At 46.2% G+C, this 129,058-nt stretch overlaps 5 protein-coding genes and 1 long non-coding RNA gene across 14 annotated transcripts; 5 read left to right on the top strand and 1 right to left on the bottom strand.

Moving 5' to 3' along the window:
* Positions 1–1,943: 1,943 nt before the first annotated feature.
* Positions 1,944–4,479, top strand: LOC307215081 (thyroid hormone-inducible hepatic protein-like). The gene is made up of 2 exons (XM_079974249.1): positions 1,944–2,478; positions 4,023–4,479. The coding sequence occupies exon 1, from the start codon at positions 2,061–2,063 to the stop codon at positions 2,448–2,450; it is 390 nt and encodes a 129-aa protein (XP_079830375.1). The 5' UTR covers positions 1,944–2,060; the 3' UTR covers positions 2,451–2,478; positions 4,023–4,479.
* A 7,161-nt stretch (positions 4,480–11,640) lies between these two features.
* KCTD14 (potassium channel tetramerization domain containing 14) lies at positions 11,641–32,311 on the top strand. 4 transcript variants are annotated; one of them, XR_013838257.1, is made up of 3 exons: positions 11,641–12,059; positions 14,777–15,778; positions 32,107–32,311. XR_013838257.1 is itself a non-coding variant. In XM_079974127.1 (2 exons), exons 1-2 carry the CDS (start codon positions 11,853–11,855, stop codon positions 15,449–15,451), a joined length of 879 nt encoding a protein of 292 aa, XP_079830253.1. In that variant the 5' UTR covers positions 11,641–11,852; the 3' UTR covers positions 15,452–17,612. The 4 variants fall into 4 exon arrangements, 2 of the variants coding, with proteins under 2 accessions (XP_079830253.1, XP_079830252.1); XR_013838258.1 differs by lacking the exon at positions 32,107–32,311 and adding an exon at positions 23,279–23,294; XM_079974127.1 differs by lacking the exon at positions 32,107–32,311 and having other exon boundaries at positions 14,780–17,612.
* On the top strand, positions 22,547–60,060 carry INTS4 (integrator complex subunit 4). Its single transcript, XM_079973505.1, has 23 exons — positions 22,547–22,684; positions 24,658–24,855; positions 25,123–25,240; positions 26,294–26,400; positions 27,531–27,716; positions 30,243–30,293; positions 33,774–33,862; positions 34,671–34,791; positions 36,583–36,654; positions 38,173–38,347; positions 38,548–38,753; positions 41,043–41,185; positions 42,274–42,389; positions 43,997–44,130; positions 46,060–46,217; positions 47,725–47,818; positions 51,346–51,426; positions 51,992–52,122; positions 53,057–53,116; positions 53,746–53,905; positions 56,044–56,187; positions 57,954–58,074; positions 59,320–60,060. The coding sequence occupies exons 1-23, from the start codon at positions 22,628–22,630 to the stop codon at positions 59,511–59,513; spliced, it is 2,916 nt and encodes a 971-aa protein (XP_079829631.1). The 5' UTR covers positions 22,547–22,627; the 3' UTR covers positions 59,514–60,060.
* A 2,120-nt stretch (positions 60,061–62,180) lies between these two features.
* Positions 62,181–79,182, bottom strand: AAMDC (adipogenesis associated Mth938 domain containing). 5 transcript variants are annotated; one of them, XM_079974241.1, is made up of 4 exons: positions 73,716–73,740; positions 69,088–69,240; positions 64,922–65,017; positions 62,181–62,595 (listed from the first exon to the last, which is right to left on the bottom strand). In XM_079974241.1, the coding sequence occupies exons 1-4, from the start codon at positions 73,731–73,733 to the stop codon at positions 62,455–62,457; spliced, it is 408 nt and encodes a 135-aa protein (XP_079830367.1). In that variant the 5' UTR covers positions 73,734–73,740; the 3' UTR covers positions 62,181–62,454. The 5 variants fall into 5 exon arrangements, with proteins under 5 accessions (XP_079830367.1, XP_079830370.1, XP_079830369.1 ...); XM_079974244.1 differs by lacking the exon at positions 73,716–73,740 and adding an exon at positions 79,098–79,182 and having other exon boundaries at positions 62,184–62,595; XM_079974243.1 differs by lacking the exon at positions 73,716–73,740 and adding an exon at positions 78,918–79,048 and having other exon boundaries at positions 62,184–62,595.
* On the top strand, positions 62,602–63,138 carry LOC307215218. Its single transcript, XR_013838396.1, has 2 exons — positions 62,602–62,846; positions 62,878–63,138. It is a non-coding gene; the product is annotated as an uncharacterized lncRNA (long non-coding RNA).
* A 227-nt stretch (positions 79,183–79,409) lies between the features above and the next one.
* On the top strand, positions 79,410–124,813 carry RSF1 (remodeling and spacing factor 1). Of its 2 annotated transcripts, XM_079973336.1 has the most exons (16): positions 79,410–79,650; positions 97,352–97,443; positions 98,409–98,501; positions 101,346–101,551; positions 103,976–104,127; positions 104,842–106,538; positions 109,420–109,623; positions 110,971–111,075; positions 112,435–112,514; positions 112,894–112,948; positions 113,630–113,739; positions 116,537–116,604; positions 117,162–117,369; positions 118,890–119,116; positions 123,042–123,233; positions 124,163–124,813. In XM_079973336.1, the coding sequence occupies exons 1-16, from the start codon at positions 79,434–79,436 to the stop codon at positions 124,726–124,728; spliced, it is 4,272 nt and encodes a 1,423-aa protein (XP_079829462.1). In that variant the 5' UTR covers positions 79,410–79,433; the 3' UTR covers positions 124,729–124,813. The 2 variants fall into 2 exon arrangements, with proteins under 2 accessions (XP_079829462.1, XP_079829463.1); XM_079973337.1 differs by lacking the exons at positions 123,042–123,233; positions 124,163–124,813 and adding an exon at positions 119,264–121,100.
* The last annotated feature ends 4,245 nt before the right edge of the window (positions 124,814–129,058 follow it).

Below are 129,058 nucleotides of genomic sequence, written 5' to 3'. Positions count from 1 at the left end.
TGCCACAGCAACATGCTTCCTGCCTTGCTGCGTTTGGCTTCTTGCTTCCTGATCCTTGAACCTCGGCTTCTTGATCCTCAGACTCTTGACTTCGTGACTCCTTGCTTCTTGATCCTCGGACCCTTAACTTATTGACTCCTTGCTTCTTGATCCTTGGACCCCTGATTTCGTGGCTCCTTGCTTCCTGACCCTCGGACCCTTGACTTCATGACTCCTTGCTTCCTGACCCTCGAACCCCTGACTTCTTGACTCCTTGCTTCCTGACCCTCGGACCCCTGACTTTGGGACTCCTTGCTTCCTGACCCTCTGACCCCTGACTTCCTGACCCCTTGCTTCCTGACCCTCAGACCCTTGGCTTCTTGACTCACAGCTCTCTGACCCTCGGATTCTTTTCTTCCTGACTCCTGGCTTCTAGACCCCCGTTCCTGCTCCCACCCCGCCATCTTGCCCCCGGTCCTGATGTCCCCTGCTGGGACTTCGATCGCCCATGAACCGGACCATGACAGAACCAATGGTTTTAAGCTGCAAGAAAGGAGATTCTGACTAAACATTTGGAAAAACTTTGACAGTAAGAGCTGTTCAGCAGTGGAACAGAGAAGCTGTTTCATGAGAGGTGGTGGACTGTCCTTCCTTGGAGGTTTTTAAGCAGAGGTTGGGCGGCCATCTGTCATGGATGCTTGAGCTGAGATTCCAGCATTGCAGGGGGTTGGACTAGATGACCCTCAGGGTCCCTTCCAACTCTAAGGTTCTATGATTTGGTGAAAGATCAAGCATGGGTTAAGCCAGGCACCCCCAAACCTGGCCCTCCAGATGTTTTGGGACTACAGTTCCCATCATCCCTGACCACTGGTCCTGTTAGCTAGGGATGGTGGGAGTTGGACTCCCAAAACATCTGGCGGGCCGAGTTTGGGGATGTCTGCATTAAGAGCATCCAAGACTTCTCTGTGTGATGGCCTGGGACTCGGGCTCGGACTCGGAACCAGAGGAGTCTCACTCTGCACCGGATCCTTTGCCTCAGGCATCATCTGAACCAAGTCTGGGGCCTGATTCTGAAGAGCCCCAGTCTGCACAGGTTCCCCTGCAACAAACACCAGCTGGGCTGAGTCAGGGGCCTGAGCCTGCCCTGGCTCCAGATGTGGGGATTACCTTGTTGCCTCCAGCTGGGCCGTCACTTACAGCTGCTCCACTACCAGTTGGATCAGGGGAGGCTGAGGCGGCCCCTGGGTCTAGTAACCCACCGACGTCTCCCGAGCTGCAGAGACTAAGGTCTGAGAGAAAGAGAGACCTGAGTACTCGCAAGAGGAGTGCTCGCCTTTGGGCAAAACAGGGAGGTGAGTCACTGGGGGATCAGGAGCGGACGCTACCCTGACAAAGATAAAAGGCTGTCGGACCCCACCCCAGGTTGCGGGAGCAACATTGCTGTATGCCAGATCCTGCCTGAGATCCTGTGCCGGTCCTTGCCTGGTTTCCTGCCTCGTGTCCTGCCTTGGGCCTGTCGGACTGACTCCTAGCAGAACCTTCAGATTCTGGACCGGTCCTGGACCACGTTTCACGGGTTACCCCCGAGCCCAGCACATTCTGCCTTCAGGAGTAGGAATGGCTCTCCGTGTAGTTATTGCAAGCCTGTTTTTTTTGTCCTCCAATGATTCTGAAACTCTGGGAATAAACATTGCTTGATTTGGCTTGGCGTTTTCCACTCTGCACTTCATGACTTGTCAGTTATTGATCAGCAAGTCCTGGCTTCAACTGGGGTCAATCAGTCCACCTCTAGTTTGGGTTCATTCCAACCTGTAAATAAAGTCACATTGCTAACCACATACGAGACAACTGATGAGATGCCAGAGGAGGAGAAATGTGATTGGCTGGGGACAGAGGGGTGTTGTCCACCGCTCCAATGGACCTCTTCCTGATCACACGTTCCACGGCTGGTTTCCACCCAGGCTTGCTCATAAATTGCCACCAGCTGGAAGCAAGGAACGCTCACATCTAACGGTCCTCTTTGCAATTCAGCTGAGATCCCCCGAGGCTTTAGGCTCAAAGAAGTCTCTCCTCTCGCAACCATGGAAGATTACTTCTCTGCGGTCCGCAAGATGGAGCAAACGGTGATGTTCCCCAGCGTTCTCCAGGGCGTCCCCTTGGAATGGCAGGACAACACGCCTGAGGCTGACTCGGGCGGCAAAGATCTGTATGATTATTACACGCTGCTGAAATCCATCAAGCTGGTGGTGGAAGGTGGCCTGATGCCTCTCAGTAACCAGAACCCTGATGTTGCCAGCCGTCTGAAAGAACAGGAAGAGAAAGAGAGGCAGAACCCTGAAGGCTATTTCTATTACCACGTGTCCAGCTTGTATCGTGTCCTTGCACAGCTGACAAGGAGAGCCAACGCCGTCACCTCCAAATACAATGAAATTATGGGGCAGATTAACCAGGGTGAAATTCATCTCAGCTGATGAGAAATGCATGGTGCAAAGAGCAAAGGTAAGATGTCTTTTGTTGCCTACTGACACCAGGAAGGCAGATTTGCGGTACCCTTTCTGGTGCCGGCTTAAAACATTTTTGTTTAGGTGAACCTATCTTCCTTGGAGGGACACGGGTGGCGCTGTGGGTTGAACCACAGAGCCTAGGACTTGCCGATCAGAAGGTCGGCGGTTCGAATCCCCATTACGGGGTGAGCTCCCGTTGCTCGGTCCCTGCTCCTGCCAACCTAGCAGTTTGAAAGCACGTCAAAGTGCAAGTAGATAAATAAGTACCACTGTGGCAGGAAGGTAAACAGCATTTCTGTGTGCTGCTCTGGTTTGCCAGAAGCGGTTAAGTCATGCTGGCCACATGACCCGGAAGCTGTACGCTGGCTCCCTCAGCCAATAAAGCGAGATGAGCGCCACAACCCCAGTCGGCCATGACTGGATCTAACGGTCAGGAGTCGCTTTACCTTTATCTTCCTTGTAGGTTTTTAAGCAGAGTTTGAATGACCACCTCTCACAGAGGCATTAGTTGAGATTCCTACATTGTAGGGGGTTGGATTAGATGGTTACATGATTCCACTTGGGGCTTCTAGGTGCAAAAATGTTTGAATGCCCAGTTTAGGGTTGCCATATTTTGAAGAGCAAAAAAGAGGACCACCAAACTGTGCCAGCATACCTATTTCCCCAGCTCAGGCTGGCAGCAGCTCAGCCCGAGTCTGAACCCCACCCCCGCCGACCCAGACATTTCCTTTAAAATGTTAAAATCCACCTGAATGGGCATGTTGGCCCCCCAAAAGAGGACATGTCTGGGGTTTTCCCGGGCGTATGGCAACCCTAATTAGTTCCAAGTGCAATTGCAATTAGTCCAAGTGCAGTTAGTTCCAAGGGAAATTGTTCAAAGGGTATAGAAAGAGCATTGCTTAGATTTGCTGTTTTATAAAAGGAGATTGAATATTATTTATTAATACATACATACATACACTGCCCATTTATACCACTCTGGGCGGCTCCCAACAGGATATTAAAAACATGATGAAAGATCAAACATTAAAAACTTCCCTAAACAGGGTTGCCTTCAGATGTCTTCTAAAAGTCAGATAGTTGTTTATCTCCTTGACATCTGGTGGGAGGGCATTCCACAGGGCAGGTGCCACTACCGAGAAGGCCCTCTGCCTGGTTCCCTGTAACTTGGCTTCTCGCATGGAGGGAACCGCCAGAAGGCCCTCGGAGCTGGACCTTAGTGTCCAGGCTGGACGATGGGGGTGGTGTCGCTCCTTCGGGTATACTGGGCCGAGGCTGTTTAGGGCTTTCAAGGTCAGCAGCAACACTTTGAATTGTGCTCGGAAATGTACTGGGAGCCAACGTAGGTCTTTCAGGACCGGTGTAATAGCAGCTACACCCAGTCACCAGTCTAGCTGCCACATTCTGGGGTAGTTGTGGTTTCCGGGTCACCTTCAAAGGTAACCTCACGTAGAGCGCATTGCAGTAGTCCAATACAGTGGTAAGGCATTCTGATAAGAAAGAATTCAGAATTACTGTACTTTCCAATTAATTCCACAGGGTTATTCTGCTGCTCTCTCCCAGAGTCCAAATGCACGAAGCGGACATGTCTTGCCATAAGTTCCTCCAGAGGACTTTCTGGTGCAACGAGCTCTGTGATATGGAAAATACTTGACTATTTCAATTCCTGATACCTGAATTGATAGGGTATATAGAGTGGGAGGGAAGCTTAAATTATTTTAATGAATATTTAATTTTTTTATGTAACCCCTTTAGAGGGTTTGATGATTGAGTGGCTTATAAATCTTATAAAGTAAACTAAATGCCAAACATGTCTATGGCCCTATATGATTCAAAGAGGATGTTTTGAAATCGGCTCACATCCTACTGATTGCATTGTCTCTGCTGACTAATACTTGCAATTCACTTCCGTAAAGGTAAAATTTATTTTACTGTTTTGTATGTAAGTGAATTTTGAGCCGATGAGCTCACTGCCAATAAAAAGACTAATTCTGAATAGCGCCTCATTTTCTTTCATTAATTGTTGAAAGAAACACTGTTCTGTTTGTACTATTTAGAAGTTAGGCTGAAACCTGTGTTTGTGTGTGTGCACATATGTATAAATATGTATTTTTTAAAAAAATTCAGATGTCCAGTGGACCTTATATATATGCTTACCAGGGATTTTTTCCAGCCGGAACTCACCGGAATTCAGTTCCGGCACCATTGCCATTATAAGAGAAGAAGGGAGAAGTTCATGGTGAGTTCTGGCACTTCTTTTTCTAGAAAAAAAGCACTGATGCTTCTTGTTTTTGTTTAGTCGTGTCCGACTCTTCGTGACCCCCTGGACCAGAGCACACCAGGCACTCCTGTCTTCCACTGCCTCCCACAGTTTGGTCAAACGCATGTTAGTAGCTTCAAGAACACTGTCCCACCATCTCGTCCTCTGGTGTCCCCTTCTCCTTGTGCCCTCCATCTTTCCCAACATCAGGGTCTTTTCCAGGGAGTCTTCTCTTCTCATGAGGTGGCCAAAGTACTGGAGCATCAGCTTCAGGATCTGTCCTTCCAGTGAGCACTCAGGGCTGATTTCCTTAAGAATGGATAGGTTTGATCTTCTTGCAGTCTATGGGACTCTCAAGAGTCTCCTCCAGCACCAGAATTCAAAAGCATCCATTCTTCGGTGATCAACCTTACCTAATTGTAGAGAGAAGAAAAATCAATTGCACGATGTAACTCCCTTAATATTATTCAGTGGTGTTAGTTTTGGGGTTGTTACCAGCCCCCTTAAAAGCATTCAATTTAAAGAGGACGGTGAGCATCTTATATTCATCAGTATACTTAGGCGGGCGTGAAATGTGTGGCCCTACAGATGTTTTCAGACTCCAGCTCCCATAATTCTGGCTCAACCAGGTGAGGGTCTCAAACCCTCAGTGAGTTAGGAACATCCCCTGTGTAGTAGTAATAATATAGTAATAATAATTTATTTATACCCCGCCCACCTGGCTGAGTTTCCCCAGCCACTCTGGGTGGCTCCCAATTGAATGTTTAAAACAATACAGCATTAAATATTAAAAAAACGTCCCTAAACATGGCTGCCTTCAGATGTCTTTTAAAGATAAGATAGCTTATTTCCTTCACATCTGAAGGGAGGGCGTTCCACAGGGCGGGCGCCACTACCGAGAAGGCCCTCCGTCTGGTTCCCTGTAACCTCGCTTCTCGTAATGAGGGAGCTGCCAGAAGGCCCTCGGCGCTGGATCTCAGTGTCCGGGCTGAACGATGGGGGTGGAGACGCTCCTTCAGGTATACTGGACCGAGGCTATTTAGGGCTTTAAAGGTCAGCACCAACACTGACCTGTACAAAGACAGGCTCTGGTGGATTGAGCAGACAAAACCAACAGTGGGCTCTGTGGTCAAAAAGGTGGTTTCTGCACATCTGCAGAGGGGAGTGAGGGGCAGATGGGGCTCATCCATCAGGGAAGGGAACCCATCTAGGAGAAGGAAAACTCTGATCCTAAACCTCCATTGCCTTAAGAGATATCTTCAGGAGAAGAAAAGGCTATGGACACAAATCTGAAGTGGTGTCCCTAAGGCAGTTGGACGGTGCCTTGTACGCCTCCTTCTGGCAACTCCTGAAGCCCAGCTGGTGCCAAACGGCTTGCTCTGCTTTCCTTTGGACCACATCTGTGAGGCCAAGAGGTCTTGTCGTCTGGGCAGCCCAGGGTCTCCAGACACACTGACCAGGCTTGCGCCCGAGAGAGGTGTTTTGCTACTGCTAACGGAGTGGTGTGACCTCACCCCTGGAGGAACACTCCGTTGTCTTTCGAGGCAGACGGATGCCAACCACAACAACGGCCTCCATCAGTGGAGGCCAAGCCAGTGCGCCATAGTGGTTAGAGTGTCAGGAAAGGACCTGGGAGATCAGGGTTCAACCCTCACCCTGCGCCACAAAGCTCACTTGGGGATACTCCCTGCCACTCAGCATAACCTACTCTGCAAGGTCGTTGTGGGGATTAATTGAGGAGGGGAAGAACTGTGTCCACTACCTTGAGCTCCTTGGAGAAAAAGTTGGTGCAACCAACCAACCAACCAATTGTAGCTAAGAGCTGTTGCTGGGACATGGGTGGTGCTGTGGGCTAAACCATGGAGCTTCTTGGGCTTGCTGATCGGAAGGTCGGTGGTTCAAATCCCCATGACGGAGTGAGCTCTTGTTGCTTTGTCCCAGCTTCTGCCAACCTAGCAGTTCGAAAGCACACCAGCGCAAGTAGATAAATAGGTACCGCTGCAGCGGGAAGGTAAACGGCATTTCCGTGTGCTCTGGTTTCCGTCGCGGTGTCCCGTTGTGCCAGAAGCGGTTCAGTCCTGCTGGCCCTCATGACCCAGAAAGCTGTCTGTGGACAAATGCCGGCTCCCTTGGCCTGAAAGCGAGATGAGTGCCACAACCCCATAGTCACCTTTGACTGGACTTAACCATCCAGGGGTCCTTTACCTTTGCCTTACCTTAGCTGTTGCTAGCCTTCTGATTTGTCTAATCTTTTTAAAAGCCTTCTGAGTTGGTTGCCATCACCCTTCCTCTTATGGGGGTGAATGCCATAATTTTATACATGAAGAGCAACAGCTGGAGGAGAGGTCAAGTTATGCGTGGGAAACGTAAATGGAGAGAAACGCATACCGCCTTAAGGTGCGGCAGGAGGGCTGCCAAGTTTGCAGAGTTGGGCAGAAACCTCTGTTTGATTTAGGGGAGGAATGAGGTGTGCACCAAGGCTGCCAGCCTTGTGGGGCTGGTCCTTGGTTTGCCGGCTTACTATAACCTGTACTTACAACGTGAAACATGGTGGTCCCCCTCAGCTTTGTTTGCCAGGCCAGGGCTGAGTCTTGCTCACCATGCGAGGCATTTCTTTTTTTAAAAAAATGTAATTCAAAATTAAAACAAAACATATTATCCAAAAACATATCATCCTTATTCTCCCCCCCCCATTTTTCCTCCCTCCCCCCACAAAACCCACCCACCCCCACCCTCCGGCTTCCCTCAGTTCCAGTTTTTGGTTTCTCTAAGAATGCTGTTTTTTGCATGTTACAAAGTTGTATAGATCCTCAAACTATTTAGCTGATTATTATCAATAAGAAGTTTGTGAATGTTTATTCAAAACCAGCCAAGGAGTCCAGTTCACTTTGTTGCGTCTTCAAATACTTTGTAAAGGGTTCCCATTCATCTTTAAAGTCATAGTTATCCTTGTCCTTATATGTCAGTTTTGCCAGTTCTGCATAGTTCATCAGTTTTTCTTGCCATGGTTCTTTAGTTGGGGTTTCCCCAATCTTCCATCCTTTTGCTATTAAGACTCTCGCACTGTTGTCGCATACATGAAGATGTTTTTCAGCTTTTTAGCAGATCTTTCCCAACAATCCTTAACAAAAATGCTTCAGGTTTTTAAGCAAATGTTAAATGGAACATTTTCTTCAATTCGTTGTATATCATTTCCCAAATTTTTTAATTACCTTACAATCCCACCACATATGATAAAATGTCCCCTCCTTTTCCTTACACTTCCAACATATATTTGAACTAGTTTTGTACATTTTCCCTAACTGCACTGGCGTTGTGTACTATCTGTACATCATCTTCATGTAATTCTCCTTCAATAGGGAACAATTTGTAAATTTTAAATCAGTTTTCCATAATTTTTCCATCATAGATCAAGAGGCATTTCCACAATGGAAGGAGACGCCCTGGAACCCTGGGGTGGACTGCAGTAGGACAAGGAAAAATCACGGCCACGCCATGCCCAGTCGCAGAGTCAAGGGAAAGGAATGTGCCACAAGTCATCATCGGAGCCAAGCCCATGTTTGCATTCACAAACCAAAAACAGCAATAGGACTTTTATATACAGTGGACGCTCGGGTTGCGAAAGTGATCTGTGTGGGATGCACATTCGCAACCCACAGCGGCACGTCTGCGCACGCGTAGGTTGCGATTTGATGCTTCTGTGCATGCGCAAAGCGCGATTTAGCGCTTCTGCGCATGCGCAACCATCAAAACCTGGAAGTAACCCGTACCGGTACTTCCAGGTTTTGGCAGTCCGTAACCCAAAAAAACATAACCTGAAGCGTCTGTAACCCGAGGTATGACTGTACAGTGGTACCTCGGGTTAAGTACAGTATTTAATTCGTTCCGGAGGTCTGTTCTTAACCTGAAACTGTTCTTAACCTGAAGCACCACTTTAGCTAATGGGGCCTCCTGCTGCTGCCACGCAATTTCTGTTCTCATCCTGAGGTAAAGTTCTTAACCCGAGGTACTATTTCTGGGTTAGCGGAGTCTGTAACCTGAAGCTTCTGTAACCTGAAGAATCTGTAACTCGAGGTACCACTGTAATGAAAACTAGGGATATAATGGAGTCACAAAAAACTTGGTTTATGAGGAAAAGATGCAGCAGAAAAGGGGTAACAACAGAACCCAAGGAGGGGAAGGTGCCGCTGTGCCGCCGGAGCACAATTTCTGTTCTCATCCTGAAGCAAAGTTCTTAACCTAAAGCACTATTTCTGGGTTAGCGGAGTCTGCAACCTGAAGCGTATGTAACCTGAAGCGTATGTAACCTGAGGTATGACTGTACATGAAAGCAGTGTGGTGTAAGCTGTTAAAGGGTGTTGGATGGGAACCACGGAGCCCTGGGTTCAAATCCCTAGTCAACCATGAAACTCGCTGGGTGAGCCTTACACAAAGCTGACGCAGTGGTTAGATGATGGCCCCCCATTGAACACACGCAAAATGGTTGGTACCCGTATACATTTGAAGCAGTATCGATCCAATTTAAACAGTCGTGCCTTTGCACAAGGAATCCTGGGAGCTGTAGTCTGTTGAGGGTGCTGAGACCCTGTTAGGGAGACCTCATAGAACTACAAATCTCAGAGTGGTCCAGCGACCAATCCCTTTCCCCACAGAACTCTGGGAACTGTAGCTCTGTGAGGGGAATAGCAACTCTCAGCGCCCTTAACGACCTACAATTCCCAGGATTCTTGGGAGAATTTTTTGTTTAAAGTGGTGCGATACTGCTTTGAATGCATTGTTATGATGCGGCCTGTGTCCAGTCTTTCTTGAATGTTTGTTGTTCAATAAAGGAGGGTCTACAACAGTGAGAATCCATCAGGCATTCATATTGATTTGCTTGTGGGATGTTTATACAGCTTCCCATTGATATAAGAAAAACTGCTCCCTTTCCCTTATGGGGTATTCCGGAGCCCATATAGAGTTCTTAAGTGGGTTCCCTATTGGTAGGAGAAAACAACAGAGGCCAACCAGAGTATAATGAGAAGCAAAGCGGCTAGTAAGCCTGATCTTTATTCAAGGAACTGTTGCAACAGGGTCCCCACTCACCACAAGCAGGAGGGAGGAGAACCCTGAACAATGGTGCGCATGCCCTTATATAGGCTCTTGAAATTGCCCACCCTGTAGCCCAAGACCACTCCCCAAAACATCATACATACAACACAGAAGGAGGTGGTCTACAGCAGAAATCCTGTCTGCCAGGATACCTGACAATGGTCCCTGATTGCGTTACCCAGGCAGCCTGGCCATTCTTTGGTGATGGTTAATACTTTGGCTCCTGAATCCAGGTCACAGGCTCACCCTATTCATACACAAATCCGCCCTTAAGACAGGATTTGCAAGCAAAAAGACGATGGGAAGGTTTTCCCCATTTGCCTCCCTTACTGCAGAGGAATATTTGAGCTCATTGGGAGAATCAAAATGGCTTCAGAATTGCTCTCCTGTGCTATTTCAGACACATGGTTCATGTATTTAGATATGTGTGCATTTAAGAATTATGGAAGTATTTAAAAAGTGATCAGCACTCCGAAACACATTCCAGGTTGAGCCACCTGGGCTCCTTTCAGGAGACACGAGAATTCATGGGACTCCAGAGTATGATGCGAAACCAGCAAAAGTCGATGTTATACAGTTATGGACAATATAATGGAGAAGCCAAAGAAACCCAAGGACCAGTGTGGCGCAGAAGTTAAAAGTGTCACACTAGAACCTGAGAGACCAGATGGTTAATACTTTGGTTCCTGAGTCCAGATCACAGGCTCACCCTATTCATACACAAATACGCCCTTAAGACAGGATTTGCAAGCAAAAAGACAAAGGGAAGGCTTTCCCCATTTGCCTCCCTTACTGCAGAGGAATATTTGAGCTCATTGGGAGAATCAAAATGGCTTCAGGATTGCTCTCCTGTACTATTTCAGACACATGATTCATATACTTAGATATGTGCGCATATGCGAATATTTATTCTACACTTGAGACCTTAAAATTCTTAAGGTAAAGGTAAAGGTACCCCTGCCCGTACGGGCCAGTCTTGACAGACTCTGGGGTTGTGCGCCCATCTCACTTAAGAGGCCAGGGGCCAGCGCTGTCCGGAGACACTTCCGGGTCACGTGGCCAGCGTGACATCGCTGCTCTGGCGAGCCAGAGCCGCACACGGAAACGCCGTTTACCTTCCCGCCGGTAAGCGGTCCCTATTTATCTACTTGCACCCGGAGGTGCTTTCGAACTGCTAGGTTGGCAGGCGCTGGGACCGAGCAGCGGGAGCGCACCCCGCCGCAGGGATTCGAACCGCCGACCTTTCGATCGGCAAGCCCTAGGCGCTGAGGCTTTAACCCACAATCATTCATTCATTCATTCCTGACTTTTTCGGTGCCTCACTTTCATAGCTCTCAACATTTTCCTTTTTTTAAGGGAAATTCTCTTATTCCGAATAGGATTCCTGGCAAGAAAAGGGGAAAGTTGACAGCTATGCTCACTTTCCCGCCATATTAACCAAAGCCGGATACTTTAGCTGAGATTCCTGAAATTGCAGAAGGTTTGGCTAGATGACTCTTGGGTCCCTTCCGACTATGATTCCTGGCCACAGCAGTCACTTGCGCTTCAAGGGGCAAAGGTGAGTCTAGGAGTTGCAAACCGAGCTGCAAACCTCTTCAGAGAGAGGGCAGCCCTGGCTAGAACAGGCAATTGACCGGTCTCCCAAAAGAGTGGCTGAGCTCTGAATGAGCTTCCTGTGCCTTTAAAAGACAGAGCAGTCGCTCAGGAGAAGCTGTGGGAGTAGGGTGTAACCAGTTCACAAGAAGGGAGTGTTTCAGGCTACACTAACCTGGACGTGAGACCTGAAGAAAGTGGGAGGGTCTGGGTGTTAGCCAGGGCTTCTTACACAGGTGTCACAGGGAGGAATATATATATATAGGCAGTGCTTTTCTCTTCTCTGGGCTGCTCAGCAAAAGTTGGCTGCCAGAAGACAGGCCGGCCCGGAAAAATATTTCCACCTGCGGGTTACCTGCTTTGCACCTGTAACTCACCTGGGAAGTTCTCCAGGGAGCTGTGGCCGCCAAGTGGCAGGCAGGCGGATGTGCCGGAGTCAGCTGCGAGGGGGGAACCTGCTGTGGGAGAGAAAGAGAGAAAGATCAACACCCCTTCACCACAGTGGGGTCTTTTGGGGGCTGGCTGCCCTTCCTGCGAATCAGAAGCTTGCGGGTGTGAGTCGAAGGGGAAAGATGAGCATTTCCTCAGAACCGATTTCCCTCCGGAAACAAATTGGGAGCAACCTGCAAATGGTGAGTGAATCACGGGGCCCAGGACTTCCTGGAACAGCTAGCTGGGGTGGGGCTGTGCAGCTCCGAGCTTTGAGAAGGTCGTGGGTTCAATGCCCAGGATCTCCAGGTAACAGAAAGGCCCAGGTAAGTTGGTGACTTCTTGCTCTCTGCCGGAGCCCCTGGAGAGCTCCTCTGAATCAAAGTTAACAATACTGGTCTCAGTGTTAACAATACTGGTCCCAGTGCCAGATTTACGTATAAGCTAAACAAGCTGTAGCTTAGGGCCCCCCTCTCTTGGGGCCCCCAAAAAAAATTAAAGGGAAAAAAACCTGGATCTACATTTCCAAAATATAAGATAAAAAAACAAATAAAATAAAACCTACAACCAGCAACAGTGTTTTGTGTTGTGCAGGCTCCTATGATGTAAGTCAGGTATGTCCAACAGGTACTGGTAGATCACGGGGTGTTCCTGGTAGATCCTGGTGGATCTCTGGCCCCTCAGAGATCTCCTTGCAAAATAACCAACTCTGGCTTCCTAAAAAAAGCTCCACAACTTTGGGTAGATCACTGCTGCCAGTCTTTTTACGACAATGGGTAGACCACTGCCAGTTTTTCTATACTGTGAGTAGATCACAGACTATTGGGAGTTGGACGTCCCTGATGCAAGCACCCCCCGCTAGCCTGCTCCCTAAAATATCACTGTTTCGCTCATTTCTATATATAGGGTGCCTCCATTCTGCATGGACTGATTGCATGGCAACATGTGCAAATGGCTTGAGATACCTATTAGGTCCATAAATTACCATATAGCATATATTCAACACAAAAAAGCAGCAGAAATTTGTTGTTGACAAAGGACAGCTGGACATATAAAGGGCCCCATCACCTTTAGTAGCTTAGGGCCTCATCAAAGCTAAATCCGGTCCTGTCAGGGACCATCATCCACACCAACCTTTGCTCCACAGGTATGGGCTTTCCAGGGCTTTCTCGGAGTGTCCCCCCCCCCCCATTTGTTCTGGTGTTTCCCTGGGGAAACCCACAGTTTCCCACTGAATCTGAGCAAAAAGCAATCTGTTCAGCGATAAAAAGTGGGTTTTCCTGCATCTAGAAATGCAGAGCAGAGGTAACTGGGTGAGCCCTCAATGCGACAGTGATACCTCTCAGGGCTCATCTGGTTCTGTTTTATTTATTTATTTCATTTATAAACAGATTTCTGTTTATGCTGTGATTTCCAGGCTCAGGTTTGGGACTTCCAAGCTCAGGTCTGAGAGGGTGGGGGGGTTTTTTTTTGTCCTGCAGCTTTCCCTGGGAAAACCCTCTGTTTACCCCTGAATCGGAACAAGTATCAATGGGGGGTTTCCACAAATTTACGTTTGTTCCCATTCAGCAGAGGATTTTCCCAGGGAAAACGGTGGGACAAAAATTGTGGCACAAATGGAAGTCTGCATGAGCCTTTATTCTGCCATTATTATTATTATTATTATTATTATTATTATTATTAATTATTATTTTCTATTTATTCTTGCTTTTCACATGAAAGTGTCTCAAAGCGAGTAACAATGTAAGATCAGAAATAGCAAAAAACAACAACAACCCATAAAAACCAAGTATAAGAACATGAATAAATCAAGAACCTTGGGTTCCTTCACTATGATGAAGCTAACATTATTACAAAAATATACCTATTAACCAGCCTAACGGGTTTATGGGGAAATGAGTACAGTATTTCTTTAAAATGCTTTGGAACGTTTCAACGTTAATGCTTTCAACCTGTGGTAACAGTATTACGTAAGGCTCTTCATCCTTGATTTATTTTATTAATAAGATATTTTTTAAAAAAAACAACAACCCAAGAACACAAAATGCTCATCCAGTCGGTCACGACTGGACCTAATGGCCAGGGGTCCCTTTACCTCATGTGCCCAAGAAAGCTGAAAATAAAGAGGGGAACACATTTTCTCTGTTGCTACTATTAGTTCTTGGCGTTCAATATCCCACAACCTAGTTTTTATTATAGCCTTTGCAGATGGTAGGGACATTGATCGCAAAAGTTCCACTGACAGCCCGAGTTGCTGTACCTTCTTGTTAAACTGTTGTAGCCCTGGGGAAAGAAAGGGGGGGTCTAAATAATAAAATTATTATTATTATGGATTAGGACATCCCTATTTTCATTGGGACGCAGGTGGCGCTGTGGGTTAAAGCCTCAGCACCTAGGACTTGCCGATCGAAAGGTCGGCGGTTCGAATCCCTGCGGCGGGGTGCGCTCCCGCTGCTCGGTCCCAGCGCCTGCCAACCTAGCAGTTCGAAAGCACCTCCGGGTGCAAGTAGATAAATAGGGACCGCTTACCAGCGGGAAGGTAAACGGCATTTCCGTGTGCGGCTCTGGCTCACCAGAGCAGCGATGTCACGCTGGCCACGTGACCCGGAAGTGTCTCCGGACAGCGCTGGCCCCTGGCCTCTTAAGTGAGATGGGCGCACAACCCCAGAGTCTGTCAAGACTGGCCCGTACGGGCAGGGGTACCTTTACCTTTACCTTTATTTTCATTGGAGAAATGTTGGAGGGTTTGCAAAAGCGGATGTGCAGAAAGAGACACCAAGCATATTTGGTTACCCTCCAAAATAAGGGCCAAAAGCCTGTGTTAATGAACTTAAAGATTGATAAACAGTGAGAAATCAGAGTGGACAGATCCATTCTTCCTTCCCTGGATATCACCTTGTTTCCTTTTCTTTGTTTCCAGCAGTCTCAAATCATAGAGCTCAATGTTGGCGGGGAGATATTCACCACGACCCTAAGCACCTTGAAGAAGCACCCTGGTTCCAAGCTGGCTGAGATGTTTGCCAGTGGGCAGACCAAGCCCCGCACGGACCCCGAGGGAAGATATTTCATAGACCGGCCCGGGACTTACTTCAAGTACGTCTTGGAATACCTGCGCAGCAACCAGGTGCCCACAAACTGCGTCCAGGAGGTGTACAAGGAAGCCCTCTTTTACGACATCGAGCCTTTGGTCAAGCAGCTGGAGGACTCTCCCCAGATCTTTGGGGAGCTGGTGGCCAGGAAACAGTTCCTCGCCCGCGTGCCCAGCTACAACGAGAACATTGAGCTGATGATCCGCATCGCGAGGGCAGAAGCGGTGGCGGCCCGGCAGTCTAGCGTCATGGTGTGCGTGATGAAGACGGACGAGGATGTCGTCAAGTGCCATGACACCCTCAACGGCTTGGACTCCTACAAGAAATCGGTGGTCAAGTTTGGACCCTGGAAAGCCTCTCCCGGCATTTCTGACCTCCTCGACTGCATCAAGATTGATGTGGAGGCCAAAGGGTACAAGATCTCTCTCCAGGGCTACGTTCCAGAAAAGGGCTTCCGTTTCAAATCCAATGACTACTTCTACAAATTTCTCTTCACTTGGTGGTAGCGGAAGGCCAGCGGGAAGGGCCTCGGCCCAGTATACCTGAAGGAGCCTCTCGACCCTATCGTCCAGCCCGGACACTGAGGCCCAGCTCTGAGGGCCTTCTGGCGGTTCCCTCACTGCAAGAAGTGAGGTTACAGGGAACCAGAAAGAGGGCCTTCTCGGTGGTGGCGCCCGTCCTGTGGAACCGCCCTCCCATCAGATGTCAAGGAAATAAACAACTACCTGACTTTTAGAAGACATCTGAAGGCAGCTCTGTTTAGGGAAATTTTTAATGTTTGACCTTTCATCATGTTTTTAATACAGTGGTACCTCAGGTTACATACGCTTCAGGTTACAGACTCCGCTAACCCAGAAATAGTGCTTCAGGTTAAGAACTTTGCTTCAGAATGAGAACAGAAATCGTGCTCTGGCGGCACGGCAGCAGCAGGAGGCCCCATTAGCTAAAGTGGTGCTTCAGGTTAAGAACAGTTTCAAGTTAAGAACGGACCTCCGGAATGAATTAAGTACTTAACCCCTGAAGTACCACTGTATTCTGTTAGGAGCCCAGAGTGGCTGGGGCAACCCAGCCAGATGGCTGGGGTATAAATAATACATTTATTATTATTATTATCAATGTTGTTATTATAGCTCAGTGGTAGGTCCCACGCCTCACCTGCAAAATCCAGTCCTCGGTGGCATCTCTGGGCAAGTCTGGGGATTTCCCCTGCCTGAAACTCCACAAAAACTCCAGTCAGTGTAGACAAATATTGAGCTAGAGGGGCTAGTGGTCTGATTTGGCATAAGGCAGGTTCCTATGTTCTTATATCCAATAGGTTGGTGCTTCAAAGTAAGTGGACTTCAGCTGCTGATAATATTGCCGGCTGGAATGGCCTGAGAGCTTTGCTCCTGTTGGCAGACCGACAGATCCCCAACACATTTGGCGCAAGGGTGGATTTCCCCGTTCCCGACTGGAGTTAATTTGTCTTGATTCAGAGGCATGCATCTTGGCTATATCTATCTCACCTGCTTCTCCTGCAATTTCCACCTGGATTTGTACTGTTGCAAGGAAAATACAGGCAACTCCCAGTTTACACGCACTGAAATGGCATATACCTTGGTTCTCAAACTTAATCCTTGGTTCTCGAATTTAATCCATTCCAGGAGGCCTTTCAACTCCCGAAACGGTTCGAAAACCAAGGCATGGCTTCCGATTGGCTGCAGGGGCTTCCTGCACTCAAGCAGAAGCTGTGTTGGACGTTCGGCTTCTGAAAAACATTCACAAACTGGAACGCTTACTTCCGGGTTTGCAGCGTTCGGGAGCCGATTTGTTCGGCAACTAAGCCATTCGGGAACCAAGGTTTAACTGTATTTGAAGCACCAGTGAAAAAGCCTGCAAACACCCTGTTCTTCCACCACCCTGCAATGCGTATTTGTACAAAAAGGTGCGATGCGTATTTGTGCGGTCACACACATATTGAACATGTGTACATGGGGAATTGCCTGTACTACAGTTCCCAGGGGACAGATTGCCCGTGGTCTTGATTTATGGTGTGCCGTGGTCCGAAGGTTATTTTTTTGTGGGGCTCAGAGCTGATAGACTCCCAGCTCTTTGGCTGTATTGTACCAGGGAGAGAACAAGAGCGCATGGTGCACAAATAGACTTTGTGACTGTGTACATCAGCATACCACAGAGCCTAGGGCTTGCCGATCAGAAGGTCGGCGGTTCGAATCCCCGCGACGGGGTGAGTTCCCGTTGCTCGGTCCCTGCTCCTTGCCCACCTAGCAGTTCGAAAGCACGTCAAAGTATAAGTAGATAAATAGGTACCGCTCCGGCGGGAAGGTAAACGGCGTTTCCGTGCGCTGCTCTGGTTCGCCAGAAGCAGCTTAGTCATGCTGGCCACATGACCCAGAAGCTGTACGCCGGCTCCCTCGGCCAATAAGCGAGATGAGCGCCGCAACCCCAGAGTCATTTTTTACTGGACCTAATGGCCAGGGGTCCCTTTACCTTTTCATCAGCATATAGCACCTGACACAGAGGAACAGCTTTCTGGTTGTTTGAGGAATGTATTCTTTAGGGGCAGTCTGAACATTTATTTCAAGACTGGAGAGCTCTACAGAGCCCTCATATTGGCTGCACCTGCACCTCTGGATTAAATAAGGTAATAAAGCTGTAATCATATGCAAACTCAGTAGGCAAGAAACACATCCCTCTTGGTAAACATGCTTTTGAAGAATGTCAAATTAGGAACTGAGAACGTATTTCCATCTTCTGGTTTCTCCCAGCTAGTGGATAACTCTTATGGCAATGAGTTCCGAAGAGTGAGTGATTGTGTGAATAGCACTTCTTTCTGGTTGCCTGAACCAGCCATCACTTTCACTAGTGGCCCCACTAGCGAAACCCAGAACCAATGGCATAAAATTGTTGGTGGGGCAGGGGGAAGGAAAACAAATATTAGTCAGTTAGTTAAGTATTCCTATTGTTTTACTTGATGGGTGGTGGGGCAGCTGCCAGTATGTGACTGAACCCTACCCCAAAATAGCAATAGTTTGGAAATTCTAAGTGTGGCCAGCCAGGTACGTCCTCTTTTTGTGGTCTACGAACATCACCATTCCCCCCCCCCCATCTGCCACCAGCACTTCTGCTATATTAGCCCTCATGAACACCCTTTGTATTCATTACTGAGATTCAAGGCAGCTTCTCGATTTAGTATCCTTGTTCTTTTTAGGGATATTTGAACAAATCACATGCCTTGGATTACTTCATGTTTACTTTTAAACTCGAGTGCTGTCTTCCGTCATAGCACTGCATGTCTGTTTTGCTTAATTGACATTTATTTGTTCTGCAAAAGGCTGTGTATGCACAGTGCATTTAAAGAGTGTTTCGTCCTCCCAAAGATACCTGGAAACTGTAGTTTGACCCTCACAAAGCTACGATTCCCAGCACCCTTTAGTTAAAGTTCCCAGAATTCCTGGGTGGCCAGGGGGAGTGCTTTACATAAATGTCTATGCAAAGACTCAGCAGCATGCAGATTTCTGCAGCTGTAAGAGCATAAATACTGCAGAATAGAACACATAAGGACAACAATATATCTAGCAGGTGAGAGGGTGGAATCAGGTGTCTAGGAACTTTTGAAACTTGAATATGGGTTAGGATGCAATATTATCTGTCAGGCTCAGAGAGGATTGAAGACACAAATATTGAAAAAGCAGTGCGGGGAGCATTTTTATGACTTCCCAGGAAACTTCGTAACTATCCTTAAGGTGGCTATTCTTGTATGAAGGAACTTGCAATCGTGCAGTTTACAACACATCAAGAGTTTCCATGCTATCACTTGTGGATTGAATTTACTGGTGCTTGGATGTCTATGTTACCGTCGCAACTGAGATTTTTTGAATATTAAGTGGTATATAAGTGCAAATAAATAAATAACCTGGCATAATTTTTTTTGCATGTGTGTGTGAATGACCACTATTAAATTCATAATGACCACTGTCCATACTTATCTGCACGGCAATTTGCCCAAGGCCCTGCCCAACCAGGAATATGTGTTTGCTGTTCTGTTTGCACAACAGACTTATACTTGCGCAACGAAACGTGCCCCTCCTTTTCTCTGCAGCTCCCTCCCCGCAATGTATCCTCGAAACCTGGGGGAGGGCAGAGAGATGAGAGCAAGTGAAGCTCTAATTAAATGTGAAGCCTTCTGCGCTGGACACCGAGCAAGATCTGTTCCTGCTCACCTGGTGTCACATTTAATTTGGGTCAAAGTTTGAGCCACTATGCAAGTTATATAGAATTATGGGGTAGTGGAAGAAGGCAGAGTTTATCACTGCAGACAGGTGGAGGTGTGTTTTTCAGTGCTTCAACACATTTTAAAAACACACACAACTGTCTGCATGTAGAAGACTAGCACATCAGGGAGATGCCTGTTCTCAATTTCCCTCTGCCATACCCTTGTTTTCGGCATGTGGGGTCCTTTTTATGCGAAGTACTGTAACAGGGAGTCCTTTGAGCACCCCACATTTGCCTAATGTTGGCTCCCAGTGTGGTGTAGTGGTTAGGAGCAGTAGACTCGTAATCTGGTGAACTGGGTTTGCGTCTCCGCTCTTCCACATGCAGCTGCTGGGTGACCTTGGGCCAGTCACACTTCTCTGAAGTCTCTCAGCCCCACTCACCTCACAGAGTGATTGTTGTGGGGGAGGAAGGGAAAGGAGAATGTTAGCCGCTTTGAGACTCCTTAAAAGGGAGTGAAAGGCGGGATATCAAATCCAAAGTCGTCGTTGTCCTCCTCCTCCTCCTCCTCCTCCTCTTCTTCTTCTTCTTCTTCTTGAGGGTCACAAGCAAGAGACTTCAGCCAGGAGACAGAAGCAAAACAGCAGCCAGTAGGCCTGATCTTTATTGTTGCAACAAGACTTCCCACTAACACAGAGACGTAGCAACCAGAAACCCTGAACAATGGTTACATCAGTATTTTAAAGTTTCCCAAAGTTTCCCATAATACATCATCAAGACATATATGTCACAGGGAGGACATGGGTGGCGCTGTGGTCTAAATCACTGAGCCTTGTGGGCTTGCCGATCGGAAGGTTGAGGGTTCGAATCCCTGCAGCGGGGTGAGAAAATCGGTGGTTTGAATCCCCGCGACGGGGTGAGCTCCTGTTGCTCTGTCCCAGCTCCTGCCAACCTAGCAGTTTGAAAGCACGCCAGTGCAAGTAGATAAATAGGTACCACTGCAGCAGGAAGGTAAACGGCGTTTCCGTGCACTCTGGTTTCCATCATGGTGTCTTGTTGCACCAGAAGTGGTTTAGTCATGCTGACCACACAACCCGGAAAGCTGTTTGTGGACAAACGCCAGCTCCCTTGGCCTGAAAGCGAGATGAATGCTGCAATCCTGTCCAGGCGTCCTTTACCTTTTTACCTAGATATGTCACAGAAAAGGTGTGGTCTCAGGTAGAACCTGAGAGCCAGGCATGCCCCTGTCACTCAAATATAGTATTTCACACTTACTCCATCACAGTACAAAGGAAAGTATTTAAAGTTCCCTGGTCCTTGAGTCAAGTCAGATACACTCCTTTGTCTTCTCCGGACTTCGTCCCACTGTGGGGTGGGTAGGCGTTGTGATTGAGATGGTTATCTGTCTGACACTCTTGGGGCAGGATACCACCAGACATGACTCCTTGGGAGGGTCCTGCAAACTTGACTGTACATCTATGGGATTATGATGGGCTCAGTAACCCCTCAGTACGGTGGCACTGTGGTCTAAACCACGAAGCCTCTTGGGCTTGCTGATTGGAAGGTTGGCGGTTCAAATCCCCATGACGGAGTGAGCTCCTGTTGCTCTGTCCCAGCTCCTGCCAGCCTACCAGTTCAAAAGCACGCCAGTGCAAGGTAAATGGCAGTTCCGTGCCCTCTGGCTTCTGTCACGGTGTCCTGTTGTGCCAGAAGCGGTTTAGTCATGCTGGCCACATGACCTGGAAAGCTGTCTGTGGACAAACGCCGGCTCTCTTAGCCTGAAAGTGAGATGAGCGCCGCAACCCCATAGTTGCCTTTGACTCGACTTAACTATCCAGGGGTCCTTTACCTTTTCCTTGCCTTTTGCCCCTTATATCTCACTTCCCTGGGTCCTAATGCCATTGGAACTGAGAAGATTGATGATTTCTTATGAATTTCTAAAGTTTTCCCATAGAATAACATTGAGCCAGTATATAGATACATTTATCAGTGCACTGCTGCATTTGGTATTGACACTTTCCGTGTTTTCCTTTGTTGGAGACCCGGGGCTCCTGAGCTGAGCTTCCCTTGCAGATGCAATGCCTTTGCAGATATGTTTCTGTATTTTTTCCCTTGACACTAGAGGATTAGGTTTTTCACAGGTGAAAAGGCAGGGAAAGTGATACAGTCTAGTATTCACTCACTTTAGTTTAACTCTTTATTCTAATTTAAGTCCTTTCAGGTGCTGGATTCAAATCCTAACACCCTGACCTTAAATGTCACTCTAAATTGGGGGGCTGGGCTAGAAAGCACCACATGCTAGGAAACTAAAATAAAATATAGAGGCAAAACCTCAAAATGGGAATGAAAAAAAAGTTTTATAAAATAGTAAAATCCTGTTATCAGAAGCCCTGGAGAGATTTTTTTCCTGAAGGGGAAAAAACAGCTCTCTTGTGTTGCTGAAGAATGCCTTTACCAAAACATGCTGGCATTTATAACAGCATTTTTTTCTATTTTATAAAAGTAATTTGTTAATGTTCTCCCTCCACTCAGGTCCTGCTTTTAGGCCTCTAGCTGGGCCACCGTAAGAACAGTATGCTGGTCTAGGTGGGCCACTGACTTGATGAAGGGAAACCCAGCCAGATGGTATAAATAATAAAATTATTATTATTATTATTATTATTATTATTATTATTATTATTATTATTATGATGCAGGGGCCGTTCTGATGTTCTTATTTCTGTCTCCCTTTAAAAATTTGATCCCTTAAGTAGCAGGATCTAAAAGCAAGCAAGCAAATAAATCAGTGCCTTTGAGCATGTGCAGAGCGCCCTTACATCACAACCACCTCCATTTCTATCCACGCATAAGGCAGTTGGCCCCGCCCCTCTCCGTCCGCCCCGCCCCTTTTTGCGGCTTCCGAGCCTACAGTCTATTTGCCCAACAAGGGGCTACAGTCTTAAGTGACATTTCGTTTATAGAGACTTCCGGGTCCTCATCGCATGCATTAAATCCCTTGCGGGGCAAGAGTGGTGGCTGTTAAATAGGAGCCACTAAGCATATAAAAAACCAAATAGCCAGGCATCCAGAAGGAGCTTAGAGCGCTGCCTGAAACAGTTAAGCAACTGAAGGTTTCTTTGCAAATGATTTTCCAATAATCATGCCCTTCGCCTTAAAAGGTGTGGGCAGAGGCTGATTAATTGGGACGTTCACGTCTTTCCTTGGTGCAACGGCCCCTGCGAGCTTTCAAGCCTTCTCCGGCTTTTCTCGAATTGTTAACATGGATATATAAGAATATTCCCCATTTACTTCCTCCCCTCTTCGCGGAGGAGTCTGATGGCTGCGATTGGAAGCCCGAAGTAGAAGGACGGAAGGCTTAAGAACCTCATCTCTTTGACTTAACTCGGCGCGGGAGGGAAGGAAGGAAAAAGGGAGAGGACGGTGGCCGGCGGGGCTCAGCCGGCGCCGGAAAGCGAAACAGCAAGACCATCATGGCGGCGCACCTGAAGAAACGGGTGTACGAAGAGTTCAGCAAAGTGGTGGTCCAGGTAACCGGCGAGGCCTTGGAAGTGGGGTGGGGAGGGGAGGGAAGGGGGATGGCGCGAAACCTGTAAAGCTTCTTCGTCTCCCATCCACGGCAAGGGCAATGTTGCGCAGTGGTTAGAGTGGCGGGCTTAGGGACCTGGGTTCAAATCCTGCCACTCACTGGGTGTGACCTCAGTGCGGGTGGGGGGGGGAGGTAGCTGCTCTCGCCTCTCATCCTGACCCTACCTCACAGGGTTGTTGTAAGGATTAAAGTATGGCCTCTTAGAAGTGGGAGGGATGTTTTCAGTGCATTTGTTTTTCCTCTTGGCCTTAATGTTTCTACGCGGGGCCTGTTGTTTGTTTGGTTGTAAGTCGATTTGGGTTACCCTGGGAAGGATGAAAAGGGGCTAACAAACTCGTAATAATAATAATAATAGAATTTATTAATTTCGATCACAGACCAGTTCCAGCTCACATACAATATCAGGGAAGTCATAAAACATGATAGGGATACATTACAATTGGGTTTACAATTGGGTATAACAGGGGCAATACAGATATAGCAGCAGTTAAAAATGCATAAATTTTAATCACTAAAATATACATTGGTACCTCAGCTTACAGATGCTTCAGGTTACAGACTCCGCTAACCCAGAAATAGTACCTCGGGTTAAGAACTTTGCTACAGGATGAGAACAGAAATTGCGCGGCGGCAGCGGGAGGCCCCATTTAGCTAAAGTGGTGCTTCAGGTTAAGAACAGTTTCAGGTTAAGAACGGACCTCTAGAACGATTTACGTTCTTAACCCGAGATACCACTGTAACCCAAAATTGTCATTTAAGGCCTTAGTCATTATGATAGCACAGCTTGTTCCCTAAGTTTTATGGCAGTCGCACAGAATTTGGCCTATTAATAATAATAATTACCGTAAATGAGGGTGATAGAGAGCTGTGCATGCCACTTAGAGCTCCTTGGAGGAGAAAGGCAATGCAGTCAGTAAATAAATAATGTTAAGGGGCAATGATTGTGAAGCTAATATGCAGAGAAAGGCACTCTGGGTAGGTTGCAGGTTCATTACGCTTGCTTACAATTTGCCAGCTGATTTCTTGGGAGTTGTGTGATGAGCAGAAAACCTGCAGGCAAAATGATGCTTTTCTGGTAATCACCTCTGTCTGCATGTTCGGAAATCTTTATCTGTTGGATTTCTGCCTGGCAAATGATTTGAGAGCTCATTAAGAAGTGAAATCGGATCTCTCCTCCAAGTCTTGGAATGTGACACTGTAACATTTGGCATTCAGGGGTTTTTTTAAACCTCTTGTTTTGAGAGCTACCTTTGAAAGGCAGCAGCCCTTCTCTGTGGCAGCTCCCCATTCCCCAATTTATTTACCGTATTTTTTGCTCTATAAGACTCACTTTTCCCCTCCTAAAAAGTAAGGGGAAATGTGTGTGCGTCTTATGGAGCGAATGCAGCAGCTATCCCAGAAGCCAGAACAGCAAGAGGGATTGCTGCTTTCGCTGCGCAGCGATCCCTCTTGTTCTGGCTTCTGGGATTCAGAATATTTTTTTCTTGTTTTCCTCCTCCAAAAACTTGGTGCGCCTTATGGTCTGGTGCGTCTTATGGAGCGAAAAATACGGTGATGCTCTTCCCAGAGGGGTTCACCTGATGCCAGCCTTGTCATTGTTTCAGTACCAGGCAAAGGTAGGGTTAGTGAAAAGTGAAAATCCAGACAGGTGTGTTGTATTTTTATCGTAAACCACTTTGGGACTCTTAGTGGGCAGTAAAGTACAAATCTAATGAATATAACCCTTTTCCACAGTTCCCCCAATTTGGTGAGCTCCTAAAGGCTCCTAGGATGTTGTAGACAAGTGAAATAGCGTGAAGCTATAATAACAGTAATAAGGAAGTTACTCTGGAACAAGTTGTGGAGAACAAGTTAATACTGCCGCTCTTGCTTGTTTGTGTGTGACTGCAGCCTAACACAGCGTTCGTATTTCAGCAACAGCAGCATGAGGAAATTTCAGCGAAGAAACTCCGACTGACCAAACCAAGTAAGTCGGCCGCACTCCATGTGGATCTGTGCAAGGCAACTTCGCCAGCGGACGCTTTGCAGTACCTCCTTCAGTTTGCTCGGAAGCCAGTGGAAGCCGAAAGTGTGGAAGGAGTGGTCAGAATCTTGCTGGAGCATTATTACAAGGTAGGGCCAAGTGGCGGTATCTCATGGTATCGCAAGGTGTCTTGGGAGCAAAAAATCAGTCAATTTATTGGGATTTTAAGAACGAAAATGTAATGGTAAGAAGTTGAAATTTGGGGAGTATTGTTTGCTACTGCACAGGTGACGGTGGTTGAGGAGGACCGTATTGAAAGTCTACTTTTATGTAAATTCTGTGATGGATACCGCGCACCCAGATAGAGTTGGTTTGTGAAGGCTTTAGTCCTCCTTTTTCTCTTATTATCATCCTAGGAGAACGATCCTTCTGTCAGGTTAAAGGTTGCTTCCTTGCTGGGTTTGCTGACAAAGACTCCAGGCTTTTCTCCTGACTGCATTCTGGATGATGCCATCAACACACTCCAAAATGAGAGTAGGTGATATTTTTCAAACGGAGTCTGGTGAGGTGTATGAATTCTTCCAGATTTCACTTTGTTGGGGGTGAGGGTTGTTGTACGTGCACACTGCTTTCGTATCGTTGCATGAAACTGCTTTAGATTGAGTCACATTATAGGTATCTGCCTAGACCAGGGATAACCGGTGGTTATGGCCTCACCATATTAATTGCACAACCTTCCAGCCTCTCCACCCAGGGATGGGGAGAGTTTTAGACAAAAGCATTTGGAGGGCACCTCATTGATTAGCCCTGAATCTTGTTTGAAAAATGGTTTGGTTTGCACATCATTACCAAGGTTTAGTGTGAATGTGTGAGGATGCGGGCTTCAGGAGAGGAGATTGCAGATGCCGGACTGCTCCCTAGTCCTCCTGCTACTGTGCTGAGCTAAGTCATGGCTTGGCATAGTGTTTGGCTGAACCTGGGCTCGTGGTTTAGCTCTCTCCAGGCTTGCAGCCAGCTTGCAACCAAGGTTTGCCCTGTCACTTATAAAACTGACCGACTGGTACAGAAAAGTGGCAGGACGTACAATCATACCTCAGGTTGCGAACGCTGCGGGTTGTGCGTTTTTGGGTTACAGACTGCGCTGAACCCGGAAGTACCGGAATGGGTTACTTCCAGGTTTCGGCGCTCGCACATGCGCAGAACCACTAAATCACATCATGCGCATGCGCAGACGCAGCGCTGCGAGTTGCGAACGCTTCGGGTTGCGTACGTGCCTCCTGCACAGATCACGTTTGCAACCCGAGGTATGACTACCGTAAAAAGTGTATGAAACAGAATCGCTGGCGTTTCTCCTTTTGGCAGAGCAGATGGGAAGACTAGAAGGCCGGTCTCCATAGTAATAAAAAGCCGGTGCGATATTTCAGAATGATGTTTGGAAATTCAAGTGAAGAGTTAAAATGATTAAATCAAATGGTTACCTGCTTAGATTCAGCGTAGTTGCTGGGCCATGTGCCTCCAGACCCAAGACATGAGTGAATGCAAGATGAAATAATGACTTTTTAAAAAAAAACAACTGTTGTTTTTAAGAGTCCCACCAAGTTCTTGCTCAGCTGCTGGATACCTTGTTGGTGATTGGAAAGAAGCTCCAAGAAAGCCCAGGGGTGAGGATGCGCCTGGTGGATGTTGCCTGCAAGGTAATTTGAACTATTAAATATCGAAATATTTTTAGGTGGAGCGAAGCTTCCTTCAGCCTGAGAGCTGCATTTCCCCTTCGGGGGTGGTGAGCAGGCTAGAGGCAAAAGCTGTGCAGAGCACCAGATGCAACTCTTACAGTTGGCTACATTCCAGCCAGGCAAAAGTCAGAGGCTCTACATGGCACCCACCCAACACCCCTTTCCGTCCATGCAGCCAAGAGGCATTATTCCAGTTCAAGGACACTTGTAGCCAGGCAAAAAATAGGGCCTAGAGCAATGTAGGGAGGGAGCATGACCTGAGATGGAAAAGTGGCTTGGGGAGAGTTTTTTTTGTTTTTTTAAATAACAACAACAACAACAACAACAACAACAACAACAACAACAATAGTTTTTTATTCATTTTCTTGCACAGCCATACAACCTCTGGCACCAAAAATGTTCCAAAGATAACAAAATCCAAGTAAAGCCAACCTACAAACAATAAACCAGACAGTGTATATATAGATTCACAAGTCTGCATCGTTATTCTCCCGAGGGTATGTCCCCTTTGAACAAATACAACTTAAATGTTGCATAATCCAGATATTTTTAAAGACCATTGGAAGAGATTTGACAGTATTTTTTTAAAATTGGTCTGCATTATGAAATCTGCCAAAAATATATCTTTTTCCTTCTCCCTACCCCCCGTGACTGAACGTAACCTTTGCATCAATTTCTCAGTTAATGTGATTTCTCAGGCTTCGCTGTGCTATTTTACTATGCTTAACTATTGAAAGATTTTTGCTAGTATATAGCTGCTGAGATTTATTTATTTTTAATGTAAGATGCCCTGGTTTTCTGCTGGGTGTGTATGGAGATTTAATAAAGCCAACCCAGTTGGTTTTTTGACTCACCGCCCCCAATTATTGCTGAGATTTCATTAAAAAACCCTCTTCCCCAAATTTGGCAACATGCTTAAAATTCCACTTCTTATAAGCCCAACGTCCCCAAGAGTGTTGCATCCCCAAACAAACAGGTCCATTAAAAAAACCCCAACAAGAACCTAACCTGAGGTTTCTCCGGTGAAGACAAAATGTCGGGAGAAGTTTGGGCTAATCTTTTCATTCATTTACTTCTTCCTTATTTCTCAGCATCTGACTGATTCCTCTCACGGGGTAAGGACCAAGTGCCTCCTCCTGATTGGCTACCTTGGGACTGTGGAAAAAGGCACCTCGAAAGAAGTCGAAGGCCAGGCTCCCAAAGACGTCCAGAAGATCATCGGGGATCACTTCAGTGACCAGGATCCTCGGGTTAGAACTGCGGCTATAAAAGCAATGGTAAGTGTCGGGAGCGTTGAGTTCCGCTTCCCTTAAATCAAAATCCTCCCTGAGTGTGGGGTGCACATTGGAGGCTAGCAGGTGTTTCTGGGGTGAATTTAGCCACCATGGGGACTGCGAGTGGCCAGCAGGCATAGCCATGGGATGGCAGTCGTCCCCCTTTGAAGAATTGGCCTGCCTTCCTGTCTCTTACTCCCTTTCTTGGGTAGCCTTCCATGAAAAGAAGGTGCTGACCAGGAAGTTGTCAGAGGGATTACCGTATTTTTCGCTCCATAAGATGCACTTCCCCCCTCCCAAAAAGTAAGGGGAAATGTGTGTGCGTCTTATGGAGCGAATGCAGGCGGGAGGCTCTGCTCAGCGCTCCCTTTAAAGAGCTGCACACATGCTCCGCGTGGCTCTTTAAAGGGAGCGTGGCTCTTGGAGGCTTTTCCCCGAGGAGGGAGAAGGGACTGATGGGCTGCCCTTCTCCCTCCTTGGGAAAAAGCCAGCAAGAGTCACACACACGCTCTGTGCGGCTCTTTAAAGGGAGCGCTGATCAGAGCCTCCTGCCTGCATTCGCATCTGGGACGCATACAGGCTCTGCTCAGCGCTCCCTTTAACAAGCCACGTGGATCGTGTGTGCGGCTCTTGGGGGCTTTTCCGCGAGGTGGGAGAAGGGACTGACGAGCTGCCCTCTGTCCCTTCCCACACCTCCCAGAAAAGCCAGCAAGAGCCACTGCCAGGCTCTGCTCAGCGCTCCCTTGTAAGGGCTCCCTTTTGTCCCTCATCCCACTTTGCTGAGCAGCCAGCAGAAGAGGCACTGCACAGCTATCACTCTTGCTCTGCTGGCTTCTCAGTAAAGCAGGAGGAGGGAAGGAAGGGTTTAAAGCAAGAAAAGCGAGAGCCGCTTACATGCTCTGCGCAGAATATTATTTTTCTTGCTTTCCCCCTCTAAAAACTTGTTGTTGTTTAGTCATTTAGTCGTGTCCAACTCTTCGTGACCCCATGGACCAGAGCACGCCAGGCACTTCTGTCTTCCACTGCCTCCCGTAGTTTGGCCAAACTCATGTTCGTAGGTTTGAGAACACTGTCCAACCACCTCGTCCTCTGTCGTCCCCTTCTCCTTGTGCCCTCCATCTTTCCCAACATCAGGGTCTTTTCCAGGGAGTCTTCTCTTCTCATGAAATGGCCAAAGTCTTGGAGCCTCAGCTTCAGGATCTGTCCTTCCAGTGAGCACTCAGGGCTGATTTCCTTCAGAATGGATCGGTTTGATCTTCTTGCAGTCCATGGGACTCTCAAGAGTCTCCTCCAGCACCATAATTCAAAAGCATCGATTCTTCAGTGATCAGCCTTCTTCATGGTCCAGCTTTCACTTCCATACATCCCTACTGGGAAAACCATAGCTTTTACTATATGGAGCTTTGTTGGCAAGGTGATGTCTCTACTTTTTAAGATGCTGTCTAGGTTTGTCATTGCTTTTCTCCCAAGAAGCAGGCGTCTTTAAATTTCATGGCTGCTGTCACCATCTGCAGTGATCATGGAGCCCAAGAAAGTAAAATCTCTCACTGCCTCTCCATTTCTTCCCCTTCTATTTGCCAGGAGGTGATGGGACCAGTGGCCATGATCTTCGTTTTTTTGATGTTGAGCTTCAGACCATATTTTGCGCTCTCCTCTTTCACCCTCAATAAAAGGTTCTTTAATTCCTCCTCACTTTCTGCCATCAAGGTTGTGTCATCTGCATATCGGAGGTTGTTGATATAAAAACTCTAAAAACTAGGTGCATCATATGGTTGGGTGCGTCTTATGGCGCGAAAAATACGGTATAGCGGGTCAGCAACCTGCGACCCATGGGCCACAAGCAGTCCACAGGGGTCATTTTTTTAAACGGCCCACAAGCTGCCCCCGAACCAAGCCGCTCGCTCGGCGAGTCCCTGCACGCTGCGCTAAACCGGCAGAGTGGGGACTCGCTTCTGTGGCGCCGGAAATCGTGTCTGCGCAGACGTGATCCAGCCCACGGAGCAATCTCCGCGGGAGTGAACCGGCCCAGGCAAGGTAAACCTTGCTGACCCCTGGATTATAATATTAAATTGGTTCTCTTTGAGTGATAAGGAGAAGGTGTGGCCGAATCCTGGTGATGGAATCCCGACAGTTAACACCCATCCAGTCATCATAGGAAAGGATGACCAAGCAGCAACCTTGCACATGTGGCCTGAGTTCGAGTCCCGCAGTGTTTAATGGGTCTGCTTCCTGGGAAAAAGTGTACATAGGAATGTAGCCTTAAGCACATAATGGACTCAGTTGCAGGATTTGGATGTTTGAGACAGAGCTCGTAGCAAAGGTGGAAAATAATCTTGTAAGGTTATCTCTGCAACACAATTTATTTATTTATTATCAGTCTCCAGTGCTGATACCCTTAATAGCTAAACTCCAGGAGCAAATCCTTTAAGGACCTGCCCCTCTTGTGATCTTTCCCACCCCTCCATTTTTTTTTTTAAATGTTTTGTTTTGGGTACTATAATCACATTTTTTTTGTGTTTTTTCTTACAGTTGCAGCTGCATGAAAGGGGATTAAAGTTGCAGCAAACCATTTATAGCCAGGTAATTACTGTGTTCTATGTGCTTGGGACGCAGGTGGCACTGTGGGTTAAAGCCTCAGCGCCTAGGACTTGCCGATCGAAAGGTTGGCGGTTCGAATCCCTGCGGCGGGGTGCGCTCCCGCTGCTCGGTCCCAGCGCCTGCCAACCTAGCAGTTTGAAAGCACCTCCGGGTGCAAGTAGATAAATAGGGACCGCTTACCAGCGGGAAGGTAAACGGCGTTTCCGTGTGCGGCTCTGGCTCGCCAGAGCAGCGATGTCACGCTGGCCACGTGACCCGGAAGTGTCTCCGGACAGCGCTGGCCCCTGGCCTCTTAAGTGAGATGGGCGCACAACCCCAGAGTCTGTCAAGACTGGCCCGTACGGGCAGGGGTACCTTTACCTTTACCTTTATGTGCTTGGTGAGGGCCCCTACCATTAAGCTGGGCTGTGGAGGATGGCTGTGTTGCAAGTCTCGCTTCAGGATATTTTCGTTTCTTAAATTTTTAAATTGTGGCCAGTGCAGGCCCAGCATGAGCACCCAACGTGTTGGGGCAAATGGCAGGAGCCCTTGAGGGCCCACTGCAATTGAAGTTAGCTGCTGCTGCTGCTTCTTCCTCTTCTTCTTCTTCTTCTTCTTCTTCTTCTTCTTCTTCTTCTTCCTTATTTTTAAACCTGTTCCATTCTTTTAATAGCTCACCACTAAAAATCAGGAGTGACAAGCCTTCGGCCTGGGTGCCATGTGTGCTCGTCCAGGATTCTTATTTATTTATTTATTATTAATGTTGCAATACATATATGAAATCTTTACATATACATATACATTTATGATACTTATACATTATATTTGTAAATCCGCGTTTTCACATTTCATTATGTACCAACATTTAAGGGAAAGGTAAAGAGACCCCTGACCATTAGGTCCAGTCGTGGCCAACTCTGGGGCTGTGGCGCTCATCTCACTTTACTGGCCGAGGGAGCCAGCGTACAGCTTCCGGGTCATGTGGCCAGCAGGACTAAGCCGCAAACCAGAGCAGTGCACGGAAACGCCGTTTACCTTCCCGCCGGAGCGGTACCTATTTATCTACTTGCACTTTGACATGCTTTCAAACTGCTAGGTTGGCAGGAGCAGGGACCGAGCAACGGGAGCTCACCCTGTCGTGGGGATTCGAACCGCCAACCTTCTGATTGGCAAGTCCTAGGCTCTGTGGCTTAACCCACAGCACCACCCGCGTCCCCTCGTACCAACATTTATCCGTTTCTTATTTCTTATTTCTTGACCTGTGTCTTACCTCCACCTGTGCGTGACTTCCTTGTTATAATAACAAGGAAGCTCCTCCAGGATTCTTTATCCAGCGCTTGGGGTATCCCCGCTTGCGAGTTTTCTAAAATTAAAGCCGACTGCTGACCCTTTGCAAAAATTACACAGTCTGTGCTCTCTAATGCCTGCATCAGATTTGCAATCCTCTCCCTACCACCAAGCAATGGGAAAAAATATTGTGAAATGCAGCGTCTGCTGGCTTAGTGCTTGTTTGTTTTGAAACAGAAGAGCTGCTGGACATCAAGCCCAAAATAGCAAGCTTGCCAGCATTATTACCCAGATGATGAAAAGTTTGTCCTCCCCCTGGTGACAAACAAGAATCTTAAGTTTTAAGCAGTGCAGGGGGTGGGTTAGCCATTAATTATGATCAATGCATGATCCTTCGATCCCTCTTTCCCTCCTTGGAGTTCAGCTTAGCATCTCTTACGTTTTTACTCCCAACAACCCTGTATGCAAGGCCCTGGCATTATAATTTGGTTTAAAAGTACAGTGGTACCTCGGGTTACATACGCTTCAGGTTACATACGCTTCAGGTTACAGACTCCGCTAACCCAGAAATAGTGCTTCAGGTTAAGAACTTTGATTCAGGATGAGAACACAAATCGCACAGCGGTAGCAAGAGGCCCCATTAGCTAAAGTGGTGCTTCAGGTTAAGAACAGTTTCAGGTTAAGAATGGACCTCCGGAACGAATTAAGTACTTAACCCAAGGTACCACTGTAAGCGGAAAAGATTTTAACCTCCTTTCCGACTTCCCACCCACAAAGTGAATGACCATTCTCCTTTTATGCTACTGGATTGCATATATGTGAAAAGATGCCATGGTCCCTAAAAGTGGCAGGGCTCTCAAGAGCTTCCACTCTGAAGAGCGCCAAAATTGGTGGGATTTTTTCCAGAGCAGCTTGTGGAGACTGAAAAAAATCCCGTACAGTCTTTCGGCTCCCAGTCCCTGCTATACTGGTTTGGAGTTGAACAGAGTACTTATTCACGTCACACTTAGTTAAATTATGGAACTCACTCCCATAGAAGGCAGCAATGGCCATCAATTTGGATGGCTTTAAAGAGAATCAGACAAATTCATGGAGGAAAGGGCTATTGCTGTGTCCAACTGTGGAGGCAGCAATGCTTCTGATTACCAGTTAATGGGAAACAAAGGAGGGGAGAGTGGTCCTGTGTTCAAATCCTGATCCCTTGTTTCCCACAGGAATCTTGTTGGCCACTGTGAGAACAGGATGCTGGACTAGATGGTCCTTTGGCCTGATCCAGCAGGTCCTAATGAAGTTCCTGTGTTCATCAGGGACTCAGGTTTATTTTTACAGTGGTACCTTGTTTCTCAAACTTAATCTGTTCCAGAAGTCTGTTCCAAAACCAAAAGTTTTCCCAAACCAAGGCGCAATTTCCCATAGAAAGTACAGTGGACGCTTGGGTTTGCGAACGTGATCTGTGCGGGATGCACGTTCACAACCCGCAGCAGTGCGTTTGCGTGCTCGTGGGTTGCAATTCGGCGCTTCTGCGCATGTGCAAAGTGTGATTTAGTGCTTCTGTGCATGTGCGACTGCTGAAACCCGGAAGTAACCCGTTCCAGTACTTCTGGGTTTTGGCAGTCCATAACCCAAAAAAACACAACCTCAAGTTTCTGTAACCCGAGGTATGACTGTCATGCACAATGGATTAATCTGTTCCAGACTTTTATAAAAAAAACCCCTCAAACAGCAATTTAACATGAATTTTACTATCTAACAAGACCACTGATCCATAAAAGGAAAGCAATAAAGAATGTACTGCAGTCACACAATCCATCCATCGGTAGCTGAACTGGGTTCCACACAGTCACAAAAACGCAAAATAAATAGCAAAAACAGCCAGACCTCAGCGTAACACTCAAAACGGAAGTGTGGCACTCAAATCGGAAGCGTAACACTCAAAACAGAGCACGTTTGGCTTCTGAAAAAAGTTCACAAACCGTAACGCTTACTTCTGGGTTTGCAGTGTTTGGGTTCCAAGTTTTTGAGAACCAAGGCGTTTGAGAACCAAGGTACCACTACACTTTTTAATTTGCTAGTTCCTCCAGTTCGTATCCCTCAGATTACAAAACTTATTAAAAGAAACGAAGGGGAGCGTGCAATATAAATATTGGCGGAAGGACTTAGGGCTGATGGTAGCTGACTGGAGATCTTCTTTTTCAGGCCTGCAAACTCTTAACCGACGACTATGAACAGGTCCGCAGTGCTGCGGTTCAGCTTACTTGGGTCCTCAGTCAGCTTTATCCAGAAAGGTATGCATGGAATACCTGGCAGTCCTCAACAAAGGGGTGGGGTTCAGTAATGACCAGTCTTGTAAAGCTAAAAGGCTGCAAAGTTTTCTTTTCCCTGAGTTTCCATGCTGTGTGGGCATGGGTCAGAGAGCGAAGGAGAGAGTTGTCCTGCAGTTAATCAAACAAATCATGACTTATTTCTCCGAGGTCTGTTTTGTTTTCCTGTTGTTCTTTGCCTCAAGCCCCTTTTAAGCATTTTCAGTCGGCATCTCGCGTAAGGTAGCGAAACAAACCATGGTTAAGGGAGTGTTCTGGGGTTGCGTGTGATGTCAAACCACAGTTGAAAGAAACCAAGGTTTGTAATCCAGCACCAAACCGTAGCGACAGGTTGTGGTTTGTTGGCAGTAAACAAACCACAGTTAAACCACTGGGCAGAATGAGGACGCTCAATGATGGTTTAATAAACTGTGGCTAAGCATAATGTGTAAACCAGGCATATGGTACATGAAGCTTAACTAAATGTTATGAAAACCATGGTTTGTTCAAAAGCTTTATTTAAAAGTACATTGGCAGTGGGGTTTTTTTCCAGCTTGGAGTCCTGGTTACTTGGTGTTCACTTAATGAAACATGCCTTTTATTTACGCAAGCTGAATTGGGCGAGTGTGTTGGGTAGGATTCCCCATCCCTCTCTCCATTCACAACATTTGTAGGGAAAGATATAGAAGATTTAACTCTCAGCCAAACCTGGCTCAGCAGGTGAGAACAAACCTAGCTATGATACATTGATACAGCACCTTGTGTCTCGTTCTCTTCCTCCCCACCCCTTCAGCATTGTCCCAATCCCTTCCTCCAACGAAGAAATCCGCCTAGTGGATGATGCATTCGGGAAGATTTGTCACATGGTCAGTGACGGTTCCTGGGTGGTGAGAGTACAAGCTGCTAAACTCTTGGTGAGTGGCTGTGCCCTCTGTCATCTCCTTACGCTGTTGGAAAAGAGAGCAAGCTGTCCGTCGGAACATGAAATGCTAGTGGTTTGTGAAACCTCTGGAACATAAGAAGAGCCTGGCTTCTGGATCAGGCCAAAGGCCTGCTTGGTCTAGCACCCTATTCTCACAGTTAGGGAAGCCCTCAAGCAAAACCTGACCACAACAGCACACTCTGTACTCATGAAATTCCTAGCCACTGGTATTCAGAGGCATTCTGTCTCTGATTGTGTAGCAGGATTTCCCCAGCTTGGGTCTCCAGCTGTTTTGGGACTACAACTCCCATCAGCCCTAGCTAGCAGGGCCAGTGGTCAGGGATGTTGGGAATTGTAGTCCCAAAACAGCTGGAGACCCAAGCTTGGGAAACTCTGGTGTAGAGCATAGCCATCATGACAGCTAGACATTGATAGCCTTATCCTCCACGAATTTGTCTGAATGCCTTTAAGAGAATAAGGAGAGCCTGCAGGATCAGGCCTTCAGAGGCATACTGCCCCCCCAGTGGTAGCAGCCATTGCCAACACGGTGCCCTCCAGACTTTCTGGACTACAACTCCCATCAGCCTGAGGTGACAGCATGGCTGCACACGGCTGTTTTAAGGCTGTGTTGCCTGGGGCTGGTGGGGGTCTGAAACATCTGGAGGGCACCAGGTTGGGAAATGCTACTCTAGATTTAGCTTGGGCCTCCTCCTCCTCCTGCTCCTGTAAATGGATTGATATAGCCTCTCCCTAAAGCTCAGTTGGGTGGAGTCTGCATTGGCTACAACACTCCCCCACCCAAACCTGCCTTGAAGGAAAGAGGTCCTGATTCTGGTATAGCTTGAGTGGCAGTTTTTGGGTCATTTTGTGGGGTGGCTAATGCCAGGAAATATATTGGAGTAAAAAAAAGAAAAATTCAAAAAAGTGAAAAGAACCTACAGATGGGAAGCAGAGAGTTCCCCTTCCCAAAACAACAACAATTTATTTCTTATACCCCGCCAGTATGACTGGGTTACCCCAGCCGCTCTGGGTGGCTTCCAACAAAATGCAGAGAGGGAGAAAAGGCGCACAAAACCTTAAAAGCTTTCCGAAACAAGGCTGCCTTCAGACGTCTACGTGGGCCTGCCAATCAAATGGCAGTTTTCAACAGGGAATAAGAAAGGGGGAGCTGTGTGTCACACGGTCTTTCCTCTGTGCGATGTCTAAAAAGTGAAACTGATTGCCAGTCGACTTGGGATGGACAGGCCGAAAGGACTTTGCGCACAAAGCAGAACAGGCTTAAGGAATTTCTTTGCCACAAGATGTGGTGACAGCCACTGGCTTGGAAGGCGACAAAACAGATTGGAGAAGGAGAAGGAGAGGTCTTTTAACAGCCATTAGCCCGATAGCTACCGTATTTTTCGCTCTATAAGACGCACCAGACCACAAGACACACCTAGTTTTTGGAGGAGGAAAACAAGAAAAAAAATATTCTGAATCCCAGAAGCCAGAACAGCAAGAGGGATCGCTGCACAGCGAAAGCAGCAATCCCTCTTGCTGTTCTGGCTTCTGGGATAGCTGCGCAGCCTGAATTCGCTCCATAAGACGCACACACATTTCCCCTTACTTTTTAGGAGGGAAAAAGTGAGTCTTATAGGACAAAAAATACGGTAAATAGACCCTACTTGTTCGGAAGCAGTGTATCTCTTATGCTGAGGACTAACAGCCAGGATTTTTATTTTACCAGTGCTTTGTTCAAAATCACCCTGTTGCTAACTTGCCTCTTTCCCCTCCTTCGTCCCAGGGCTCTATGCAGCAAGTTAGTTCTCACTTCTTAGAACAGACCCTGGACAAGAAGCTGATGTCAGACCTGAGGGTACAGAAACTTCTTTTATTTTATTTTTAATCCTTTCTGCCGTGCATCCCGTGTCCTAACCTCGGCATGCCGGAAAGTTGCACAACAGGTTCCTTTTTGATAGTCCTCGGATCCCTTCTGTGTCGGCAGGAGATCAGAAGCTGGCTTTCTGGCAGGTTGAAGCCAGTGAAATTTGAGCCTCGGCTGGCTGCATTTGCTCAGCCTTTGTCAGCTTGCAGTAAATCTCCCCCAGGCCATTCTAGTTTCTTTGGTGAAGGGTGCCCTGCACATCTTAAGTCACAGCAATTTGGCATGCAGAAACTGAACGCTGAACTAATGGCTTTGGATATTTGCAGAACTTTGGCAGCTGTTTCAAATGAGCGCCACAAGAAGGCACTGAAGATTCTGGTTGCCTTGTGTGTTACTCTTGCTTCTGCTATGGAGTTGTGTTAATGGCCTTGGGTGTTCACTTTATGTTACCATTCATATAACCAACAACAACAAATTTAATTTTTTTGTTCCCTGCCCTCTGATTGGGTTGCCCCGGCCGCTCTGGGCAGCTACCAGCAGAATATGCAAAAACTCAACAGAACATCACACATTAAAAGCTTCCCGGTAGCTTGGCATTTGAATGTGCTGGCTCTAGTTGGGCATCTAGACAGTTAATGCATATTATATAATAATAATAATAATAATAATAATAATAATAATAATAATAATAATAATAATTAAAAAAAATTATTATTTATACCCTGCCCCATCTGGCTGGGTAAATTTATTATTTATACCCTGCCCCATCTGGCTGGGTTTCCCCAGCCACTCTGGGCGACTTCCAACAGAATATTAAAATACAATAGTCTATTAAACATTAAAAGCTTCCCTAAACAGCGAATGGCGCTGTGGTCTAAACCACCAAGCCTCTTGGGCTTGCTGATCAGAAGGTTGGCGGTTCAAATCCCCACGACAGAGTGAGCTCCCATTGCTTTGTCCCAGCTCCTGCCAACCTAGCAGTTCGAAAGCATGCCAGTGCAAGTATATAAATAGGTACCACTCCGGCGGGAAGGTAAATGGCATCCGTCGTGGTGTCCCGTTGTGCCAAAAGCGGTTTAGTCATGCTGGCCACATGAACCAGAAAGCTGTCAGCAGATAAATGCCGGCTCCCTCGGCCTGAAAGCAAGATGAGTGCTGCAACCCCATAGTCGCCTTTGACTGGACTTAACCGTCCAGGGGTCCTTTACCTTTACGTTATTGTTGAACGTAATCCATTCCGGAAGACCATTCGCCTTCCAAAATATTCAACAACCGAGGTGCAAGGAGCTTGGCTGCAAGTTCAGTTGAGAAAATTGAAAAACACGCAGCGAAAGCCATTCGACTTCCAAGGCACGTTCGAAAACGGAAGCATTTACTTCTGGGTTTTCGGTGTTCGAAAACCAAAATGTTCGGCTTCCGAGGCACTCAAAAACCGAGGTACCGCTGTGTAAGAAATTGTCTCTGCATACCATTTCTGGCATGTGACCTTTACGCTTTTTGCATCTGCAGCGGAAACGCACAGCCCATGAACGAGCCAAAGAGCTTTTCAGCTCCGGGGAGTTCTCAAGTGGCAGAAAATGGGGTGATGACGCTCCCAAAGAAGAGGTAGACACCGGAGCTGTGAACCTAATTGAGTCGGGTGCCTGTGGGGCGTTTGTCCATGGGCTGGAAGACGAGATGTACGGTGCGTGAAGGCTCTGCCGCCAATATCTCCCCTTAAAAAGATCCTTGCTGAATCAAACCGTTAGAAGGGGTGTATGTATGTGTGTATGGACTCCTTAAAGAGGACCTGGTTTCTCTTTCTTCCCTCCCCAGCAAAAATACGTAGGGGCAGCCCACACCGGATGCTCTAACCTTTTCTTTCTCTCGCTCTGCATTTCTCAGAGGTCCGCATTGCCGCGGTCGAGGCCCTCTGCATGCTGGCCCAGTCCTCGCCCTCTTTTGCAGAGAAGTGTCTCGATTTCCTGGTTGACATGTTCAACGACGAGATCGAGGAGGTGAGGCTCCAGTCCATCCATACCATGAGGAAGATCTCCAACAACATCACTCTCCGGGAGGACCAGCTGGACACCGTCCTTGGGGTCTTGGAGGCAAGTGTTCCCCCTCCCTTACCTGCAGAGCTTCATTTGGTCCACTTTTTGAGTTGTTCTCTACCTACCATATTTTTCGCTCTATAAGACGCACCAGACCACAAGACGCACCTAGTTTTTGGAGGAGGAAAACAAGAAAAAAAATATTCTGAATCTCAGAAGCCAGAACAGCAAGAGGGATCGCTGCGCAGCGAAAGCAGCAATCCCTCTTGCTGTTCTGGCTTCTGGGATAGCTGCGCAGCCTGCATTCGCTCCATAAGACGCACACACATTTCCCCTTACTTTTTAGGAGGGAAAAAGTGAGTCTTATAGAGCAAAAAATACGGTAGTTGTTGGGTTTTTTCTCCCTCGGCTGCTCCTGGTTCATGTTTTTCCCATCACTTGCTGATAGGTTCACAGAGGGGCAGCTATCCTTCCCATAACTGTTGGATGAATTGGGAGCTAGCCATGGGCTTGTGCTCACCCTTCGCTCTTCTCATGCGTCAGTTCTCCTCCCCCCCCCTTCACTTATGGGTTGCCCGATTCTGCTGTCCTGCCAAATTGCGGCCAACCCTATCTTCTAAGTGCATGTTTCCCAGCGAAGTAGAAAGCTGCAAATTTGCTTCTGGGCCCAATTCAAACGGTTGGTTTTGACCTATAAAGCCTAAAATGGCTCACGGCCACAATAACTCAAGGACCTCCTCTCCCCTAATAATTATAATAATAATTATCTGGGTGGCTTCCAACACAATATTAAAATACAATAACTAATGTATTAAACATTAAAAGCTTCCCTAAACAAGGCTGCCTTCAGATGTCTTCTAAAAGTCTGGTAGTTGTTTATCTCTTTGACATCTGGTGGGAGGGCGTTCCACAGGGCGGGTCCCACTACCCAGAAGGCCCTCTGCCTGGTTCCCTGGGGTAACTTGGCTTCTCGCAGCGAGGGAGCAGCCAGAAGGCCCTCGGAGCTGGACCTCAGTGTCCGGGCAGAATGATGGGGGAGGAGACGCTCCTTCAGGTATACTGGACCGAGGCCGTTTAGGGTTTTAAAAGGTCAGCGCCAACACTTTGAATTGTGCTCAGAAACGTACTGGGAGCTAGCGTAGGTCTTTCAGGACCGGTGTTAAATGGTTTTGGTGGCCAAACCGCACTCTGCATTCATCATCTAAGGCCCTTCTTCATGTGCCTCCTCCGTGTGAGGTCCGGAGGGTTGCAATACAAGAATGGGCATTTTCTGCAACAGCTCCCTGTTTGTAGAATGTTTTGCCAGGGAGGTTTGCCTGGTGCCTTCATTATACTCCTTTAGGCGCCAGGCAAAAGATTCCTCTTCAGCCAGGCCTTTTTGGATTCATTGTTTAAAACCTTTTAAATGTGTTTTTTTTTTGGGGGGGGGGGGGAATTGTTTGTTTTGGTTTTAATGATTGCTTGTGTTTTAATCTTTTGTATTATTCTGTGAACCGCCCTGAGATCTTGATTGAAGGGCCTTATATAAAGTTAATCAACAAAATACAGTGGTACCTCTGGTTAAGAACTTAATTTGTTCTGGAGGACCGTTCTTAAGCTGACACTATTCTTAACCTGAGGTGCCACTTTAGCTAATGGGGCCTCCCGCTGCCGCACAATTTCTGTTCTCATCCTGAATCAAAGTTCTTAATCTGAGGTACTATTTCTGGGTTAGCGGAGTCTGTAACCTGAAGCGTCTGTAACCTGAAGTGTCTGTAACCCGAGGTAAAGAGGTAAAGTGACCCCTGACCATTAGGTCCAGTCGTGACCGACTCTGGGGTTGCGGCGCTCATCTCGCTCTATTGGCCGAGACAGCTGGTGTACAGCTTCCGGGTCATGTGGCCAGCATGACTAAGCCGCTTATGGCGAACCAGAGCAGCGCATGGAAACGCCGTTTACTTTCCCGCCGGAGTGGTACCTATTTATCTACTTGCACTTTGACGTGCTTTCGAACTGCTAGGTTGGCAGGAGCGGGGACTGAGCAACGGGAGCTCACCCCGTTGTGGGGATTCAAACCTCTCACCTTCTGATCAGCAAGTCCTAGGCTCTGTGGCTTAACCCACAGCGCCTACCGCGTCCGTAACCTGCGGTACCACTGTAATAAAAAAAACAAATCAGGCTTCTGGTCCACCTGGGCTCAGTACTGTCTGCCCAGACACGCAGTAGCTCTCCAGCGTTTTAGCACCTAAGATGCTCCCTTATGCTCACTCAAAGGAGCCCGCCACTCTGGGTGTTATGTGCAGAACCCGCAAGCAAGTGCCCCCAAGACCATCTGTAATATTCTTAGCCTTTTCGTGCTGCTTTTAGGATTCTTCCCGAGACATCCGGGAGGCTCTCCACGAGCTGCTGTGTTGCACCAACGTCTCAACGAAAGAAGGCATCCATCTTGCCCTGGTGGAGCTCCTGAAAAACCTCACCAAGTATCCCACCGATAGGGATTCCATCTGGAAGTAAGTGCCAGTGAACTCCCCTTCTGGTGTCCACATTCATTCATTCATTCATTGAACTTGCTAGCCACTTTTTTCTTTACAAAAAGGAGCTCAAAGCAACTTAGAAAAAAGAGCACTTGCACGCCGGTCCTGCTCGTTATCCAAAAATTCACTTATCTGAACACAAAGAATTATACCCCAAACTCACAACATGCGTAGCTGATTCAGATATCCAAACAGCTGGAGTTTGCCCACTTTCTTGTTTGTGCTTTGAGTATAGTTAATGCCGTTCATTATTATTTATATGGCGGGTGTGCTGCTTTTGGTTTCTCCCCCATAAATGTTATGTTAGACGACATATTGATCATATGATCCCCCTTTTTCCCCCTTCTCTTATATTGTGTGTGTGTGTGTCACTCTAAATCACTTGGACACTGTGGCAATCACACAGGGTCCCCGGACGTTTAACGGTCTATTGATCCCTGTGCCACCACTGTGCTCGCTTCCCCGCTGCCACCAACCCGTTACTCTCTGGTAAAACACTGAGTCCAGACAGTTGTTAAAAGTGAACAAAAAAAAAAACCCACACAAGTTTATTTTACAAACATTAACAAGTTTATGGTTTCTCAGATAATATTCCTGTCAGTATCTTAACTTTAGTTTCTTTACCGGCCTATACCTTCCTAATACTTTCTGACTGATTATCTCAAATTTTTGACAGAATCCTCTTAACAAATTCTCTCCCTCTCTCACACCAGACTAGCCCAACCCACAGACTGATCTTCTCTGTCTCTTCTAACTCCAGACTGTCTTCTCAACCACCCTAACTCTGACTCCTCCCCCCAAAAAACTGTGCTTAAAACCTTATACACAGTTAACTCTGCCCCTTGGGTTTCCCTTGGTTAGTCATTTTACAATTAGTTAACCCTTTCCTTATGAACCCGGTATAATGTCACACACATAGGAGGGCAAACGCCACAGGGCACCTTCTGGTGACAAGTGACTAGTAGGTTTCCTAAAAATTCTCAACCATCTTTGTGTTGGGGTTATTGTGAAAGGGAACCTCTGTATCTTTTAGATGTTCACCAGTTTGAATCTCTGTGTTATAGGTGCTTGAAGTTCCTGGGAGGCAGACATCCTACTTTGGTGCTTCCACTTGTTCCTGAACTTCTAGGGACCCATCCTTTCTTCGACACCCCAGAGCCTGACATGGATGACCCAGCTTGTATCCTCTTTTTTTTTCTACCCCCTCTCCTTCCCTCTGAATAATGCTTGGCTGACCAGACCACACCGAGCCGTTGTTAAAGAACCATGGTTGTCACTAGACTGACAAACCAGAACTGGAAACCGTGGCTTGAATTAGGCTTGTAAACTATGGGGTTTGTGCTATGTTTTGGTCTGATATCTTAAATTATAGTTTGGGATCTTGATTTTGGAGCACGGTATGGTTTGCTGCAAACCAGAAGCAGAAACCTGTTGTCTGCTATCTTCACAGAGAAAGGAAGGAGCGTGAAAGTCCAAGATTTGATACTGCTCATTCTCACAATGGCAAACCATGGTTAGCCATGACGTCAGAATTTGAATAACTTTTGATTGGGTTTTATAAACAGCGTCAAACAGCGACCTGTAGCTTCAGAACTCTTCAGAAGCTGGAGCACGCTCTAATCAGCAGAGTAATTAACTCTTTGTGACGGAAGGCTGGACAGAGGCATGAGTAAAGCATATTTACAAGCAGTTTATTCAGCATAGGTAAAGGTAAAGGGAACGGGACGCAGGTGGCACTGTGGGTTAAAGCCTCAGCGCCTAGGGCTTGCCGATCGAAAGGTCGGCGGTTCGAATCCCTGCGGCGGGGTGCGCTCCCGCTGCTCGGTCCCAGCGCCTGCCAACCTAGCAGTTCGAAAGCACCTCCAGGTGCAAGTAGATAAATAGGGACCGCTTACCAGCGGGAAGGTAAACGGCGTTTCCGTGTGCGGCTCTGGCTCGCCAGAGCAGCGATGTCATGCTGGCCACGTGACCCGGAAGTGTCTCCGGACAGCGCTGGCCCCTGGCCTCTTAAGTGAGATGGGCGCACAACCCCAGAGTCTGTCAAGACTGGCCCGTACGGGCAGGGGTACCTTTACCTTTAAAGGTAAAGGGACCCCTGAGCATTAGGTCCAGCTGTGGCTGACTCTGGGGTTGTGGCGCTCATTTCGCTTTATTGGCCGAGGGAGCTGGCGTACAGCTTCCGGGTCATGTGGCCAGCATGACTAAGCCGCTTCTGGTGAACCAGAGCAGCACACGGAAACGCCGTTTACCTTCTCACCGGAGCGGTACCTATTTGTCTACTTGCACGTTGACGTGCTTTCGAACTGCTAGGTTGGCAGGAGCTGGGACCGAGCAACGGGAGCTCATCCCGTTGCAGGGATTCGAACCACCGCTCTTCTGATCGGCAAAGTCCTAGGCTCTGTAGTTTAACCCACAGCGCCACCTGTGTCCCTTATTCAGCATAGATCAAGACAAGGAAAACATGTCTGCTCTCCTTCATGTCTAAGAACAGGAAGCAGCAAGCAAAAGCTATACACAAACGGAAGTTCCCAGCAAACTGTGCTGGAATGTAAACAGACATGTGACATGCAACAATCCACATACCTGTTCCTCTTAGCTGAAACAGAACATCAATATCCTAACACTGGATTGGTGGTTCTGGGCCCCTGCTGCTCGCCGCCCCGTGCTCCTCAACCCTTGCTTCCTTACCTATGAGCGTTCCCTTTGCAGCTTCTCTCCACAGAGTTTCCCCCTGTGCGTCCAGTTGCTTTGGAATCTTGCTTTTCCCTTAACCTCTGGCGCAAACAGACATTGCGGTCCTGGTTCTCATTTTCAACGCTGCCAAATCGTGCCCAACCATGCCGGCGCTGTTTTCGGATCACACCTTTAGGCACTACGCATACCTTCGGGACAGTCTCTCTCACCTCGTCCCTCCCTTGCGGGTAAGCCAGTCAGTGGTGTTAATGTGTCTCCTGTTTTCTGTTTTGTTTTTTGTTTCTGTTCCGCTTTCGGAGAATTAACGCTCGTAGGAAGACAATACGCTGTGTAGTAATAATCATCATCATAATAATTTTTATTTATACCCCGCCCTCCCCAGCCAAAGCCGGGCTCAGGGCGGCTAACAAGCAATAATAAAAACAAGTTGCATGAATACAACTTAAAAACAAGATTAAAATACAACCTTAAAATATTGAAACATTAAAACGTAGCCTCATCGCAGGAGGAGAAAGGAAAAGAAAAAAGAAAGAGGGGGAGGGAATCAAATTGGCTCCAGCCCAAAGGCCAGGCGGAACAACTCTGTCTTACAGGCCCTGCGGAAAGAAATCAGATCCTGCAGGGCCCTGGTCTCATGAGGCGGAGCGTTCCACCAGGCTGGAGCCAGTGTTGAGAAGGCCCTGGCTCTGGTTGAGGCTAATCTGACTTCCTTAGGGCTCGGGACCACTAAGGTGTTGCTATTTATGGACCTTGAGGCTCTCCATGGGGCATACCAGGAGAGGCGGTCCCATAGGTACGAGGGTCCTAGTAGAACACCTTCCATTGCCTGATACCATTCAAATGTTTTGAACTACAACTCCCACCAGCAGCCATGATTTGAGCTTGCGGTTAGGCCTTGCTCTGGGTTCATAAAGCATTGGCCAACCCTGGAGAGACAGGGACTTTTGTGGGGAAGCAGGGACCTTCAGTCTCAGCAAGACCTATAGGAGAGGAGTTGCTGTGCTCATTCGGCCTGACACTCCCAGGCAGGTCATGTTTTTGCTAATAAAGGGTTAGCTCTAACTGGCTCAGGGTGGTTTGCTGCTGGCTCCCCTCCGACGCCACTATGGGTGAATTGCAAGATGCAGCTGTACAGCTGTGAGAGTTGTGAGATGGGGAGTGAACTGTACCACTGGAGGCTGCAGTCACAGAGCGGCATTCAGCTGTGTTTTACTCAGAGGAGACCTGTTGAAGCGAATGAACATGACTGCGTTAGGTCCGTTGATTTCAGTGTGTCTGAGTAAAACGTAGCTGAATACCTAGAGCAGTGATGAGAGAGGGCTTTGCTTTCCTGGTGAGTTTGGGAAGTGCACTGGGCTGCATCATTCTTCTGCCAGTGATTGGGTAGATAGATAGACAAACTTTATTTTAATGTTGTATTTTAATTTTGTTTTTAAGTTGTATTCATTCAACTTATTTTTATTATTGCTCGTTAGCCGCCCTGAGCCCTGCCTCGGCTGGGGAGGGCAGGGTATAAATAAAAATTATTATTATTATTATTATTATTCGCATTAGCCAACGGCCATGGCAACATAAAACAAGCAATATATACAATTAAAAAGACAACGATGGGTAAAAAGGGCAATCAAAGGACCAAGATTATCGTTCAGATAGTGGCCCTTCATCTCATTGCACCCTCGATAAACCTAACAACCTTTGCTGTTGCCTGATCATTTTGATCTGATGAAAGAAAGAACAATGTGGCCGCAGATGGGCAGCCTCGGATGGTAAGTAAGAGTGGGGTGATGATCTCATTCCTCAGATCTTTATAAAGGGGACAGGACAGGAGAACATGAGCCACTGTTTCCAGATTGGCCAGTGACTGGGTGCCACCCGCTTTCTATCGGTGAGCTTCCACATGGCAGGGCCCGCTTGAAGGGGCAAATTCTACTGCAGGCACTCGTTTTCATGGGTCTTCTGGCTCTTGCTTTGCAGCAGTCCTTTTGGAAAAACAACAGCATGTCTTGAAGGTGGTCTTCATCTCTGATTGCTCCTTGGGAAGCAGTCACTGAAATGCCATCACTGAAGATGGATAGCAAAAGTGCAGAGGGGAGACAGAAGATTCCAAAGTGGAACGTGATCTGCTGAACTTGGCTCCTCTTTCTCTCTTTGCTTAGTTGCCTGGGAAAAAGCTGGCGTCCTCACCTGTGTCCGCCGGCCTCGCCCTCCAGGAAGACCCTTCGCAGGAATTCCTACAGCAGAGCCTCGAAAGAGTTTTCAACCTTCAGCACCTAGACCCACAGGGCACCCAGGAGCTGCTTGAATTCACAATTCGGTAATAGTTTCTGAAAAACCAGGACGCTGCGTTGACCCTTTGCCGATTTGAGGAGCCTTCAGGGATGCTGTGGGTGTGCTTTTCAATTTCTGGGTTCCACAGGTTCCTTAAAATGTTGAACAGCGAACCTGTACAGATATCCTTAGTCCTCTGGTACAACTCTTTCTCTTTGCATTGCATAAATGTTAACTCTGGCGCAGGGTCTGAGAGTGGAATGAAACTTTGGCGGCAGGGAGCCCTCGATTCTGCTGGGTCATCGAGGGCTCTGTTTCCCCAACATGAGCTGTGGTATCTATTATTTATTCTACAGTGGTACCTCTGGTTGCGAACGGGATCCGTTCTGGAGGCCCGTTTGCAACATGAAAAGAGCGCAACCCACAGTGGCGCGTCTGCTCACACGTGGGTTGCGATTCGCCGCTTCTGCGCATGATGTCATTTTGCACTTCTGCGCATGCGCGAGCGATGAAACCCGGAAGTAACCCTTTCTGGTACTTCTGGGTCACCACGGGACGTAACCTGAAAGAACGTAACATGAAGCGGACGTAACTGTACAGTGGTACCTCAGGTTAAGTACTTAATTTGTTCCGGAGGTCCGCTCTTAAACTGAAACTGTTCTTAACCTGAAGCACCACTTTAGCTAATGGGGCCTCCGGCTGCCGCCGCGCTGCCGGAGCACAATTTCTGTTCTCATCCTGAAGCAAAGTTGTTAACCTGAAGCACTATTTCTGGGTTAGCGGAGTCTGTAACCTGAAGCGTATGTAACCTGAAGCGTATGTAACCTGAGGTACCACTGTATTTAAATTTATATCCTGCCCCTCCTCGCAACGGAGCCCAGGGCAGCAAACAGCAAGCAGTAAAAGCATCGAAGCCTCTTAAAAACAATTCCAATGCGGATGCAGACCTGACTTCTTCAGACTTATTTATTTGGTTGTTGTGTTTATGGGATGCCTCGTCAAATAAATTCTCCGGGCACAGCATGCAGATACAAGCTTGTGACGGTAAAACCATGCTGCAATAAAACCCACAGTGAGCTCAAGAGGCAGTTGCAGGTGCTCGTTTTAAATCCTTTTAAAAATTAAACAATATTATACGACTGCCCACAGGTATGTTTCAGAAGTAAGCAAAAACCACCGTGTTTGACAGTGGAACAGACTCCCACAAGAGGCGGTGGACTCTCCTTCCTTGGAGCTTTTTAAGCTGAGGTTGGGTGGCCATCTGTTGTGGATGATCTAGTGGAGATTCCTGCATTGAAGGGGGTTGGGCTAGATGACCCACGGGACCCCAACTCTACAATTCTGCAGTGTTGGCCACGCCCCGTGACATCCTTGCAGCCCTTGTTGACTCGCTTTTTATTCTCCTCCATTTATTCCTGGGAGCGTATAAGCAAAAGAGATTTCAGAGGTTGTTAACTCACAAAAGCACATTGTGTTAACCGTCTCTCAGTAAACAACACGGGCTCCTCGCCACCCCATTAAACCAAGCATGTTTTTATCCCTCTTTGCTCTAGGGATCTTCAGAGGTTTGGAGAGCTCCAGTCCGATTTGGCTGGGGTGGCCGACTTCTCGGCCACTTACCTTCGATGTCAGCTGCTTCTCATTAAGGTAGGCCCTCCTCTGGAGCAACCCCTGGTCCCCCTTCCTGAACTTTTCCAGTATGTTGTGGGGTGATGCCCATGCCGCTTAAAAATCGAGCAGACAGCGAACAACACGCAGGCAGTTCGTTTTTTAAAAAATAATATTTAGTTTTGAAAATTACAGAAAGAAAAAAGAAAAAGAATTAAACATAACAAAACCATACAATACAATACAAAGACAAAAATATTACATATACATAACAAAAGTAAAACAAAAACAATTAAAAAAAAAGATAAGAGTAACACAACCAATACTTTCAATGCTATTAACTTTCTTTTACTTGTTTCAGAGACCTCCTCACACCTCCCTTTTTTTGTATTCCACTTCAATTAATTGTTTCAGCAAATCCTTTCCATCTTCCTCAAATTTCTGTCCTATCATTTAACTTAACAAATTCTAACATTATTTTTTTCCTTTAATCCAATTACATTCCATTATACTTAATTCTTTATAACATTTCTGCTAAAGCCATGTAACTTCATTCCAACATCTTTCTAACATTCCTTAATTTTACAATATTTCTGTAGATAATCTTTAAATTTCTTCCAATCTTCTTCCACCAACTCTTCTCCCTGGTCTCGGATTCTGCCAGTCATTTCTGCCAATTCCATGAAGTCCATCACCTTCATCTGCCATTCTTCCCGGGTGGGTAGATCTTGTGTCTTCCAGTACTTTGCAATAAGTATTCTTGCTGCTGTTGTAGCATACATAAAGAAAGTTCTATCCTTCCTTGACACCAATTGGCCGACCATGCCCAGGAGAAAGGCCTCTGGTTTCTTCAAAAAGGTATATTTAAATACCTTTTTCATTTCATTGTAAATCATTTCCCAGAAAGTCTTAATCCTTGGGCATGTCCACCAAAGGTGAGAGAATGTGCCTTCGGTCTCTTTACATTTCCAACATTTATTATCGGGCAAATGGTAAATTTTTGCAAGCTTGACTGGTGTCATGTACCACCTATATATCATTTTCATTATATTCTCTCTTAAGGCATTACATGCCGTGAACTTGATACCTGTGGTCCATAACTGTTCCCAGTCAGCCATCATAATATTATGTCCAACATCTTGTGCCCATTTAATCATAGCTGATTTTACCATTTCATCCTGAGTGTTCCATTTCAACAGCAAGTTATACATTCTTGACAAGTTCTTACTTTTGGGATCTAACAGCTCTATTTCCAATTTTGATTTTTCCACCTGGAAGCCAATTTTTTTGTCCAGATTATATGCCTCCATTATTTGATAATAATGGAGCCAATCCCGCACTCTATTTTTTAGTTTTTCAAAACTCTGTAGTTTTAATCTGTCTCCCTCTTGTTCCAGAATTTCCCAATATTTCGGCCATTTGGCCTCCATATTGAGCTTTTTCTGAGCCTTCGCTTCCATTGGTGACAACTACCTTGGGGTTTTATTTTCAAGCAAGTCCTTATATCTTATCCAGAACACGCAGGCAGTTCAAAGCCAGTTAAACCCAGAATGTGTGTGTGAGTTCATGTGTTATTTCCTGCCCAAAGCCCAGAGACCCCCTGCTTTGCTCAGTGTGAAATTGCCAATTTGTACCTCCAAACGACAGCAGAGGAAGTCCAGGAAATCACGGAAGATGTATTAGGTAAACAGAACTGGGATTCAGCACATTAGCTAGGAGCTGACTCGGCAGCCTTTGGAGCTATGGCATTTGCTGGCTTTGCAGGAAAAAAAAATCTAGCTTCCTTCAGCACTCCCCAACCCCCAATCCTGTAAACTGGGTACACGATCTGTTAAGATGCAGAAATAGTTGGTAAGTGGATGGAGACTGCTTGGTATGAGACGGTCAACATACCCTCCAACATTCCATGATGAAAATAGGAAAATCCTACTGCATAATAGGGGACACGGGTGGTGCTGTGGGTTAAACCACAGAGCCTAGGACTTGCCGATCAGAAGGTCGGTGGTTCGAATCCCCACCACAGGGTGAGCTGCCGTTGCTCGGTCCCTCTCCTGCCAATCTAGCAGTTCGAAAGCACGTCAAAGTGCAAGTAGATAAATAGGTACCGCTCCAGCAGGAAGGTAAACGGCGTTTCTGTGTGCTTCTCTGGTTCGCCAGAAGCGACTTAGTCATGCTGGCCACATGACCCTGAAGCTGTACGCCGGCTCCCTCGGCCAATAAAGCGAGATGAGCGCTGCAACCCCAGAGTCAGCCACGACTGGACCTAATGCTCAGGGGTCCCTTTACCTTTACCTTACTGCATAATAATGATATTTTATTTTATTTTTGTTTTATTCATTCATTCCCTGCCCATCTGACTGGGTTGCCCCAGCCACTCAGGGCAGCTTCCAACATACATAAAAACCATTATAAGACATTAAGCATTTGAACATTTAAAAACTTCCCTATACAGGACTGCCATCAGATGTTACTTGTATCTTTGGCTTGGGGGTCGGGTCGGGTCGCAGAACTCGGTACCTTCTAACATTTCTACAGTGAAAATAGGGATGTCCTAAGGAAACGTAGGACATTCCGGGATCAAATCAGAAACCAGGATGGCTTTTGTAAATTCAGGACTGTCCCTGGAAAATAGGGACACTTGGAGAGTCTGCTATAGCCTGTGAGTTGTGTGCAGCTGTTTAGTGTAGGTGAAGTCTCTTCTGTTCAATAAGCATGAGACAAGCCCCATGGGAAGCTAGAAGCTTACTAAGCTGTAAGCTGAGTTTTGGGCTTAGCTGAATATCATTTTCTGTGTTTACTTCTTCGTTAAACCTTTCGACCATTCAGAGGATCACAGGGTGGGTGGCAAAAGATTTTCGAAGCAAGCATTTAACACGAAGTGGTCAGCGTTAAAATAAAATTTAATGAAACAGTGGCCAAGATTTATAGCCAGCAGCAGACGGAAGTTACCGTGCTCTAGATCAGGAGCAAGAACACTTTTTTCACCCCAAGGCCCACATCCCCTTAGTGACAACCTCTTTTTTGGGGGGGGGGCATGTGCCAGTGTTGGGTAGAGACAGAAGCAAAAGTGGCTGGAGCAATGAATATCCATTTTGCCTTTTGAGCAGTAGATTTTCTATGCACACGCTCACGCCCCTTGTCTATCCTTCCTCCAGGCAAGCAAGAAGCATTGTCAGAGCTCAAAGACATAGTCCAGCCAGGCAGAAACAGCTCGGGAGGATGCAAAGCAGGGCTAGGGAAGGGTCTGATACCTTGCAAGGGCCTCTATGTTCAGGGCAGTTTACCACTCAATGCCACTTGCTGGACAAGCCAACCACGAGAGAGGGCTGCTGGCGTTCCCTTCTTTCTTGAGAGCTTCCTTCGGGCTCCTGTGGGAAGCGACTTGCTCTCCCTTGAAAGGCCTTTCGACTTGATCCAGCAGGGGGACGCCCTCACAACGTCCTGAGAAGGAAGGCGAAATTTCATCCTTTCCTCCGTTCACCCTCCAGCCCAAAGAGCCCAGCTTAGGTTTCAACTCCTGGGTTGCACAGGCCATATCGCAGTTAATTCCTGGACATCTCTTTCAGGCTCTCCAGGAGAAACTGTGGAATGTCGCAGCCCCACTGTATGTGAAGCAGAACGCCCTGGCAGCAACCGCTGCCAAACAGGTAAGGCAGGGTGGAAAAAACAAACACACATTTCACAGAGGCAGAAATCGCTGAGCATTTGTACGCTCCTTGTGTGTGTGTGTGGTTTTTTTTACTTAATTATGTGCTATTGGCTTGCAGATTCCAGGAAAGCGAGCGGCCCTGTTGAGAGCTTATTTTTAAAAAATAAAAATAAAAATCTAATGCTTATACAGCGGTACCTCGGGTTAAGTACTTAATTCGTTCCGGAGGTCCGTTCTTAACCTGAAACTGTTCTTAACCTGAAGCACCACTTTAGCTAATGGGGCCTCCTGCTGCCGCCGTGCCACCGTAGCGTGATTTTTGTTCTCATCCAGAAGCAAAGTTGTTAACCTGAAGCACTATTTCTGGGTTAGCGGAGTTTGTAACCTGAAGCGTATGTAACCTGAAGCGTATGTAACCCGAGATACCACTGTAGTAGCACAGAAATGCTAGTATTTTTGCCTCAGTCTGTCTTGAACTAGTTCTGCAGATTCCCATCTGTCTCTGCCAGCACCCCGGTGGTAAATCTGTCCAGAATTGAGAAAAGTGCTGTTTCCTTGTCTAGATTATGGAAGAAACGTACAAGATGGAGTTCATGTACAGCGGCGTTGAACACAAGCAAGTGGTCATCATCCACCACATGCGGCTGCAGGCGAAAGCCTTGCAGCTGATAGTCACAGTGCGGACTACGAGAGGGTAAGGGAAATCTCTGAGCTTTGGGATGTTCTGGACTTGAACTGCAAGATTTAAATAGCTGGAGGCAAATGATGTGGTTGGCCGTGGAAGGTCCAGAAAATGTTGGATACTGAGCAGCTAGTGGGGTAAAATAGCAGTGATGTTGGGATTAGATCCTAGTGCAAAGCTAAAGGGACCTCTGACCGTTAGGTCCAGTCGTGGACAACTTTGGGGTTGCGGTGCTCATCTCGCTTTACTGGCCGCGGAAGCTGGCGTAAAGCTTCCGGTTCATGTGGCCAGCATGACTAAGCCGCTTCTGGTGAACCAGAGCAGCGCAGGGAAATGCCGTTTACCTTGCCGCCGGAGCGGTACCTATTTATCTACTTGCACTTTGACGTGCTTTCAAACTGCTAGGTTGGCAGGAGCAGGGACCGAGCAACGGGAGCTCACCCCGTCGTGGGGATTCGAACCGCCGACCTTCTGATCGGCAAGCCTTAGGCTCTGTGGTTTAACCCACAACACCACCCGCGTCCCTAGCATGACTCAAATTCACGAAGAACTCTCTGATAGTAAGAGCTGTTCTAAGAGTAGAACTGTAGATGCTTTAGTTGAGATGCCCTTCATTGCGAGGGGCAAGATGACCCTTGGAGCCCTTCCAACTCTACAATTCTATGATGGCATGATTCTAGGATCTCTGTTATGCTATTTGAATGACATAGGGATGCGGGTGGCACTGTGGTCTAAACCACTGAGCCTCTTGGGCTTGCCAATCGGAATGTCAGCGGTTCGAATCCCTACGACAGGGTGAGCTTCCGTTGCTCCGTCCCAGCTTCTGCCAACCTTTTTATCTTTTTTTGTGTTTTTAATATTTTGTTGGAAGCTGCCCAGAGTGGCTGGGGCAACCCAATCAGATGGGCCGCATATAAGTAATAAAATTGTTGTTGTTCGTTTCCAGAGTGGAACCTCTCTTTGGAATGTGCGAGAAGTTTTTGCAGGAGGTAGACTCTTTTCAGAGGTATGTTTTCTTGTTTAGGGGACTCAGGCTCTACAGTGGTACCTCGAGTTAAGTACTTAATTCGTTCTGGAGGTCCGTTCTTAACCTGAAACTGTTCTTAACCTGAAGCACCACTTTAGCTAAAGGGGCCTCCTGCTGCCGCTGCGCTGCCGGAGCACCATTTCTGTTCTCATCCTGAACAAAGTTCTTAACCCGAGGTACTATTTCTGGGTTAGCAGAGTCTGTAACCTGAAGCGTATGTAACCCAAGGTACCACTGTATACCTAGGCTCTATCATGTCAGACTCCAGGTGGGAACTCAAAAGGACTTGGTGCTCCTCTATAAAAAATAGATTAAAAGCCCCCTTTCAGCTCCTTATTGGCAACTGCAGAGCCTTCATCCAAACAAGCATGGTTGCTTTTTTCCTGTAGCTGCGCAGCAAGCAATCAAAGGCCAACCTTTTTCACCATGGGTTCTTTCCAAGTTTTTACTTTGAAAGGCCCAGGCAAACCGTATCGGATTTTCTTTTGGTTGCCCCAGATACGAGTCTAGGGATTCCTTGGGTGGGTATCCTCTCCGAGCAGAGGGTAGATCAGGATCTGCTTTCCATGCACTCCCAAACTTTTCCCCACGCTCTCCCTTTTTCACAGATGCTTCATTTCTGAGCTCCCTCATATGCAAGACAGTTTTGTGGACAAACTCCTGGACCTGATGCCCAGACTAGTGACGTCAAAGCCTTCCGAAGTCGTCAAGATCCTGCAGGCAACGTTGCGGCAGAGTTGCTTCCTTTGCCTTCCTCTCCCTGAGAAGGTGAGTATCTGGTTGGCAGCTGGGCAGCCAACTCTTAATAATAATAATAATAATAATAATAATAATAATAATTTATTTATACCCTGCTCATCTGGCTGGGTTTCCCCAGCCACTCTGAGCGGCTTCCAACAAAACACTAAAATACAATAACCTGTTAAACATTAAAAGCTTCCCTAAACAACTACTTGAAGTAATTTTAAAAGCAGCTGTTTAATGGTATTTGCATGTTTCTTATATGAATCGCCATATAAGCGAACTTTATAAATTTATTCATAATGGATGCGATGGAATGACCCTCGGTTATGTACTTTCTGATGTGCCTTATTTATTTTTATGACTGTTTTTTATGCTTGTAATTATATAAACCTTTTCATAGTGTAAGCTGCCTTGAGCATTGTTTTAACAATGGATGATCATATGTATTCCTAATATAGTGGTACCTTGGTTCTCAAACTTAATCCATTCCTGAAGTCTCTTCCAAAACCAAAGCGTTCCAAAACCAAGGCGCACTTTCACATAGAAAGTAATGCAAAATGGATTAATCCGTTCCAGGCTTTTAAAAACAACCTGTAAAACAGCAATTTAACATGGATTTTACTATCTAACGAGACCATTGATCCATAAAATGAAAATAATAAGCAATGTACTGCAGTCACACAATCAATCAGTCAATCAGTAGCTGAACTGGGTTCCACAGTCACAAAAACAAAACAGCAAAATAAATAGCAAAAACAGACAGACCTCAGTGTAACACTCAAAACGGAAGTGTGGCACTCAAAACAGACCATGTTTGGCTTCCGAAAAAAGTTCACAAACCGGAACACTTACTTCCGGGTTTGCAGTGTTTGGGTTTCAAGTTGTTTGAGTACCAAGGCGTTTAAGAACCAAGGTACCACTGTAAGCCAAAATATGAAAGTGGGGCTGGTGGTTTGCCTGTGCAGAACACCTCTTTCCTCCTCCCTTCCCAACTGAGCAATCAAACTAGGAAGGTTCCAACCATGGTTTCCTACTTCATCCAAACCGGGAAACCATGGTTCCCAGCTACAAAACAAAGCAGGATATTAAGATGTGCTTTGAAGTTGCAAAGAGTATCATTTATGGAGGAAGGCTTGCTCATATCTCAGTATACTAAGCGGTGATAATGATTATTCGAACTACATTGTACTACGTTTCTAGAGTCCATTGAAGAAGTTGGAATCGTTTAGGGTCCTGGGCTCCTGCACCTGTTTTGCTTTGGCCAACCGCATGCACACTGCAGCTCCTTCGTTGCCGCCTCTGTAAACTGACAAACGACTGAATACATTTTTCCAAGCCCAAATAAAAAAGTGTGTGTGTGTTGGAAATAACATACAGGAATTTTGAGAATCATAGAATCATAGAATCATAGAGTTGGAAGAGACCACAAGGGCCATCGAGTCCAACCCCCTGCCAAGCAGGAAACACCATCAGAGCACTCCTGACATATGGTTGTCAAGTCTCTGCTTAAAAGACCTCCAAAGAAGGAGACTCCACCACACTCCTTGGCAGCAAATTCCACTCTCGAACAGCTCTTACTGTCATATCACCCCTTAACCTCCTCTTCTCCAGGCTAAACATGCCCAGCTCCCTTAGCCGTTCCTCATAAGGCATCGTTTCCAGGCCTTTGACCATTTTGGTTGCCCTCCTCTGGACACGTTCCAGTTTGTCAGTGTCCTTCTTGAACTGTGGTGCCCAGAACTGGACACAGTACTCCAGGTGAGGTCTGACCAGAGCAGAATACAGTGGCACTATTACTTCCCTTGATCTAGATGCTATACTCCTATTGATGCAGCCCAGAATTGCATTGGCTTTTTTAGCTGCCGCGTCACACTGTTGGCTCATGTCAAGTTTGTGGTCAACCAAGACTCCTAGATCCTTTTCACATGTACTGCTCTCAAGCCAGGTGTCCCCCATCTTGTATTTGTGCCTCTCATTTTTTTTTGCCCAAGTGCAATACTTTACATTTCTCCCTGTTAAAATTCATCTTGTTTGTTTTGGCCCAGTTCTCTAATCTGTCAAGGTCGTTCTGAAGTGTGATCCTGTCCTCTGGGGTGTTAGCCACCCCTCCCAGAAGTATGTGTGGCAGTGTGTATATGTGATTTGGCATCTTCCTTCTGCAGATCCACCGAGCGACTGCCACCATCATTGAGCCGGCAGGAGAATCGGACAACCCCTTGCGCTTCACGTCGGGATTAGTGGTTGCGCTTGACGTTGATGCAACTCTGGAACACGTGCAGGATCCTCAAGGCACTGTTAAAGTTCAGGTAAGGGGAATAAAAGCATTAAGGATTGCCCCAATGGTCGGAACCAGCTTTTATCAACCTGGGCGCCCACCAGCTGTTTGGGACTCCAACTCCCATCAGCCCCAGCCATCATGGCCTTTGGTCAGGGATGATGGGAATTATAGTCCGAAACATCTGGAAGGCAGCAGATTGGGGAAGGGCTGCCTTAGTCCTATGCCTGTGCATGGAGTATGATGAAGTAGAGACTGAAGCAGCGCCACGCTTTTAGGTTGGTGGGAATAGGAGAAAAAACTGTGTCTGTCTGCATTTAAAGGCAAACCTGTTTAATTCGCTTTTTCTGAAACAATAAAGGGACTGAAACATTTGCACTTCTCCAGATTTTGCAATGCAGTTCCGCAGCCAAGTAACATGTACTGGGATAAAGCGTGCCTTAAAAATTCAAATGCTAGTGAAAAGTAACATATGCAAATTCAGTATAATGGAGAAAGCAATAATAATAATAATGATGATGATGATGATGATTTATTTATACCCAGCCCATCTGGCTGGGTTTCCCCACCCACTCTGGGTGGCTTCCAACAGAATATTAAAATACAATAGTCTATTAAACATTAAAAGCTTCCCTAAACAGGGCTGCCTTCAGATGTCTTCTAAAAGTCTGTTAGTTGTTTTTCTCTTTGACATCTGGTGGGAGGGTGTTCCACAGGGTGTGTGCCACCACCGAGGAGGCCCTCTGCCTGGTTCCCTGTAACTTGGCTTCTCGCAGTGAGGGATCCGCCAGAAGGCCCTCGGCACTGGACCTCAGTGTCCGGGCAGAACGATGGGGGTGGAGACGCTCCTTCAGATATACTGGACCGAGGCCGTTTAGGGCTTTAAATTTCACTTCTCGCAGGGAGGGAACCGCCAGAAGGCCCTTGGCACTGGACCTCAGTGTCCGGGCAGAACAATGGGGGTGGAGACGCTCCTTCAGGTATACAGCTTTGCAAAAATGTGTATCTTGGGCAAAATTGCACACAGAAATGTGTTCATTAGCAGAAATGCACCCTGAAATGCTGATTAATTTTCACGAGGACTTTAAAAACAATAATGGAAAACTGATGTAGAAATGTGGAGGAGTGTACTTAAGACGGGAAAAACAAGGAAACGAGAGAAACCGAAATGGACAGATTTGCCCATCGCTAGATATGTGTGTCGGGTGTGTGTTTGGGGGGGAGGGTCTTCTCGCTTCAGCAACTCTTTTTTGCACATTGTTGTGGGTTAAACCACAGAGCCTAGGACTTGCTGATCAGAAAGTCCGTGGTTCGAATCCCCGCGACAGGGTGAGCTCCCGTTGCTTGGTTCCTGCTCCTGCCAACCTAGCAGTTCGAAAGCATGTCAAAGTGCAAGTGGATAAATAAGTACCGCTCCGGCGGGAAGGTAAATGGCGTTTCCGTGCGCTGCTCTGGTTCTCCAGAAGCGGTTTAATCATGCTGGCCACATGACCAGGAAGCTGTACGCCGGCTCCCTTGGCCAATAAAGCGAGATGAGCGCCGCAACCGTGAGTCGGCCACGACAGGACCTAATGCTCAGGGGTCCCTTTACCCTTTACCTTTTGTCTGCAAAGAAAACCGAATGCAAAAACTCCAGGCAGCCACGAAGAAGCTCATGATGCATTGTTGAAGGAAGAGTCCCTACATAATGCGAGGAACGTATTATGCCCTACATAATGCGAGGAACGTTTGCTTAGGGCTTCCGTGTTCCTGACTCCCTGTGCCTCAGCACTGACAAATCCCTCTCTTCCCTTATAGGTTGTATACCCTGATGGGCAGGCACAGCTCATCCATCCTAAACCGGCAGACTTCCGAAACCCTGCTCCCGGAAGGCACCGGTTAATTACTCAGGTTTACCTCTCTCACACTGCCTGGACAGGTAAGGAGGATGCTGGATCCAGTGGATCTTTGGTTCTGCACGGGGAAGTCTTTACGGTGCAGGTTTCGCTTGAGCACTTCCAGAACCTTAGGGGTTCTGTGGCTTCTTTCTGCTGCTGGCGGCAGGCGGAAACCAATGCAGCAAGTCACCAGAAAAGGCACAAGATATATGATGGGTTGAATTAACTGCCTGTCTCCTAGAAAATGCCATGCATTCAGTGCTAGAGAAAGATTTCAACGTGGTTCAAGCTATAGGAGCTCGCTCTTGTTGGCTCAACAGGTTATATAGAACAATAGACAATTGCTTGTTAAAAAACAAATCACACTAGGATAATTTAAAGTTTGTGATGCAGTACTTCATGGATGGAGAAGCTACAGTCTTTCAGATATTGTTGCACTCCCAATTCCCAGCAGCCTCAGACAGCATGGCCTAAACAGGGATGATGGGAGGTGGACAACAACAACAACAATTTATACCCCAGCCACTCTGAGCGGCTCCCAACAGAATATTAAAAACATGATAAAAGATCAAATATGAAAAACTTCCGTACACAGGCTGCCTTCAGATGTCTTCTAAAAGTCAGGTATAGTGGTGCCTCGGGTTACATATGCTTCAGGTTAAAGACTCCACTAACCCAGAAATAGTACCTCAGGTTAAGAACTTTGCTTCAGGATGAGAACAGAAATTGTGCGGTGGCGGCGCAGCGGCAGCAGCCAGAGGCCCCATTAGCTAAAGTGGTTCTTCAGGTTAAGAACAGTTTCAGGTTAAGAATGGACCTCTGGAACGAATTAAGTATGTAACCAGAGGTACCACTGTAGTTGTTTATTTCCTTGACATCTGAAGGGCGGGTGTTCCACAGGGCGGGCGCCACCACCAAGAAGGCCCTCTGCCTGGTTCCCTGTAACCTCACTTCTTGCAGTGAGGGAACCGCCAAAAGGCCCTCGGAGCTGGACCTCAGTGGAACTGAACGATAGGGGTGGAGACGCTCCTCCAGGTTCCACAGGTTCCCCCACCCCTGCCATACTGCTTGTTGCACTCAATTTGTAGTTTAAGACAGGGGTGCCTAACTTTTGTTTTTGACCTTAAGTCTGCCTGCACTGGAGATCAGCTGCCAGAAACCACAGGAGGGGGAGAGCACTGTTGCACCTAGTTAGCCACTATGAAAGCAGGATGCCGGACTAGGTAGTCTAACCTGGCAGGACCCTACTTAGCTTCTTATAACTGGCTCCCTTTTTACACCCCCAGAGCCCTGTCAGATCGAAGTGCGGCTGCTGCTGGCATACGGTTCAGATCGAAACAAAACATCCGCGAGGCTCTCGCGCACCACCTGGGGAGACAGTTTGGATCTGCCCCCCCAGGCCGAGAATGGCATCGAAGGAACCATCCCTTTCAGCAAGCCTGTCAAAGTTTACATCATGCCCAAGCCAGCCAGGCGGTGATGGCTGCCTTTGAAGGACCCTTTTTTTATTGATACGATTCCTGCGGGAGATCTGAGACCTTTCTAGCTCGGTTGGCAAATGCACGCGGAAGATCAAGGTGGGACTGCGGTGCAAGGGTGGGAAATCACCCTTTAAAATCGAGCGGTTTTGTCTTTGGAATGTTTCCTGGCTGGCAGAAACTGAGACGCCCCCGGATTGAATCAACCACCAAACCGGCTTCCCATCTGACTGATCGTCAGAGTTGTTGCAAATACACAGAAGGCTTTCTGGGTGCCCCAGTGCTGCTAAGGGGTTCGTGAGAAGCATCCTCAGCCATGCCAAGGACATGGCTCTTCCACACTTTCCAAAACTCAGAGGCCACAGGCCGGTCTCCAATTGAGTAGGAAAAACATGGCTGGCAGGATGTTGTGGGCAGGGGCTCAGTAACAGCCAAGGGCTCCTGGCATCCTCCATTGAGAAAAGTCCCGGAGCCAATTATTTCTCTGTGCCTGCTGTATATATATATATTAAATTAGGAAGGGGCATTTCTTTTCCTATGAGCTGATAACTGTCTACAGCAGTCGTCCTTGAGAACAACTCCCTTATCTTAAAAGTGTGGTTCATAGTCTCTCCTGCTGTTGGGACCACCATTAATTTATTCAAGGCTCTCTGATTTTTTAACATGTGCCACTGTGCCTCGCAATGTACCGTATTTTCCGCTCTATAGGACGCACCTTGTTTTAGAGGGGGAGAACAAGAAAAAAAATTTTTTCCCCTCTCTGCTCAGAGCCCCTTCAGCGAAGCGGCAGGAGAAATGGACCCCCTTCCATTTCTCCTCCCGCTTTGCTGAAGGGGCGCTGCGCAGCTCTCCCTTTCTGCTGAAGCCAGGAGAGTCTTGCTCTCCCGGCTTCAGCAAAAGGAACCCGAAGCCTTTGGAGCGCAGTGCGAGTTCCTGCTGTGCTCCAAAGGCTTCAGGCGGCTGTCCGTGAAGCCTGGAGAGCGAGAGGGTCAGTGCGCACCGACCCCTCTTGCTCTCCAGGCTTCAGCGCGGATGGAGTGCTCCCTCTGCGCCTCGGAGGCTTCGCGTTGCTTTCGCTGAAGCCAAGGAGCCTGCATTCGCTCCATAGGACGCACACACATTTCCCCTTAATTTTTGGAGGGGAAAAAGTGCATCCTATAGAGCGAAAAATACGGTAGCTGGTGCCTGCTGCAACCCACATCCCTTTGGTTAGCCATGCAATTTTGGTTATTTTATAAATGCATTTAAGTAATAATAAACATCTGCATCCAGGTATGGAACGGACTAGCAGTTTAAATAGGGGGGGGCCTCTGGTCATGCATGTTGACCCCGACATCTGAAGGCATAAATGGACTTGTTATTCCCACATCCCCAGAGCAGGCTCCCACTCTACCATTAACTTAAAACAGTGTTTCTCAAACTTGGGTCTCCAGAGGTTGTTGGACTACAACTCCCATCATCCCTGACCACTGGTCTTGCCAGCTAGGAAAGATGGGAGTTGGGTCCCCAGCTGTAGTTGGACTACAAATTTGAGACAGACAGACTTAAAACTTCCCCTGCTGGTCAACTGCATGGGTGACTACACTGCAACAAAAAACATGTCCTTAAAACACTTGGAGCGAATGTGTGATGTTGCCTGAAGCCAAATATCCCCAATTCTGCAATCCTGCACAGCTCTGCATTAAAGAAACCTCACAATGGGTGGCCAAAGGCAGCTTGCCTATGGCTTGATTAGCTTCCTGATCTTGCCTGTCTGCCCAGAGCTGCAGGACTCTAGACCATTTTTCTAACAGGCGGAAATTCAGCAGGTGGGGAGGATGTGAATCATTAAAATCAATGTCCATTGCTAACTTAGATCCATAGCTGTCAACTTACAGATTTGAAAATAAGGGACCAGCAGCCTCGAAAATAAGGGATCAGCAGCCAAAATAAGGGATTTTCCAAGCACAGGTATGTTCTACTTCTGAGCCCCTTCGAGCCAAAGGCAGAAAGCCCAGCCAGCAGCCAAACGAAGCCTCAAGCGGTGGCAAAGGGGATGCAGCAAGGAAAACCACTGTCACCTCTCCGCTGGGAAGCGCTGAGCAAAGGCGAGTCCCCAGCAACGTGGCCGATTTGATCGGCACAAGGCATGCAAGCTCCACCCCCCAGTCGTTCTTAGACTCCTTATTGGGTGAGCAATGCAGCTAAGCAACACAGTTGGAGCCTCCCTCCTCCCTGGCCGGCAGGGAGAGAGGGAGAGGGGCTGCTTCCTTTGAAACCTGGGAAATTTAAGGGACATCATCAATAAGGGACAGCAGCGGGACACCGCGCTGGGATAAGGGAGTTTCCCACCAAATAAGGGACGGTTGACAGCTATGCTTAGATCCACAAATTTCATTGGGTGTCCTCTATGACTTATGACCAGCATTGGAAACAGCCCATTGTAATGGATTGCTTTGAAGTCATTTCTGCACCAGGTAAAGCAAATTTTTGCCCCCAATCCTCCCCACCTGTCCCTTATTTTGCCCGACCAAAGGTGGCAACGCCATGCTTTCCATGGTTTCTCCACGGGCATCTGGTTAGCCACTGTGAAAACGGGATGCTGGACTAGACGGCCGCTGGCCTGATCCAGCAGGACTCTTTAATGTTCAGGAATCCTGAACTGAAATTGCAAGGCACTCTTGGCTGTGTGGCTGCACGACTGCTGCCCACTTTTAAACCTTTTGACTCCTAGGCTAGTGAAATTCAGCATTCGTTGTTTCGTTTTGAACGCTTTCAAGACTTGGCACACAGTGACGCATACAGACTGCCTGCTGACCCAAAAGTGCTCTCTTTTATTCACATGAAGGCACAAGACGGTGGAAAGCAGGCTTTGCCAACCTGGTGCCCGCAGACAGCCTCACAGGGGCTCATGGGAGCTGGAACCCAAATCATCTGGGGGATACCAAGTTGGGGACGTTTGCTCTAGCAGGTGGAATGGAAGACCCCACCCACTTTGGCCCCTTTGCTGGCCAAAGCGTTGTACTCTTTCACGGCTTTTTCTGTCTGCAGAACCAGCACATCGATCCCATGGCTCTTCAGGTAGTCCACAGTGGATGACGGCACCTTGAGAAATCAGGAAGAGAAAAGAGTCAGACAGGAGTCTCTTCTTGCCCACAAGCTGTAACTTCATTGCTAACATGCATGAAACTCAGTTAGCGGCTCCCTTTCTCTTTTTTACACTTTGAAATACAGGCAGCGGCCGTTTTGCGCTCATCCAATTGATTCACAACTGCCAATGTGCAAGTCCTTTTTAGGGCTGGGCAATATATCAATATATTGTCCCAAACCAGCCTGAAGTCCCTATTGTAATATCAGTTTCATAATTTTTGGCCTGGCAAAATACAGTGGTACCTCTGGTTAAGAACTTAATTCGTTCTGGAGGTCTGTTCTTAACCTGAAACTGTTCTTAACCTGAAGCACCACTTTAGCTAATGGGGCCTCCCGCTACCGCCACGCCGCCGGAGCACGATTTCTGTTCTCATCCTGAAGCAAAGTGCTTAACCCGAGGTAATATTTCTAGGTTAGCGGAGTCTGTAACCTGAAGCGTATGTAACCCGAGGTACCACTGTATCGTGTATCATGATGTGTGTGTGTGCTATGCAAAAATCACAATGTGGGAAAAACCGTGAACCCAAGCCGATGCTTCTCTCAATTCCTGCAGCCCCTGTGAACTGCCGACTCAGCTCTCCCCCTGCCTCCTGCAGGGAGCACAAATCACAAGAGCAGGTGTTGGCTGAAATCACGATGCAGGAAAAACCATGAAGCCAGCCAATGCCTCTGCATAGTGCCATCCTTATTTCCGACATCATGATATACAGTCGTACCTTGGAAGTCAAACAGAATCTGTTCCGGAAGTCCGTTTGGCTTCCGAAATGTTAAAAAACCAAAACGCGGCTTCTGATTGGCTGCAGGAAGCTCCTGCAGCCAATCGGAAGCCCTGTTGGATGTTCGGCTTCCGAAAGAACGTTCAAAAACTGGAACACTCACTTCCGGGTTTTGATCGGGAGCTGGAACGTTCAACTCCCAAGGTGTTCACGAGCCAAGGCACGACTGTACGTACAGTGGTACCTCCGGTTGTGAACAGGATCCGTTCCGGAGGCCCGGCTGGATCCTGAGGTTTTCGCAACCCGAGGAGAAGCAGACCGCTTCTGCGCATACGGCGGTAAACCGCTTCTGTGCATGCACGCGCATAGAAACACTTTCGGGTTGTATCAGTATACTGCAGTGTTTAGCTGATGATATATTGCAATGCTGAAAACTAGATAGCGTCCCAGTCCCTAGTTCCTTTGGATCTGGAATGGGGCAGAACCATTCCACGGAAATGGTTGCCACCTGTATGCATAAATCACACGTCACATAAATAAATGACTTTCAAGTCTAATGTTTCCAAAATTTGCAAAAAAACCACCACCCAACTTTCAACAGACTTTGTGCCATGAAACATGCCGTTCCTCTTAGGAATCAAATCTGTCCAGTCTCTGTCAGTTTCAGCTAGTTCAAGACATTCCCATAGCCATTTCTACATAGTTGGAACCTGGGTAACGTTTTGAACCCAGGCTAGCTGTCAAGAGTGAGCTGCACTGGTATTAAACACCTCCTGAAAACTCTTGGTTTTATTTACCTATAATTTTTTTTTATATACCGCTGTATCATAAAAATATATTGCAGTGACTTAAAACAATATTAAAGCATAAGACCAAACAATAAAATAATAAATCCTGCTGCCTGGTATTTATTGACCATCTTAGCTGGTGTTCAAGGAAGAAAGTTCCATGCATGTCATCTGTGCAAGTCCTGCTGCCCCTCCAGGGTACTCCCAATATATGCGATTTCAGTTACACACAGGGAGACCTGGAACATAATCAGGGCTTCCCTGTATTATTCATGAATAAATCTAGAATAATACATAAAGGTAAAGGGACCCCTGACCATTAGGTCCAGTCGTGGCCGACTGGGTTGCGGCGCTCATCTCGCTTTATTGGCCGAGGGAGCTGGCATACAGCTTCCGGGTCATGTGGCCAGCATGACTAAGCCGCTTCTGGTGAACCAGAGCAGCGCACGGTAACGCCATTTACCTTCCCGCTGGAGTGGTACCTATTTATCTACTTGCACTATGACGTGCTTTCGAACTGCTAGGTTGGCAGGAGCAGGGACCGAGCAACGGGAGTTCACCCTGTCGCGGGGATTTGAACCGCCAACTTTCTGATCGGCAAGTCCTAGACTCTGTGGTTTAGACCAAAGCGCCACCTGTGTCCCTAGAATAATACTTAGCTACTGTCAATTGGCTGGCAATAGAATGCTATGCAGGACCTCCAATAATAGGTGCTGGAATTCTGGATTCTGAATTTTGCAACCAGACTCCCAGTCCCACCAAGCTTAGCAAAAATACCTGCAAGGCTTCACTCATGCCACGGCCGATCACTAACGTCTCGGCGCCCTTCCGAACAACTTCTTCCACATCTGCGGGCTGCACGCCTGGAACATGCTGCGTTTGGAAGTAAGGGGAAGGGTGTAAAATAATAAGGCTCTGCTCCACCTTGGTTACACCCTGCCTGGAGCCCTGTGTCCAGTTCTGGGTGCCACAATTTAAGAAGGATGTTGACAAGCTGGAACGTGTGCAGAGAAGGGCAACCAAGATGATCAAGAGTCTGGAAACCAAGCCTTATGAGGAACGGTTGAAGGAGTTGTGTATGAAGAGTGGTGCATGCTCTGGTTATCTCTTGCTTGGACTACTGCAATGCGCTCTATGTGGGGCTACATTTGAAGGTGACCCGGAAACTACAACTAATCCAGAATGCAGCAGCCAGACTGGTGACTGGGAGCGGCCACCAAGACCACATAACACCGCTCTTGAAAGACCTACACTGGCTCCCAGTATGTTTCCGAGCACAATTCAAAGTGTTGGTGCTGACCTTTAAAGCCCTAAATGGCCTCGGCCCAGTATACCTGAAGGAGCGTCTCCACCCCCATCGTTCTGCCCAGACACTGAGGTCCAGCTCCTTCTGGTGGTTCCCTCGCTGCGAGAAGCCAAGTTACAGGGAGCCAGGCAGAGGGCCTTCTTGGTAGTGGCACCCGCCCTGTGGAACGTCCTCCCATCAGATGTCAAAGAGAAAAACAACTACCAGACTGTTAGAAGACATCTGAAGGCAGCCCTGTTTAGGGAAGCTTTTAATGTTTAATAGATTGTTGTATTTTAATCCTCTGTTGAAAGCCACCCAGAGTGGCTGGGGAAACCCAGCCAGATGGGTGGGGTATTGGTATTATTATTATTAGCCTTCTTCAAATATCTAAAGAACTGTCACGTGGAAGATGGAGCATGCTTATTTTCTGCCCTGGAGGGAAGTTATAAGAAAGGAGATTTTTTTACTCAACATTAAGAACTGTATGAGGGTAAGAGATGTTTTGGTATACTAAGGCAGACATCTGATCACTGCAGATGGTGACAGCAGTCACAAAATTAAGAGACGCCTGCTTCTTGGGAGAAAAGCAATGACAAACCTAGACAGCATCTTAAAAAGCAGAGACATCACCTTGCCAACAACGGTCCATATAGTTAAAGCTATGGTTTTCCCAGTAGTGGTGTATGGAAGTGAGAGCTGGAACATAAAGAAGGCTGATCGCCGAAGAATGGATGCTTCTGAATTATGGTCCTGGAGGAGACTCTTGAGAGTCCCATGGACTGCAAGAAGATCAAACCGATCCATTCTGAAGGACATCAGCCCTGAGTGCTCACTGGAAGGACAGATCCTGAAGCTGAGGCTCCAAGACTTTGGCCACCTCGTGAGAAGAGAAGACTCCCTGGAAAAGACCCTGATGTTGGGAAAGATGGAGGGCACAAGGAGAAGGGGACAACAGAGGATGAGATGGTTGGACAGTGTTCTCGAAGCTACCAGCATGAGTTTGACCAAACTGCGGGAGGCAGTGGAGGACAGGAGTGCCTGGCGTGCTCTGGTCCATGGGGTCACGAAGAGTCGGACACGACTAAATGACTAAACAACAACAAAGGCAGACAGACGTGTCCTTTTCATTTCAGTTGTTACTTCTGCTAAACTTGACGTTGCAATTCGTAACTTAAATCTGCATAATGAGTGGACGGCTGGCAGCCATCCACAGTCTGTGAAGTTTGCAGACAAGACGTTTGCACACAATGCACAGCTGTTCCAAATAGACTTCCGAGCATTTGCCAGACTATTTTTAGCTTCCGACAGAAGCTTCGCAGCGTTTTTTTGTTTCGTAACTGCCCCACAGCCTAAGAACTTCTGGCTTCTGTCCAAATGGGCGGTTTCGTTCAAGGTGCAGGTAGGCATCATTGACATTTTACCTGCCTTCCAGATAAGGCCTTTTTGCGGTCAAGTATTACCCCCTAACCTGCTAAGGCTGGACCGCAGTTGTGAAAGCGGTAAATTCACTTGGTTTAACCCAGCTGGGGACAGATTATCTTTGCAACGGGCAACATGGAATAGGACAGGCATGCAGGATAATTCAAATTGTGATTTGCCTGGCAGACAGAAGGAGGGAGAGAAAGGTTTTTCTTCCCCCTAGCTTTTTTTAAAAAAAGCCCAGCCCCAAACACTCTGGAACACTTTTAATGGTGGTCACATGACAACCCCAACAAAAGAAAAAGGAGGTCTGGGCTTACTGTAATTACAATAATTGGCTGGTTGAAAGGTTCTGCTGCCAGCAAGGAGCGCTCTGGAAACAGCAGTGCCGTGAAAGAGGAAGAAAAAGAGGATTTTATTTCCAGGCAGCACAAAAGACCTGATGTGTGTGTGTATGTGGTGTGTGTGTGTGTGTCATGTTTTAGCAAAACAAAATTTTTATTTTCTTTTACAGGGAGAAAGGGGTGGGGGAGAACCCAGATATCAGCCAAAGTCTTTTAGAAAATAGGACCTTGAAGTGAGCTGAAGTGGGCACCCCAAGTTGGAACTGATTAGTCTGGAGTGAAGGGGCAGAAGGAGATAACTGGGTTTATGAGAGCTGCGGCAGCTGAGGCTTCTTTTTAAAAAAATTATTTAAAGTAAAAAATAGTAGCTGCTGTGAAAACAGGGAGAAAATTCCCTTCCTCTATCCCCCCCGCCCCACCGCTGCAAAGGTCTATTCTATTGTTTTAGATGAAACCCACAGCACATTAGGGCGGTTCATAAAAAACTTTTTTTTTTTAAAAAAAAAATGCCTGCTCCAAAGGTCTTATCTTACTAAACTAGGTATTATATAGTTATATCTGAAATTTCATGCATATCAGTTAATATCTTGACCCTGCTCCACTGAATGGAAATTTCAGCCTTCATTACATAGGAAAACGGCCAAGTAAACAGCTATTTTCGCCTGGCTTTCAATTTGAACTTAGCCTGATCTTTCATTCCCCTTCCTTCCCTCCCTCTCCTCTTTTTATGAAGATTACCCGCTCTGGGATCCCACAGCTAATTCTCCCCTGGTTTCCTTACTGGCCCAAATAGGACTAATTTAGCCAGCTAGCCCTGGTCATCATTTAATGCTTATTGGATGGATTTCCCCCCTAAATTGATTTTTGAATTTTGAATTTATTGTTATTCATGTTTTATACTGTATTTTAAGCTGTTTTTGTTGCATCAATTGTTTTAAATTTATTGTTAGCTGCCCTGAGCCCAGTATTCTGAATCGGGAAGGGCGGGGTATAACTTTTTTTTATTATATTATCATCATTTTTGTGGAGGAGGGTCAAGATATTAACTGATATGCATGAAATTTCAGACATAGTTATATAATCCCTAGTGTAGTAAGATAAGACTTTTGGAGCAGGCATTTCAGGGGGGAAAGTCTTTTTATGAACTGCCCTACAGCACATAGAGCAGATTTCTTCGCTCCCAGCATGCAATATTCAATAGCTATGTAGGTCCCTGAGAATTAGAAAGGAAGATTATTGGGAGGAAGGAAACTGTGGCATGGGAGGCAGGAAATAGAATGAAGTGAGACCGCCCCCCACTACCGAACAGCTCTTAATGTCTGAAAGTCATGAATCTGGTCTAATCTGCTTTTAAAGCCATCCAAGTTTGTGGCCATAGCTGCCTCCTGTGGAAGAGAGTTCTGCAGTCTAACAAGGTGCTGCATAAAGCAGAACTTTCTTTTATCTACCCTGAATCTTCCAACATTCAGCTTCATTGGATATTCACAATTTCTAGCACAAAGAGGGGCAAAACCTTCTCTTCCCACTTTCTCCGTGCCATGTTGCAATTTCATAAATTTCAGCCAGGTCGCCAAATACCTGCCTTTTCTCTAAACTCAAAGGCCCAAATGCCTCAGCCTTTTCTCATAGGGAGTCACTCCACCCCCTTCGATCACTTTGGGTGCCCTTTTCTGAAACCGCTTCCAAAGACTTGGCTACATTAGCAAAAATAAAGCGTTATAAACGTGTTACAACACTGCAACACCAGATGGCGCTGTAGAGCTGAAATTGGAACTCTATGAAAACGGGGGTTTTTCCAGAGAGTTTTTTTATAGCTGTGTAGATACAGCCCAAGTCTACAATACCCAAGTGGCCCCCAGATAACTAAGAAGAGGGTGAGCAAAGGCACGTACGTCAGTTCCCGTCTCTCTCCAGTCCCAAGTCCGACTGCCCCCAGGCCAGACTTTACAGTCCTTGTAAGTCGTGGAACAGCCTTTGACAGTCATCCGGCCCCAAGACAGAGAAGCGATTTCAGGAGAGGACATCTTCAGATGGATTTTGACTGCCTGAAAGATAAGAGAGTGAACATGAGAACAGCCCAGTGCTCTAACAGTGGTTTTAGGTATGTGTGTATACAGTGGTACCTTCAGGTTAAGAACTTTGCTTCAGGATGAGAACAGAAATCATGCTTCAGCGGTGCGGCAGCAGCGGGAGGCCCCATTAGCTAAAGTGGTGCTTCAGGTTAAGAACAGTTTCAGGTTAAGTACGGACCTCCGGAACGAATTAAGTACTTAACCCAAGGTACCACTGTGTGTGTGTGTGTGTGTATAAAAAAAATTCTGCTTTACAATTTAAAGTATTCATTTTACATCCTTAAGATACAGATATCTTAAGGATATCTTCCCTTCTCGTTCCATGGTTCATTTTACATATCATAAATCCCTGCATATTTTACAAAAACTATACCATTCAGTATTCCATTTATTGCATCCATCAAAACTTATTTACACCATTGAATTTATCTTAATGCTGCCAGCATTTTCAGCTGTACACAATTATTTCCCATATATTCAATAAATGTTTCCTAAACTTCTCTGCACGTATGTTCTTCTTGTTCTCTTGTTTTATATGTTAGGTCTGCGAGTTGGGCATATTCTGTCAACTTCAGTTGCCATTCTGCTTTGGTTGGGACCTCGTTCGTTTTCCATTTTGGGCTAACAAAACACGGGCTGCAGTAGCGGCATACATAACCTTTTTCAACACCTGGGAATTTCCGTCTGAATTATCCCCGATAAGAAAGGACTCTATTTTGAGGGGGAGAAAGTACTTCAACATTTTTTAAAAATTCATTATGGATCACTTCCCAACCTCACTGTGGTTTTAAAAGCTATCAAGAAAAGGTAGTAGACTCTTCTGACAGTGTCTGAGCGAAGGAGCCATTCCCTATTGGAGGAGCCCCGTTTTCGGGTAAAGGGTTTCACCCCAAAATCATTATGGGGTATAGTCTAATCTAGGGGTGGTCAACTTCCAAGAGACTGCGATCTACTCACAGTGTTGTAAACTGGCAGTGGTTGACCCCCTTTTGGGGGGTTCAGGTCAAAGTTATTGAGCATGTTTTAGGAAGGAGGAAATCCCAGTTTTTTGTGAGTTAAAGGCAAAGTTGTTGATCTTTTTTTTAGGAAAGAAGGGGAACAGACACTCACCAACAGATCAGTATACTCCGCCTTCCATTCTGCAGATCGTGGAGGGTGGGCCATGGGGGCGGGGATTCTAATTCAATAATGGAAAGGGACCCAGCGATCAATCGCTATCTACCAAAACCTCCCGGGATCTAACAGTAGATGCACAAAATGTTTAGGGGTATGCACCCCCCTGCGTCCCCCCAGAAAAAAGCACTGGGTATAGGTAAAGGTAAAAGGTTATGTCCAGTCAAAGGTGACTATGGGGTGCGGCGCTCATCTTGCTTTCAGGCTGAGGGAGCCGGCGTTTGTCCACAGACAGCTTTCTGGGTCATGTGGCCAGCAGGACTAAATTGCTTCTGGCGCAATGGAACACCGTTGACGGAAACTAGAGTGTACGGAAATGCTGTTTACCTTCCTGCCACAGCCGTACTTATTTATCTACTTGCGCTGTTGTGCTTTTGAACTGCTAGGTTGGCAGGAGCTGGGACAGAGCAACTCACCCCGTTGCAGGGATTCGAACCCTCAACCTTCCGATCGGCAAGCCCACAAGGCTCAGTGGTTTAGACCACTGTGCCACCCTATGATATGGTTGAACCAATTGTCTAATCTGGTATCCCTCCACTTCCTATGTACCCTCTATATTCCATTGTCTAACTGCTCTTGCTATTAAGCTTTTTTTAGGGAAGTGGAAAGCCCCGTTTTTTGAGGGTGCAGGCTGTAAATGTTGAGCTTCTTTGGGGGGAGCCCGTGATCTACCAGTGATCTACCACAGATGTCCAATGATCTACTGTTAGATCATGATCTACCTGGTCTAATCAATCCACACCTGTGAAGACGTGGGTGTTCTCCTTATTACACTAAAGCTGGGATGGGAAGCCTCTGCCTCAAGGACCAAATGCAGCCTCGCCAGTTCTCTCTCTCTGAACTCGGTGGCTCTCCTTAAGCCACATAGCCCCATTGGTCCTCCAGAGGAGTGTTTTTGCCTGGCTGGACTGTGTCCTCAAACTCTGCTGAGGCTTCTCACTTGCCAGGAGTGTGTGTACAGAAACTAGCACACTCTGCAAAGGACAGAAGTATCCGCAAGAGTAAACTGCAAGAGAAAATGAGTGGCGGAAGGTAGACGCTGAGTGTCGAAGCAATGATTCTTCAGCATCAACTTCATTGACTTGGTCGTGTTGTTCGGATACCCGATTATCGCCTTCCAAAGCAACTACTCTATTCCCAACTTAAGAATGGAAAGCATAATGCCGGTGGACAGCAAAAGAGGTTTAAAGACTCTCTCAAGGCAAATCTAAAAAAATGAAGCATAAACACTAACAGCTGGGACAGTGGCAGAGCTTTATGCTCCGGCACCGGGGGGGGGGGCAGAGAGCAGGCGTGGGCGTGGCTGGCACACATCCTGGGGGCATGACACACCTGTGGGGGCGTGGTGCCCAGCGTGGGTGGGTGGGGCAGCCGCAATGGCACCCCACTGCTGGGGGCGCAGCCTCCTCTTCTTCTGCCGGGAAGCTGGGAAACACTGGCCTGTGAGCACTCCAACTGGAGAACAGCTTTTACCAAAGGTGTCATGGGCTTTGAAGATGCTCGAATTCAGGACGCAAGGGAGAAATGTGCCAAGAGGAAGGCATGCTTGGCAAACCCTCACCATGATCAACTCCCGCCCGGAAACCTGTGTCCCCACTGTGGAAGGACGTGTGCATCCAGAATTGGCCTCCACAGTCACCTACTGAGACACTGTTTAGACCATGCTCATGGAAGTCAATCTTACTCGGCCAAGAGTGATTGCTAAAGAAAGAAGAATCTCACATACTGTTTCTCTCTCACACACCCCTCTCTTGGGGTTTCTCTCTCACACACCCCTCTCTTGGAGTTGCAGGCCTCTGATCCCCCTTCCTTTTGTTGCTCCAAGTCTGACCAATAAGTATCCTACAACCTTAAATAGTCATGGCTTTCCCCAAAGAATTTTGAGAGATGTGGTTTGCTAAGGGTGCTAAGGGGACGTGGGTGGCGCTGTGGTCTAAACCACTGAGCCGAGGGCTTGCCGATCAGAAGGTTGGTGGTTCGAATCCCCGCGACGGCGTGAGCTCCCATCGGTCTGTCCCAGCTCCTGCCAACCTAGCATTTCGAAAGCACGTCAAGTGCAAGTAGATAAATAGGTACCGCTTCGGCAGGAAGGTAAACAGCGTTTCTGTGCGCTGCTCTGGTTCACTAGAAGCGGCTTAGTCCTGCTGGCCACATGACCCGGAAGCTGTTTGGGGACAAACGCTGGCTCCAGTGGCCAGTAAAGAGAGATGAGCACCGCAACCCCAGAGTCGTCTGCAACTGGATTTAATGGCCAGGGGTCCCTTTACCTTTAAAGGGTGCTAAGAGACATCACCTTGCCAACAAAGGTCCGTATAGTTAAAGCTATGGTTTTCCCAGTAGTGATGTATGGAAGAGAGAGCTGGACCATAAAGAAGGCTGATCGCCGAAGAATGGATGCTTCTGAATTATGGTCCTGGAGGAGACTCTTGAGAGTCCCATGGACTGCAAGAAGATCAAACCGATCCATTCTTAAGGAAATCAGCCCTGAGTGCTCACTGGAAGGACAGATCCTGAAGCTGAGGCTCCAATGGCCACCTCATGAGAAGAGAAGACTCCCTGGAAAAGACCCTGATGTTGGGAAAGATGGAGGGCACAAGGAGAAGGGGACAACAGAGGACGAGATGGTTGGACAGTGTTCTCGAAGCTACCAGCATGAGTTTGATCAAACTGCGGGAGGCAGTGGAAGACAGAAGTGCCTGGCATGCTCTGGTCCATGGGGTCATGAAGAGTCAGACACGACTAAACAACAAGAATAAGAGCTACAATTTCCAGAGTAGTTTGGGAAAACAGATGGATTGTTAAACCACTTAGGGAACTGTAGCCCTGTGAGGGGAATAGGGGTCACCTTGGAACTCTCAGCATCCTTAAACTACAGTTCCCAGGATTCTTTGAGGGGAAGCCATTACTTTTAAAGTGGTACGATACTGCTTTAAGTGCAGATGGGGCCCAACTCTTCCAAGCGCGGCATAACTGTATGCGTAGAACCTTGCCAATTTCTCTGGAACCGACTTCCGCTGAATGTTAACAATTGCTCGAAGCATCACCACTTGCTCTTCTGCAATGCTTACATAAATAAAAGCGATTTCTATTCCACGCCAAGTGGCAGGAGCCTCAAAGCAAAGCAGCTCAGTGCTCTTGCTTCAGCTAAATCTGGAGTCTCAGTCCAAGATGTGTCTTACTACACACCTCTACGGTTCTTTAAATTGTTCAGGTTTTTCTCCCGATAAATCCTTTGCAAGGAGATCATTGCCGCCATTAAAAAAACAACAACTCACCTCCCTCTCTTCCTTCATATATAAGTGAAGTCTTGGATTAACAGATATTTTTTTCCTGTGCAGGAATGCCTGCTGACAGGGGCACAAAGGATCAAATAACGCAAGGCTAACCTTTCAACCTCGCTCCCTGCCTTATCGCCAAGAGAAGACTCCAACACGCTGCTTCAAAATGCCAAGCCAAGAAGAATCAGCGCTAAGGGTCTGGACGCATCAAAGATTGTCTGCCCACCCAGCATGAGAAAAGTGTATTTTCGCTCACTCTTCCCCCCACGCTGCCAAATTAATGAGCAAGAACCATCAGTGCCCCCATTAGGGTGCATGCTTAATCCTGTGGACACAAAAGCAGAATGTAACAATCATTTTTTTTTTTTAAAAAAGACACATGTTTGGTGGCAAAAGAGCAGGGATAACACCTAAGCTTTAATTCAAAACAACGACAACACTCTTTTTTTTTTAGTAGAGGTGCAACTGGAAACTATGGTTTAGTACTGGAAAAGGTCCGGAAACTGCGGCTGGTTCAAACTAGGACTGGAAGAGTATTAAAAGTCCATTTCTTGACCCAGTTGAAAGGCCTGCTTCTCAACCAGCCATTTCAGAAGCAAAGCAAAATTTACATTCATTGCACCACCCACTTTAACCTCACTTTAGCCTCTGCAAGGCTGCTCAGAAAGAAATGCAGCCTTCGTTGCTGAAGGCTTCCTGTTTACCCTGTAAGGCCTTAAATGGCTCAGGACCAAGTAATCTGAAATGGTTCCTCTTTCTGCTTATGTCTACCTGAATCTTAAGATCCTATTTGGAGGAACTGCTCCAAATGTTGCTCCTGTGTAATGAAGTGCGTTGCTATGAAGAAGGGGGCTGTTGGGTTCCAGCTCCGTTGGTGCACTCTTGATCACCTTTCTGGAGCCAGGTAAAGACTTTTAAATTCACGCAGGGTTTTTAAGCTGCTGTTTTAACGTTCTGTTGTGGTTTAGCGTAGTAGTTTCCTGCTCTGTGAACAAGTCGTTTCAAGCCTAGGATCATGTGTTCCCCATTGCACAGCAGCAAGGAAGAGATTGAAGGTTTCTGCTTGCGATGTCAAACTAACCACAGTTCCCTGTGACATCCAAACTCAGGAAACTGTGGGTTGTTTACAAACCAAGTCCTGAAAGCACCAATCAAATGTGTTTTGTTCTAACCAAATCAGCTTTATACAAAGCAGTTTCCTGTGTTTGGGTGTCATGGGCAATTTTTTTTTTTTTTTTAAAGCCAGGCAGCGCCCGCGGGTCTCAAACCGCTGGAAGCAATTAGGGGATCCAAGCAATGCTTTGGTCGATGGAATCACTGGGCTGAGCTGGCTCGTCATGGGCAATTGTGATTTGATTAAAACCAGAATAGGGTTTTAATCCGATGTACAAAAGAAGAGAAGGACAATAAAGGTAAAGGGACCCCTGACCATTAGGTCCAGTCGTGGCCGACTCTGGGGTTGCGGCGCTCATCTCGCTTTATTGGCCAAGGCAGCCGGCGTACAGCTTCCGGGTCATGTGGCCAGCATGACTAAGCCGCTTCTGGAGAATCAGAGCAGCGCACGGAAACGCCGTTTACCTTCCCGCCGGAGCGGTACCTATTTATCTACTTGCACTTTGACATGCTTTCGAACTGCTAGGTTGGCAGGAGCAGGGAGCAACGGGAGCTCACCCCGTCGCGGGGATTCGAACCTCTGACCTTCTGATCGGCAAGTCCTAGGCTCTGTGGTTTAACCCACAGCGCCACCCGCCAAGGTTCATTGCAGGTCACTCACAAAGTAACAAATTGTCATTTCTTGTTGACTGAGAATGGGAAAACCATATCCATAACCAAGAGATAGGATATGAATTAAAATAAGTAAGGCTGGCAAATAGACCACACCTTTGGCACCACTGCTGCACGCCCTTTGCACAGAGTAGCAGAAGCAGTGCAAGAACATTCTACCCTCCTTTTAATCAAACAGACTGAAGGGGCCTTTCTTAAGGACCAGTTCTAGATAGATAAGATATTTACCGGTATTTACATCAGACTTGGGCCTTTGCAACTTGAGTATCAGACACAAACATGCCATAGGAGCCAACTCCAGCCAACTGCTTGGGCACCCAAAATAATAAAATTGTGGTAGCCAGGCACCCACAGGGTCAATGAGAAAAGCCAGAGTCAATGAGAAAAGGCGGCAGTAGCACTGTGTCTGAGAGAGAAGCAATTCAGTTCCACCCTCTGCAACTAGCCAGCGAGTCACCCTTTTCTGGGGTGTGTGGTTCACAAGCAGAGGCAGTCTCTCGATGTTGCATATCCGCATTGTGGCAGCGGGCACCTACAACCCTGAGGGTGAGATGGCACCCCTGAAACATGCATAAACACAACTACACGGATAAAACCACCAAATGCAATTAGAACATACACATTTTGTAGTACAATTGGTACACAAAAAAAGAAGATAAGAACGCCAATATCCCTATTGTAATCATCAATAATTACCCATCCTTCACCCTAAGGTTCCAGGTTGGGTTAAATAACTTACAATCATAAGAATTTATCTTTTATTTTATTTATTTATTAAATTTATATGCTGCCCTATTACCCGTAGAATAAGGCGGGTCTTAAAAATATATACCTCAAGTGTCAAAAACCAGGGTAAAAAGGTGCATCTCAGCATTCTCTGGAAGCTGCATTATGAAGGTGCCAGAAACACCTCTCAATGGGGAGTTCCACAGCTTAGGGGCCACCACAGAGAAGGCCCTCACCCAGACCACCATCCCCCAATGCCTCCGAGGGTAGAGGGACTACCAAGAGGGGCCCCTCTGCCGATTTCAGCACCCATGAGGGACTGTAGGGAAGGGCGTGGCCTTTTAATCATTTAGGGCTTGAGTCATTTGGGGCTTTAAACACAAACCTGAGCACCTTAAATTGGGCCCGGAAATGAATTAGCAACCAGTACAGCTGTTTTAAAACTGAGGTTACACGAGATCTAAACAGAACGCCAGCCAGTGATCTGGCTGCTGCATTTTGGACCAACTGAAGTTTCTGTGAGGTTTAGGGAAGGCAGCCCTATTTAGGAAAGTTTTTAACGACTAATGCTTTAATATATTTTTAACCATCTGTTGGAAGCCACCCAGTGGCTGGGGAAACCCAGCCAGATGGGCAGGGTAGAAATAATAACTAATAATAATAATAATAATAATAATATTTAAACAGATAAAATTGCCGGACTCAAATTAGTGTTTTAAAATTATATGAACGAAAGCTCACCTTATTTCAGGTAGTCCAGCTCCATGGGCCGCTGAGATGTGAAAACCTTTTACAGATTAACCATTATGGTGGTAGAGGTTTCGGATGCACAGAGTGCAGTTTACATATATGCACCTATCGAGGATAACGCTTCTATTGAAGTGGACTCTGGCCGGTGAAAGCTTATACCCCACAATAAAATGTGTTAACCTTTAAGAGGTGCCACAAAACTTACTATGAAGACACATAGCGTAACCCTGAGTATGTTTACCCAGAAGTTCAGTAAGACTTACTCCATGGTTATCTATTTCCTGAAGTGTAGCTTGAAGTTTGTTACAGGTAGGTTAGTTGTGCTGGTCTGCCGTAGTCGAAGCAAAATAAAAAAAATTCCTTCCAGTAGCACCTTAAAAGGTAAAGGTAAAGGTACCCCTGCCCGTACGGGCCAGTCTTGACAGACTCTGGGGTTGTGCGCCCATCTCACTTAAGAGGCCAGGGGCCAGCGCTGTCCGGAGACACTTCCGGGTCACGTGGCCAGCGTGACATCGCTGCTCTGGCGAGCCAGAGCCGCACACGGAAATGCCGTTTACCTTCCCGCTGGTAAGCGGTCCCTATTTATCTACTTGCACCCGGAGGTGCTTTCGAACTGCTAGGTTGGCAGGCGCTGGGACCGAGCAGCGGGAGCGCACCCCGCCGCAGGGATTCGAACCGCCGACCTTTCGATCGGCAAGCCCTAGGCGCTGAGGCTTTAACCCACAGCGCCACCTGCGTCCTTAGCACCTTAGAGACCAACTAAGTTTGTTATTGGTATGAGCTTTCGTGTGCATGCACACTTCTTCAGATAATCTGTATTCTATTTTGAAGTTTGTTAGTGATGCAAGCCTCTTTGCCATTTTCTTTTCTGTGTATAAAATAAAGATGGCTTTAAGCAGTTGTGGAGGGGGAAAAGGGCCTTCTCTGTGGCTGCTCCCAGACTTTGGAGCTTCTTCCTTAGCGATAAGACTGGCTCCCTCCTTGCTATACTTCTGCTGGCAGGGGGAGAATTTCTTGTCCCAAAAGCCTTTGGGAAACTGAATGCTTTTAAAGAAAGGGCTTGTGCCATGCTGTTTTTGCTGTGACTGTTTGTATGGTTTTGATAGGACTAAAGCCATATATACACATAAAAACCTATCTAGTGATGTGAGAATATTCTCTGCTAGAAAATTTTCCGGAGAATATTCTCCACAAACTGTAAATTCTGTGTCGTCTACGCAGCTGCTTTAAATGTACACACCTCATTAACCAAGAATATTCTCAAGAATATTCTTCAAAAGATTATTCTCGAGAATTTAACATCGCTAGTCCTATCAATGTTAAGATTGTTTTTTGCCTACATTTGTTGCATTTCTTATTTCTGTCTGTAAGCCGCCTTGGTTCCCTGTTGTGGGGGGCGGGGAAAGGCAGTGTATAAATATTTATCTAAATTTAAATTTATCTAAACAAATATTTATTTGTTCATTCACAAAATGTATACACCACCTTTAAAAACAATAACTTCAGAGTGGTTTACAAAAGAGAAAGCAGACAAAATCAAGAAAAACTCGCAGAAAAATTCAAGAAAATAATAATAATAATAATAATAATAATAATAGCAGCAGCACTATATAATAACTCTCTTAAGTCTTATTCATGTTTGTCTCTGAGGTGCCACAAAGCACTTTACAAAGAATTAAGCGAAGTTATGAATTGAGAGGTTTCTCCACGCCCCGCCCCCCGCGAGATCTCAGGTAAATATCCCATTAAATCCTCCCTCCGAACACCAAAGGGGTGCATGGAAATGAGCCGTCCCATTTATCCCCCCGCAGAACTACTCTCACTGCAGCGCCAGCGGTAATTTCACCCCCCCCCTCACACACAGTGGTCCAGTCCGCTCCCCTCCAAACCTTACCTGCGCTTACCAACAACCTGCCTTTCCTCCCCTCCCCGCTTTACCCTGGCGGGACGCGCCCTCTGCTGCCCGTCATTGGACGCAGCCACTATACCGACACGGCCCGCGCCCACTGACAAGCTTCCTCACGCCCACTTCTTCCCTTCGGCCACGCCCCCCTTTTCTGAGGCGCTACAGCCGCTTTCCTCCCCCCTCCTTTTATTATTATTATGGCCGCCACACACCTTTCCCAAGCCTCCGTCGCGATTGGCCGGGGTGGCATTCTATCCCCGCCCCCGCTCCTCTCTCGCCCGCCCTCCCAATCCAACCCCGGCAGCCCGCCCCCTCCGCAGCCTCAGCCACAGGGAAAACAACAAGCGCGGGGTTTCCTAGAAGGGGCCCGGGCCGCTCTTTCCCCCAGCGTCCTCCTTCTCCTTGAGCGCACCGTCTCGTCTCCTCCGCGCGACGCATGCCGGGATGGCGCGCTCCGCCCGCAGCGCCCCCTGCCGGCCTCCTTCGCTCCTCCCCTCTCTCTGTCCCCCCTCCCTTCTCCTTCTCCATCCATCCTCTCAGGTTCCAAGATGGCGGCGGCGGCGGCGGCGGCGGCTCCCCCATCCCCTCCTCCTCCGCCCCCTGCCGCCGCGCCGACGGAGGGCCCGTCCTGCCCCGGCTCGTGGCCCAACTTCGCCGTCGTGTGCTCCTTCCTGGAGAGATACGGAGCCCTCCTCGACCTGCCCGAGCTGCCCTTCCCGGAGCTGGAGCGGGTCCTGCAGGCGCCGCAGGAGCCCGGCGAGCAGGGTGAGGGCCTCCCCTTTCTCCTCAGGGCCGCGCCGCGGGGGGGGGGGAGAGCGCTCGCTGGGAACCTCGGGGGGGGGCTTCGGGTCCCTGTCCCCCCCCCCAACAAACTACCCCGGGAGGCCTTTATTTCCGCCCCCTCCTCTTCCACCACAAAGCAGGGCCCGACCCCGTCCATCCCCCACAGCAGGGGGAGGCTTCCCCCCTTCCTTAGGGGACCCTACGAGGGAGCGGCCCCCTACCTTGGGGGGGGGAGAGGCGGCATCTCTCTTCTCCATTAGCCCCCCCCCACTCCTATTCCTAATCAGGCCCCTCCCACTCGCAATGGGAATCTCCCTCTCCTCCTCCCCCAATTTGGGATGTTATTTGGAGGGGTAAGGGGGGTAGGAGGGATACGGCCCCCCACCCCAGTTCCCAGGTTTGCGTCATGTGTGTGTTTGCGGTGGGAGAGGGAGGGGCGGCCGCCCTTCTTATCCCTGCCCCTTTCCTCCCCTCTCGCGCGAGATTCGTTTGTGCAGCGCCGTGCATAAGCAGAAGCAAAAAAAAAAAAAAAGGGGGGGAGGCCCCTGCCCGCGAGGGGCTTGCAGTTAAGATTCCTGCAGAGGGAATGTGGGGCAGGATGGAGGGGTGGGTGGGTGGGATGGAAGGGGGTGGGACGGTGAGGAGATGAAAAAGAGGGGGCGTTATTGGATTTGATCTTGTTTTTGTTATCTTTTTTATCTCGTATTTTTATGTTGCCCAGAGATCTGCAGGTGAAGGGCGGTATACATAGTAGTGGTAGTAGTAGTGATCATATGTGTGTGCATGAGTGTTGTGGGATAGGGTTTGTTTGGTTTGGGAAAAGAGAATTAAAGGCCAATTTTCCTTTGGATCTGGGAAGTGTGTTGTCTGATCTTAAAGGGAGCCTTGCATATTCGGTGCTGACCCAAGATAATTTGCAGAATAACCCCTGAATAACTTGGTAGTGACAAGGCTAGGGACAAACTAGTCCTGAAATGGAAGTCACACATCACTACGGGTGAAGCTGTCCAGGAGAACTTATTGTGTGTTAAGTGAGAGAGAAATGACCAATTCAGGAAGGGGCAAGTCTTTCAAACGGAGAGATGTTTTTTGAGAGATACTGGATGTGGCATGTGGGGAACTGTGGGCCCACCCCACCCCCATTTCCTGTCCTAATTATTTCTTCCTGGTTTCTTTGCCATCAGCTCCACCCTTTGTCAGCCAGCCTTCAGTGGTCTACTAAAAAGTCTTGCTGGCTAGTAAGTTTGTGGACTTGTTTATAGGCTGGTTTGCAGGGCACTGCTATTCTCAGCCAAGATTTTGCAGATATGTTCTGCAAGACTGAAAATTCTTAGTGGCCAGTTTCTTTGTCGATAGTGCTTTTGGAATGGGTAATCAAAACAATTCAAATCTTAAAGCAGCTCTTTTCCCCCCGAATAAGTTGTCTGGCACACAATTCTGATTTCCAGTAGCAGTGTAAATAGCTTTTCATTGCTTCTATAGTCTTCATTACTAGTATTTTCTTATGTGGTTATGTATATTTTTAAAACGTTTGTTTAAACAGTGAACACAAAATGGGTTTACATGATGGGCTGTGTATGTGTTGTCCATTAGATTTCTATTTAGTAGCTGATTTTTTTAAAAAATTGTACATGCAGTTTTGTGTTAATTGTATAGTATCTTTGCTATTTACCTGAACCTTTATTTTGGAAAGGACACTATTTTCTTTCTCTTCTTCCATTTGCACTTTGTTGTGGAGTTAAAAGTATTGTTTATTCCATTTTGCTTTGAAACATTTTTGTCAGGTGTCAGGAACAAATGACTGTGTTACGCTGCTGTCTCTGTCCAAGTGGACATAAGTGATTTTTCTCCAGTATGCTAAGGATGTATTTACAGTACAGACTTTCAGTGGTTTAATAGTCCACTCCTTCCTCTAGAGAATTCTGGAAACTGTAGTTTTGTGAGAGAGGCTAGAGTAGACGGACATATGTAATACAGAACTATGAGCACCTCACCAAACTACAGTTCCCAGGACTCTTTGGAGGAAGTCATTGCAGTTATATAAAAAAATATTAACTTGTCACTTAGGCTGCAGCCCTATGCACACTTCTGAAAAAGTCCTATGGGAATATGTTGGGACTGAGTTCATTTAAATGCTGATGGGACTATATATAACCATCTTGCAGGCATTTTTGTGACAAGATCATACCATTTTTTCATTCCTCTATACAAAAAAATCTAAAAAATAATAAGGCTATAAAATTTTGTGGTGTATTAGCATGTTAAACTGAACTCAGTTTTACTTTCGGGAGTAGAAGTGCTACCTATATTCTGTCTTCCAGTGGTGTGTCAAAATCTGAAGTGGAATATATTTCAAGACGCATAGTGGGATCTTTCTCCTTTGGCTGTCATTTAGTGAAGGGTTAGGGTGCTGGAAGGGATTATGTTCTAGAATGGGACCTAGGTGCTTTCCAGTTCAAATCTCATTTTAACAATGAACTCCTAAGTACATGTCCACTCAGAGCTTTCATTTAGAGATTTCAATCTATATAATCTGAAAGTATGCAGTTTAGTCTAGTTTATTGCCCTTTACGGATTTGGAAATGGATTGATTATTCTGTAATGAAAAGCAGGTTGCTTCTATAGATCAGGGATAGTGAAACTGGTCCTTTAAATGTTGGACTCCAGTTTCCTTCATCCCCATCAGTCTTGGCCAGTAGTAAGCAAAAATGATTCACCAGAAACATCTGGAAGGGGGGCATGATTCCTTAACTCTGAGGTAGATACGTTTTACAAAGGTTGGATGTGCTTCGGTGTTGAGTCTCCAGATGTGGTTGGACTACAACTCTCATCATAAGAACATAAGAAGAGCCTGCTCAATCAGGTCAATGGCCCATCTGGTCCAGCATCCTGTTCTCACAATGAGATGCCTGTGTGGAACCAGCAAGTAGGATACAAGCACAAAAGCAACTCTCCCCTTCTGTGGTTTCCAGCAACTGGCATTCAGAAGCATTGCTGCCTCCGATTGTGGAGGTAGAGCACAGCCGCCATGGCTAGTTGCCATTGATAGCCCTCTCCTCCATGAATTTGTCTAATCCTCTTTTAAAGCCATCCAAGCCGGTGACCATCACTGCCTTCTATGGGAGCAAGTTCCACAGTCTAACAATGCGCTGCACAAAGAAGTAATCACAAGTTCTAGTGTAATGGCAGAGGGAGAAAAGCTTTTCTTTTGTCTAGTTTCTCCATGCCGTGCAGAACTTTATAAGTTTCTCTTACCTTTTCTCTAAACCCCCCCCCCAATACTCCAGTCTTTCCTCATAGATTTTTAGAATTGTTCCATCCCTGTGATCATTTTGGCTGCCCTTTCCTGAACCATTCCCAATCCTACAATAACTTTTTTGAGGTGATGTGACCAGGACTGTAGGCAGTATTCCCATTGTGGTTTCACCATAGATTTGTAAAACAGCATTATTATAATAGCAGATTTAGTTTCAATTCCTTTCCTAATGAGCCATGGCATGGAATTTGTCTTATTTCACAGCTGTCGCACACTGCGTCAACATACTCATCAAGCTACACCCTATGACCCCAAGGTCTCTTTTCTAGTCAGTCACCACCAGTCCAGACCCCATGAGCGTATCTGTGAAATTATGAGTGGGTGTTTTTCTTTTTCTTTTTTTGCACAGCCATGCATCACTTTACATTTGTTTACATTGAATTGCATTTCCCACCCATTCACTCACTTTGGAAATATCCCTTCGGACCTCTCTACAATCTCATTTTGTTTTAACAACCCTGAACAATATTGTCAGCAGTACCTCACTGCTCACTCATAACTCTAGATTGGGGGTCAGCAAACTTTTTCAGCAGGGGGCTGGTCCACTGTCCCTCAGACCTTGTGGGGAGCCGGACAATATTTTTTTGGGGAGAAATGAACGAATTCCTATGCCCTACAAATAACCAAGAGATGCATTTTAAATAAAAGCACACATTCTACTCATGTAAAAACACCAAACAGGCCCCACAAATAACCCAGAGATGCATTTTAAATAAAGGTACACATTCTACTGGACCGTCTGCGGGCCGGATTTAGAAGGCGATTGGGCCGGATCAGGCCCGCAGGCCTTAGTTTGCCTACTCATGTTCTAGATCATTTATGGATAAGTTGAACAGCACCTTTCTCATCTATAGCCAACTTTGCCAATGGTGATGGATTATGGGAGTTGTAGTCCAACCACATCTGGGGTCCAAGATCGAAGAACACTGATCTACATAACAACACACTGGAAAATGCAAAGTGTGTGAGAACGTATTAAAAATGATTCCCAGTTATTGCAGTAGTGAATGGCCACTGGACTTGCCATGTAAACATTTGGAGTTTTATATTGAAAGGCCAAAGATATACATATTGCACTTCAAGGCCTTTTGGACAAGTGTTTCTTGACAGCTGTGTGTTTCTAAAACTCTACCAATTGTAGCCAGTATGTACACATCTGATGATGTGGACTTTACTTCATGAAAGCATATGCTGTAATACTTTGTCTTTATGGTGTTGTCCCAATGCATTCTTTCTTTCTCTCTCTCTCTCTCTCTCTCTCTCTCTCTCTCTCTGTTAAAAAAATTCCTTGATAGTCAAATTTATTGCACTTGATAGTCAAATTTATTGCACTTGCCCAGGCATAGGCAAACTCGGCCCTCCAGATGTTTTGGGACTACAACTCCCATCATCACTCGCTAACAGGACCAGTGGTCAGGGATGATGGGAGTTGTAGTCCCAAAACATCTGGAGGGCTGAGTTTGCCTATGCCTTGATTATTCTGTAAGATGGCTTTCTAAGCTCTTCACCAATGGAGGAAGTGTTGCAATTTCCCCAAGCCTTTCGTTCCACTGCTTGTGGTAATTCTGATGTGCTCCCCTGAGCAGAAGAAATCTAGTGGGTGTTCTCTCCCCCCTCCCCCTTAATAACTTTTGTGTTTTAAGAACTAGCTAAGCCAGGAATCCAGAATGCAAATCACTGTATACGCCTTGCTTTTACTAAGTCAAGGGTGATAAGCACATTATCTATTAGCCGTGCACTCCTTTTGTGCCAGGGGTAGCCAATATACTGTTTTGGACTACAGCTCCTATTATCCCTGACCATTGGCCATGTTGCCTGAGGCTGTTGAGAGTTGTAGTTCAGAACATCTGGGTGGTGCTAGGTTGGCGACAGCTTGCATAGACAATACTGAGCTAGATGGACCAGTCTCTGTACAGGACAGCTTTCTATGTTCTATTTTCTAGCCCGCACACCTCCTGAAATGCACCACTTTGGCTATTCTTTCTTCATGGCTGCCTACTTTTCACTGTTTTTGCTAACCGCATACGAGGTTTACACGCACACACACAGAGTATTTGCTGCAAGTGGTCCATGCTGAGTGGATGGATAGTTGCAGCAGACTGGAAAAACTGGTGCCAACTTCGCCATATGCCTCAAAACCCAAAGAGAAGCTGCAATTACACACTCACTTTTATTTTATTAAATTGGTTATCCCACCCTCTCTCCTATGAGCCCTGGGGCATATGTGAATCTCCCCCATTTTATCTTCACAACAATCCAGGGAAGTAGTTCAAAACAATGGTTTCGTTGCCCCGGGAAGTTTATGACTGAGTGAGCATTGAACTCAGGCCTTTTAGCTCGTCATCTGACATGCCATGCAAATGATTTTGCCATACTGGCCTTTAATTGTTCCCACCAAGAAGGGGTTGTAAATGGTTATTGGGAATTTACCCAGATGATTGCAAATAGGCAGGGATTGGACCACAGTTAACCTGCAGTCCTTACACTGTGCAGGCCTAGGCTAAGTACATTTTATAAACGGCGGCATATACATAATTTTAAATTAATAAAAGTTTTTTTAAAAAAAGCTCTGAGAAGCAAAAATGTCGTAAGTGGCATTTTTTGTACCGTGACAGTTTTGTTATTGTTGCTTATATGATTTCGTTTGCAAACTATGCATAATACAGTCATACCTCGGGTTGTGAACGTGATCTGTGCAGGAGGCACGTTTGCAACCCACCGTGTTCGCAGGCTGAAGTGCTGCGTCTGCGCACGCGTGTGACGCAATTCAGTGCTTCTGCGCACACATGTGACACAATTCAGCACTTCTGTGCATGCGCGTGACGTCATTTTGTGTTTCTGCGCACGCACGAGTGCCAAAACCCGGAAGTAACCCATTCCGGTACTTCCGGGTTCGGTGCGGTGTGACTGTAGTAAATATTTAATATTTGTTTCTGCAGTCTGTGGATAAGGCAATCTTGATTGTGCTGTGACCTTCTCTAGTGGCACCAACCATGTGGATTGTTCTTTCTGCCGAGATCAGGCGGGAATGAACTATGGGGTATTTGCACCAGCAGTTGAATACACCGTTGCTGCTAGTTCCGATTTTTCTTGGTCACTTGATGATATTTTACTCTTGATTTTATTGTTGATTGCTTACATTGGATAGGATATTGTTATGGCTTTTTTTTAAATTGTGGGGCATTTCTTTTCGTAACCAAAAAGCTGTTTTAAATCTTTTAAATAAATAAATAAATAAGCCAACCTAAATATATGAAAATGCTCATGTTTGTGAGATTAATATAAATGATGAATGCAATTCCATTGTATTTTTTGGTTTTCACATACAAAAGTTGAAGCTGTGAAGTAAAACCCTATGGGCCCCAACCCCTCGCTGAATAGAAAGTGTGTGTTGTGATAATACTGGCAAACTGTTACAGTGTGTATAGACCTATTCCTCCATCCCTCCCAAAAGGTGATCAGGCCTGTGAGATCAGGCCTTGTTGTGTGGTGGTGTGCCCAGATTGTACACAAGTGGAGCTCACACAGAACATAGCCTCAGAAGTGCTTCTCTTTATACTGACCCCTGTGCCTCAAGGCCTTCCTGAAAGGGGTGGTTCTGTTTGTTTGTTCTTGGTGCTGTCTGTCTGTCTGTGTTGGTTGTTGAGTGTATAGGCTCTAGGCCAGTCTTTCTCAACCTGTGGGTCCCCAGATGTTGTTGGACAACAACTCCCATCACCCCTAGCTATCAAGACCAGAGCTCAGGGATGATGGGAGTTGTAGTCCAACAACATCTGGGGACCCACAGGTTGAGAACTGCTGCCTAGGCCATGGGTAGGCAAACTAAGGCCCGGGAGCCAGTTCCGGCCCAGTCACCTTCTAAATCCAGCCCGTGGACAGTCCGGGAATCATCATGTTTTTACATGAGTAGAATGTGTCCTTTTCTTTAAAATGCATTTCTGGGTTGTTTGTGGGGCCTGCCTGGTGTTTTTACATGAGTAGAATGTGTGCTCTTACAGTGGTACCTTTGGTTGCGAACAGAATCCATTCCGGAGGCCCGTTCGCAAGATGAAAAGAATGCAACCGCAGCAGCGCGTCTGCCCACGTGCGGGTTGCGATTCGCCGCTTCTGCGCATGCGCATGATGTATTTTGTGCTTCTGCGCATGCACGAGCGGCAAAACCCGGAAGTAACCCTTTCCGGTACTTCCGGGTCGCCGCGGGACGTAACATGAAAGAATGTAGCATGAAGTGGACGTAACATGAGGTATGATTGTGTTTAAAGTGCATCTCTAGGTTATTTGTGGGGCATAGGACTTTGTTCTCCCCCCCCCATATAATCCAGCCCCCCACAAGGCCTGAGGGACAGTGGACTGGCCCCCTGCTGAAAAAGTTTGCTGACCTCCTGTAGGCACAGCACTTTAGGGAGGGTGTTCCAAAGCCAGGGCTCCACCTCTGGAAAAAGCTCTCTCCTTTGTAGCTGCACAGTTATACTATGGAACTTGCTCCCATCGAAGGCAGTGATGGTCACCAGCTTGGATAGCTTTAAAAGATTATTAGCCAAATTCATGGAGGAGTGGGCTGCTGGAAGCCGCAGGAGGGGAGAGTAGCTCTTGCACTCGAATCCTGCTTGCTGGTTTCCCAGAGGCAACTGTGAGAATAGAAAGCTGGACTAAAAGGTAAAGGTAAAGGTACCCCTGCCCGTACGGGCCAGTCTTGACAGACTCTGGGGTTGTGCGCCCATCTCACTTAAGAGGCCAGGGGCCAGCGCTGTTGGCAGGCGCTGGGACCGAGCAGCGGGAGCGCACCCCGCCGCAGGGATTCGAACCGCCGACCTTTCGATCGGCAAGCCCTAGGCGCTGAGGCTTTAACCCACAGCGCCACCTGCGTCCCGTAGAAAGCTGGACTAGCTGGGCCCATTGGCCTGAACTCTAGCAGGCTGTTCTTAACGTTCTTACATGCAATTCTTCTAAAGTGGAAGGCACTTGATGCAGGGCCTTGACAGAAGATCTTAGGACATGGACGGGCTTGAACAGAAAGAGACACTCAACCATTTGCCCGATAATAAATGTTGGAAATGTAAAGAGACTGAAGGTACATTCTTTCACCTTTGGTGGACGTGCCCAAGGATTAAGACTTTCTGGGAAATGATCTACAATGAAATGAAAAAGGCATTTAAATATACTTTTTTTAAGAAACCAGAGGCCTTTCTCCTGGGCATGGTCGGCCAATTGGTGCCAAAGAAGGATAGAACTTTATTTATGTATGCTACAACAGCAGCAGGAATACTTATTGCAAAGTACTGGAAGACACAAGATCTACCCACCCAGGAAGAATGGCAGATGAAGGTGATGGACTTCATGGAACTGGTGGAAATGACTGGCAGAATCCGAGACCAGGGAGAAGAGTCGGTGGAAGAAGATTGGAAGAAATTTAAAGTTTATTTACAGAAACATTGTAAAATTAAGGAATGTTAGAAGGGGGCTGGAATGAAGCTATGTGGCTTTAGCGGAAATATTATAAAGGATTAAGTAAAAATAGATTGTTAATGGATGAAAGGAGGAAAGGTAAAGTTACATTATATTAAGATAAATTATAGGATAAAAATTGGGAAAGATGGAAAGGATTTGCTGAAATAGCTAACCAAACTAGAATACAAAAAAAGGGGGGTGCGAGGAGGTCAAGGAAACAAGTAAATGAAAGATAAGTTATGGGAAGGTTCGTTGTGTGTTTTAATTGTTTCTGTTTTTCTGTTTTTTATTAAAAAAATTATATTCTCTTCTTTCTTTATTGTGATGTGTTGTTAAGTTTTTGTTTAACTTGGAATTATCTCTTTCTTTTTTTGTAACATTTAAAACTTTAATAAATATTATTTTTTTAAAAAAAAGAAAGAAAGAAAGAGACACTCCTTCAGATTTGTTACTATCTGGCACCTTGAGTGCTGGTGAAGACAGCTCACAATTTTAATAATGATACATTTGTGTTGCTAGTAGCGGAATGCTGTGGAAATTTTCACAATGGCCATATTGTAGGCTCAGCTGGATTTTTATTTATTTACTATTGTATTCTTGATTCACATCATTTGACAATTGTTTAATCTTACTGTATCGTTTTCTGATTTGAACAAACCAAGGTGCTCCTGTTGCTGCTACCAGGAGACTTGTTTCCACAAATATCTCTTTTCAGCTGGAGAATGTAACCTTCATTCACTATCAGCCCAATATATTTTGCTGCTTGTGGTTAAGAATAAATGATGTGTTTCCCCCTTGCAGCAAGCACCAACACTTTAAAAAGCCTTGCAGCCCCATTCAGATACTTTATTCCCTGTTTGTGGTGTCATCTGAAGTAGATTGCTTCATCCTGCCGCATGGCCAGCCTATCTCTCAGTTCAGTGTTAGAAACTCAGATATATAAGCTACTTGCCAAATGACTCCTTATACCTGGGTTATGGTCACCACGACAGGATGTAAGGATGTCTAGGCACCTTTTTGCGGTGGAATTTATTATCATTATCATTATCATTATCATTTATTTCCTTTCTACACCACATTATATTTTAAGGGGGGAATCTCAAATGGGTTTAAAGCACATTGATACATCAAATAAAACAATCCAGAATAAAACAAATTCAAGCTCCAAGGAAAATATTTCAGATCCTTAAGTGACATTTTGCTTTTCCATTATTTTTTACTTATTTAATTTATATACCTGCCCCATAGCGGAAGTATTCTAGGAAGGCTTTGTGATGTAGTGGTTAGAGTGTTGGACTAGGACCTGGGAGATCAGGGTTCAAATCCCCACTTGGTAAAGAAGCTCACTGGGTAACCTTGGAACAGTCACAGCCTCTTAACAGGATCGTTGTAGGGATTAACTGAGAAGGGGGGAGAACCATGTATGTGAGATATAAATGCAATAAATAAGGTCTTCTGCTGACCTGCTTAAGAAAGCTGGAGGGGCCAGCCAGATGGAGATGTCCATCGCAAACCTGGCATCCAGAGACCTCCACGTGGTCGCAATTGGACCCGCGCCAGTAGCAAAATGCGCCTGGCTAATTTCTAACACTGCCTCCATTTGTTCAGTATTTTAGTGTGGTGCACTCACAGCGTGGAAAGCTGTAGGAATTCAACCAAGATGTGCGGATCGAACTGGTTGGACATTCATATCTCTCTCTCTCTCTCTCTCTCTCTCTCTCTCTCACACACACACACACACACACACACACACACTCTTCCAAACAGCAGCCTCACCTTTTTTGCCTTTGCCAACTCTTTGTGATGTTGTGGGTGGGGCATCTGCTGCAAGGAGGAAAGGAAAGAAACCACTACCCATTGGGTCATGGTGTTGATCTTTCTTTGTTTTGTCCTTTAGCAAAGGGGGCGGGGAATCCTGCAGGAATACAGAGGAGCCTCTAAGGCTCCTTCTAGCTCTATAGTTCTGTGTTAAGTAGAGTTTGGCTTAACTCTTGCTGTAGTGGTAAACTGATGACTTGCACTGAGCTGCTTCAGGCTGCAGTTGAAGTCTCACTGGATTATTTGCTTTTCCATACCTCAAAGTGTAGTCCATTTGTAGAATAGTATGCTGGTGAAAAGCACAGACTAATGTTCTTTTTGTGGTCCTCAAATTTTGTGGAGGATTTGTACAGGCACAAATTCAGTTAGAGAAGCCCCTTATAATTTTTTTTCACACCATGGTGAGAATGAAGCATATAATGTTTAGTAGGGTGTATTTTTTTTATTCCAGATGCAATGAAGGTAGATGATTTAGTGATGCTACTATGTCATGCATGTTTCTGGTTTTATATTGTAAACCAATCTGTGATCCTTGAATGAATGGGCGGCATAGGAATTCAATAAATAAATAAATTTAATTCTTAAAAGTTAAATTTAAATTTAAAAATCTTTACCTCTCACAGATTATTCATTAGTCACTGATATCTAAGGTGAAAAGAGTAGATTGGATTGTTAATTGTTGCTTTTTCATATTATGTGATGAGTGCTTTGGGACCGATTTTAGGGGTCAAAAAATGGGAGTGCGGCTATTAAGCAATGCTGATGACTACTCAGTGAAATACAGTATGTTAGGGGAAACTATGTGTGGAAATGTATTGTAAATTGCTTAGAGATTTAAAACTGTATATTAGGGAAATGCACACTAAAATCGTGATACATTTTCATGAGGACAGATGAACTGTATGAACAGATGTCAGAATAGGGTAAATTAAAACTTAATTAAGATTGGTAAAATGAGAAACCAACATTGAGAGATTTGCCCATCCCTCTTAGTTAGTACCTTGGTAGCCCCGTGGACAAAGGAGATTTTTGAGCAGGCTGTTAAAAGGTTTGCAGTATTTTGGGTTCCCCAACAATCATTATGTCTTGGGTTTAAAATTTCCTAGAAAACTATATTCATTCACTGTGCAGGCTTTATAGAAAAATATCAGGCACAAAGTGAGGGGCTGTGGGTAATTTGCAAAAGCAACACTGTGCAGAGTTTGAGCTTGTGATTGCATGCATTGCATGTGCACTACCTCCCAGCAGGTCCTCCATTTGCAGCATGGGGGCAGCACACTGTAAGGAAGGACTCACATGTAATCTCTACCTAAAGTATCATGTTTTTTGGAAGACATCACAACCAAACAAACACTGTCTCTCTTGTGTTTTGCCAGTAGCTTCCCAGTTGCTATTAATGTTAGTTAAGTGCCGACTCTCCCTCCTGAATGAAGATATTTGTAGTGTGATCCAATTTTGCACATGACTCTGTAAATGACCCACTTGTGCGCCAGGCTGAATGGGCTGAAAGTAGTTCTGAAGCAAATTGTAAGGAGCATGGAAGTTCCTTCTCCTTATGTATACCAGCCATGTAAGCCCTTTTTAGTGCAGCTGTGCTGTTTTTCATTTGGTTTCTTTCTTTTCATTTGTAGATGAGCAGTGTTGATGTTTTATTTCTGTTTTGTAAACTACCTGATAATTTTTGCAGTGGTAAGTGGCATCAAGATACATTTAAATAAAATAAATAAATATTTTCCATCTGTCTAGGGGAAACTGAGACGGTTGTGGGAAATTTTAAGAGCCTCAGTGATTTGGTCAATAACCCGTTGTAGGATATTTTAGAACTGGAAAAGAGGCCATGAAAGGCAACCAAAATGACCAAGAGTCATAAGAAACGCACATAAGTACACCAATAAACAATTGTAAACAGTGGTTTGAAAAGGCTGTGAAATTCTAGATGTAGTTGATGTTTCTTATGCAGAGCACAGAGGTATAGAATTGAGTTGTGTGTTTACAATAGTAATAAATGAGAATTACATCATTCTACCTTACCTCGTTTTATTTGGATGAGTGTATATTTGCAATAAATTTTGCCGTATATTTGTGTTCTGAGCTTACTGTGTTATGCCATTCACCTGCTTCTGAAGCGCCAGCACAATTCTGACTTTCTTAGCAGATGCCCACTCGGCTTCCCTGTAACTCACCAGCACTTGACAACTCTTTGATTTGTAGTATTCCACTTCACTTATTCTGTGCTCTGATTTTACCAGCAGTTTCATCTTTGGAAAACAGACTGTAACACTTCAGAGAACATTACCTATTGTATGTTGCTCTCAAGTCATTTTAAATATGGAAACTCAGGCCCACTAAAGAGCTATCATTTCCCACTCTCTTCACGACATACAAGAGATGAGGAGTTTGTGGTGAGCACACTTGTTTCCTCCCGTTGCTCTGGCCCGCAGACAAAGTGTTCACCTGCCAGGTAGTTCCATTTTGCCCTCAAGTTCATTTCTTCAAAACCACACCCAACTGTCAGCTGCTGCCACTGGGCAGGGGACGATTCAGTCCTGCTGGGATTTGCCTTCCCAGTGTTCCCATGTGGGGTGCACTGATGAAGTAAGGTAAAGGTAAAGGTACCCCTGCCCGTACGGGCCAGTCTTGACAGACTCTGGGGTTGTGCGCCCATCTCACTTAAGAGGCCAGGGGCCAGTGCTGTCCGGAGACACTTCCGGGTCACGTGGCCAGCGTGACATCGCTACTCTGGCCAGAGCCAGAGCCAGAGCCGCACACGGAAACGCCGTTTACCTTCCCGCTGGTAAGCGGTCCCTATTTATCTACTTGCACCCGGAGGTGCTTTTGAACTGCTAGGTTGGCAGGCGCTGGGACCGAGCAGCAGGAGCGCACCCCGCCGCAGGGATTCGAACCGCCGACCTTTCGATCGGCAAGCCCTAGGCGCTGAGGCTTTAACCCACAGTGCCACCTGATCCCTGCAAAGACCAAAATTCAGTCCTCCACTCATTAGCTGGTGAGCATAGGGATTAATCCTACTGTGCCAGCTTGTCCAGTTGGCCTGTCAGATGTTGAGGGGTGATGAAGATCCAGCCCACCGGGCTGAAAAGTTTCCCTACTTTTGCTTTGCTCTCTTTCACCGGCATAAAATCCCCCCCCCCCATTTTCAGCATTAATTCTGCCAGCACCAGTTGGTTGCAAATTGAAGATAAAGACAACCATGGTGTTAACCTTGGTGTGATGAACACTGAAAAAGGAAAAGAGAATTTGTTCAGAAGGGGTGTTTGAGCCTGCCTTGTGCTTCTTATTTTGACTGTGGATAAGAAGGCCACTGAGATTGCATATTTAAAATGATTCTATCTTATCTGGACAGCCATTGTTGATTATTCGTCCCAGTTGGTTTTGGTCCAACCTGAAACCTGTTTTGCACCTAGCAGACCAGACTATTAAGCCTCCCTTAATTATTCCTTCTCTCCATTTTAAGACTGACAAATTGCTTACTTTGGGACTTTCATTCCAGCCTCCATTTTCTCACCTGCCCCCTTTTCTATTTTGCTTCACATCTCACCTGAAGAACAGTTCTGTAACTTTCTTACTACTTTTCGACGTGGGCATAACCCTAGTGAGGCTTTTGCATTCTGCATTGTCTTCAGTGTTGGTGAGCCATGGAAAAATAATAATAATGGATGAGCAAGCTTTGAATGTTGCCTCTGCTGCTTTGTTGCTATTTACCCCTCATTTCTCCTCCCTGGCTTTCCTTTGAGGCATCTAATCATAAGCCTGCATTTTTATCAAGCTTATATTTTGATCAGGGCCTGTATCTTAAAATGAGCTTAAAGATTTTCAAATGTTTATGCCAGGCAGAAGACCAGCTGCCTAAGAATCTTGGCAATGTTTTTCCTCCTAGACAAGGGGCCCCCCCTGATTTATAGCAGAAAACAATTCTCAAAGTCAAAAAGGGAATTACAGGCTGAGAGCGAGGACACTGACCCTACATATTACAGAAGATATAAGAAGGCTGAGAAAACATAATTAAGAGTGGGTAAATAGTAAAATAAAACCATGTGCCTCCCATTAAACTTGAGCCATATTTTCCTAAGGTTCAAAGGTCAAGAGCAATGGAAAAGCATCTAGCTGGCAGAAAGGAAGAGAGTATTTTGGGAAGTCTTTTTCTAAAGTTGTTTCTTTCTTAAACTGAGATCCTTTTAAGATTTCTTTTCCTTTTAAAAGGTTATTTATGTTATGTATTAAATATATTGGCTTAAATGTAATTATGCAAAGGATTTAGAAAGAAAGAAATGTTAAATCCTTATGCTAGATTCTTATTTCATATAGTTGGAAGAGATCACAGGGGCCATCAGCCACCAGCCCAGCCCCCCTTGCTAAGCAGGAAACATCATTAAAGCACACATATGGTTGTCAAGCTTTTGTTTAGAGACCTCCAAAGGAAGGAGATCTTTCAATGATGACCCTTGACATCTGTTTAAGATAAAAATTTAAGATTAACCATTTGTTTTGGAGGGCAATAGGGCAAGGAGGGCAAGAGGTGAGCTGGTAATTAAGGTTCCTTGTTGAGACACATGTAACTACTTATTTGTCATTTATAGATAGAAGAATATATAGCTTTTTGTTTCCCATAAAAGGGCAGAAGGAAATGGGTGTATCTTTTGTGATTGGTTCTAGCAAACAACCAATAGGAATTTCAACCAGGCTGATTGGACAGAGGCAGCCACAGGAGGAGCAAGGGGGCTGGATTAAAGAAATATAAGTGCTGGCCAGAATGGCAAGAGGCCAGGCCAGAGCTTGGTAACCATATACCACTGTGCCTCTCATTTATTTGTCTGACAAATAAATTATTATTTTAATTTCTCTATTGCTGCGTTGAATATTTCATTCCAGCTAAGCGTTAACCACAAGCAGGGTGCTACACCTTCTTTGGGATCTGTGCCAGGCACTTGTACTGTCTCTTCTAGTCTTGTTTCCTTTCTTTTTAATTCCTCCCAATTATCCTCTTAAATAGGGCTCACTAAACATAGTGAACCCAATAGCCCCTCCCTTCCTCACCTATTTGGTTTTCTCTCTCTTCATTTTTCTTGCCCTTATTATTCTAATGAAGCCAGCTATTTGACCACTTCCCCCAAATTCCTCCCTTTCTTCCCTCCTCCCAATTGTCTAACAACTGGCTGTTGTTGCCTGCATTCCCACCCTCTCTGACAAGCAAGTACAAGATCAACTAAACCACTAGCTTACTGAAACACCAGCAAAGAATGTATTTTGACTAGTGTGCAGCATTCCAGGCTGTTCTTTGGTTGACTTTCTAAGCAAAGACTTCCAAGCAAATAATAATAATAATAATAATATTTATTTATTTATTTATACATACATACATACATACATACATACCCCGCCCATCTGGCTGGGTTTCCCCAGCCACTCTGGGCGGCTTCCAACAAAATATTAAAAACAATACAGTGTCAGACTTTAAAAACTTCCCTAAACAGGGCCGCCTTCAGTTGTCTTTTAAAAGTAAAATAGTTGTTTATTGCCTTGACATCTGCTGGGAGGGAATTCCACAGGGCAGGCGCCACTACCGAGAAGGCCCTCTGCCTGGTTCCCTGTAACCTCACTTCTTGCAGCGAGGGAACCGCCAGAGGGCCCTTGGGGCTGGACCTCAGCTGGATGATGGGGGTGGAGACGCTCCTTCAGGTATACAGGACCCAGGCCGTTTAAGGATTTAAAGGTCAGCACCAACACTTTGAATTGTGCTCGGAAACGTACTGGGAGCCAATAAAGATCTTTCAGGACCAGTGTTATATGGCCTCGGTGGCTGCTCCCAGTCACCAGTATGGCTGCCGCATTCTGGATTAATTGCAGTTTCCGAGTCGCCTTCAAAGGTAGCCCCACGGAGAGCGCATTGCAGTAGTGCAAAGAATTTTGGTTGCTCCAGCACAAATTTCACGAAGCAATGTGTGAACCTCTTTAAGATTATAGAATCTTAGAGCTGGAAGGGACCCAAGGGAGTCCAACCCCCCTGCAGTGCAGGAATCTCAGCTCAAGCATCCATGACACATGGCCATCCAACCTCTGCTTAAAAACCTCCAAGGAAGGAGAGTCCACCACCTCTTGTGGGAATCTGTTCCACTGCCGAACAGCTCTTACGATCAGAAAGTTTTGCCGAATGTTTAGTCGGAATCTCCTTTCTTGTAACTTGAAGCCATTGCCTCGAGTCCTACCCTCCAGGGTGGGAGAAAGCAAGCATGTAGCATTCTAGTTTGAAAGCAGTTCTAAAACGTTATAAAAATGCTTATGCCGTTTTTTGAAAGTTAAAACATGAGGGATAAATAGCTCTTGTGCAAGGCTGGCTTCCCAAAGGATAGGGCAGCTGTGATATTTTTCCAGGTCTGTATCAGGCTGCCCATCTCAGCACCTTTTCAGATCTGCCTGCATGGGTGTTGCTCCGTTCTGCCACTAGGTGCCACTGTAGTTTGCTCCTGGCTCATATGTGAATTGAGAGAGAGAGAGAGACACTCTATGAACAAAGGAAAAGATGTTAAGTTCTTTTATAAATCCTTAATAATTAACCCCATCTAAGGTGTAAAATCGAAATTTAGCATATGGCTACCTAGATTCCAAGGTAGATGAGAACCTGCGCAATCTTCTTTTTCTAGAATCTACCTGGTCCAGCAGTGCAAATGGAGAAATAGTAAGATAGCCTCTTAATAGTTATGACATTCGTAATCTTTGTTAAGCTTTTCCAAGTAAGAATATAACAAGCGCCTTGATAAGAAGTGCCCTGATGCAACAGCTCACCTTGTTTCACATTCTTTGTAAGAATCCTAGCCACCCTGCAGGTGCAAGGTGGTTGACAGGAAATTGGTTGGTAGTTCACTGTTGGGATTATAGTATGCCTTTTGTTACACCCTGATCTATTACGATGTTCAGACCATGCAGTTTTTACTGTGTGTATGAGTGTGAGCATACTATTTTAATATTTTGGCTCTGTGGATTAGTTAACATTGAACGTTTGTCTTTCTCTTGAATTTGCGCTTACGTCTAGCATTTAGAACCTAGTTGCTTATTTGTTTTTAAACTCCCTTCCCTTCTTGTTTGTAGTTCCCAGAGAGCTGGTAGAACTTCACCTGAAACTGATGAGGAAGATCGGAAAATCCGTCACAGCAGATCGCTGGGAAAAATACTTGATCAAGGCAAGTTGTTTTTACATTGGATGCTTTGAAACTCTACTATTGGGTGATATATGATGTTGGGAACCCCCAATACCATGGCCAGAAATAGGAGGTGTCTGTGCCAATTTTTGTTTTTGTATTGTTTAATATTAGATATAGTGTGCAGATGTAATCACTACCATCCAGAAATAATTTTAAGGAATTTCCAGAGCACACAAAAATCAACGTCCTTATAATACAATTCATTTAAATGATTGTTATGAAAGACTTCTGTGTATTCCAGTTTTTCATATTTGGTCTCTGGGGCGGTGTGTTTATGTTCCCACCCCTGCCGGTGTCTGGTGGTGAAGCCTATCAGGCAGATGGGAACCTTTAGTAGGGCCTTCTCAGTGGCGGTGCCGCAATTATGGTAGTCAGTTCTTTCTAAGGTTGGGCTGGTCTCATCCATCACATCCTTTAAATGGGACTAAACACAGGTTGGATGACCATCTGTCAGGGATTCTTTAGTTGTGTTCCAGCATTGCAAAAGGTTGGACTTGGTGAGCCTTGGGGTCCCTTCCAGCTTTACAGGACACTGATTCTATGATGGTTATTTTCTCTGATTAATAGGGCTCTTGCTGTCTGTATCCGGCTGAATTTTATTGTTTCTGTTTCATCTCTGTACTGGTGTTTAGATTTTAGTATTGTTTCTGAATGGATTCAAAAGTGTTTTTTTTGTGTTTGAATTTGTATTTTTATACGTGTTGTGAACTGCTTTGTAGCGCGTGTTCTCAAAAAGCAGACTATAAGTCAAATAAATAAATAAATAAATAAATACCCATCCTAGGTCCCCCATATTGTTAGTTTAATAGCAATCCACATCCCTCTTCTTTTACCACTTCCTGTTTTATTCCTACAAAAACTGAAACTTTAGGTAACACTTCATTGAGTATGGGTGCCATGATGGGAGATCACTTCGTACTTAATTTAAACCATTTTCCTTTCAGATGTGTCAAGAATTCAACAGCACCTGGGCATGGGAAATGGAGAAAAAAGGATACTTTGAAATGAGCATGGAATGCAAATTGGGAATATTGAAGGTACTATTGTCTTCGACTCACGTGATAGTTTTCTGGAATACCTGTGATGATACTGATAATCCTCCAAACACCATTTATACCATTATGAGTTTATAATGGGCTTATGCATCCCCACCCTTCACAGTTCCCTCACATTTTCCAATTTCCTGCACTGTTTCTGGGTTGACCTAGCTCCAAACCATGGTTTGAGTGGGTGCAAACTATGGTTTTGAGGTTAATGCTAGTCATAGTTTGGAAGATAGTCCAAACTGAGCCTTTATATAAATACTTACCATGCAAAAATTATGAGAGGCTCTAGAAATATTGTTATTCAGCACTTTGTTTGATATAGTTCAGTTTCTGTATATGCACTGATAACAGAAAATCATTTCCGAATTCTATCTGAGCAAATTGAGTGCAGATTCTCAGTAGATTTTATTTTTGTGACTGTTGGGTGTTCCAGCTCTCCTATACTTCGCATTTCATTAAAAGAAACAACTACAAGGAAAGATTATATATATATTTATTGTTTACTGGTATATTGAAAAGCTAGTGGATCATTTAATGTATGCAGTGCTTGAGAGTAGAGTGCTTCATAAACATAATCTCAATAATCCTTACACAACAACCCTGTGAGTTAGAACCTTGGTTTAGTGAATTCAATTTAATGTATTTAAAATGTTTTAAGGCTGCCTTTAAGGGCAAAAGCCCTCTCGAGGCAGCTTTCAAGATGAAAATGTACAACGAAACACAATAAATACAGCCACAATAAATAAACAAAACAACAACAAAAACATTAAATGGAACCAAAACTGATAGTAGCTCAATAAGAACAGCTCAGAGGAGAACATATATGCCTTCCAAAAGACATAAACCAACAGCACCTGCCAGACTCCAGATCAGGGGTCAGAAGACTTTTTCAGCAAGGAGCCGGTCCACTGTCCCTCAGACCTTGTGGAGGGCTGGACTATATGGGGGGGGGGGATGAATGAATTCCTATGTCCCACAAATAACCCAGAGATGCATTTTAAATAAAAGCACATATTCTACTCATGTAAAAACACCAGGCAGGCCCCACAAATAACCCAGAGATGCATTTTAAATGAAAGCACGCATTCTTTTTTTTACCTGTTAAGAGATAATACATTATGTTTGTATAGATATGCAGATCTTTTAATCAATAAAGAATTGATAGTTCAAGGGAAAAGAAAAGAAAGCACACATTCTACTCATGTGAAAACACCAGGCAGGCCCCACAAATAACCCAGAGGTGCATTTTGAATAAAAGGACACATTCTACTCATGTAAAAACACGCAGATTCCCAGACTGTCCACAAGCCGGATTTAGAAGGTGATTGGGCCGGATCTGGCCCCCGGGCCTTAGTTTGCCTACCCATGCCCCAGATGATAAAGCATCCCAGCAGTGTGGGACACAGCAATTAAAGGCCTCATTGGTTTCCACCAGTCTTAACTGCAGGCACTTGAGAATGACCTCCATTGTTTATGTTAAAGTATAAGGAGGTCTGGTATGGTTGTAGGTAGAATGCTATGGGACTTGGTCCCCAACCATTTTGGGCTTGAAAATGCCCTGGTGACCCCTGTGAGAGAGGGCTGTCACAATAACGGGTTGTCTTAGAATCATAGAATCATAGAGTTGGAAGAGACCACAAGGGCCATTGAGTCCAACCCCCTGCCAAGCAGGAAACACCATCAGAGCACTCCTGACATATGGTTGTCAAGCCTCTGCTTAAAGACCTCCAAAGAAGGAGACTCCACCACACTCCTTGGCAGCAAATTCCACTGTCCAACAGCTCTTACTGTCAGGAAGTTCTTCCTAATGTTTAGGTGGAATCTTCTTTCTTGTAGTTTGGAGCCATTGTTCCGTGTCCGCTTCTCTGCAGCAGCAGAAAACAACCGTTCTCCCTCCTCTATGTGACATCCTTTTATATATTTGAACATGGCTATCATATCACCCCTTAACCTCCTCTTCTCCAGGCTAAACGTGCCCAGCTCCCATAGCCATTTCTCCCACCACTGCACAGGTGGCTACATGGTGGGTGGGTATCATTCATTTAAAAAGCTACCTTTATACGCTACTCCAGAACTACAGAAAATGCAGTGGTGGATTCAAAACGTCCCTTTTAAAAAGAGATGGTGAGGCGGAACCACTGAAGACCGCTTGCTTTGGTAAAGGTAAAGGTAAAGGTAAAGGTACCCCTGCCCGTACGGGCCAGTCTTGACAGACTCTAGGGTTGTGCGCTCATCTCACTCTAGAGGCCGGGAGCCAGCGCTGTCCGCAGAAACTTCTGGGTCACGTGGCCAGCGTGACAAGCTTCATCTGGCGAGCCAGCGCAGCACATGGAACGCCATTTACCTTCCCGCTATAAAGCGGTATCTATTTATCTACTTGCGCTTAAGGGTGCTTTCGAACTGCTAGGTGGGCAGGAGCTGGGACCGAACGACGGGAGCTCACCCCGCCGCGGGGATTCGAACAGCCGACCATGCGATCGGCAAGTCCTAGGCGCTGAGGTTTTACCCACAGCGCCACCTGCGTCCCGCTTGCTTTGGTACCTACTTATAATTACCTCTGCTTCGTATCAGGTCTCCAAAGTCTCAAGCACAAGCCTTTCTCAGCCCTCTCTCATTTATAGCAATGCTAGAGATTAAATCTGAGTCCTTCTTAATACAGAGCAAGGGCCCTGCCATCTGAGCTGTGGCCCCTCCCCAACAATTTCTTAAATCAAGCCCTTCAATTACTGTTTTTGCAAATTAGTCTCTTGCTGGTGCATCAGCAGAAAGTGTTTCTTTGGTGTTTCCAACATTAGTGTGATGTGCTCTTTCTCTCCCCCCTTCCCTTTTCTTTAGTACCTTTGTGAGTGCCAGTTTGATGACAATCTGAAATTTAAGAATATCATTAATGAGGAAGATGCAGATGCTATGCGCCTTCAGCCGATTGGCAGAGACAAAGATGGGCTGACCTACTGGTACCAGCTGGATCAAGACCATAATGTTAGGGTGTATGTCGAAGAGCAAGATGATCAAGATGGGTCTTCGTGGAAGTGCATTGTCAGGTATTGTTCTTTTTACCCAGACACAACGCCGTTACGTTGACTTTAGAAGAAGCGCCTCTCTCAGGTTCATTTATTAGATTAGATTTTTTAAATGTTCTCTCTGACTCACTGTGCATAAGGAAATATTTACAGCAACACGTACATCTTTGCGATGGTTTAGTGCTGCACCTGAAACAAAGCCAAAAGCTTACAAAGTGGTGGTTCAGAAAAGGGCCGCCAAAATGATCCAAGAGATTGGAGCAATTTCCCTATGAAGAAAAGTTGCAGTACTTGGGACTTTTAGTTTAGAGAAAAAGCTGGAGCTTATTATGATCATATTATAACATTTTGGCAGCGGACAGAGTTGTATGATTTTTTTAATATTCTGTTTGAAATATATTGCTATGACTTGTTTTAATTAATAAAAAGGGGGGAGAAGAGGCGAGTAAGATGTAATATTATAAAGGTAAAGGGACCCCTGACCATTAAGTCCAGTCGTGGCAGACTCGGGGGTTGCGGCACTCATCTCGCTTTATTGGCCGAGGGAGCCAGCATACAGCTTCCGGGCCATGTGGCCAGCATGACTAAGCCGCTTCTGGCGAACCAGAGCAGTGCACGAAAACGCCGTTTACCTTCCCACTGGAGCGGTACCTATTTATCTACTTGCACTTTGATGTGCTTTTGAACTGCTAGGTTGGCAGGAGCAGGGGCCGAGCAACGGGAGCTCACCCCGTTGCAGGGATTTGAACTGCCAACCTTCTGATCAGCAAGCCTTAGGCTCTGTGGTTTAACCCACAGCGCCACCTGCGTCCCTTATGTAACATTATAAAAGTTGATCAAATTATGCATGGCATAACATAACTTTAGAGCTCTCTCATAACATTGGAACTCATGGGCACCCAGTGAAGATGAATGTTAGGACAGATAAAATACAGTGGTGCCACGCAAGATGAACGCCTCGCAAGACGGAAAACCCGCTAGACGAAAGGGTTTTCTGTTTTGGAGGCGCTTCGCAAAACGAATTTCCCTATGGGCTTGCTTCGCAAGACGAAAATGTCTTGCAAGTTCCTGCGGGTTTTTTTTTTCCTTTTCCCCCCCTTTTCCTAAGCCCTAAGCCGCTTATCAGCTGATCCGCTGATAAGCCGCTTATCAGCTGATCCGCTAAAAGCCGCTAAACCGCTAATAGCGCTAATCTGTTAAGCTGTCAATGGGCTTGCTTCGCAAGATGAAAAAACCGCTATACGAAGAGCCTCACGGAATGGATTAATTTTGTCTTGCGAGGCACCACTGTACTTCTTCATGCAGCACGATGTCAAACCATGAAACTGCTCCCCCAGGAGGCAGCGATGGCCATCAACTTGGGAGACTTTAAAAAAAGGATTAGGAAATTGACGGCTGCCAGCCAAGATGGCTATGCTCTATTTCCACAGGCAGTAATGCTAATACAAGTTGCTGGAAACTACTAGAGGGGGGGCGAGGGCCCTTGTGTTCCTGTTTTGTTCCCTGGTTTCCCGCAGGCATCTGGTTAGCCACTGTGAGAACAGGATGCTGGACTCAGTGGGCCTTTGGCCTGATCTAGCAGACTATTCTTAGGTCTGGGGATGTGGCCCTGAATATGGGCTGTGGTGAATATGTGCTGCAGTGCTGGCCATTGCTCCTTTTTGTATGCCTATGTTCCTTTTGTTCCAGGCTTGCTATGTGTGGCTATTCCTTGGTTCTTGTAATGGTTGTAAGGGGGTTACTTGTGCGTAAATTGCCTTCAGTTCAATTAGATCGTTTGCTCGACTTGGTTTAGGGTTAGAGCTCACCCTCCGTGACCTGTTAGTCACTTGCAGAATCCGTCAATGGGCGTTTCTTGAATCTCTTCCAGCATAAAAGCTGTTTGACCCCAAGTCTCCTCCTGTGTTCTCTGCGCGGAACGCGTCTGCGCAAGTAAGGGGAAGGCAGGGGCGTGCCAGCACTCACTCCGCTAGTTTCGCTTGAAGGGTCTTGGAGCCCTGACACCGCCTCCTCCATCTCCCTCTCCTCTCCATTGGTGTCACGCTGAAATCCTTCCCCTCTGCTGGTTCCCTCCCCGGCATCGCTCTGGTGCCCTGCCTCCGTTTCTCCTTTTGATGTCAGTTCCCTGACAGTTCTGCTATGCTTGCAGGTAGGTGTGAGAGGAGGGTGGGAACTGGTGTACTGACTGCTGAGAGTACAAAAGTGCAAGTGGTTCCCTATAGCAGTGATAGGTGTCTGTGAAATTCCTTAGGGGGAAGGGGCAGTTGCGGGGGCTGCACCCATGGTTTTCCAGACATAGTCCTGTACCGTTTATTTACTCTTCATTTTCCTGCTGATGCTGGCAAAGCAGAATGCGTGCAGTCTGGTTTGCACAAGTGTGGGATATTACACAAGGCTGGCAAGGTTCTGGGGCTTGATGCGTTTTTTTGTTTTTTGTTTATCCAGAAGCCGAAATGAGCTGGCTGAAACTCTGGAACTCCTCAAAGCACAAATTGATCCCGAACTATTAAAAAAACAGCAGCAGGATAATTCGTCACGGGAGAGCCCTAGTATTGAAGGTGAAGAGGCCAAAAAGGGCGAAGAAACGTCAACCCAAGGTCTTGCTGCTATTCTTACCTTGCAAGGGATCTTTTGCATTAATCATGCTCAGTGTTGACTATTTTGAGGGATTTATTTTGAGGGACTATTTTGAGGGATGTGCTGCAAATGTGGGCGTGATTCAAAATTGGAAGCCATTTAACCTAAAAAAAACTTGAGAAGATTTTTTTTTAAGTATTGCTGCTATTAAAGTGACATTAGGATGGGTACCAGGCAAGCCTCTCTGGGGAAAGCATTCTTCTAAGGAGGTGCCGCCATTGGACTTGCAAGCCTTTTGGCCCTTCCTAGCTCTCTTCTGCAGACTTCAAATAGTAAAGCAATCATTCACTCTTCCTGCAGGGCCTTGAGAATTGTAATTCCATACAGGGGAAGTAAGATAGTAATGGAGATTTCTCAGAATAGCACAAAACTATAGTTTTCAGGGTTTTCTTGAGGGGATAGCCAGGACAGTTGAATTGGAATGAAACCAGGTTATATTTGTTACATAGATTTGCCCAGTGATTTTTTGCTGTACCGAAACGTTCACTCAGAGTAAAGTACCATTGGAGCCATTTTTGTTTCGACATGAGCTGATATTTAGCATTCATGTGTTCAGTGCCTGGAAAAGCTAAATGCTTCAAAAGTTGTGTAGTACTGAGGGTGGGGAGAATCATTTGGCTTACGATGATTGTAACATTGCTTTACTTTGCTCTTTTTTCTTTTAAATGAAACAGAAAGTGACTTGAAGGTCAAAGAAGAAAAAGAAGAGATAAAAGAGGAGCTGCCAAAACAGTTGGAAAGCCTTCCACCTCCAGCAGTTTCGGAAGAGGAAAACAAGATAAAATTAGAAAAAGTGCAAGAGAGAGAAATCATAAAGCTGCCAGTTATAGTGAAGTTAGATAAACCTTTGGAAAACAATGGGGAAATGCAGATTACCAAAGAAGAAAGGGACTCTTTTAAAGAAAATGTTAAGCCCGTTAAAGTGGAGGTGAAGGAAAATAAGCTAGAGCCAAAAGACTTGAAAGATGTAAATAGCAATGCAGAGGTAACTGTTCACGAGCCCGAGAGGATAGAGTTCTGTGTCAATGTCAAAGCTCCCCAGGAAGTGGTGGAGCGAAGTGTGGAAGAAAGCGAGAAACTAAAAAATGACCAGCAGGCAAAGATTCCACTGAAAAAGCGAGAGATTAAGCTGACTGATGATTACGACAGCCCATTAAAAGGGCCCTTGCGAAAATGTATTACCCCAACGAAGGATGTCTTGAAGGAGGAAGGGAAACAAGAGGAAGAGACGTTTAAGAGAGTCCCTACAATTACCGATGGGAAATGTCTTGTTAATGGGGAGGTTAGTAGTGAGAAAATCATGCCAAATAACAAGTTGGAACGTTCCCCAGGCACAAAGGAAGACTCCTCCAGCCTGCCTAAGGAGGAAAATGGTGTAAGCAGCGAGAAAATACTGGAGACTGTTAGCACGATAGTAAGAACAGCTGATGTCGAAAGAAATATTTTGCATACAGGGAAGGAGGTAGCTAGTGTGGTAGCTGAGGTTTCTTATCAGAAAGTGCCTTTAAAGGAGGAGACCAGCCCGAAAGGAAAAGAAAGCTTGCTTGACAGTAAGGTTTCAGAGTCTGTCGTAGAAGCACCTTCAAAAATGGATGATTGTCTCAAGAAGTCAGTGGAACCTATGAAAGCAAAAGATGGCCTGGCACCTCCCAAGGAATGTCCAGATAAATCCTTAACTGCATCTTCCCCAAAGGAGCAGGCAACTCCAGCAGTTGACGAGGATCTGAAAAATAAAGGTCAACCCGGGGAGAAGGCAGAGTTGCTAAGAGCGGCTGTGACTCCACCGCCTGCTCCAGCCCTCCCCTCGGAGAAATCGGTCGCTGAGAAGGGGGACTCTGTCTCTAAAAGCACACTTCCTGATAAATGCAAAGTACAGGCAGGGCAGGATTCTAAGCTGCAGAAGGACACTGAAGTTGAAGGGAAAGAAACGCCCAAATTAGGCAACGCCCAGAGTTCTGCCGAGGAACCTCCTGAGGCTAGAAAAGAGCCTGTGAAAAGCAAGTGTAAATACAAGCTGATTTCTGAAGACGAAAGTTCGCTAACGGAGAATAGGGAAATCACCTCCGAGAGGCAGAAAGATGGGATCAAACTCACAATCAGGATCTCGAGTAGAAAGAAAACCGACCCTCCTCCCAAGACTCAGAAGGCAGCCTCTGAAAAGGAGGAGGAGGCGGCTGTTGGTGTCGGTCGCATTTTAAGGAGGTCTCCCCGGATATCTAAGCCCACTCCCAAAATAGCGGAGACCCGAGATCAGAAGCCCGAGAAAAAACGGAGTGAGGAGGAGGAAGAAAAACCAGCTGCTGTGCAAAAGCCGGAGAAGAAAGAGGACTCAAAAAAGCAAGAGAAGGAAATAAACTCTAAGGCTAGCAAGGTAAAATATTCACATGAGAGCTGTGCGCCTTGAGTCTTTTGAATTTCGCTGGCCACTAATGTTGTTTAGAAACCCAAATCTATGCTAAGACATTTTGGTTTCTGCCCATCCACCCCCACCCCACCCCCATTATACTAATCTGTACAGTTTGGAAGAGTTTTGCTCAATTGGCAGGCCTTGCTCTGTACCCAGTATTCTAATTTTTACTCTGTTTTGACATTTTTAGCACAAGGCATTATCCCTGGAAGCAGGAGTGATAGAACACAGTATAGAGAGCTTCTGCTTGCCTGTCAGGGTCCCACTAAAGCAGTGGAACTGTTCCCTTTTCCCTTCTCCCCTGTGCACCCTCAAAATCTGCACCAGAGACTTGAGGGATTCTCTGGAGTAGATTTTTGGGGACACACAAGAGGAGAGGAAGCGGGAGTCCCAATTGTGTGAGCATTGGATAGAGCTCCCTGTCTCCTGAAAAATTATGGCTGCAGAGAAGGTGTGATCATGTGATCCCCACAGTTACTAGCTGGCTCAGAAGTTGGGTGTAGATAGTTCAATAGCTTTGCAAAAAATAAAATGATGCAGGAAACTGTTTATGTTATGTTACACTGATGTAGCAGAAGCTATTGGTGAATGGAAGAAAGCTTGATGTAAGGCTTCAGCATTTAGAGGTTTAATTGATTCAGTGAATCAGTTGAAAAGTTTTTGGTAGGCTAAAATGATATCTCGTGCCATAGCAGTTATTACTAGCTAGTGTTTTCTACACTGGCTATACAGTTTGCATTTAGTTACAGTGATTATTGCATGGGAAACGTTTGCCCTTCTGCAAAGTTGGAGTAGTTGAGGGTCATGTGTTTGATGATACCTGGAAATGGTACAGAAAATGAGTCTAGAATACAGTGGTGCCCCGCAAGACGAATGCCTCGCAAGACGAAAAACCCGCTAGACGAAAGGGTTTTCCGTTTTGGAGGCGCTTCACAAAATGAATTTCCCTATGGGCTTGCTTCGCAAGACGAAAATGTCTTGCGAGTTTTTCCGACTTTTTTCCCCTCCCCCCCCCTTTTCTAAGCCGCTTATCCGCTAAGCTGATGAGCCGCTAAACCGCTAATAGCGCTAATCTGCTAAGCCGTCAATGGGCTTGCTTCGCAAGACGAAAAAACCTCTAGACGAAGAGAATCGCGGAACGGATTCTTTTCGTCTTGCGAGGCACCACTGTATATTTTTGCGTGTGAAAGAAATGGAATAGGAAGTTGCAGAGTTAATACAAGAGTCATTAGGGATGCCAGTAAGACAACTGGAAGGAGCACTTGAGTTTGAGAATGGCAAGAACAATGTTCTGGCTGCTACGTCATCACAAGGTCAAAATCTATGGCCAAGAGAGTAAAATTCATCATGATCCCAGTGGTTTACTGTGAGTGGGGAACACCTGGTGAGGGCTGGAAGCTTCAGGAAAAGAGGAAGATTTTGAGACAGGCAGTGTCTTTGTCCTCCTTCAGCTAAGACTTGGTTGGGTTACATGTCCTCTGGCTGGGAACTCTCAGTGGATTCCTGGTGGTGGTGCCCTCATTTGCCTCATTATCCCCATTTGATTTGAAAGCAGAGAGTCAGACAGAGGTACTGCTTTCTACTTTGATGTTTCCCTATGTGTGGTTTTAGGATTGTGCCAGAGAGATACTGTCCTTGCTCTGCACAATCTAGTGGTCCAGTCCTGTGTGAGCAATCTGTCCACAAGGTGCAAAATTGTTTTCAGAAGAGAGCCCAGCCTCCAGCTAAATCTGAGGTATCTCACTGTGAAAACCAAGTCTTTCTCCTGTCTCCATGAGAATTCCCACTTTGGTCTCATCAGCTGCGTCAATCCAGCTGAGGGAAGGTTTTCCCTTGTTTGAAGGCCAGACTGAAAAAGAAAGATTTCATACGCAAGGACAGAACTTGTTCTCTTTCTCTTCAAATGCAGGGTTTATATCATTAGATTTTAATTTGCAGCAGCAGGCCATATGATCAGATTGTGTGGAACAGATGATGGGTGCTGGTATAAAGTAGTGTAACTTCAGAAGGGAAGGGAATAAATGAGTTGGGGTTTTTGTTTTTTTAAAGAGTGATATTGGCCTTGTTCAGAAATAACACTAAATCATTGGTTGACATTATGACAACAAGCATTGGTGAGCCTTGGACTCATGTGCTCCTCTTTGTCCTCCGGTATAGGCTTAAGGAGAAGTTTGGAAGCTTTCCCTACAATTTTAGATTAAATGCAGCTTGTTGTGACATCTAAAGCTAGACAAATTGGATAATCTTAACCAGGGGTCAGCAAGGTTTATCTAGCCTGGGCCAGATTGGTCCCACAGAGATCCCTCCGTGGGCTCGATCACGCACATGATTTTCGGTGTCTGCATCTGCGCAGATGTGCCGGTTTAGCACAGCGCGAGAGCGGACATCTCGGTTCGCGGGTGGCTCATGGCCCGGTCAAACAACCTCCGCAGGCCGCTTTTGGCCCATGGGCCTTAGGTTGCTGACCCCTGATCTTAACTATGGTTAATCTTAACAATGGTTTGTTTCTTTTAAAAAAGAACATAGTTAAGATCAAGCACTGTTCAGGGTTATGGGGGCATGGTAAACAGTGACTAATCTAAAATAGAAGCAACAGTTTCCTTGCAGCTGCACTGGAGGAGAGGGGGGAGTTTGAACCTGAGGCTCCCTGCGGCTTGTTCTTATACTGCTAAACCATTTAGCATTGAATCCCAGTACACCTGTTGTCATGTCCAGAAGGCATTGTATAATCTGCGCATGGCTGTTTTTTATTTGATGCAATGTAAACTGGGGGAATGTATGGTTCAGCATGGAACTGTAACAAGGTGCCGAGACAATGAGGTTTCCCTTGTCCCTGGGTTTCTAGGCGTCACAGCGAAGCAAAGTTCGGTGGGCTGGTACTCGAACTCGTGGTAGGTGGAGATATTCGAGCAATGATGAGAGCGATGATTCAGAGAGTGAAGAAGACTCTGAGGATCAGGAGGAAGAGGAGGAGGAAGAGGAAGAACCTGCGCCTGCTGATGACGATGAGCCGTGCAAGAAATGCGGCCTCCCCAATCACCCAGAGCTAGTAGGTTCTTGTCTTCAAGAGCAGTGAAACTTAGAAAAGCCAGAATGCTTATTCTACAGATATACTGGCTCAATTCAGACATCATGCCAAACCTATGGTTAAAGGAAGTTTAGGTATGACTTGGCATGTTGTCTGAATTGGCAATGCATGGTTCGTGTTTCACCAGTAAAACAGGTTTGGGTGTGCAAATCATGTTTTGGTGTGATGTCTGAATTGACCAGTCACTTCTGCAGGCTGTTGCACCTTGAAGGCAGAATGAATTTAAGTGGTGGGGTGCTTCGAAGATGGGAAACGAAAGCAGACAAGCAATTCTAAGTCATGTTGTGCATTTGGAAGTTCAGACCTGGGAGCGGATTCTAAACTATTACGTGTTACATAAATATGGGGCAATAACACTGACAAAAAATAGGTACCTTAAATTATTCTTGTGCATGTATGTGTGTTCTTTAAAAAAAATCACTCTGCTTGCATTGTCCCTTTTCAGTGGACACAGCTTTGCTGCAAAATTCAGTTGGTTTAATTGAGGTGGCTTTTGTCCCAGGAACACTTGCAATCTGTAGTTTGGCGGGAAGGCTGGGTACTCAACAGAAACCTTGGAGTCCTTGGGCTGTTTGGAGAAGCAGTGACAACCAAAGGCCCATTTGGTCTTTTCTATCTTCTCTCCCTAGTAGGATTTAACAGACAAATTCTCCTCTCTGAGGATCATATACATTTATGAACTGGAATGTCTTCATATCAAAATAGGCTGTGTTGCAGTGTAGTCTTAACATAGCCAGTTCCCTTAAGAATTGCCCATATTGTGTTTAAAGAGAATAAGAACTTCCCATTTCAGTCTACAACTGCATGAGAAAAAAAGAGACGGAACATGTTTTTGCCTCTACTTTATGACTACAGCGAATTCAGGTTTAATCTAGGAATTTTAGTATACCTGGAGCCTGATCTGGTTAACTCCTTTAATATCCTATCCATGTCAGTGAGAGAATTAATACCTTCCATTGAAGTCAGTGGGACTTGAAAGAGTTTAACTTTAATGAATATTGCCCCTGGGCTTTCCAGCAAAAGCAACAGTTTATCTGCATATGGATCTATTGGCCACTTCAATTTCAGAATGTTTACGCCAGCCTTCCTCAATCTGGCCCCCCTCCGAATACCGTCGGACAACAGCTCACATCATCCCTGACCATTGGCCATGGTGGCTGGAACCGGTGGGAGTTGTAGTCCACAATGTCTGGAGTTGCACCGGTTGGTGAAGGCTGATTTATGCAAACATAGGAAAGCAAGGTGCGCCTTGATGTGCTTCATAGTGCAAGTGCCAGGTCCGACTGACTCCTTGGTTCATTTCCACAGATTCTCTTGTGCGACTCTTGTGACAGCGGCTACCATACGGCCTGCCTTCGACCCCCACTGATGATCATTCCTGATGGAGAATGGTTCTGCCCACCTTGCCAACACGTAGGCTTTGTCTTCTTTGCCTTTGTTTTGTTTTGTGCTTCCTCGCATGCAAATCCTGAGTTCCAGTGTGGCTATGGAAAGGAGCCTTCCATTGTTCCCTCCGTTCCTTTTGGGACTGTTCACTTTGCCTTTGGCACCCATTATTGTAACAAGAACTGTAAGATGTGGTAATAGGTGGGTGTGAATGTGTAACAAGGGTATCACGTAGTCCCATGAGAATAGCATTCAGTGCACTGCAAACAAATTGCACCATAAAGATATTTGTTTGCAGTCACGTGTAATTTACTTTCTGCAACTTGCCGTAAATGAACAAATTAGTTCATAATTGTAAATGAAATGCAAACCACCCATTATTTGTTTCCATCATCTGATAATATACTTGAGGTAACATCATTCTTATTTTCCACAATTCCTTTTAACGTTTCTATTATGCACAGCTATATATTCTCCTAGTACTATTTGGGGTTTGGGTATTCTAGCATTTGTGCAAAAAACAATGCATGTGCTTCTTCTGTACACACAATTCAACATTTATAAGGGACCTAAAGTTTTCTGTACTATACCTACATTTGTCTCTTTTTGTGTGGCATTTGCCATTTTCACATCAAATAGGCCCTGTGCAGATGTAATATTCTCGATTGCTTACTCGTCGTGAAGCAAATGGGGGAAATTGCTGGCATTTTCTTAGCATCCCTCCATTCTGGAGTTCAAGTTTCTTCCACAGAAGCATTGATCGTTGCTCAAGATATACTTAATTCCCTTCTAAACCAGAGGTCCAGTCTGGTTTAAAGTCTATTGTTGCTGAAAACACGTTATCTTAGTTAAGAGTATGAGGAATTTGCTCTGCTGAAAATGTTTTGGGAGAAGGGGAAGATGAATTAAAGCCTTTATATTGTTAAGCATTAGCAGGCAAGTTCAGGTGGAGCCCTTGATGCAGGCTTCTTCCACCCCCTCCCCCAAAAAACCCCAATCCCCCGTGACTTAGTGACATTCTCATCCATGTATTGTGAATTGTTTGGTTCTGCCTGTCTACTTTGCCTTGCCCATGGGCTGGGTGGCATTTCTGTGTGCTTCAACTGCAAGAGCAGATTTAGGAATAAATTTGAACTCCATTTAGTGGAAAGATTGAAATGTAGTCTTGAGATTGTCACCCACCGTTTCCAAAGTAATTTGCTTTTCCTTATCCTGTCTGGAAATCCTTCTCTTACCGCCTGATGTTTGGACCACTGTTAGGTACTCGCTGGCGGTGACGGCGTTCACACCGACAAGGAATGCTTGGGAAGGGGCCTGTTAAGAAATTAGCTGCATGGAGATGTTTGTGGAGCAGGGTAACGCTTCATTTTTTGTTTATTCCCATAGAAATTGCTCTGTGAGAAGTTGGAAGAACAACTGCAGGACCTGGATGTTGTCTTGAAAAAGAAAGAGCGTGCAGAACGAAGGTACAGAAACATTGACCAATGGCTTAGCAACCCCTGTAACCCCACATAACAAATCACACACAGCAAGTGAGTCAGTACTTTATTCTAGCCTTCCCCAACCTCCTACCCTCTAGTTTGACCACAGTGCCCCCATCAGCCTCAGCCAGTACAATCCCCAGTAGCCACCACCTGTTCTGGTGTTTTTATTAACCAGGTTTAGTACCACGCCAGCATGCAAAACCACTTACGACTGTGACTGCAAATTGAAGTTTGGAGCTGGCTGTGGTTGAGCTAGGTAAAGGTCTGGCATTAATGCAAACAGGTGAAATACTGTATAGGACAAATTTAAGCAGTTGCTGTGAAGAAATGTCAGCTTTTTGTTTTGTTTTTTCTCCCTAAGGAAAGAGCGCCTTGTGTATGTGGGCATTAGTATTGAGAATATCATTCCTCCACGAGTAAGTGAAATGAACCCCTTGATATCTCCTTTTCTTTCTTTTGGCATAGAGTCAGACCTGTGTGTTCTTTGCGCTGTAAACACTAAAAATTCTGCCTTAAGAAAAGCTGAGTCGGCAATAACCATAGATTGCCTTAATCAGGCAAATTTGCATGCATCTGCTCATTTTGCCTGATAAATTCTGCTCCTGCTGCTGATGGAGTCAAGGAGCTGTGCAGGGCACTAAACATGGATCCTGGACCGCTAGAAACCCAATGCACTCCCTGTGTCTTCTTTCTCTACTGCCTGTGGCACATGCATATTACAGCCATGTGGTCTAGAAACTTGCCATTGTTTGAATCTCCATCTTGGCACGTACTGTTAGATCAATCCCATCCTGTCATTTGAAAACTTAGGAGGTATGCATGGTTTAATAATTGCTACGGGTTGTAGCCAATGCTGGTGTTATTCTGAGTTGACTCATTGAAGTTAATGAACATAGCTGACATGTGTTTATGAATCCTCTCAGAGTAGAACTTAGTTGGAAAGAGCCCTAGGTACTCAGAACAAGAGGAACTGTTTGGCTGTTTGTGCAGCAGATTGTTTCTCATGGAAAAGGTGACAAATTAAGTTTGAGTTTGTACACCCTCTATGATTGGCTGCAGCTATTTCTGTGCTTAATGATTGTCTGCCTTTAAACCAGGAGCCTGAAATACCTGAAGTTGTCGATGAAAAGAAGAAAGATTCCAAAAAATCAAAGGCGAAGCTGCTTGAAAGGAGGTCGACTAGGCAACGGAAGTGCATCAGCTATAGGCAAGCAACTTCTTTGCTCCTTTTTGAATGGATGTAATAAAAGAAGCTGTGTTTCCAGTTCACAGTGGAAACATGCAAAAAAAAAAATGAGAAGGGAGGGCTGTCTGAGCAATGGGGAAAGGGGGTGGTAGAATTGACGGCAACTTACTCTGACTTGTTTGCAAGTTGTTTCGAGGGCAAAATTGCTTGCACCCACTGCTGTTACAGCAGATGACTCTCAAGGGGTGTCTAAAGCACTGTCTTAATCCTGTTGCGTTGGATGAGTTTCAACTAGTAAGGTTTGAGGGGGTAGACAAAGTGCTTGGATCGGTCAGGGCAACCGCCTGGACCCTCTTGGCTGATAAAAACGAGCAGGGAGGGGACAGCTGGCTGGGCCAGGGAGGTGGTCAATGCCTCCTTGTGAGAAGGGTCCATGCCTGCTTGAGGGAAGCAGTGGTAAAACCACTCCTCAAGATTTTGAAAATCTTAAGTAGCTAACCACCCAGTTGCCAATCTTTCCTTCTTGGGCAGACCAGATCCTGGTGCTCTAGGAGGAAACCGATTGTGTAGACCCTAAACCGGGCTTAGGCCCAGTTTTGATAGTATACCTTTTATATATTTTTTTATTTTATTTCGTTCAATTAAACTGTTCTTTTAAAATAATGATAATGATAATGACGTCAACAGCAACAGCAACATAGCAAGTGAGCATTTAAATTTCCTCTTACATTGACTGGCTGTACATTACATGCCAAAACACAGAACAAAGCTCCAGGGTTGTCTCTTCAACAATGGCATAGTTAAACATTCTCTACTACAAGATTGGTGGTAGGCAACCAACTTGGAAGGCTTTAAATGGAGGGTGGACAAAATCATGGAGGGCAAGGCTGTCAGTTGGCTATGTACTTCTTCTTTGGCGATTACTTCTAGCCGAGTAAGATTGTCTTCCATAAACATAGTTTTAACAGTGAGTCTGTAAGTGACTGTGGAGGCCATTTCTGGATCCACACGTCCTTCCACAGTGGGGACATTGGTTTCCGGGCGGGAGTTGATCACGGTGTGGATTTGCCAAGTGTGCCTTCCTCTTAGCACGTTTCTCCCTTTCATTCTGAGTTTGAACTTCTTCATAGCCCGTGACACCTTTGGTAAAGGATGTTCTCCAGCTGGAGCGCTCGCAGGCCAGTGTTTCCCAGTTGTCAATGTTTATACTACATTTTTTTAAAATTTGCCTTGAGAGAGTGTTTAAACCTCTTGTGTACTATCTCTATGTTGTAGACAGCATGCTGGGAATCACAAGTGGGGAGAGTGCTTTGGGGCTCACGTCCTCCTTGTTGGCGCCCCATAGGCACCTAGATCCTTTGGTTGCATCCTGAGGGGTCGTCTTATGATATTAAAAAACAGGTTCCTGGGGCCGTGATTCCCAGCAGAGGAGGCGCAGTGCTCACCCTCATAAGTTGCACCATCTAGAACCCTGGGTGGGGTGAAGGGTGCTTGTGGGTGCAGCTCTGATTGTAAAAAGCCGTCATTGGCGAAAGGGTTAAGTGTGCTTGCCCTGCTTCTCTTTCACGCAGAATCACTGGCTCCTTAGGCTGCCTTTCATTAAAAAGGGAGCCGTGGGGTTTCCTCTCATACATTTGTATGCACCGTTGCAGTGGCTGTTGTCTACAATCGATAAAAATCTGGCCCAACTGTATGATACTGCGATGTGCCTCTCAATCTCCTGGGCTGCTTTAATAATTGCGTCTTAAGGGCCCACTCAAACATCCTACTGGTGATGTGTATGCCAGTGCCCCGCACATCAAATCCAAGTCAAAGCAAACCCAGGCTGTTTCTACGATGCTACACGGGACCGTCATTAACTCCAGACGCCGCATTGAGCTAGAAAGCCCCACCTCGTGTGGTTAGTAAGAAGGAGGCAGGCTGTATTCTGGGCTTCCTAGATGGAATTGTCACATCCCTGACAGATGAGGCAAACTGATGACCCAGCAGAATCCCCCCTCCCTCGCCACAGGTTATCCGACTGTCCTCCAGGGGGATTAAGCCATTCTGCAAGCATAGCAGTTTGAGCGGGTCATCGCTCGTCAGTGAAAATCGCACTCGAAATGTATTATGCTCAACAGCAGGACTGTGAAATGCACTGCCTTTGCAGCTTCTGCCTTTGTGCTCCTGCCTAGTTGGTTTCGGCTGCTTCTAAGTGAAGAAGATTGAGCTATAAAACTTGCAAGACCCTTGATCTTTCCCTCCACCCCCTCAACTATAATCCCCCCCCCCCCATTTTTGCATTGCTTTAGAGACTGCAGATTGCTGCTGCAGCATCCGAAAAGCAGTAACAGCTGGTTTTCCTTTTGCAAATGGTAAAGGGAGGAGGGAACATCTTGGTTTAACTATGTAGTAACATTTCAGATACTTTTGCATAAAACCACTTACAAAAACTCATGCAAAGTTAAGAGGAAAACAAGAGTTCCTGATGTTACGCTTAACTTTCTATGAAGAAGGTCAGAATGCTTGTGTGTATTATAAACTGTTCAGACATTTGGAGCCTGATATTGAATTTCAGGAAGGACCACTACAGGGTCGGTCTCTCTCTCTCTCTTAAATATGTAGGGTTCAGTGTTTGAAGGAAGTCTAAGAACTTTTAATTAGGGATTTATTTGTCCGTTCTGTGGGGGGCAGCCTCTCCAAGAGAGTGAGACACGTACAAATTGATCTCCTTTCCCCCTCACATATTTGGACTCTTCAGTTACTGCAAACTTGCCAGTTTATTCCTTAAAATATAATTGAGCTCCGCTCTGAAACCAGCACATTTTGTCTTCTCTAGGTTTGATGAGTTTGACGAAGCCATTGACGAAGCCATAGAGGATGACATAAAGGAGGCTGATGGAGGAGGTGTGTCTTATTGGACAATGTTAACGGGGAGGAACATATGGATGACTTCAGTAGTGGGTGGCAATCCTGGTTTTTGGTACAGCAAGCACTAAATTTATACCGAGGGACTTGGGTGCTTTCCTGCCACTTCCTGCAAGTGCATGAAAACCACATCTGCTACAAAGAACAGAAATCTTTCTCCCTCTTGTCAGACTTCTCAGCTGGCTGGGATCTGTCCAAAGACTATTTGGACGTAGATCGTTGCTTGTGCTATTCACTATCACTCAGCCTGACCTTCCTCACAGGGTTGTTGTGGATAAAGGTGGTGTGGAGGGGCCCATGAATGCTCTTGGAGGGGGAAGGTAAAATAAATAAATCTCTCGTTCTTGCATCCCCAGCCTTATTTAAGCTTTCAGCTTTTCCACAGGGGAGATAAGACATGATCCTCACCTCATCTGTCTGCAAACATGGGGGTTTTCAGTCCTGGTTTGGGTGCTTTTTATGGAGGGAAGGTTGATGCTAGCAGCAAGTGAATGAGTGGATTCACAGCCACTGTGGTGCTGGTCTCCTGACTGTAGGTGGTGGAAGAGGGAAAGACATGTCTAACATCACGGGGCATCGTGGCAAGGATATTTCCACCATCCTGGAGGAAGAAAGGAAGGAAACCAAGCGACCTCCGAGGGCTGTTGCAGTTCGCCGGAAGAAACGGCGGCGACTGAATGACCTGGACAGCGACAGCAACCTGGATGAAGAAGAAAGTGAGGATGAGTTCAGAATCAGTGACGGGTAAGGCCTGCTCCAAATTTAGGGTGTGCTCTGTCCCAAGTTGAGCGCTCTTATTTCAGCAGATTTCAATTTGAGCTAAGCACGTACAGTGGTACCTCTGGTTAAGTACTTAACTTGTTCCGGAGGTCTGTTCTTAACCTGAAACTATTCTTAACCTGAAGCACCACTTTAGCTAATGGGGCCTGCCACTGCAGCCGCTGCTGCACGATTTCTGTTCTCATCCTGAAGCAAAGTTCTTAACCCGAGGTACTATTTCTGGGTTAGCGGAGTCTGTAACCTGAAGTGTATGTAACCCGAGGTACCACTGTACTAGCCTCAGATTGAAAGTGTAGGGCAGTAAAATGGGTTCAGCTTTGGATCCCAGAGGGTGCAGTCTTGCCAAACACTGATACTCAGAACTACCACTTGGAACGACCCTCCCTGTGCTTCTGATTGCCGGTGGAAGATCACTGGTTTGAACGCTTGCCGTGCTTTTGCCTTTGGAAAAATAGGGTGGAATTTGGTGTCGCTCTGTGATGCATGTTCCATCTGCACAAGCATATCAGCTTGCCAAGTGGAACGATTCCCTCCTTCTAGGAGTTCTCCTGACCCACCTAACCAGTTTGGGAAGAGAATGGAAAGCCCCGTTGTGCAAGCAAGAAACCCTTGTGCAGGGTTTCTGCTGACACTGTTAGGTAAATCACACCCCTGGTAGTAGTAGTAGTAGTAGTAATTTATTATTATTGTTGTTGTTGTTGTTATCTCTACCCCGCCCATCTGGCTGGGTTTCCCCAGCCATTCTGGGCAGCTTCTAACAAAAGATTAAAATATGAAACGTTAAATGTTAAACATTAAAACGTTGGAGGGAAATGCTCTAGCCTGTTCCTCTTACATGGCATTGGAAGGAAATATGCCATCTCGTACCTGCATTCCAAAGTGGAGCTCTGCCAGGAACACTGTAGTACCTGGTAGTTCTGGGCCCTCTTCTTTTGGGACCTGGAGCTAGAATGTATGTTCGTACTGTTTCGGTCCTATGAAATGCAGGTGGTTGGGAACCTTAACAGCATCTCAAGATGCTGTTAAGACTTCCATCAGCCCCAGCCAGCATAGCTGATGGTCATGGACAATGGAATTAGTAGTCCAACAATATCTGGAGGGCCACAGGTTCCCCACCTCTGGCTTTTAAAGGATGCTGTCAGCAGCCTTTCTGGTGGGTAAGCTCTGCCTGTGAGGTGCGAGCTTCTCGCAGAGAAAGTTTCAATCAGGCCAGGCCCCAGATGAACTTTTGAGGTTAGAGTACTTACTGCATCAGAAATAGCATATTTGAATTGACCTCAAGGGCCTGTCGCTTGAACACATAACCATTTGAGCAGAGAGATTGAATTGTTTTCCACTGGAGCAATGAAAACCACCTTAGCTAAACCTTTCTTACGTCTACAGTTTCTCAGTTAAAATGCAGGTCTCAAAGTCGAGCGGGCTTTATTCCTTTGGCATCGTTTCAAAGATCTTTCCAGCTAATCTCTCTCCCCCTTCCCCTTTAGATCTCAGGATGAGTTCGTTGTCTCGGACGAGAACTTAGACGAAAGCGAAGAGGATCAGCCATCGAATGACAGCGATGCGGAGTTTTCGAAGCGCAGGTCCAGGCGGCACCACTCCAGGCCGATGAGGCAAAGCAGGCGGCTACGGAGAAAAATAGCCAAGAAAAGATACTCTGAAGATGACGAAGACGAAGATGAGGACTCTGAGGAGAACGTAAGCGGTGAATCGGGTAAGTTGGACTCTTTCACTCTTCGTAGCTTGGCGGTTGGCTCAAAGGACTGAGTGTTGGGAAACTAGGCCAGCAACCGGTTTTCCTGGAGGGTCGACCTTCCTGAGAACTGGATGAGCCAGCTTTCCTCACCTTGGTCTCCTGTAGTGGTGTGCCAGGAAGTCCCGTTGCCACGGAAGCCATCGTTTTCTTCTTAGCTGGCAGCTGAAGAGCCAGCGGCACTCCTCCGGGCTGGATTTGCCCTGTGAAACACACAACACACGCATCCATCTGCTTCGCCTCCGATCTAAATTGAACGCCGATCCAACGACGACCTCCTCATTTGGCGTTTCCTTTTGGATTGCGTTATACGTAAATGGCTTTCCCACCACCAACTGTTTGGAAGCTCCGGCTGCTACGGAAATGCCACAGCTGGATTGTGGACTGAGATTGGGCACCCAGGCTATATCTTGAATATAATACACTGGCTTCTTGTCCACTTCTGAGTACAATTCAAAGTGCTGCTTTTGATATCTATGCGCTAAATGGCTTGGGACCAATGCATCTCAACAGCCACCAGCTCCCAGACCATTGGATCTTAAGAGGCCTTTCTCCACCCACCACCCACTGTCTTTGGTGGCCAGAGAGAGGGCATTCTCATTGGCAGTACTCCGTCGTTGGAATTTGCTTACCAGTGAGACTTGCACAGCCCTGGGTTTGTTGTCATGTTAGCGCTCTCCTTTCTACTCTCCCCAGGCTTTTTGGTTGTTAAATGGTGTGGTATCGCAACAAAGTGCTTCCGCTCGTGCAAGAGCTTTGGGCTGCGCAGTGGAACTTCCCCACAGCCCCGTTTGCTTGTGCGACCCCTAAATCTGTCCCCCATCGCTCAGCAGGGGGAGCTGTGTGCAGGGAGAGGAGAGGGAGGAGAAATTCCATTGTTGCAAGTGGGAATCCTTGCGCTAGTCAGATCCAACTAAGTTGGATATTGCCTTTGCCTGTTTTGTGTTTGACTCTCCTGCCTCTTGGTTTATGTGTCTTGTTAAGGACTTTCTCTGCTTTAAATCTTCCATTGTTTTATATTTTAATATTGATGACTGTCTTTTTAATTGTTAAGAGAACCCTTTTGGGACTGAAAGGGGAGGGTGCGTGTTAATTAAATATACATTCAGTTTTTGTGTCTGCAATAAAACAAAGCTAATGTCTGTAGTTACAATTTCTAAATATATATATATATATATATCCTGAACAAGCATGAGCAACAACCAGTTGCTGTAGCAGTTAAAATGTACTGCTTTGCAACTAAATTTAAATTATGGTAAGCCTCTCTTAAGAAATAAAAGAGCAAATAAAATTGAACTGTTTTAAAAGGAAATCTGAGTTTAATACAGATATAGGGACCAAAGTCCACACTTACTAAAACTGAATTATAATCCCCAAACCTTGAGTTTGATGGTCATAATTCAACACTTTTATTTATGCAAGAATGAGAACAGTGTGGAAAGAGTGCGCCCCCTGCTGCCCAAGAAGAATTTCGCAACAGAGTGAGGACCGGCCTAGTTCCATCTATCAGCCAGGAAGGAGCAGCTGCAGGGAAATTTGCTTTGCCACCAGAAAGAACAAACAACTCCCAACCGCTGGTAGCCCTAGGGCTGCAAAGGTGAAGGCAAGCATGCTCTGGCCTGTGCCAGGAAGCAAAGAGCCGCTTGGAGGTTGCATCCCCTGCCTTCTAGGAACGACGACATGGCAAGGCAAGGAGAAGACCTTTCTGGCCCCATCCGTCAGCCCGCGAAAGAGCAGCTGCAGCAGAGAGCTCACTTCTCCCTTCCCTGCTGGAAAGAATTCTCAGCTCTGGTTGCCTTGAGATATCCCTTGGCCCAAGGGAGGCTGCTGGGTTTTGTGTATGCGTGTGTATTATTTGTTTGCCTTATTGCAGTGTGCTGTAAACGGCCTTGAAGATAATTCCACCGAAAGGAGGAATATAAATCTTAATAAATCAATAAACAGATCTGGACTCCCAAAGGTTCATGTTATTTCATAACTTTCTTCTAAGGTGTGCTTGGCACCAGCTACCATAGGTGGCACAAGGGCAAGGGGGCGAGTGCCCCTTTAAGACAGCACACCCACCCACCAACCCCAATATCTCTTTATTCCTTTGAGAAATCTAGCATGTTGTTTAAAGATCTCATGAAAAGGTGTACATCAGAATAGGACTGCTCAGTCTGGACTGGACCACTCTAGTGGAACAGTGAGGGTTTTGGTCTGGTTTGTTCGAGCTTGCAGTCTCAGTCTGCCCTCAGCCCCCACCTGCATGCCTCGTTACCTACAAGGTTGCTGTCGTCTTCCTCCTGGTTGCTTTCAAAGAACTCAACAAGGGAGGAAACTAGGATGAGCTGGCTCTGCCTGCCATTGCTTTGGCGCCACCTGCTGTTGGGCTCCCTGCCCTTCCACCGTCCATGTCTCACGTGCACTTACCATCTCTGCACAAGATTCTTTTTTTTTTTAAGTACCCCGCCCCTCTGGCTGGGTTTCCCCAACCACTCTGGGCAGATTCCAACAAAATATTAAAAACATCAAACATAAAAACTTGCCTAAACAGGGCTGCCTTCAGATGTCTTCTAAAAGTCAGATAGTAGCTTATTTCCTTGACATCTGATGGGAGGGCGTTCAACGGGGCGGGTGCCACTACCGAGAAAGCCCTCTGCCTGGTTCCCTGTAACCTCACTTCTCGCAGGGAGGGAACTGCCAGAAGGCCCTCAGAGCAGGATCTCAGTGTCCAGGCTGAACAATGAGGGTGGAGACTCTCCTTCAGGTCTACTGGGCCAAGGCCTTTTAGGGCTTTAAAGGTCAGCACCAACACTTTGAATTGTGCTTGGAAACGTACTGGGAGCCAGTGTAGGTCTTTCAGGACCGGTGTTATATGGTCTTGGCAGCCACTCCCAGTCACCAATCCAGCTGCCATATTCTGGATTAGTTGCAGTTTCCAGGTCACCTTCAAAGGTAGCCCCATGTAGAGCACATTGCAGTAGTCCAAGCGGGAGATAACTAGAGCATGCAACACTCCGGAAGAGGCTGGAAATGCCTTGTGGATCATTTATTTCGGACCTGTTGAACCTCTGGTTGGGATGCAGCACGAGGCTTGTTCTACAACCTTCCAGAACACTCTTGCAACCCTACCTGTTTCAAATGGACATTCAGTCCTCTCTGTTTGGTGTTACACTTGAAGTCATAAAATCAGATTGCAAAGGAGAGACCTGTTAGGTGGGTACTACTAGAGACAAAGCAACATATATATGGATTCATACCCTGTTTCCCCTCCTGCCAACCTAGCAGTTCGAAAGCACGTCAAAGTGCAAGTAGATAAATAGATACCGCTCCAGCGGGAAGGTAAATGGCGTTTCCGTGTGCTGCTCTGGTATCGCCAGAAGCGGTTTAGTCATGCTGGCCACATGACCCGGAAGCTGTACGCCGGCTCCCTCGTCCTGTAAAGCGAGATGAGCGCCGCAACCCCAGAGTCAGCCACGACTGAACCTAATGGTCAGGGGTCCCTTTACCTTTACCTTTTACCCTGTTACCCAGCATGACACCCCAAATGTAAACCTGTCAGTCTGAAGAAGGTTGCCCTCAACAAGCCCTTCTGACTTCCATGGGAAGTATGAAGAAACTAAATTTCCCTGGGAATAATCATCATCATCATCATTATCATCATCTTGGAATGCTGCTTCCGTTTGCCAAATTGAGTCACCTGCCTGCCAGTTGCTGCTGCCTATTGGAAAGTTTCTTAAAGAGCGTTTTAAGATGGGAATCAAATGGGAAGGCTGGAGCTGCCCTGAAGCATTTCACTTTCTGGGAAAACCAGACGTGTTGTGAATATGACAGGATGTTGCAGTTCGCAGACTAAATTTGCACGGTTCCTTCTCTCCTTCAAACCCCCCCCCCCTTTGCACAGAAACAGAGGCTTCTTCAGAATACAGTGACGAAGACTACCTGGAAACGAGGCGGAGAAGATCTCGGCGCAATCAGAAGAGGCAAGTCAACTACAAAGAGGATTCTGAAAGCGACGGCTCTCAGAAGACCTTCCGCTATGGGAAAGAGCTCAGAAGGATCCACAAGCGCAGGCTTTCCAGCTCCGACAGCGAAGGTAAAATAAAAGGGTTGCCTTGTACAAATTTAGTAGAGCTTTTTACCTCTGCAGAGAGGGAGAGAGCTGAGCCCAAAGGCCAGGTTGAAGAGGAACATTTTTGCCGGGTGCCTAAAGGTGTATAATGAAGGCGCCAGGTGGACATCCCTGGGGAGAGCATTCCAGAGACAGGGAGCCACCACTGAGAAGGCCCCGTTCTCGTGTTGCCACCCTCTGGACCTCTCGTGGAGGAGGCACACAAAGAAGGGCCTCAGAAGGTGATCTCAGGGTCTGGGTTGGTTCCTATGGGGAGAAACAGTGCTTGAGGTATTCTTCAGAAGGGCTTCCTTCTGAATAAGCAAGCTTAGGATCGTGTTTTCATGCAGCCTTAGTAGCCAAAATATTGATCCAGGGCCCTTCAGAAGTGTAAAGATGAGGAAGAGCTTAAGAGTTTTGAACTTCTGAGTATAGCAAAGATTGAAAACTAGTAAAGTCTCTAGCCCATGTTTGGGGCTACAACTCCCATCAGCTGCAGCCAGCACTGAAACCATGCAATGGTGGATCCTACATATTTATACCAAACACTGTCTTTGTAAATAACCAATGTACTGAGTCTCATTTTTAAAGGAGATTGGAGAGAGCTACAGAAGGGATATTTGGGGGCAGGTTTTAAGGGAAAGGGACATGGGGTGTATGATAAAAGTATCAGCGCTCCCCCATCAAATAGATGCCATGGAAACACATGGAGGGTGGTTTAACTATTCTACTGCACCATTGATAGGAGCCCACCAGTCTTCTGTGTTGCAGTGTTTATTTTCTGGTGGAAGCCCGCCTCCTTCCGGTTCAAGCAGCTTGCATGCGGAGCGTTCTGTGTAAACACAGGAGAGCGATGATAGCTGTTGCATGCCTTCAGATTTTGCTAACGGCTTTAAGTCTGATGCTTGTTCCAGAGAGCTACGTGTCTAAGAACTCTGAAGACGATAAGCCCACCCAGGTGTCAAAGAGATCCCTTCGGAAGCGCAGCCACAGCACGGACGAGTACTCGGAGGACGAGGACGGGGACAAGGAGGAGCGGCCCGTCCGGAAGCGGCTGAATCGCATCGAGACAGACGACGACGACAACTGCAGCAGCGCCAGCGAGGAGGCAAGCAAGCCTGTGCCTGCCGCCAGGTCTTCAGCAACCCACGGCCCGCAAGACGTCACCAAGAAGCCCTACCGGATAGAAAGCGACGACGAGGATGACTTTGATAACGTCGGGAAGGTCGAAAGCCCGTTGGACTACAGCCTGGTGGACTTGCCGTCCACCAACGGACAGAGTCCTGGGAAAACCATCGAGAACTTGATTGGCAAGCCCAGCGAGAAAGCTCCCGCCCCCAAGGACAGCACAGCCAATGCCAGCTTGGCACCCAACGGGACGAGTGGCGGCCAGGAGGCAGGAGGACCAGAAGAAGACGAGGACGAACTTTTGCGAGTGACTGACCTTGTTGATTACGTCTGTAACAGTGAACAGTTATAAGACTTCCATTTTTGTGCTAATTTATTCCACGGTAGCTCATACCAGTGGGCCAGTTATTAAAAGGTGTTTTATTTTTCCTAGAAAACTCTCCACTACAGTATCACTTTTTAGCAGTCAAAAATTTCACCAGTCCTGCAGTTCGGGGTTATTTTTTCTCTCCCCATCCCACCCCCTTCAACCCCTGGTGAAGTGACCAGTCGTCGTTTTCTCGGAACTCTCTCTCCCCCTTTTTTTGTGGTGAAAATGATAATTACTATAATTTCCCTATTCTGATTTCCTGCCTCCTCCACCTTTCACCCACTCCCGCAGTCCAGGTTAACTTCATCCACATGCAGACCTTGTAGTAAATGAGAGATTTGTATATTTTTGACTTTATATTTACTGAGTGCACACAAATTGGGGGGGACGGGGGGCAGGGAGGCCGAAAGAAAGCATTCCAAGTTGGTCAGGGCCCAAGATCTGAACTGTGGTGGGATGGAGGGGGTGGGAGCCGGGGGGGGGGGATGTCAGGGTACAGAAGCACTTGTACTCAAACTTTTTCATAGGAGATATATATTCTATTTAAATGTTCACAACTTAGATTACAATTTAACATGCAGTTTTAACGGGGAGGGGGGGAAATCTTTACTGTTGCATTTTGTGACTTGTGGGTTAACTTGCCATAGTTCTTTTTAGTAAATCACTTTCCCGAAAAGCAACCTTGGTTAGAGAGAGAGAGAGGTCGAAGAAAAAGCTCTCACATAAAATCATTTGATTCAAAGCTTCGCCAACCCATCATAATTTAACTTTTTAAAGTGTTTTGTACAGTAAAAAGTGTAAAGCTATATAATGAGCTTTTGACAACTTGGAGCCATGCTAGCAGTGAGTTGATAACGAGGCTCTTCTTTTTAATGCGTTAAATCTGACTGATGGTCTCCGCGTAGGATAACCTCTTGGGAGGAGATGACGGGGCTCCTGTAAAGAGATAACTGGCCGCTTTTAAAAACCCTTTCTGTGCTCTTAGTATCTACTTCAAATTGAAGTATGCAAATGAAGCAGTTTTCCTTCTGGGAGGCTGTGTGTGTGTGTGTGTAAGATTAATTTTACTTATCAGTCTGGATGTTCTAGCAGATTTTGACAGTAGTTAACTGGCCTATAGGCTCCTTCGTGTTTTTAATATGCATTTTAATAGTTGCCGCGTGACCAACTGATTTCTAAAGCAGGACCTTTCTGGGGGAAATGCATGACTCCCCCCCCCTTCCCTGCAAGAAACTCCTGCTGTTGGAACTTGGGCAACATAACTCTGAGTGTGAGTGCCTGCTCTCTACTTCAAGAAAAGGTTTATCTGCCCATTTTATAGCCAGTCAAACAAGAATACGACTGGCCATGGTGTTTGCCACTTCATTCTTTCAGGTGTGTTTCAGGCTCTGTTACGTTCTCTTGTCTTGTGTTTCTTTTTCTTTCTACACGATTTTTCACACAGATGGTTGGAAGAATACTCTGCAAAGCTTTGAAATCCAAAACGGCCATTTTACTCTGGTTTTCTTTTCCTCCTCCCCCTCAAAACAGGGTTTTGTACTTTATTCTGGTGCTGGGTCCATTGCTGGCAATGGCTGCACCAGTCTTGCTGTGGGCATTGAGTTGACAGCTCTCTTTCCCTTGCCTGTCTTGAATTTTTTTTTTTAGGCGTTCGTCTGTAGCTGAGCACTTCCGTGTTGTTTGTTTGTCTGTTCCATTGTGATTTTAACCGTGGCATTAGGCCTGTATAAAATACCTCGCACGAAAACCTTGGCTTCCCCAATTTTATTTTTTTTATGGCCTTTAATCCATCTTTGGTTCTCTCTTTTCTCTCCCCTCCCCCCTGCTCCTGATATCCGCTCTCTGTACATGATAGCCACTCCACCAATTGTATTCTAGCAATGTGTATCTTCCACCTTTAGAATTCTAGAGCCCTCAGACCTTAAAAGAAAAATACTAGCTTCCCCAAGCGGTGTTTTATGTAGTTAACAAAGCAAAGCCTCCCAGGTTGTATCACATTACTTTGTTAGCAGCCATCTATTTGAATAAGAGAATAAAGTTAAAAAGCCGCACAAACGCTGAAATCGTTCTTTAAACTGGTCCGTTGTTGTTTCCTTCTGCTTGAGCACAGCACCTTTTCGCTCCCTGGGTTTGCAGCAGAGCAGCCCACAGTCGTTAAAATTCCTCAGCTATTGCAATGGCCACTTTCATGTATTATTATTTTTAAAAAAATGTTTTTAGAAGATGGAGGTCCTTGAAAACCTCTTCTCTTTCCCAAGACGCAAGCAAATACTCTGTACCTGCGCTCAGAAAAAGCAAAATGTACATTCCCAGTTCTGGTTGGCGATTAAATTTTTAGATGCCATATCTTGGAACTCTAGATGAGGCTAGGAAGATCGCCAGCATTTAACTGCCTGTTGACTGGCTCACAGATGACTCAAGATACAGGCAGAGGGTAGCTTGAACCTCCTTTTTCACTAATGTGAACTGGTGTGCTATGTCGGATCTCCTCTCGTCACTCCCAGTTGCCTGACATTTGCCTTGCTATTAGGAGTGAGGACATTATGTAAGGAGACGTCTCTGGTAGAGCATTTGTAACTGTTCACACTGAGGAGTGGGAAAGAGAACATTGGATCCCCCCTTTTTTTTGCAGGATAAAACTTTTGAGGTGCACAAGGGTACTTCACCCCGGGGCCATCTCAGAAGTCTGTGGGGGCAGGATGAAGCCCTGGCCTACCCATTCCCAATTGCACAATTGTCTTTTCTCAGAAAAGGACGTCTGCCTTCGTTCCTATCTTGCAATTTTCACTGACCTTTAAGAGTGTCGTGTGTGTACCTGCAACTTCTTGAAAACAGAAGCTTCCTCAAGGAGCTCCTTCATCTTATACTTGCACTGTGGTTCTCTAGTTCTTGTCTAACCAAGCCAGAGACATCATTTGGGTGCTTGGCACCATCACCTCTCCAGCCCTGGTGGGTATTAAGTGCTTGGCCAGTAACGAGTAATGGACATTTGTGGTATAGAGGCAACTCTGTTCCTAGCATTCAAATAGGACCAAGGGAACTAGTTGAAAGCTTGGCTTGTGATGGCTTTGCCGAATGGACTTCAGGAGTTGTGCTTGAGAGAATTGTTCAGAATTCCACCAGGAACCCCTGGAAGCAAGAGCATCGGTTATTGATTTAAGTTTGCAGCGTTAGTGCTTCTGATGTTGGCAATAGTTGGAGGTATGCAGAAGGCTTGCAAGTAGGACAGTAGAATTGCCCTGGAAGAAAGGAGAGTGTTGGATATGTACTGTTTGTGTTGTATAAGGCACATTTGATGCAAATAAATTCTGGTGGAGTCTCTTGAAAAGGACTTCTGCTTGTTGGTTATTAATTTAGGAAGTTACTCCAGCATAAAGTGCTAGAGGTAATCTTGGTGATCGCATTGACTTGCATCCAATGCCCTCCAGTGAAAATCAGGACCAAGTAGACTTGGTCTTCTTTGAGCCAATCAGAGCATGGACTTGTTCCCTCTTCTGTCTCCATTTTTCAGGTTCTTGCCAAAAGCAAAGTGACAACTCCCCTCCCCATCTGTCTCGTTTTAGGGAACAGCTTTTGGCTGCAGTCATAGGATGGCAGTCAGTTGAGTTTTACTTGGAGTAGACCCGTTGAAATGAGTGAACATGACTAACTTGGGCCCGTCAGTTTCGATAGGTCTGCTGGTTGAATGCCATCCATAGTCTTTCTGTTGCCTGGCCTCGTCCAGTTGTCAGAACGTACTCATGGCTTTTGAGTAGAAGTCGGCCTCTCTCTTTCCACTGCGTTGTTGGAAGACTTGAGCAGCCCTCATGAGGCAAGCAGTGAATTGAGAACGAAAGATGCCCCAATGGACATAGATTGAACCGTAGATTCCACTGTTCTGCAGCATCGTGAGTTTTTAGTAAGAAGGTGAGAGAGCAAGCTCCACGCAGCTTTGTGTAGCAGAGAGGGTACAGTAAAATACTCATTTGACTTCCACGCCAACTAAAGTTTCCACGGTAAACATTTTTATAGTGACTAATGTGGCAGGCAAATGGTGCATGGCTGCAGCATTGAGTTCCCTAAGATGCTAGGAAGGCCACCTTGTTATGCTTTTTGTAATTTTATCTCGGCTAAGTTTCGTTTCTTGGACTGCCATTGGTGGACAAACGGTTATCTAATTTATCTCTCCAACTTAGTGTGAAAAGCTGAAATATAGATCTTAAAGGCATATTTGTCCAAAGTCTGGTTCATTATTTTTTAAAAGAATTAATCATTCAAGTAACAGTGGTCACTGGAAGGCCAGTAATTTGAAAGGCAAGTCCTGCTACTTTTT

Source organism: Podarcis cretensis, assembly GCF_951804945.1.
Source record: "Podarcis cretensis genome assembly, chromosome: 4".
NCBI lineage: Eukaryota > Metazoa > Chordata > Lepidosauria > Squamata > Lacertidae > Podarcis > Podarcis cretensis.
The sequence above is the reverse complement of the archived record's forward strand: the minus strand, read 5'-3'. Positions and strand labels throughout refer to the sequence as shown.

Bases quoted from the DNA above. Each gene is read 5' to 3' on its own strand.
- LOC307215081 (XM_079974249.1), top strand. From the start codon at position 2,061: ATGGAAGATTACTTCTCTGCGGTCCGCAAGATGGAGCAAACGGTGATG.
- INTS4 (XM_079973505.1), top strand. From the start codon at position 22,628: ATGGCGGCGCACCTGAAGAAACGGGTGTACGAAGAGTTCAGCAAAGTG. The intron at 38,348-38,547 runs GTGCGTGAAGGC...TGCATTTCTCAG, and splicing joins GCTGGAAGACGAGATGTACG to AGGTCCGCATTGCCGCGGTC. The intron at 42,390-43,996 runs GTATCCTCTTTT...TGGCGCAAACAG, and splicing joins TGACATGGATGACCCAGCTT to ACATTGCGGTCCTGGTTCTC.
- AAMDC (XM_079974241.1), bottom strand. The intron at 65,018-69,087 runs GTACGTGCCTTT...TTCCAAACGCAG, and splicing joins GGAGAGAGACGGGAACTGAC to CATGTTCCAGGCGTGCAGCC. The intron at 62,596-64,921 runs GTATTTTTGCTA...TGATTTCTCAAG, and splicing joins GCATGAGTGAAGCCTTGCAG to GTGCCGTCATCCACTGTGGA.
- RSF1 (XM_079973336.1), top strand. From the start codon at position 79,434: ATGGCGGCGGCGGCGGCGGCGGCGGCTCCCCCATCCCCTCCTCCTCCG. The intron at 98,502-101,345 runs GTACTATTGTCT...CCTTTTCTTTAG, and splicing joins GCAAATTGGGAATATTGAAG to TACCTTTGTGAGTGCCAGTT. The intron at 106,539-109,419 runs GTAAAATATTCA...CTGGGTTTCTAG, and splicing joins TAAACTCTAAGGCTAGCAAG to GCGTCACAGCGAAGCAAAGT.
- KCTD14 (XM_079974126.1), top strand. From the start codon at position 11,853: ATGTGCCGGAGTCAGCTGCGAGGGGGGAACCTGCTGTGGGAGAGAAAG. The intron at 12,060-14,776 runs GTGAGTGAATCA...CTTTGTTTCCAG, and splicing joins TTGGGAGCAACCTGCAAATG to CAGTCTCAAATCATAGAGCT.